The sequence below is a fragment of the Heloderma suspectum genome, chromosome 2 (assembly GCF_057233095.1).
Source record: "Heloderma suspectum isolate Gila_16-S chromosome 2, 16-S_ref, whole genome shotgun sequence".
NCBI classification, from domain to species: Eukaryota; Metazoa; Chordata; class Lepidosauria; order Squamata; family Helodermatidae; genus Heloderma; species Heloderma suspectum.
The window spans coordinates 227,514,602-227,658,780 of record NC_139459.1 but is presented as its reverse complement, the minus strand read 5'-3'; the positions used below and the strand labels follow the sequence as shown (position 1 = coordinate 227,658,780).

Below are 144,179 nucleotides of genomic sequence, written 5' to 3'. Positions count from 1 at the left end.
AAGCAGAACATGAGTTCAGCACCTTCCCGCTCATGCTCCCCAGCAACTGGTGCACATAGGTACACTGCCTCTGATACTGGAGGTAGCATATAGCCATCAGGACTAGTAGCCACTGATAGCCTTCTCCTCCAGGAATTTGTCCAATCCCTTTTTAAAACCATCCAAATTGGTGGCCAGCACTACATCCTGTGGTAGCGAATTCCATAGTTTAACTATGTGCTGTGTGAAGAAGGACTTCCTTTTATCTTTCCTGAATCTCCCACCCATCTGCTTCATGGGATGACCCTGGGTTCTAGTATTATGGGCATCTCTACACCAGCCTAAAACCCTGCATTTAAAATGGGATTTTCTGCTTCTGTTTTAAATGCAGGATCACAACAACTATCTTTTTCACTTGCTTCCTTTTCCCCCACTGCCTTCCCCCTCCTTCTCTCCATATCTGAGTCTTCCATTATCTTTCATTGATCTTGCTCCTCTCCTTGACGCTTTTACTCTTTTCATGGAGGAAACTGAAGCAGAACACAGCAGGGTAATTTGATAGCTCATTATCTGTGATCTATTAAAAATGGAACAAAGGGCATTTAGTGCAGGAGACGCCTTGAATGATCACGGCATCATGTAAAGAGCCCACAAACTTCTGTGAAGGAGCAATCTCAATCTCAGGATAAAATCTCAGTGTGAAGGAGCTCTATGAGAGAGGGAGAAAAATGTTTCCCTATCCACATTCTCCACACCATGCATAATTTTGTAGACCTCTATCATGTCTCCCCTTTCGCTCCTTTTTTCCAAGCTAAATCATTCCAGCTATTGTAACCTTTCCTTGTACGAGAGTTGCTCCCCCCCCCGCCCCGATCATTTTGATTGCCCTTTTCTGCAGCTTTTCCAAATCTACAATATCCTTTCTTAGGTGTGGTGACCAAAACTGTACATAGTATCCCAAGTGTGGTCACACCATAGGTTTGTATAAGGGGAATACAATATTGGCAGTTTTATTTTCAATTCCTTTCCTAATTATGACTAACATGGAATTCTGCACTGGCTTACTATTTCCCAAAGCACTAGCTAAGCCTTTGCCACTAGGTTCTGTTTCCAGTCTGCCCTGGATTTCCTGCAACTTGCCCATGCTCATCTTTTGAAAAGCTATAGGACCCTTTGACGAAGTTATAAGCCAAAGCGGGGAGTGGTTTAATTTGTCAGTGTTTGCTCAGTGCTTGGCTCAAAGGGAGCTTTCATACATTAGCATATACCCTCGAAGAATGGTATCACTAATAATGGTATCACTAATAATCCAGCTCCATTAGCACTGGATCATGTAGCGTATGATGGTCTGTTTGCAGAGATCCCAAGAGGCCCTTGTTCCACGTGAAGATGGGGGGAGTGGTACCTCCCACACATTTAGTGACTGAGCAGTGCTGTATTTAAATGTTGTTTTTGAAATGCACTCTCTTTTGTGCCAATTTAATAAGCTATATTTCTCTCCAGAACCCCCACCCACCCCTCTCTTTCTGCAGCTTGATTTTCGTCAGACATCATTATCCTTCTGGTCGAGCCGATTAGCGGATTGCTATTGGGCTACTATTTGAGTGTAATTAATTCTGCTTTGGGTCCCAGTTCAAAGTGCTAAATAGCAATCAGGTCCCTGTTTCAGAATTCTGCAGGGTCTGTTGGAAGTGCAGCCTGTAGCAAAATTCTTTCGGCAGCAGATGTCATTTTGCCAGGTCCTGCTCCTGGCCTTCCCCAGTCTTTTGTTCAGGGACACATGGTGTGCCTATATATATTCAGAAAAAAGGACATGAATTTTATGTGGGATACTTCCACATACATCTATTCTATTTCTTTTAAGAAGGGCTATACTGAATTCTCATGAGGTTTGACTATTGTGGTGAGAAATCATTCGTTCCTTCTAATAGGAACAAATGAATTTGTTCATTTGCTGAGTGCGAATGGAAGCCAAAATTGGGCCACTGAGAAATAAGAGAGAGGTGTGAGCCTGCTCAGATGGACCCCAAGCCTTGTGCAAGTACAAAAGACCTTTGGGGTGGAACCCTTGGCTAAAGATGCAGTCATAGGCTGTGCTGAGGGAGATAAGAGGGGGAAGCAGGGCCATCCCACCAGCCCTGCTGAAGAACCCCCACCCCCGTGCAGCCTCCTCCTCCCTCATCTGTCCCCACCAGCAGTCATTCTGGAAGACTGTATGAAGGGAGAGCAGGGCCACCCCACCAAGCCCTGCTGAAAGGCCTCCATTATAGGGATGTGCAGATTTTGTGAAACCCATTCTGTCTGTGATTCGTGGATTGTCACGCATTTTTCATGCTCAGGATCGGATTTTTTTTAGGGAGTTTTGGTCCACTTGCACTAATGCGCTAAATACACAAGTACAAATTTGTGCAAATCTCCCCCCCCCATAAAAAAAATGGTCTTCAAGCCTGCACTGTCTGCATGACTTGCAAAAAGCCAGTCCAGTACAGAATCTGGAAGTCAGATGCATAGAAATCTGAACTCATTGGAGTCTGTTGCGGATTTCTCTGATGCCCTCATGAAGGCTCCTTCTCCCTCAACAGTCACCAACAGCAGCAGCAGCCATTCCAGCAGGCTGTGCTGAGGGAGATGAGAGAGGGAAGCAAGGCCATTCCATTCCCGCTGCTGAAAGACATAGCCCCCCTTCCCTCCCTACTCTTTTTTCCTTGTGCGTTGTGTTTTTGTTTGTTTGCTTGCTTGCTTGTTTTTTGGAGGATTTTTTAAAAATTGTACGCCTCTGGGCAGGGACTGTCTTCTTTCATTGATTATTTGTAAGCCAATCCGGGAGCCTTTTTGGCTGAGGAGTAGGATAAAAAGACACTAAATAAAATAAAATGAAAATTTTGAAAAACCCCATGGAAGTAAGAATGGCAGCAAGCGCAACAGCTCCAAAACCACCCAATCAGGACTGAGCATGCTCAGTGGCCGTGGAATGCTGTGTGCCTGTTGCAGGGGGAAAAGTGGAAAACTGGATGGGGGTGGGAATGGAATGGACCATTGTGGAGGAGGGCAGGGCTGGCTGGCTGGAATCATGAACAGGAGTACTCCACACTGCAACATTTTGTTGCCGGTGCCACTTGTTTCATTTATACCTTGCCTTCCTTTCAGGGAACTCTAGGCAATGTACATAGTTCATACATAAGCCTCCCATTGGGAGCCTTATGTATGAACCAGACCCACCCTTGCTCATTCAGCAAGGCCACTGCATCTGGTCTGTTTCAGACATGCCCTTGACATCAATGTTGCCGTTTCAAGAGGCAAAAAGGTGTACCTGAATGTGTGCATCTCAGTGAAATGAACACAGTATAGATGGATGAGAAGTGAATTAAGATGCACATCCAAATGCAGGTATCATCCATCCACACTGCATTCCTTCTTACTTGCAATTAAATCCACCTTCCCCTCCATGTTCCCATCCACATTCCCATCCATGTTTTGTCCCAATGAGTCATGATTGGGGTGAAAAATGTATGTCTTGAGGCAAGAGTAGGATAGAGAAAATGTGTGCACATACCAAGGAATGATGGTACTTCCATCAGTGCTGGCATTTAAGGAGGGCATCGGAGGGAGTTATTACAGCTTCCCGTTCTCCATTTTTCAGACCACTCAGGAGCACTTATATCTGGATTCTGTGAGGAATAAAAAAAAATGTTCACAACAGCTGCTCTTTAACTTCCTGGTTTGGGTCATTTTTATTTTTTTAAATCTTGAATATATTCAAAAGTAGAGATGGGCAAACTGTCCCAAACTCATCTCAGATTAACTCATAAATGATCCCAGTCCTTCTGGAAAAAAAAGGGTTGGAAAAATGATAATCCCCACCAACCCTTTCTCTCCTCAGAAACCATTGCCAACAACCAATAGCCCACAAAATACCCTCTCCCTTCCCTTCCTTTACCTGGCAAATGGTGAGAGGAACAGCAGCAGTGTGGGGAAAGAGGAGAGGAAGGGCAGTTGTCCCTTCTTTCCTTCCTTCTTCTCTCCCCCTCTCTTTGTCTCTCTGAAGTGGTAATTAACAGCGTGCTGGGGCACAAAGCCCAGAGACTCATGGGAAATATGATTTCCCTGAGGGCTACTGCAGTCCCAGGCAGAAGGAACCCCAGGAGATGTAGTTACTGGGTCACCTGACATCCTTAGGAACCCTGAGATATGTCTACTCTACTCTACTCTACTCTACTCTACTCTACTCTACTCTACTCTGGACATCTTCTATACTAAGGACACCAGGCACATTTTCCATCATCCTTGTCAGCTGGGATGATGCTCTGGCAGGCGAGAGAAAGATTTGTCTCTGCTGCCACCACAGCAGCCAAGTAAGAGGGTTTGGTATGGGATTTAGATGACCCCATCACACTCCCATTTATGTCACTGGGAAAGCAAGCTCTGGATTGGACTTGGAATGGGGCTCAGGTGAACCCCCCAATCTTTTTTCTTAATTCTAAAATAATTGCCCAGTTTGCCAAGCACAATTCAGGGGAGGGGGGAGTTGCCCATCCCTAGAGAGCATATGCCATCTCAAACCAAGCACAAGAGCTCACACTGCAGCCATAGAAACATGCACACAGGGCCAAATTTGGTTCTGCCATGCTGCTCCCAATCCTCTGGTGTTGCCACAGGATGAGATCCTAGGAACTAAAACCAGTCATAAACAATGGTTAGATCATGGCTTAACCATAATTTAGACCAGCCTTCCCCAACCTAATGCCTGGTGTGTTGAATAACAAGTCCCATCATCCACCACCATCATGCCAACAGCTGGTTTTTATTAGGCACTACAAATCATTATTGGTTTTGGGCTGAATAGGCAACTATAAATACAAGACAGGCGACTTAAGTTTTATCGATCTCATTCAGCTTCACAACAACAGCTAACAAAGACTGGTGCATAAAGCCATTTTAAATTGCATCCCCTGCTGGCTTTCTTTTCTCTATGCCAGCAACTGTCTGTCCATGTGCACTAGCTCACCATACAGGAGGTAGGAAGAATTTTCTTATTGGCATTCTAGGGTTCAAAGTATGTCCGTGTTGGAATGCTTGAAAGAAGAATTTTTTAAAAAGCAGGATTTCTGGTTTGCAAGCAGGCCACCCTATGCACATCTGAAGTGTGTCCTTAGAAGATGCCAGTGTTTCAATGGTAAAAAGAAAATTTCAGTCATGATAGGGAGTGAAACAGAGATGTAAATAGAAGATTAGAACCTCAAATTGCTGTTCCTTCCAGCCAAAAGACTGAAAGGGCGTTTACCAGCTCTTGCCAGTACCAGCTCTTTGATCAGCTACTGTGCCAGTCAAATAACACTCATAAGGACCAGACATGCCTGGCGGAAGATGCAGGGAGAGAGGGGGAAAAGATTTTCTTAAAAATTCAGAAATATCCTTTCCACTCTCAAAGGTCTGAATCACTGGCAGCTATTTAAGGGAAGATTAAAAAACAAAAAGATTGCCTTTCAGCGGCAGGCACCTTGGCAGGCTGCTGGGTGAAGAGTAAAGACTGATAGAAACTTGTTAGCTGATTGATCGATTGAGTGACTGAGTGACCACTGGATGTTTTCTTTATATTTATTTATTAGAAGGGAAAGATCAAGGATGTGAAAAGAAGAAAAGAACAACTGTGGCAAATGATTCATAAACAAAATCAGATCAATGTATCAGATTCACAACTTATATAAATCAATGGGAATGTGATAAAGCTAAGTGAAGAGCCATTATTACAATCAAGACTGATTTTATATTTCTTATTCCACTGAGCTGTAAAGGAAGCTCCTTTCATTTTGAGCCCATCTGCTACCAATTGTCTGCTTATTCTGGCAAAGTTCATCAGTGTTACCATTCTTGCTGCATATGCACTAATGATCCTTTGACTGATGGAACACCAGGTTTCTTCCAGTCATGAGCAATCTGGGTGTTGTTGTTGTTTTTCCTTTTATCCCCACCCCCCTCCCCAAAGATCAGTAGGTTCATTACTAGTGTGCATAAATATCATCACTAATGATGCCTATCATACAGGACACATAGAGGCGCCATCAGGATCATGATATATCCTGGTTATTATTTTGATAACATGGGGGACAATCCAGCCAAAGTTTAAGTATTTTAAAGTCCTGTTCATGTCACTGGCTTTTATCAAATATTCCATTTTTAACAATTTTTTTCTTCCCTTTCTTTGCCAAATATCCTCTTTCAAACCTCATCTTAGTTATTGCAATCAGATACATAATTAGGGCTGAGGCAAATGTTCTCCAGCAAACATTTTTGACATACAAGAGTGGATGGGAGGGAATTGTGACATTTCCCAAAGACATCCCCCCCCAGTGCCTTTTCTATGGCAGCTTGCCACCATTCGCATGCTTGTAGTTCAAGCATGGGCTGACTTTCTGCACTGAAATCAATGGAACTTAAAATTGCTTAAGATGGCAATCTTATCCTTAAAAATGAATGACCCATTGAACTCTGTCAGACTTGCTTTGGAGTAAATATGCTTAGAACTGAACTGCATCTTTGGTTGGATGGTGCCCATGGACTACTTTTATTCTCAAATTCTTTACCAGGAAGCATCAGTCTTAATTCTCAAGCAGAGAGCACTGATGCAGCATAGCGGCTGTGAGGCAAAAGGTCAGGGCCAATGCTAGGTTTAAGGGGGCACTGTGCAAAGTGCCACCAGTGGGGTCCCCTGGGGCACTGTCCTTGGCAAGTTGGCATCCCAATGATAGGTCTGCATGGGAGGCCTCCCTGGGATTTCCATTTTCAGTTTCTCCATAGTGCAATGCCATAGGTAGAGCTTTGTGCTGTGGAAGATTGAAAGTGGAAGTACTGAAGAATCCAGCTATGTAGGTCAAGCGCTGACAGCACTGTGCAAAAGAAGAAGAAGGTGGGTATAGACCAGGAGTCGTGTCAGCGGTGGGCCCTACTAGGACCCCAGGGCTCTGGCATTTGCCCAAGGATGCCGTTTGCTGGTGTCAGGTCTGTAAAAAGTCCCTTGGTCTGAACTCACAAGGTGACCTTGGGCAAGCCACTTTTTTCAGCCTCCCTCTGCCGCATGGGGTTAATAATGCTGACCTAAGGATGGCAGGAAAACAGTGTATGTGGAAATGCCCCCTTCTCCCAGCCCCGCTCCCTTTCCCCCAAGTGCCAGTTGTTTAATGGTTTCCTGGCTTTTGTGCAATCCCCCCCCCATTCTAAAAGGCTGAAATGCCTCTCCTCAGGCTTACTTACTGGAAGGAAGAGCTTGAAGCTAAAAGAGGAGGGTATTTTTGGTCCCGCCCCTTTTGCCTTCTACCCCACCTACCATTGGAATGTGGCCCCCCAAAGTGCCTCTGAACCAGAATTTCACCCTCAAGGTGAAAGAGGTTCCCCACCCCTGCTCTAAAGTGCTCTATGAATTCTAGCTATGATACTTCGGTTATTCTTTTATTATTGCAATCAGATACGTTTAAAAAATAGGCTTTGGGGGCTGAAGTCTCCATTTAACATGCCTCCTTTCCAGCCTTATACCTTTTCTTCAATCTATTCTATCTGTGATTGTCTTTAATCTTTTCTTTAATTTCATGTGACTGTTACTTTTAAAGCCCCTCTCCTTTCTGTGCAGTCCCAATCTCACCATTGTTTTGATCTAAACTCAGAGGCACTGGCCATCAAAATGACCTCTGGTGATTCATTAGGCAGGAGCTGTCCTCCTGTTAGCCTTTAAATGTGCCATTGGGTTGAATTCTAAAAGCAAGAGAGCTTGGGTGACTCTATTAAGGAAAAGACTTGATCTGGGAATTGGGGGGGGCAGTTCCAAGGGAGCCCCCAGAATCTGAAGAAAAAGCTGGTTTCTATTGCGCATACAAAAAGCAATTTGTTAAAAGTTATGTTAAAGAGAGAGAGAGAGTGTGTGTGTTTAAAAAGTGGCACATCTGGCAAAGAGAAGAGAAGCCTCTCCGAACTGGCTCCAACCTCCCATTCTCATCCAGTGAGCTGTGGCTCATTGAAACACTGGCCATTGATTCTCATGCAAATGGAGGGGACGATGTGAGCAGATGTGAAACATTTGCTTCCGTTCTTGTTGGCTTGTAAAGAAATAATGCGACTGAGGGGGAAAGGTGGTGTGCACGATGGGAGGGGTCAGGAGGATATCGAGACATTGTAACAATGGCGGCCTCCCTTGGTGGCCCACAACAATGAAGTCTAAGTGTCGGGCTGATGCCAGATTCTTCGCACCAATCACATCGGGCCAGTAGCAGCAGGATTGAGGTACCATACGCGCACAAATATTCTAAATGCAGGGAAGTGTGGGAGCCATGCCGTGTCCAGAGGGGAATCATCAATCATTCCCTCCCCGTCCTAAGTTTATAAAGCAGTGCCTAACAGCACTTAAATGGTTTACTCAAGCAGCAGAGAGAAAGGCTTACAGCATGCTTCAAGTATGTTCGTCTTCGCTACGGCGGAGCAATGCAGTGCTGCTCTTAGAGAGGTTATCCCGCCCACCCCCTGGCAGCTTGTTCTCTCCAAAAATAAGGAGGGCTCATGCACAAATTAAAATTACATGTTACCCTTTGGTCCTCTTCCAAGAAGCAATGACAGCATTTACCTCTAGATAATTTTTAGTGCCCCTCTAGGCAGTAGGTAGAGGGGATTCGCCAGAGGTAAGCAGGAAAGATTTATGAACAAGTGCAGTCTCCTTGTAGCAGAACATGATGGCAGATGATGGAGACCCTGGAGTAAAATTATTCTACTCCATGAATGAATGGATGTATAATGTATACTACTACTACTACGAGTACTAGTAATTATAATAGTTATAAACTCCATAAATAAAATTAATGTTGCTATCATTATGAGTCCTGAAGACCTCAAAGGAAATCTCCAAATATTTATATTTCATTTGATATTCCAGAACCCCTCCAGAGTCTGCAGATAACTAGCTATAACTCTTTTGCCTTGCAATGTAGATCAAAGTGAACAGCAATGAAACCCAACATGAATGATACACTGGGACTGATGCTCATAAATGATATGTTACCATGCTTTTCCTTTAGTGAGTAGCACAGATTTAGTGCAAACTGAGATCAGGAAGTACTGAAACAAAGTTCAGAGCATAGAGAAACTCTTTACCTAATTGGCCAGCTCTACATCCTTTGTACATAGACAACAAGGTTTAGTAATAGACCACTTGTTTTCTTTCCTTTTATTCCTTTGGCATGAGGTCCCAAGTTTAATCACCAGCTTCCTGAAATAAAATAATGCAGGATATTGGCTTGGATCCAGTTGTACTTTTCCATGAAAGAAAGGCTTAGATCCAACAGAGATCTAGCAGAGGCTCCTACTGATGGAAGGTGGGGTAGATGAATGTTGCCAATTCCCCTGCCCCACGAATCCCCCTGTCCCCCTCTGACAGTGTTCAGGCAGGTCCCCCAATCCCCCATAGCAGATTTTGGGAGGGCACAAAGGGGTGCAAGGGGAAGAGGAAATCAGCTAAAATCACCTCCTCACTCTTCCCACTCACCGGATCTCTGGATACAAGCCATTTATATCTCAGGCCTTGGAAAGACCTATGCTTTAGGGATGCCTTAGGGAGCAGCTGCCAGTCAGAGCAGACAGTTCTTGGACTAATGGACTAATGCTCCGGTCCAGGTAAGGCAGCTTCATTCACCGTCAACTCCACTCATCTACAAGGTCAGTTTCACATGCGAAGTTAAAGCAGCTTTTGTTTCAGTCATTTCATGATGCAACGGTAAAAGACCACATTGGCCAGAAGGCTCGCTAGTTCGTTCACATGGCAAATGCCTCTCTTCTCCATTCACAATAGCTGGTCATTTCCATAAATCAGGGAGAGCAAAACTTTTTCACTCCAAGGGCCACTTTCTTATGGATAGACGCCTGGGAGCAGCATGCCGAAAGTGTGCAGGGCCAAAGCCACAGGCACACACCTCGATCCACACTGGTTTCCCACCCCTGCCCTACATCATAAGAAAGTGTGAAAGGCCTTTTAAGTGTCACTGAAATGTCATGCTGGCTGGAAGAGACAGGGAGTTGTAGTCCAACACTTCTGGAAAGCACCTGGTTGGGGAAGGCTGATTTAAAGGATCATCTTTCAATACGATCACCACAAGCCATAGTCCAATGCAGGTCCCACTCCCACAATCCCTTGCATAATAGTACTGCCTGGGAAGTAACATTCTTAGAGTGCAATCATATACATCTCTACTGAGAAGAAAGCCTCACTGAGTTCAATGGGGCTTACTCTTGGGTAAGCATATATAGGATGGCAGCTCTAGAGAGCAATCTTAGGTGGAGCTGGGCCAACCTTATCCCCATCCATGCTGCCTTGCAATGGGGAGAGCAAAAGGGGAGAAGGAGCTCTTTTTTCTTTTAAATCCCCCCATTGCTTTCAGCAGGAGGGAGGTAAATCAGCCACACCAGCTCCAGGCCACTCCACTCTAGGGGAAATGGAGTGGCTATGGATGCAGCGGATCCCAAACCAGCTCTGCCTCACCCCCAGAATGCCCACAAGCTTTGGGGGCTTGTGCCTGCTACCACTGGTGCGGTTCCTGCCAGAAGCAGCTTCCCAGCACTGCAACTCTCTTCCAGTGTACTGGGAGCCTCCACGGCAGCGAAGCGCCCACTCCAGGGGAGCCCCTCTCCACTGTCATAAGCTGGTCAAGGGAGGCCTCTGACAAAAATGCTCACCCTGTCCGGCTGTCAGTATCCAAGAGTGAAGTTTGCTCTGTGAATCGTCTTTAACCTCCTGTGTATAGGTGGAGAAATGCAAGTAATGACCTTCTTAACCTGAAAGGATAAAATCTGAGAATGAGCTTTCAGGAGAAAAATACAGTGGGAGACCAGGAGGGAAGAGAAAAAGATAGGAGAGCACATAAAGAGAATTGGAACAGCTGGGAAAATCATTTGCCACCCAGTCATTCAGATAAGCACTTGCCCATCCATACAGGCACATTATGATTATTGTGATTTTATTTTGTGAAGCATTAAGGGCCAGATTTTCAAAACATTCCAGTGTGCAATTGACTGCACAAATCGACCAATTGAACACAAAGTCATGGATGCTGCATATGCAAATCAGGCGTGAAATTGCATCGGCTTTTTGTTGCCCTAAACTGTTGAACCACTGGCCCTAGACATTTCTCCAGTAGACACCCAGCCCCTGGAGAAGACCATTTAGTCTCTCTCTCTTTGCTGGTTTTCTCCATTTGCAATGACAGGGCAATCTCACTGCACTAGCTAAAAAAAGACTTGCAGATTTACAGACAGAGAAAGGGAATCGCAGATATTGTTTTTATTATACTATTGATTTGGTACTGCTTATGATATATGCCTTTTGCCAGTAGAAAATTGGTAAATAAAAACATTGGACCTCAAATGACCACCATTGCTTCAAAACATATAGGGCAAATAAAAAAATGCAATGGCATCAGAAAACCAGAATATCCTTAGTGCTGAACCCATGCTAGCCATTGAGTACAATGGCCTAGCTCCACTCAGAGGTTCTTGTCTGCCACTGGGTGAGTGAATGAAAACAAAAGTAGAAAAATGCTTGTGTGGCTCATTCCTTCATTTGTTTTATGGGGGGGGGGGTTGAACACCTTATGCCATGCCTTATTTTAAAATGGCAGCTTATAAGAATAACAAAGCATCATATATATATTTTAAAACTTGTATATCAACCACACATAAATTTACATTATGTGTGGCTGATATATATTTACAGTAACATAAGACCCAAAAAAGAATTTAACAATAACATAAGACACGAAAAGAAAATACTCAGCCAACGGCCTTCTTGAACAGCCATATTTTAACCAATCACCTAAAAGCTTAACGGCTCTCACTTGGAATGGCATTTCACAACAGGGTGCCACTAGTGAAAAGTCCATGCTCCCCATAGCTGTCAGTTGCACTTGAGATGACTGAAGAATCTGGAGCAAGGCCTCAGATGCTGAACAGAGCATGTGGGAAGGAACATATGAAAGAAGGTGGTCCCTGAGGTATCCAGGTCCCAAGCCTTAGCACTTTAAAGGTTAATGTACCCACAGCCATCATTTAACCAATAGGTTTCACTAGCCAATAGACAGGGCAAGCATATGAGCTATTAATAAATCCAACATAGGCAAATACAATTTCACAATCATAGGCAAAACAAAAAAACAAAAATTGTTTGAGGGAGCACTCATTCAGTTCTTGGTGGCGTAAATGCATATAATGAGTATCTGGTATGTGATGAATTTCTGCTTAGAGTTACTAAGTAAGAGGAGTACCTCTACTTCTGTGCAGGAATCAGTTTAAGCTAGGGAGAGCCCTGGAGCATGTAAAGACAAAATTACCTCTGAGCATGTACTCCCCATTGAATAACCATTGCCAGCTCTCCACCTCCAGATATCGGCGATTCGGAGACAGCACTGAAAGGCCTAGCCCTGGCCTTGGCTTCTAGGCAGGCTTCAACTCTAGACCCTCTCTTATTTAATTATTTAAAGTTTATTCATTTTCTGCAAAACATGAAGAAGTGAGCGAGGTGTCTAAAGTGTGAAGGGTCCATTTCTTATCAAGGAGCAGTTTTGCACAAATTGCTCTGTGGAGCCGCATCGCCCACGAGAGATGACCACTCCCTGCATTTGTGAAGGGCTGCTATCCCTGAATATTTGATGATGTGTAAGATCATTTGCTTCCTCAGTGCTTTCCAGAAAAGCACCACCACCACCACCACCCCACTTGGGTTTGCTTCTGGCAACCAGCTTTTTGTCACTGGCTGCTTAAGTGAAAAGGGGTTCAAGCACTGAGCAATACAACTTAAACTCAAAACAGTTAAAAATGGCTATCATGTTTTAAAGGGTTTATTTGGGCCTTTCCGGGTATTTATTTGTACTACTTTTTCCCTGCTTAGTATCCTAAGAGCTCTAAGTGGTTCACAACACACACACACACACACACAAATAATACAGTATAAAACTGATATTGTTTGTTTGTTTAATTTCTATACCGCCCAATAGCTGAAGCTCTCTGGGTGGTTCACAAAAATTAATAAACACAGTGAAAGAACAATAAAGCAATAAATGCCTTTTAAAAATTACAGCAAGACAATCATTTGTTACATTTATAGCCCAAGTTTTCCTCCAAGGAGCCCAAGGCGGCACACATGATCCTCCTCCTCTCCATTTTATCCTCATAACTACTCTGTGAGGTAAGTTAGGCTCAGAGTCAGTGACTGGCCCAAAGTCACCCAGTGAGCTTCATGGCTGAGTGGGGACTTCTTAAAAATTCTTCGAAGGCTATGTGTTCCCTTCTCCAGCAACAGAATGCACATCTGCCCTAATTATTGTTATTACTATGCCTCACAATTAAACCCTTTCCTCTCCCCTCTCCAGTGTATGTGGACTGTATATCATACTACTGATGGTCTTTGAATTAGGGGTGAGATTTTGACATGGGGGCCTTGACTATGTGAGCACCCCTACTCAAACTCTTGTGGACAGAATTGAGGTGAACACAGCATGGCCTGTAAGCAGGCCCTGTACCTCAATTCTGCTTGCACCCATAGAGCACCCATCTCTCCCTCCTCTAAGGCATAAATGCCTCCCCTTATGGAAGGGGAAAGGAGTAGGTGGCAGTGGTGTCTGGACCCATAAACGCAGACATCACTGTCTTTTTCTTCCAGGCACCTGGGAGAGACCACTAGCCCCAGGATTCTACCAGCTCCACCTTCCTACACCTCTGCCTTGCCTCTTAGAAGAGGGAGTTGGTGTTGGAGGAGGCAGTAAACACTCCATGGAGGGTTTTTTGAGTGTTCAGCTGGAACACGCAAAAAGCCCTAAGCCCCCCTTTTTTTCTTTTGAGAAAATAGTGAGGCAGACCAGAGAGCCTAGTGGCAAATTGTGTAAAAGCTCATATGATTTGGGGGCATGTTCACTGGTTGTCTCGTTAAACAAATATTTTTGGTATTTTTTCGATTTCTATAACTGTAGTTCAAGGGCACAATCCTAAGGCCGCTAGACAGCGGCTAGACGGCCATAGGATTTTTTGGGAACTGACCTTGGAGCCTGTGTTCTGAGGCTGGTTCCCAGAAAACCACCTCCCCACTCCTGGCCCTGCCACCTCGTAAGAGGCGCGGTTCGCCCCAGGCTCCGCACTCAGAAGAGCAGCACAAAGCAGGGGAAAAGGGGACATTCCCAGGGGAGGGGAGGGGTGGCAGAAGCGTTGTTACAACGCTTCCTGTGTGCCATCCGTCCGCCCCCACACACATCAAAGCTCTGTAGCTAGACAGCTGAAATCGGCCATCTAGCTGCTAATGCAGGGCAGCTGCAGCATGGAGGAGAAAATCCCCTCTGTGCTCTGCCTGCCCTGGATTGGATAGGCAGTCACCTCCAAGGTGACCGCCTATCCAATGCCGACAGCCTATCCCCCATAGGATTGCTCCCTGAAGCACCGTTCCCCAACTTGGTGCCCTCTGGATCTTTTGGAGTACCACTCCCACTATCCCTGACCATTGGCCATGTTGGCTGGGGCTGATGGGAGTTGCAGTCCCTAATATCAGGAGGGCATCAGGTTGGGGGAGGCTGGTTTAGAGCTCATCACAAAATTTCCTTGAAAATGACTAGATGTTGCCACTGCTCGTATGATGATCACCCACTGTGGGAACAATTCACTGCAAGCTTCTTCAGTGGATCCCCAATGCAAGAGTGCAGAGGATCTGGTAGCTTTAATGGTGAAATGCATAGTGAATAGACCTTTCTGTTGGACTGTGCCCTATAATAGGATGAGTTTGCACTAGCATGTCTGATATAACAAGCCTGTGCTGCGAAATGTTCTTTTCTTACTTATGATTGATACCCAAATTCTTAGAATTATAATGCCCTCATAATTATAATTAGGGCTGGGTATTTCCCTGACAAGGCTGTTGGCCTGGGAGAAAGGCAAGTTAGTACGTAAAGGAAACATGGTATTTCGATGACATTGGAAACATACAGGATATTGGCCTATAAATCTCACTAGTTTATGTGTCAGAGGGAGTGATTTTCTTGTTGGGTGCATTAGTTTATTAGCCCCATAAATTCTTGGTGCTGACTTGTTATGAGAAATTGTACGGAGAGATAGAAAAGTAATTGGCTGAAGTGTCCAAACATTGCTGCTGAACACTGAATGAAATGCAAGATAAACAAATGCCAAAGGGTAGCCCAATGTGCCAGATTTGTCCCAGGACAGCTGTTTAAAAAGAGGGAGATTCATTCACACAAACAGTTCAAGACCCGCTTCAGATGTTTCCTCCACAAGTTCAAGCAACACATAGAGGGGAAATGGGCTGCACACGCTAGCCCTGCTTCCAGTGTCCCAGTGTCTGTGAGTAAGGAGCTGGAGGTAATGGCTCAAAGGAAGCAGCTAACCCAGAGAAGGTCCAGAGGAGACTGAGGGCCTTATATGCAGAAGGCCCCAGGTTCAATCCTTGGGGGGAAAAAACCCTACCTGAAACCTTGGAGCTGCCTGCTGCCAGTTAATGACCCCATTTGCATGATGACCGGTGCCCACCATGACTTAAATAAGGCAACTGCCACTGTGAATATTCACGACATGGTGGACAGTTGCTATGGCTTACCATGACATCTGAACCATAGGCTGTAGGATTCTGGGTTGGCTTGTTAACCACGGCAATAAGCCACCCTGCTTGGGTTCGCATGTCATGATAAGCTTGCTTTAATATTCAAAATGGTGGCAGACATGCACCACAACCCACCATGGCTTATTTAAGCCACACCAAGTGGGCACTGGCGATCATGCGAACTGGCCCAATGTCAACAGTACTAGGTTAGATGAGCCAATGGTCTGACTGAATAGAAGGCAGCTTCCTATGTTCATATGTCCCAGTTAAACAGGCAATATTGGGCTTCCCACTGGGTCCACTGCCCCTTTGCTCTTGAACCTTGGTGGGAGAGGGGCAGACAGAGGAAGAGAACTGAGGATCCAGGAAGGACCCAGAATGGGATCAGAGGAGGTATTGGGGGGCTGAAGTGAGGCATCCCTGTAGTGAGAATATGCTACAACATTTTACTTCCATTTCTACTATAACAACAATAATAAAATTCTTCCACAATCAGGACAAACTTAGTCAAGAAAATTCAGGTACAGGGATATAAGGGCTTCAGTCTGGGCCAAAAACAGACATTCCTTTCAATGTGTGTCTAGCAGCTAAATCTTTTAAGAACATAAGAACATTATTTTCATCTTTACTCTAGAGTAGACACAGGGGGGAGAATCCAGATCTTAAAAACTCCCCTACCCACCATGCTAGGGTCCCTTTCCGGATCAGGAGCCCTGCATCTACTCTAGTATAGAGTAAGGGGGGGGGGACCCTATGTTTTGGCCCTCTGTCCCTGGAACATGTAGGTGCAAGTTGTCTGCTAGTTGGGAGCTGTCCTCGGTACTGTAGATTTTGCGTTGCTTCTGCAGAATTTTCCATTTGGTGGGCTGTGCTTAGGGCCTGCAGTGGGCCTTCACTTCCTGGTCACATGTCAGGTGAGCTCAGCCCAACCCTCCTTTTGCATAGGTTCCAACCTGCAAGGACTGCACTCCTCTTTTAAGAACTGAAGGAAGGTTGCTTTCATATGGAATCTGATTCTACGGAGCTGCAAGCCATTGCTGCCCATAGAATCCCAGATCTTTTCTTCTCTTTATGCCAGGCAACCCGCTGCCCTCTGGATGTTTTGGAAGATATATCCTATCAGTCCCAGCCAGCAAAATCAATGGCCAGGGATTACCGGACTTGTAGTCCAAAGCCTCTGGAGGGCAGCAGGTTGCCTACCCTGGATGGCAGGGGTTTGATGAGTGATATTCTCTATCTTGTGTTATTCCTGTAGACATCCATATGGACTGTATTGGATGTCCACAGTATCCACAGCAATGCTGAATTAATGTCTAGGGCGCTCGTTTTATTTATTTAAATATTTCTGAGCCTCCTTTCTGGACCACGTCTGCTCAAGTACCCTCACTCTGAACTCCACTCCCAGATGTATGGTCAGACAGAAATGATTTTCTTTTAAAATGGTGAATATCATGGCCTTTCTCAAAATGAAGAAACTCATCACGGAAATCAGCAGCCCACACCCTGTAGATTCTACATCCTGTAGACTCTCTACCATTGGTTGTCTCAAGACCAACAGTGTGTCGTCACATAATGGCATGTAAGTGGACCTTTTTGGTAGTGGCACTCACCCTCTAGAAAGCTCTCCCATGCCATGTGTGGCCCAAGAGGTGGAAACTGCAGTGACCTTCAGACACCTCTTTAAGATGCACTGTTTACGCAGGTCTTCCTGGACTTGTAATTGCACTGCTCTATTCTTCTGTTCTTGTGTTAATGTTTTAATGTGTTTATTATCTGATGTTGTTTTTACATTGGTTTTTATATTGCATTTTATGTATTTTTTATGTAAACTGCTTAGAGATCTTAGGATATCAAGTGGTACATAAGTAGTTAATAATACATACATACATACATACATACATACATAATATACAATGTAGAGAGACCACCACCATTGGGAAAGCGCAGCATGCCAGTGGAGGTAGTGTGCTTACCTGTCCTCCTTCATCATGACCTTTCTCAGGCTCCCACTTGACTATAAAAGCAACCGTCCGCACTTGAACTCTTCCCCCTGAGCCCAAATAGACCTAAGCTATCACCCTGCCCCAGCCCTTGAGAGAGATGGAGAGGAGAAGTGGCAGAGACTTCCTCCCAGTGCCCTGCTCTGTGCAAAGGAAGGGGGGATGTCTCAATAGGAGGAGGAAAAGGAGGATGGCTGAGGAAGGAAATATCCTTCCCTTCCTCTCTTTGCCCTGCCTTCTACCCCCACTTCAACCTTTCCCTGGCCTGTACTCATAAACACTACTAAAAATGTCACCTCTGTATAAGTGGGTCCTGCAACAAAATGTTGCAGTACTGTGGGGAGTGTTTCTGTTCACTGTTTCAGTTACTCAGTCAGTCAGCACTACCCTGTGCAGGATGCTCTTTTCCATTCCCCCTCTCACCTGGGTTTCATCCCCCCTCGACAACAGTCAGTCAACATTCTGTGGTCACTGAGCATGCTCATTCCTCAAGGAACTGTCCCCAGCCCCAACCCTTTAGGTGTGTGTATGTATGTGTGTGTGTGTGTATATATATATATTTCTTGTACTTCTGCAGACTTTGGCATTTTGGCAAGCCTGATACCCTTGTGCATGGGTGATGCCATTTTGGCTACATAAGCAATGACACTCACCCCTGAACATTGGAAATAGAGGAATCTATGGTGGCTGTTGGGGAGGGCAGGAGCTCTGTATGACTGGTAAGTATCCTACACGTTCTCAAAACTATTTTGCTGGCAACCAACTCCCCAGCCACACCCTCTCCCCAAAGTGTCTCATTCCATGGCATGCACATTGATCTCAGTCAAAATAAAAAAGGGCCTTATAAAACTTGTCTATAGCTCTGTACCGATCATCTGATGCCTGGTGTATGGTTTGTGGCCAGATAGGGAAGCACCTGTTCACTGAGCAGAGTATTCTAATATGCATGGTGGAAAGATAAACTGACCCTGGTTTTGTATTTATGGCAAACAATAACGTTGTGCATCTGATAGTCTCCCGAGGCAGAAAGGAGGGCAGCACATCCCTGCTGGCTGGCACCAGGCAATGAGACATCTGGGAGACATCCAGAATGGCTAACACAGCAGCACCTGAACATGAATTAATAAAAGAGGGTGAGAAAGGAAGACGGACTGGGATGCAGAGTCTTTTGCAACTCCTTGACAGAGCTTCCCCTTCTCCGGAAACCTTGACACAGTACACAGACGATTTACCCTAAGCAGGGCTGACAGCTTGGCCCCAAGGAGAACAGGGAACCATGTTTTGGACTTGAAGAACTCCTGAACTGGTGAGTGAGAGGGAGCAGGAGCAGCAGTGGAGTAAGATGTCCCACCACCTGGGGTGGGAGGACATGTACTGCTGTTCCCCACTCCCCCCATTGGAATGGCTGCCAACATGACTCCCTTATCTCTCACTCTGAGGACTCACTTAGAGCAAGAGACCAGGAAGGTGACTGCTTCTGGTAGTCCTGCAGTGAGGCAGCAGGGCCAGCAAGGCAGCAGCAGGCCTTCCCAGCAGAGGGGGAGGTGTGGTTCACCACCCCTCTCCCGTTTCACCACCTGAGACAGGAGCTTCACCCACCTAAGGGGAGGGCCGGCCTTGAGCAGAAGATTTGGCTCATATTTCTCTATTATAAGATGAACTACTAAATCAAGTGGCAAAAAGAGCCACTGTGGTGTAGTGGCTAGAGTGCTGGACTGGGAGTCAGGAGATCCGGGTTCTAGTCCCCACTCGGCCATGGAAGCTCACTGGGTGACTTTGGGCCAGTCACAGACTCTCAGTCCAACCCACCTCGCAGGGTTGTTGTTGTGTGGATAAAATGGAGGTGGAGGAGGATTATGTACGCCGCCTTGGGTTCCTTAAGGAGGAAAAAAAGCAGGATATAAATGAAATGAATGAATGAAAAAAGCCAAAGGGTTCATAGTATTTTTGTCCTGTGGAGAAGAATTATCAGTGGTTTGTCTCCTTTACACACAAGAGTAGAAATGTATGCAGAGGAGACAGACCCATGGATAGTTCTTCTTTACAAAATGCAACCCTTTTGAATGATTTGATTTTTGCCTATTTTATTTAAAGGAAGAATAGTGCTCAATTTGCCGGAGGCGGGCATTGGGGCATCCCCTTACCTTTTGTGTTGGCTCCCTTAACTACTGTTTTCAGAAGGCTATTGGGGGCATGATTTGCCCCCAAATTTGAGGGTGCCAAGGGATGGAGTTTGCGGAATTTATTAAGCATCACCACCTATTATCCCATAATTTGGGCAGCAGGGAGGAGGACGAGGAAGCAAGAGACAGGGGAAACTGCTGTGCTGGGGCTGGAAATGCCACATCAAGCCCTTGCCCACAGTCCTTCAAATCCAAAGACCAGATAGCTCAGCAGCTTGTTTATTTTATTTATTTCAAAGTTACATACATAAAAAGAAAATATGCAGGCACAATCAATATGGAGTCAGTCAGAAAGCTCTATACTAATAAAGAAAGCTGCTCTTTCTAGGTCATTTACAGCTTTAGTTAAAGGTGAAGATATAGGTCTTCCAGGCTTGCTTAAGTGACTATACTGAAGGCATGAGTGAGGCATATCATGTCAACCAGAAGGGGAGTTCCAAAGTTGTGGAGCCACCACCAAGAAGGCCCTCACCAACCTAACTGATCTTACCAGCATGCACACCTTCAGGACTTCTGAAGCAGATCTTCAAGTGCTATTAGTAGCATCTCTCTTCTATGAACTTTGTAAAGTGATCTCCAGGAGTGGGGGACAATGGAGAACATCATTTCCCACCACAAATTCTCACTACCCACCTAGATGCTTGTCTGGCTTCAAAGCTAAAGTCACCATGACCTACACTATTTCCCAAATTGAAAAAGTAAAAGGAGCATATAGAAGGGAGGAGCTAAACTCCCCCTCACATCCCTGGAATTTGTCCACCTAGTTCCTTTTTCCTCCAGCTGGGCTCAGTTACTGAGGTGAGCCCAACTGGGAGAAGTGCTTGACGGTAGGGGCTGAGCGGATATAAGTAGTGGGGCTGGGTGGGGAGGTTAAGAACATAAGAGGTTAAGAAAAAGGTTCATCTAGTCTAGCACCCTGTTTTCCACAACAGCCAACCAGATGCCTACAGGAAGTCCACAAACAGGACATGAGGTCATAGCCCTCTCCTGCTCTTGTTCCCCAGCACTAATATCCAAACTAGGGATGCTGGAGAAATCTGCTGTGGACCCAAATGAGGCCAAATTCCCAGGAATCCAACCTCCAGATTCTGCAGCAGACTGCCCCCTCCCTTACCTGGCACGTCCACCATAGTTCAGGGGTGGCTCTCCAGCTGTCTAAAAGGTGCAGTAGGCTAATGGCAACTGCCACTAGCCTATCATGGTAAAATTATGGCTGCAAATTGCATCGCTTCTGGCATTTGCAGCTGTAAAGCGCTTCCTTATATGCAAATTCTGGCGTAAAAGGCTGCATTTTACATGGAAGTGCTTTATGGCTGCAGATGCGGTAAACTATGCAATTTATGGCCATAATTTTCCCACAATAGGATAATGGCGGCCAGGATTAGCCTATTGCTCCTTATGGAGACAGCTGGAGAGCTGCCCCACAAACAATGGTGAACATGCCAGGGCTGCAGGTAAATCTGAGGGGCCCTAAGCAGCCTGGATTTCCCCATGGCAGCCCCCCCAACTGGACATCAGGGGTTCGCCCATCCCTAATCCAAACACATGCTGACTCTGAACTTGGAGGGAGCATATAGCCATCATGACTAGTAGCCATTGATATAGCCTCATCCTTCCTGATTTTTTTTCGAATTCCCCTTTTGCTCTTTAATTGTAGCCCCACTGCCCACTTTATACAAGATTAGGGCAGACCCAGGTTTAAAGATATGTGTCTGTTGCCCTCATATGTGGCTTGAGGCTATTTCCCCAGTAAACCTTACAACAACACTGTACGTTAGGCAGATAATATGAACCTTTCAGGTTATAAATAAGAGGTAGGGCAGAGGCAGACAGAGTGGCTTGCCTCAGGCTCACCCAGTGAGTTCATTGCTGAGGTCACATTTAAGATGAGGAACTTGAACCAGCTCACACTAGAGAGCTTCATTAGAGATGGGGCTTCTATATTACACACACACACACACACACACACTGCAAATCAGAGTGTCACAATACAACTGAAATATAAAATAGGATACAGAAAAAAATAAATTACCATGCTAAGAATGACTACCAGAAATAAAAACTCAGCAGATCATAAACTTCTCATGATCCTCCTAAGATGCCCTCTCATTCCATTGTTTCAGTCTACCCCCAACCCCCTCGGTGCATACATTACAGCCTGCCCTATATACTGAAAGTTTAGTTTTCCTGGAAAGGAAGGCCTTGTATTGCTTGTAGAAGACTAGAACTGGTTTTGTTCTACAGTCTAGAACTAAATTAGGGCTCTGATCCTGTAATGGAGGAGCCACTACCAGAGCCAGCCCAAGACATTTTACTCCCTGAGGCAAAGGACAAGATGGCACCCTCTCCCAATCCATGTACAAAAGCCAACTGGACTGGCAGTTGAGTTTTTCTTTGACAGTGGCAATGAGACAGCATCCTCCCCCACACTTGAAGGCAGCAGACTAGCTTAGGGAGCACAGGGCAGGCTGCAGGGCTAGCAACTCTCTCCTCCAACACCTTTCTGCCACCTCCCAGCATCTGCCACCTGAGGCCACCGCCTCATTCTGCCTAATGGTAGGACCCACCCTGGACTACTGCTGAGAAGATCCTGCGATTTCTACTTTTGAATGGAGGAGACTTTTAGCAAGGCCATCCCACTTGATCTTAATCAGCAGGGAGGCCTCTACCCACATCTGAAATTCAATGCAATCTGTGCATGGGCTAGAATATACAGTTAGTTTAAACATATCTCTCCTCGATTGTTTGTTTCACCTTAACAACCTTCTCCTATATGCTCAAAATAGTGCATGAAGGGCTCTGAATATGTTCATTTAGTGTTGAGTAAATACATTCCAGTTAGGCATCTTCTGAGCGAGGGGACCTTTTTGACAGTTGGAAAAAACTGTTAGAGATGTTAGAGAATTCCGCCACAGATCCCAGGGAGGCCAAATTCCAGTGAATTTGGCCCCCCAGAATCCGTGGTGGAATGGAGCAACCCGCCCCACCACCCTGCGAAAGCCCTGCGAAACGGAGCCTACCTGACGGCGGCTCCAGCAGCGGCTCCGGCAGCAGCAGCAGCTCCAGCCGTTGCCGGGCTGTGGCTGCAAATGGCGGCTGCTACGCCAGCTGCCATTTGCATCCCTGGCAAGCCATGATAGGCTACATAAGTAGCTACATAGCCTATCGTGGCTTAGGGCAGGGATGCAAATGGCATAGCCACCGCCATTTGCGTCCGTGTCTTTAGCTGTGATAGGCTATGTATATATTTACGTATCCTATCACAGCAAAAGACAGGGGCGCAAATGGCATAGCGGCCGCCATTTGCACCCCTGTCTTTTGCCGTGATAGGCTATGTAAGTATCTACATAGCCTATCATGGCTCAGGGCAGGGACGCAAATGGCATAGCCACTGCCATTTGCGTCCATGTCTTTAGCCATGATAGGCTATGTATATATTTACGTAGCCTATCACGGCTAAAGACACGAATGCAAAATGCGGCGGCTACAGCAGCTGCCATTTGCGTCCCTGTGCAGCACAGCGGCTGGATGTCCAGCTGCAGGCGGCCCCGACCAGCAGCTCTGCGGAGTCACCGTGGAGCGGAGCCGGCCGGGGAGGATTCCGGGGGGAGGGACAGAGCACCTCCCCCTCACTGCAGACTGCCCGGTGCAGAGCCAGGTAAGAGTTTCATACATCCCTAGTCTAAAGGCCCTGAGGCATTGAAGAGAAGCAATCTCTTAAGCCAAAAGAGGGAGAGCCAAGCAGAAGGCTGATTGTGCTGCCACTTTCAGCCGCTGAGCTTACGCGTCTTGAATCTGCTGCTGCTGGATCACCCATGGCATGAGTTAGACCAGGGCTAGGCAGCCTGGTACCCTCCACATGCTTTGACAACTCCCTGATCATTGGCCAGGCTGGCTGGGATTTATGAGAGTTGTAGTCCACAACATCAGGAGGACGCCATGGTCATCTTGGCACAGTTTCTAGCCAAGCCACCACATTTGTCCACACACAATGGAAAGTCCAGAAAAAATAACTAATCCTTGGACTTTCTGATTGATTTCAAGGAGGAAATGCCCAGGAGACTACCCTGTTCACTAGCGGATTTGGCTAGAACAGGAGCCCCCATTGACTCCTTTCTTCTGGGCTCTCAGATACTCATGCTGCCACTGGGTCCTCCTCATTTGCTGCTATTGTTCCCTTTCATTCTAAACGATGAAGGGGCTTTTGTTGCTCAAACCCATATGGGGTCAGATAGCCCCTTGCTTATCAATCTGCCTCTCTTTTCTCTCCATAACCTCAGCCCTCCACCCCACCCCCCGGCAAACAATGCAATGTTTTCTTCTGGTGCCGTTTTCAGAGAGGGAGCGATTGCCTTTGGCTTTTGACCTTGTAATCAGTTGTAAGGATGTGTTAGCCTCAGCGCCCTCTCTCCCAAACTCCCCATTTAACCTCTAGACCCATGGAAGGGATGGGAGGCTCCGAATGCAAAATCCATAGAGCCTTCCATTTTCCAGAGGAATGTGGAAGTGACCGGTCCATTGGCAGCATCTTTCCCTCTGAAGGCATTCAATTGCTGGCCTAAAGATAGCACAGGACCCAAGCAGATCATAGCAGTGAAATAAGGATTCGCATTGGCAAGGATTTTTAAAATGTGTGCAGTAGTCCTTGGCCCTGGACCGAATAATGACTGTAATGATTTGGATGCCTCATTTAGTCATTTTTGTCTCCATTTAAATCCCTGTGTTTTGGGGAAGATAGAGGATGTCACCTTCTCTAAAAGCAGCACCCATGAGGGGTGTCTAAAGCTGCTTTCTTCCTTAGAAAAGAAAAAGCAAGCAGAAAATGATAAACTACTTTCGATTTAAGCTGATTTAGTACACTGATTTTAATAAATTGGCCCAAATACAAGCATTTCAGTCTGTATAGCAGACTGTAAATCATCTAGTAGTCATCATGCATTGCACCTTGTTGATAGTGGATCAGTCAGTGAGGTGTGCATAAAGAAGGCATACAGTTTTATACATGGGAAAATCCCACATTCTCAAAATACACCCCCTCCCCCATCCCATAATTAGAACACATCACACATCCTTAGAAATATGCACCTTCAGGTGCAACTCTTGCTGTGTTAGCCTGCTTTTGTCGTTCAGTTAGAATTCATATTTTCTACTGGGATATTCTTGGAGGGATGGGGGCAAGCCAATGACCTATGCTTGATCCTTGCCCTTCCTGGCTGTCAGAAGCGGACTAATGGAGGGAGCAATCCTGTGGCTACTAGCCACTGCCTAGAGGGCCATAAGATTGTTCAGTTTCTGGGAACGGAGGCTGGAGCCAGGGCTCCGACCTCCATTCCCAGGATCCACACTCCTCTCCCCCACCCCCTCGTAGCCAGCATGGTCCTCTCCGCATTGGCTATGTCTCCGCACTCAGAAACAGACTGTGGAGATGGGGGAAAGGAGGCAGTCCCAGGGCAGGATGGGGAGGATACCATGGAAGCTGCTTCACACAGCTTCCTATTGGGTTTCCAGGCCCCTTCCCTCCCCCTCCCCGAAGCCATGCCTAGACGGGTGAAATCGCACAGAGGATCCCCACCATCTCCAGCCGCCCTGCACAGGCTAGTCTGCAACCTCCACTTTCAGAGGCTGGCAACTATCCAGATAGGATTCCACCCTAAATGGGTAAGGGAAGTGGTAAATGCCTCTTTGCGGGAGGACATTGTTCTAGCTCCAGGCATTATTTAAAGGAGGCAGCAGTGGTAAGACCGCTGTTAAGGATGCCTTCCATGAACCACACCATGCTGGATGCATTCCAGACAGATTTTAACATTCCATTCATAGGCAAGGTGCTAGAGCTGGTGATGGCATCTGAACTCCACCCCCCACTCCCCAGGATGATATAAATTACCAAGATCCATTTCAGTCTGGCTTCAGTTATGTATATGGAGCAAAGGCAGCCTTGATCACCCTGGTCAATGACCTGTGCCAGGAACTGGACCTGGGGAGTGTGTCTTTGTTGGTTCTCTGCTAGAGGTGGAATGCCTATGTACACCAGTTGCTGAGAAACATGGGTGAGAGGGTGCTGTTACACTTGTGTCCTGCTTGTGTTTTTGTGGTTGACAGCTGGACTGTGTGAACAGAATGCTGGACTAGATGGACTCTTGGTCTGATCTAGCATGCTCTTCTTATGTATTTACCTTTTAGCAGTTTTTAATACCATCAACCATGGTATCGTTCTGGGCTGTTGGGCTGGGACAGGGGAAATGTTTTGTGCTGATCCCAGTCCTTCTTGGAGTAGTGATCCCAGAAGGGGGTGCTGGGAGACTCCTGCTAAACACCTTGGTCATTGACTTATGGTGTCCCCCAGGGTTCCATCTTGTCTCCCATGCTGTTTAACAACTGAATGAAGCTGCTGGGGGAGATTGTTAAGGGAGTTTTAGTGCAGTGTCCTCAATATACAGATGACACCCAATTCTAACTGTACTTTCCACTGAATCTCAAGGAAGCTGTTTAGGTGGCGAGTTGGTGTTTGAGGTTGGTTGGTTGGTAATGAACTGGATGATGGAACCTTAATGCAGACAAGACAGAGGTGTTCCTGATGAATATAACAGCTGATCTAGGGATAGGAAAAGCATTTGGAATGGAGTAGCACACCCACTGGAAAGACTGGTATTCTGGGAGTGCCTTGCATCTCAAATTAATTTCAATCAGATTTACTCCTAAGTAAGTGCATCTGTGTTGCGGCCCCACTGCCAAGTTAGTATGCATACAAGTGTAGCTCTACAGTGGCGGTGCAGAACCGTTTTAGCCCGAGGACTGAAATACATTTTGGAGAAGCTTCCAGGGGCCACATTCCACTGCTGGGCAGGGCCAGAGTCAAAGGCAATGGGGCAAAGGCAAAAGAAGTAGGGCCGAAATACCCAAAATACCCACATGATTTCGCTTCAACTTCTTTCTGCCAGTAACCAAGCCTTAGGAGAGGCATTTTAACCTTTAAGAATGGTCAAAAAACTGCACAAATGCCAGGAACTCCCCAAATGATTGGTGGTCAGGGGGGAAAGGGGTTGGGGCCAGGTGAAGGATGCATGGCCATCTGGGGGACTCTGGAAGGATGGATTGGGACCTTAGGAGTAGGGATGCTGGAGAAATTCAAGATGGACTAAAATGAGTTCAGATCCCTAAGAATCTGACCTGCAGAATCCACTGTGGACTGGCCCCCTCAGGCCATGCAGAGTCCATGGACTTTCAGAACTTTTTTTTACTTTCCCATATTTTATGCACATTTATTTGTACAAAAATACACACATTTCTGCTGAAGAGAAGTCGAATGGAATGGGGGACAATAGGCTAAATGTCACCTACTAAAGTAAATTATGTAAATTGTAACAAAACTTTTAAAGTAATTACTTGCGTATTTTTCTGCATGCTGAAAAAATAATTTGCATCTGTCTATGAGCAGATGATGGAACAAAAGGTGCCTGACAATCCACGAAACACAGACAGAGTGGATTTCACACAGTCCATGCATCCCTACCAAGGAGTGAGTTTCTGCACCTCTGCTCAATGGCAAATGTTTTTGCACATGTTTAATGCGCCCACTAAAATCAGCTGGGCTTTGGTAGGCATGTGTGTCTCTCACCCTGCTTCTTTGCTTGATAACCGTAGTAGAAGATATGCCATTATTTGATGGATTGTTCTAACCCGATGAGGTTCAGCATCAGAGCCAAATTTAAATACTAAATAAACATGAGATCTGAGTCAAATGTTTCATGAACACCATTTGTCAACAATTCTAAAATCTACGAAAACCATTTCAAGTGAAAAAGGACTTCCCTGCAGGCTATGAAATAATGATGTCCTTACTATCAGGCATTCGAGGCTGAAATGCAGAGAAATTATGGCATGTTATTCACTCCCAAAGAAGAACAGTTAAGTGATGAGAGAAATTAAAACATTGCATGCCTATATATAGTTAAAGCCTGGCTTCCCAGGCTAGGTATGGTGATCAGTGTTTAGAAATAGGCAACCTCAGATGTATAACTCTCCTGGATCTGCACAAATTCATGCAAAAGATTGCCGGGGAACAAATTAACAGTGGTGTCAGCTCTGATAAGTGTTGATCAACTGTGCCAGAGGCTAAGAGGGAGATCCTTGTGTGTATGGTGAGTATACGCGGTGATGCACTGCTGTATGAGAACATCTTTTGACTGGGACACATTGGTAATGTGCTGCAAATGGGCCCTGAAACTGGAAGCAAGAGTGACATCTGTGACTGGACATAGATTCATCTTAGGGCTTCCTACAACTATAAGATGATTCTTTGCATTAATTTTCTCTGTGCTGAAAATGTAATCTGATAAATAAAATGAATACAAAGAATCACCTTATAGTGATTGCTATAACATTGCTATTGGGGAAAGTCTGCTAAGATGTCTATTTTGTATAATTGTGTATGCAAGTCCCTGCTTCTGTCCTCAGTACAAGTTATCCTGCATTGGGTTGCCACCTTTTCTTCTGGCAAAGCTCCTGCACCTTCAGCAGCTCCACGGCGGGCTTTTGCCATGATGAATAAGCTTCACCGGTTGACTTTCTATTATCTGCCAAATGACAGTCAAAGGGACAGGATCCCTGCAAAGAAACCAGGTGACAGTCCTAGTTGGGACTTTAAAAAAAGCAAAACAAAATGGTTCTTTCTTTGTGGACAAGTCCTGTACAATTCATCTTATTCATAGCACGATTTCATAGGATAGTTCCATCTGTAATTAAAGTGATTGCTTTGCTGAGGAATTTTGTAGGGCAATTTGTTCAAGAGCTCCTATTAGTTTTCTTTTCTCACTGATTTTCCTTTCCCCTAAATGGTCTAGAAGTTTATATGCCCTTTCAAAAAAACAAAAAAGTTGCCCAATATAAAAGTGAGAGGGCTCATGTACATTTAATTGCTGGTGGAAGAGGGGATTTTGGCAGGTTGCAGCTTTTCTCACATCTGAATGGCAAGTTAGGGCTGCTAGAATTCCCTCTTCCAAACAATAACTGAATGCAAAGAATCTCTGCCCACTGTTGCACTTGGTCACCCTACTCTACTCACCCAACAAATTTGTTGTTGTTGTTCAGTCGTTCAGTCGTGTCCGACTCTTTGTGACCCCATGGACCATAGCACGCCAGGCCTTCCTGTCCTCCGCTCTCTCCCGGAGCGTACTCAAGTTCATATTCATTGCATCGGTGATGCTATCTAGCCATCTCATCCTCTGCCATCCCCTTCTCCTTTTGCCTTCAATCTTTCCCAGCATCAGGGTCTTTTCCAGGGAGTTTTCTCTTCGCATTAGGTGGCCAAAATATTGGAGCTTCAGCTTCAGTATCTGTCCTTCCAATGAACAGTCAGGGTTGATTTCCTTTAGGATTGACTGATTTGACCTCCTTGCAGTCCAAGGGACTCGTAAGAGTCTTCTCCAGCATCACAGTTCGGAGGCATCAATTCTTCGGCTCTCAGCCTTCCTTATAGTCCAGCTCTCACAGCCATACGTTGCTACTGGGAAAACCATAGCTTTGATTAGACGGACCTTTGTCTGCAAGGTGATGTCTCTGCTTCTTACTATGCTGTCTAGGTTTGCCATGGCTTTCCTCCCAAGGAGCAAGTGTCTTTTAATTTCATGGCTACAGTCACCATCTGCGGTGATCTTGGAGCCCAAGAAAGTAAAATGTGTCACTGCTTCTATTTCTTCCCCTTCTATATGCCAGGAAGTGATGGGGGCCCACAAACAAATTAAGGATGTTTAAATATTGTGTTTGTCTTACAGAATGATTCTCCCACACTTGCCCTAACTTCTAAACTTGGCAAGAGGCAGTTGGTAGTGTTGCCAAGCGGGCAGAGTGTCAGGCTCTGTCTTAGATGTATATTTTTTTGCTTTGCCAGGCAAGTAAAGCAAAACAAAACACTAGACAGAAAACTAGCTGAGATAGCCTCAGTTTCCCATCTGTAAAATAGGAATTGTTTATAACCTGCTCCACAGGGATGTTGCAAAGATGTGAGGGTGTGTAGCAGGAGTATGCCACCTGGTGCCCTTGGTTTATGTTGGACTACAACACCCATCAGCATGGCCAGTGGTCCAGAAATTGTTGTCCAAAACACCTGGAGAGTACCAAGTTGCCAACCCCTGGTGTATAGTGTGTGTGTGGATGTGAGAGACAGAGAGAGAGAGAGAGAGAGACATCTATAGTCCAGTAAGCGTTATGAGGTTGTATAGAAAGACTCAGTGAATTTAGTAGGCCTTGTATCTGAGTGAATATGAACAGGATCGGAGACTTTCTAAGCACTTCTGAAAGTCACAATAATGATACCTTCGTGGTTTGAATTTGAAAAGGGCCGTAAGGAAAGCACCTCCCCGCTCTGGGGGGCAGGAGGGGGCGTGTCCCTCCGAGTTCTTTTCCCCGCCCCCGTTCGGCTGCCTCTCTGGAAGGCAGGTCCGCCTTCTCTCCTGCCTTGCAGCCTCTCATTGGCTGCCGGGCACGTCGCTCGAGCTCGGAGGTGCCTTTCGCCGAAGTTTTTGCTACAATCAAGAGCTCCACGTGTGGCAGCCGCTGGAGCAGCCGGGAAAAGAGAACCCCAGTCCCCAGCCCCGGAAAGGTGACAGGCGATTGCGAAGGACTGCGCCGCCCGCCCGCCCGCCCTCGGTTCGTGCAAGGAGGCTGCGGTGCGAGCGGCGGAGGCAAGCCGAGCAAGACCGGGGCAACGCCGCCGCCGCCGAGAGAGCCAGCGGCGGAACGCCTCTCGGAGACGAGGCCGCTTTCAGCGAACGGCCAGCTCCTCCTCTCCTCCTGCCGGCAGCCCCCGAGCTGGGCCGCCGAGCGCGGAGGGGCTTTGCGATCTCCTCGGCAGGACAGAGCGCCCGGGCCGGATCTCCCCCTCGCCGAGCAGCAGCAGGGGAGGCGAGGCGAGGCGAGGCGAGACGGCCCCTCCGAAGCGCTCCGGCAGCGGAGCCTTGCCTAGGCGAAGCGCGCCCGTCCAGCTCCCGCCTGGATCCCGCTGCCCGCGCCTGAGACGCGCCTTCCCCTCCCGGGCTCTCCTCCTCTCCCGGCGCCCTAGAACCAGCGCGCCGCTCGCGCGGAGGCGGCCGCGGGGCTCCCTCCCTCCCTCGCTCGCTCGGACGCGAGTCGACGCGCCGAGCTCTCGCCGCTCCCGCCGCCCCGCCAGGAGCTTTGCCGGAGTTGCGGGGCTGCGCAGCCTGCCCTAGCCGGGCGGCGATGCTCGGCTCGGCTCCTTCCGGGCCTGCCTTCACCCCAAGCGGCCCGATTTCAGCGCCGCCCGCTCCCGCGAAGTAAGAGGGCTCCTCGTCGCCGGTGCGCCGGGATGAGGCGCCCGTGAAGCCCCGCGCACGAGGGGGAACCGTCCGCTCTCTCCGCCGCCAGCCTCCCGGACCCGGACCGCCTCTCCATGGGGCGGCTCGCTCCCCGCCGGTGCTAAGCGGCGGCGCGTAGGGGGCGATGGCCCCGGCGCGGGGGGCCGCCTAGCATGGCCCGGGGAGGGGCGCCCCCCGCCTCGTCGCCTGGCCCCGAGCCCCTGCCCCGCCGCGCCCTGCGGAAGCTGCTGCTGCTGCTCGGCTCCCTCCTCATGTCTCTCTACGCCAGCTATTGCCTCGCCGGGGCAGCGCGCGTCCTCACCCGCGAGCCGGCCCCGATCCCGGCCGCGCAAGGCGACGAGGCGCCCGGCACGCCCCGGGATCCCTTGCTGCAAGCCCAGCCCGGCGGAGAGGGCACCAAGCGGCTGCCCCAGGCGGTGATCATCGGCGTGAAGAAGGGCGGCACCCGAGCGCTGCTCGAGTTCCTGCGGGTGCATCCCGACGTGCGGGCGGCGGGCGCCGAGCCCCACTTCTTCGACCGCAACTATGGCAGGGGACTCGCCTGGTACAGGTATGTCCGTTGAGCCGCTCCCTGGGGCCTTGGCTGGGCTCCATCGATGTGTCAGGCGCGGTATGGGAAGGGGGCCCGGTCCCCTTGCTTTCCCTCCCCTCCCTGATGGGAAACGGAGCTGCCGGGGCGGCTTGAGAGCCCATGCGCCGGGACGCGGGGCATTACTGTGCTGGCAGATGGCTGAGCTCCCTTATGCTCGTCGGAGCTACGGAAGGCTAACATTAGGGGTTCGCTGACAGCCAGTCCCCCGCACCCAGTACATACGGAACAAGCCTGTATGCACACTCATCTGGGAATAAGCCCCGTTGAACACGCTTAGACTTCTGAGTAAACGTGTATAGGCTTTCACTGTTGGTTTCTTTTTCATTTTTGAAGAAAAGATGCTCAGTCTATGAACTTTGCCTTGGAAGCTCTGTTCATTAATCCTCATTGTATTGGGTGATGCTGTGGTTGTTGTTTAGTGGAGAGAAAAATACTTTGGACATGCTCAGAAGCCCTAATTTCTTCACATGTCCCAGGACTGCAATTGGTAGCTGGGGGAATGCTTTGGGGCCTTTGAACAATGTGCAGCACAGTCCTATATATGTTGGTTTGGAATACATAAACAATGGGGCATACTCTCAAGTAACTGTGTATATGCACCTTAAAACTCTGCCCACAGCCAGCCTTGAGTCCCCAGCATGCTTTGCAAGCATGTTACCTTGCGACTTTTCCAGGGCTATAAGGCCTGTGAACCTTTCCCACAACTTCCTCGGTCAACCACAATTCTTGATCAGCCTTCATCTAGATGCTTGCTTACTAACTTCGATTGGGCTTCCATTTCAACCCCACCCCAGAGCTCCAAAATCTCCAGCGAACCAAACTGTGATGCCCCAGTCTTCCTAGACCCCTTCTTCTTCAGTCCACAGTGCTTGACACAAGCCAGCCACGAGTTCCTTACTGTTGTCCACACATTGACCTGTGTCTCTCCCTAGGCACCTCACCTCTGGGGATAGCTCACCCCTACAAGTTTTCCCCATCCTTCGTTACAGTTACTTTCAGCTGCAATGCTCTTGTCACTTCCAAAGCCAGAGGTGGGGAACCTGTGCCCCACAGATGTCACTGGACTCCTACTGCCATCAGCCCCAGCCAGCATGGCCAATGGTCATGGATGATGGGAACTGGAGTCCAATGACATTTGGGGGGCACTGGTTCCCCAACTCTCTGCCCAGTGTCCACTCAGTCTTTTGGTCAAGCTCCCCACTCCCTTATAGGAAGAAGACGGGGGAGGGGGATCTGTACAACTTCTTTTCCATAAACCCATTTACACACACACACACACACACATACACACACCCTTACACAAGAGCAGATAGCCACAAGGTTCCACAGCAAGGGAGAAAGCTATTGCTAGGAGGTGGGGTCCTCCCCCCATCTCTTTCTTGAATGAATTTGGTATGAGAATATTTAAGGCTCTCTCTCCAGCTCTAATCCCACCTTCTAAAATCCCCACCTTTCTGACGAGCTCGCCTTAATCCGCATCATCCTCGGAGCCTACAGTTGTATACAACATGACAAACCTTTCTGCATAAGCCAAGGTTGAGCCAAGAAATCTCACAGAGCCATCCCTAAAAGTGCCTCCAGCTCCTAATGTTCTCTGTATAAAACCAGCATCACTCCTTCTCATGTTACTGTAGCAGCTACTCCTTTGCAAGCTGCCTTTACACCTTGATCTGAAATGCATGTATTTGGAAGAGATGCAAAACCTACAGATTCCAGTACAATGGACCAAGTAAATAATTTTAGGATTACAGCCTTAAAGAGGTCCAAATGCTTTTTCCAGACTTTGTCCCAGCCAAGCTCTTTCCTAGGTTCCAAGCCTCCCCTATAAAAATTGAAAACAAACCAGATTGAATTCCTGCCTTGCCCTGCCCCTGTAAATAAATTCTTAATTAAACCTCACACCTTCCATGAACCCACTTCTCCCCCCTCCACCCCCACTCTGAGCCATCAAGCCTATTCTTCATATCTGACCTATCCATCTTCAGCCCTGGAAGTGACCTCACGCAGTATCTAGCCTGAGCCCCCTTCGCCCTTATTTTCAGGGTCAAAAATGAGATATGTGAGCAAGCATGATTGGCAAAACCCACTTAATCAAGATCTCCATTGGGCTGTTCTGGGGGAGGCAGGGGTAGAAGAAGGGAGAGGCACTATGCCAGTGGGGCAATTGCACAAGTGATGCCATGCATGCTTTCAATCTGGAACATACCACTTATGAAATTAATGTCGGAAAGGAAGAGGAAGAGAGGTTGTTTTAAATTGAAAGTATGTTTGAGCTAATGGAGTTTTTTGAACAATATATTTTTGCATTTCAGATGTGGGAAATGCAGATAGTCAATTTGTCACATGTGTAAAAAGTGATCTCGTCTATAAGAGGACAGGCAAGTTAGTCCCAGCAAGTAGCCTTGAGAGAAAGTTTCTGCTACTAGTAACTTGTTTCTTCTTTCCTTCCTTCGGATGCCCATTACTACTAGCTGTTAAATTAGTACTCTTGCAGTTTGCCTTAATTTAACTCCTTTTGTTAAAGGGATGTGCACAGCAAATGTGTAGGCTGTAATTTTACCAATGCATTTAGAAGTCTAAAGTAGGTATCAGTGTGTTTCGAGGAGGCAGAGTTAAGAAAATAATCAGTTGATCTTTTTGTGTACGCGTGCTCTGATCTTCTTTCTTGAAGTGCTTGACAACTTTCTTGTATTGTATTAATTATGGGAAATTAGTGCAATTAACCGCCTCTCTGTTCCTGTAAATACTTCCTTGCACTTTATTTGTTCTGTCATGACTACATCTTATGCATTCAAAAGTATATGCAGAGCTGGAGCCTTTGACAGATAATTTTTGATGCTGTCCAAAGGTTCTTTCTTAAGTCTAGGGGCTGGATCTAGGATCTGCCTCCCTGAAGAAGAAGGGTTCTGCTTGTAACAAGTCACTCTGCCCAATTTGGGGTGCCCCTCCCTCCCACACCATAGCTCATGCCATTCAGCAGGGACTCCTGACTCTCTGTGTAGCATTTTCAGGGGGCTAGAGTGGCTACCGTGGGAAGGAGAGGGCAGGGAAGTCCACTACTGCCAGCACAGTTGATCCAGCTTCAATCTGGATCAAGCCCCGTGGGCCCAACCCAGCAAACATCAGTTGTGTGTAAGTCTCATTTGCATCAGTGGGAATTCAGTTAGTGATCTCAGTAGGACCTGAACATCAGTAACATCCCTTGGATTGTGGCATATAGCTTTAAATCAACAAATGGGGAGTTATTGTTTGTTTTGTTGTGGGGAAAGCCAGATGTCTTTGGGGACATAGGGAGCTGCTTTATGCGGAGTAAGACTATTGGTCCATCTAGCTCAAGATTGTCTATACTGACTGACAGCAGTTCTCCACGATTTCCAATGAGAGTCTTTCCTAGTCCCACCTGGAGAGTCCAGGGATTGAATCTGTAACTTTCAGCATGCGAAGCCCTGGAGCTAAAGCCCTACCCTCTATCCTCAAGGTAGTGTACCTGTTGTATGGTTGGATATGCTGTTCCACCCAAACTGTCTCTGAGAAAAAGTGATTCCCTAGCCCCAACCTCCCACACCTTCCCAAACTATTGTGATTGTGAGTAGTGCTTAATTGCGCTGTCCCCTATTGGACAATGCTGTGGCATCACTAGCGTTGGGCAACACCAGCCCCGTCCCTTGTGCCATGTTGTGAACTTTAAGAAGGTCTTGAGAAAGCATCTGCCTGCTCTGTCCTACAGCACTGCCACTAGTTCTACTGCATGTCTGGTTTAAAAAGGTAAATTAGGTGTGGCTTAAAAAAAAATCTGTGAAAAGGTTCTTAGGGTGCAATCGCATGCATGTTTAGACAAAAAAGAAGTCCTACAGCTCCCAGCACTCCCCAGCCAGCCATGCTGGCTGGGGAATGCTGGGAGGTGTAAAGCTTTTCCTGTCTAAACTCGCATAGGATCGTGCCTTGAACGTCCTAAATGTCCACCCAATCAGTTCTTCCTGCCAAATATTTGGCTCTCCTCCTTTTTAAAAGCAAGTCTTAGGGATGGTTCACACACTTACCAGGACACATGGTGGGATAGTTGGGATATCTCAATATGGTGTAGTATGCAGGTAGGCAACTTGTTGGCTAAAACATCTGGAGGTCACAACTAGGGATGTCAAATCCACAACAAAACCAAATGAGTTTGGATTTTCATGAATCTGACCTGTGGATTCTGCAGTGGACCAGCTTTTCCCCTCTTGGGCAGATTCTGTGAACATATGGAACAGGTTTCTAACTTTCTTGAATTTCGCACAAATTTTGTCATAGAAAAATATGCAAAATTAAAAAAAAAAAAACCTGGCCAAAAATGTGCATTTCCTCCATAGGCTAAAGCATGAAAATGCGCATTCTGGAGGAATTTGCTCATTTTCGCATGTGCGAAATGTGAATTTGCACAAATTTGGAAACAAAAAAAAATCTGATTGTGTCAATGTGCGAATGACAGAACAAAAGGCACCTGACAATCCATGAAACACAGATGGGACGGATTTTACACAACCTCTACATCCCTAGTCACAACTGCCACCAGAACTAGCCAATATAACCAATGGTGAGGGATGATGGGAGTTGTTGGCCAAAACATCTGGAGGACCACAAGTTGTCCATCCTGGTGTATTGAACAGATTGCTAGACTCAGGCTGGGAGAGTAGGGGGCACATCGGGGTACAAATTTTCCACCTTTTATCTTTTGAGGGGAAAGGATTATATGGATTGGGCACATGCTAGTATTGAGCCAAAAGCTTTTCTAAAAATATTTTTGGCTGTGTCTAGCAGTGCTGCCCCTGTTTAGCATTGGTGGAAGGAGTGGTTGCTTTGAATAGCTAGATACTTTGACCCCTTTCAGAGTGTGAGCAACTGCATTCTGAATTAGTTTTGTTTTTCCTCAGTGACAGATTCATGTAGCTAAATCTGATTGGCTACATATCATCATGATTTTGTCATGTTCACTATGTGATTCCTGATAGGTGATTCCAGCTAATGTGATTAAGGGTGCAATCCTATGGCCACTAGACAGCAGCTAGACGGTCATAGCATTTTTTGGTTTTTGGGAACTGACTTCAGAGCCAGTGCTCTGAGGTCACTTCTGAGAAAACTGCCTCCCTGTCCCATCCGCCACTGCCTAGTAGGTGGCGCAGTTTGACCCCGGCTCCACGCTCATAAGAGCAGCGCGGAGTGGGGAGAAAGGCGGCGTTCCTGGAGGTGGAGAGGGGACAATGGAAGTGCCAGAACAATGCTTCCTATGCACGGTCCAGCCTCCCACCCCACCCCTACTCCGAACCGCTCTGGCTAGACAGCCGAAATTGTCTGCCTAGCCGCAAATGCACGGTGGCTGGAGCACTCAGGAGAAGATTCCCTCCACACTCTGTTCACCCTTCATTGGATAATCAGCCACCTCCGAGTTTGGAGGTGGCTGATTATCCCCATAGGACTGTGCCCTCCATGAAGCAGAAGAGACACAATACACTGAATAATAAAAATGGTGTAGTAGTGGCAGTAGGTGGGGAAACAATGGCAATGACCAAGATCAGAAAGTTTTTTGCAAGAAATATTTACCACCACCACCCTGCCCCATCCCTCAAAGCACAACTTTCAACTTGATAATCAAAATGGGTGACTATTTGGCTCTGGAACATATGCATGCTGCCATGCACCCTTTGTGTCCCATCACATGTCCGTGATCCCCAGTTATGGCGTGTGTGTGAAGTGGTATTACGTCAGCATGTGTTTTGAGATATTCTCCTGAGATGTTAATTCTTTTCTTTTTAAAAAAAGAACATGGAAAGTGACCTTCGTCAACTATTGCCGTATCAAACCTGCCTAAAACTATCCTTAATTATTTATTTTTTAAAAAAATTGAGCTTCATTTCACAAGCTACTTATACCCACTTTGATTCAAGGGTTCCTATCTGTAGGTGTGTTTAACAGAGCAATCCTATATGCACATTGTACCAGGACTGGAGATACGCTGTTCTCTGCTGTTGGAACAGCGGCGGTATGCCATGCAAGCTCTGCCTGGGAGAGGAGAACCACACAAACAGGAAGTACAAAAATAGTTTCAAAATGATAGATACAACCAGTATTTCCAGCATCCCTGGGAATATGGTCAGTGCCCAACAATTAACGACTGTGACGGCGCCACTGCCCACACAGGGAGGCAGCCAATGAACTCACAATGATGGGGGCACACCATCAGCAGACACTCCTGCGTCACAATACACATGACACACAAGACAGTGCCACGCCCCCCCTCCATCAATCCCAGTGGCACAGCGAGCAACAACTGCACTACTCCTGGTCCCCAGGCATCCCTACAGGCAGACCCCCACCCCCCGTGTGCTACTCACAACCGGCAGCTCATTTTCTCTTGGACTGAACTCATGGAGCCGGCAACGGTGTGGTGGACTACCTGGAGCAAGGTAGGGCTGGCCCTGCTATAAGGGAAGTGGAGCTTCCTGGCTCAGATGGGGACTGGCATCCCCATAGCCCAGTTTCACCTGCCAGCGGGCATCTTGGAGCCACCCCCTGCAGACGGTGGTGCCTCTGCTTCTTCTGCTGACCACTGCTGCTTCCTCAAGCAGTGTGCAGCATGTGGTGTATGCTGTGTGGGGCCTGGCAAATTCAGCTGCCCTGCTGATCATCCTAACGGTACATCCCACACCCACCCACCAAGCCTCTCATCCAAGTAAGGAAGGAGGGGGGATGGACAGCTGGCTTGCCTCCTGGCTTTCTGTGCAGCTAGCCACCCAGCCAGATGTCTGACCAGTGGGCCCACTGGCGCAGCAGCCACATCGCAACGGTGGCGGCTGTGGTGGGTGCGACACAAACTGCCCATCACTCCCGCTTGCTGGCTGTAGTCTGCCCAAAGGAGAAGAGCAGATGTGGTGGGGCAGGCTCAGCAGCATGTGGAGCAGACAGTTACCCCTCACCCAACCACCCTTTGAGCCGAGCAGCCAGTTAAGGGGGCAGGGAAGGGCTGGCCAAGTGTGTGCTGGGGGTTGTTTCTCTATGGAGGGGAGGGGAGGGGAGGGGATTTACACTGCGGCAATTCTATGCATTTATGCTCAGAAGTAAGTCCCATGGTATTCAATGAAGCTTGCTTGTGCATTGGATTACAGCGTGGGAGGGAGAGGGAGAGAGAGTGAGGAGGGGGCAAAAGAAAGAGCATGACAAAGGCCAGATGTGCCTGATCTCGTAAGCTAAGCAGGGTCAGCCCTGGTTAATACTTGGATGGGAGACTGCCTGGGAATCAGGCTTCCTGCACTGAGCAGGGGGTTGGACTGGATGGTCTTGTAGGCCCCTTCCAACCCTACGATTCTATGAGTCTATGGGAAAGGAGGGATTTGTAAGGAAGGGTAAGTAACTAATGGGGGTAACACAAAAGCCATCTCTGTGCATATTCAGGGGTACGATATGCTTTGACTGGAGTGGGAGGGCACCGTTCCCTTTACCGCCTCGGGTGGAAACATGTCTTGGCCCAGCCCTGAGTACGTTGTCCTCTTTTACAGAGGCCAGTCCTCTGTTTGAAGGGCTGCCAGAGGACTCTCCTCTGTTTGAAGGGCTGCCCAGTGCAAGTCCAGTATAAAGGTAATGGACCATCAGCAGGAAGAGCACAGGGGCCTTGAAGGTGCCCATCAGCAGCCCCTGGCCAGCAGACAGAGAAGCAGGCACATGGGTCGCCTGGCCACAGTCTTCCACGCTATGGCGAGATGTGCTGTATTTCTGTTTAAATTAGAATAATTATTTACAAATTTGCATCTATACATATCACTTCACTTATGCAAATTTTACGCAAATTGGTGCCCCTTTTAGTCTTTTTTTTTTTTTTGGTGATGCATGTCCTCTTTTGGGGTGATTCACAAGTGGCCACCTTAGTAACCCTTCAGGAACAGCCGGGAGCATCCTGGTCACTGCTGCTGGTCATGGGATGGTCCCTTCCTGTCCCGCACAGAACAGGGTGGGAGATGGAGCCTCTACCTGAGGGAGACACAGACTGAGGACAACGGCCAATAGGCAGCCATTGGAGCACATGGTCCTGGTTGCCAGCAGGTGATCATGCGGGAGAAGTGGTGCATCCTGAGTGCTCAGCCAGTGCTCATGACTCAGCTGCTCCCCGTGCGGGAGGAGGAGGAGGAGACTGCAATGGGCATCAGTATATGTACCCACTTCCTGCTCGGCAGTTGCAGTGGCTGGCTTCAGGTTTGGGCAACCCCGCCACTGGTCTCCATCCCACCCCCACTGCCTCCTCCCCCTCTTCCTCTCTCATTTCCCTTCTCCTTATCATTGAGCCCTTCGTTCGCTCTCTCTGCCTCCCCCTCCAGTCTTACAGAGCAACCCCATCAGGCAGCAGGTGCGTCAAGAGGATGCATAGTGGGGCAGCAAGGGCTGGACCTTGGGGCCAAAACCCAGGGATCTGCAGCCCAGCAATGAGTCAAATGACCACTCAGAGTGCTAGCTGATGGGGGCAATGGCAAGCATCCCAGCCTCAACACTTGGGTTGGGGGCTGATGCTGGAGGTCGCTCATGGTAGCTCCCTTCCTTATTTTAAAAAGCATTTTATAGCAAGAGATGTGTGGATTATATAAAATCTGTTCCATCTGTCTTTTGTGGCTTGTCAGGCGCCTTGTGTTCCGTTGTCCGCCCATCCACAGAATTGGATTTCATTTCGTTTCTGAATTTGCACAAATTTGCACTTGCAAAAATACACAAATCCCCTCCAAATGTGCATTTTCACGCTTCAGCCTATGGGGGAAATGCATATTTTTGGTCATTTTTAAAAAATTTTTGCATATTTTTCTATGACAAAATTTGCACAAAATTCCCAAAGGTTAGAAAAACGGTCTGCAAGTCCACGGACTCTACCCGACAGGGGAAAAGTTGGTCCGCTGCAGAAGCCGCGAGTCAGAGTCATAAAAAATCTGAATTCATTTGGTTTCATTGTGGATTTCTCCGACATCCCTATTTATAGCTGGGACCACCCAGCCAGGCATGGACTTGGTATCAAGTGCTCATTTTATTATTTTTATTTTATCTATGTATGATCCCTTTCTACAACAAAATGGTTTTTTGTTGTAGAAAGCAGATGTGTTTAGCTGCATTTGAGTAGCAGAAGCAAACTCCATTTTAATCTTAGAGTCACGATGGTGCTATGATTTAAGTGCATTTAAAATGCAAAACTGCACATGCTCAGACTCTTTAAGTCAGGGTTGGCAAACAGTTTTCTGTTTCAGGTTTTTGCTCTAACATATCAGGAATTTAGAAGCATCCTTAAAGTATAAACGGGGGCAGGGGGAGAAGAGAAATGTTGGCTGTGTGCTTCACAACTGAATACACTGAAGTAGGGTAGTGGTTAGAGTGCTGGACTAGAACAAGCAAAACCTGAGTTCTAGGGCTTCTCCACAGGGGCTTTTATCCTGTGCTCAAGATTGGTTGCTTTACATTGACAAATATAAAGTCTGCAGATCCTTTACATGACATCGTCAAGCCCCAGGACCTCTCTCATGCTTTCTGACCTTTATCCTGTTTTTTTTTAAAAGACAGATCACAGATAATGAGCTATTTAAATACCATGAGTTGATTTTCTCCATGAAAAGAGGAAGTGGCACTATAACATCATCTAGTGGCTGTATAATGAAACATATAGCACCTGCAGATAAAGTAACTCCCCAGGGAAAAAAGGAGACATGCATAAAAAGGGGCAATCTTAATTCCGCCAAGAATATGGAAGCAGAAGACCTGGTAAAGTTGCAGGATAAAAATCCTGGTGTGGAGAAGCCCCTAGTCTCCATTCTGCCATGAAGCTCACAGGGTGACTTTGGGCCAGTCACTGACTCTCAGACTGACCTACCTCACAGGGTTGTTATGAAGGTAAAATGGACAGCAGCAGGAGGATCATGTGTACTGCTTGGGCTCCTTGGAGGAAAGGTGGGATCTAAATGTAACACATTGTTGTTGTTGTTGTGGGGGAATTCAAATGCCAGTTTATTGTAAGTGGTGGCAGCAGCTGTCTGGTGCTCCTTTCAGCACTGAAAAAAGGGGCCTCCCTGCCCCATGCAGATAGGCATCAGTGGTGGTGAGACCTGCTGGGGTCCTGCAGCCCTGGCAGTTTCCCCACCATGCCTACCGCTGGTGCCAGGCTTGAGTGGGACTCTTGGTGATGACAGCTTGTTCTTCTCATGCATTTGGGGCTGTGTAAGGCAAAAGCATTCATGGGTGTTTGGACAGCCATGGCAATGGTTGGACTGGGGTGCCTGACTTTTGCCAACAGAGCGCTATGGGGATGAGTACCTCTCCTGAGTGTGGCCAGCGTTGATCCATGTGCTGTGGAGCAGGAGAAGAGCATTAGAGCAATGCAATTCAGACAAGACACAGTACTGACATGTAGCAAAGGGGGCAGGTGGAGGGAGGAACAGATGGTGGGGGGACATGGGAGGCAGTCACATCAGTCCTACTTTGTAGCACGGTCGCCCCTTTTCATTGCTTACCTGTGTGTTGCACTCTGTCTGGGCACCCCCAGCTGTTGCTGTGGGGTTAGCTGTTTGTGTCTGGAGCCCCAAGGGGAGGTACCTGTTAGGATTCTAGGCAGAGAAATGTTAGCAAAGTGCTGAGGGTTCTCTGTGATGGGCTGTTTGCGCCAAGTTCTCTCTTTCTGTGCAAAGTGACCTTTCTCCCTGTTCCCCATCACTGGAGTGCCCCTACCCACCCCTTGTGAGTTCCAGGTGCGTGTGACATGAGGCTGGAGAGTTACAGCCCCATGCCACACATCCGAACGTCTGAGTGACAGTCTCACTGTGTGAGGTTCATCAACTGTTGGTGCTGTGATTAGGTGTGGAGTTGCACCATAACTTATGCTCTGGCATGGCAATGTGGGTGGGGTGGCTGTTGATTCAGGGGCAGCTCTTTTTTTATTCCTCCCTCCCCTTTAAGTTAGCAGAGGGAAATCCTTTGTGCCAGGTTTAGTGCTGATGTGCATTTGCACTGCCAATGAGGAGGTGGCTGTGGATCGAAGGGGCAGAGGATTTGGTGTAGAGTGTGCTCTTCCCTTGAGGCTCTGCACCATTTCAGCCATTCAACTCGTGTGTCTGTCATGATGGCCATGTGTCTGGGGCTCTGCTGGCATAGTGTGGCTTCCGTTCCACCACATCCTCCAGCCAGTATAGGATTGCTCCCTAGGTTTTCTGCAGCATATGGCTGGGGGCTGTGGAAGGTCTGCAATTCTGCCCCCCCCATTTATTCAAATAAGCCACTTTCACAACAGTAGAATTTTGAGAAAGCTCATAAATGCTGGTTATAGGAGGTACCTGCAAAGACAGCTTTAATCAAGTCCAATCAAATATTTTTAATGGAATACATTTTTCTTTCGTCGGGAAAGGGACAAAAAAAGAAAGAAAGAAGGAGCCCACAACAATGTGAAAATAAACATGAAAGCTATAGGGCAATTGTCTTATTTGCAATTTGCATTGTTTAGATGCTTCCCTCACGTGCCTCTGTCATTTAAAGTTAATAAAGTTGTGTCCTCTGGCAAGTTAATATGAAAATAGCTTGTTGGTTCAGCAAGCAATTTGTCTTTGTTGCACGGCAGAAATGCTTTGTTTCCCATCATGTACACAGGAGTAAAACAAAGGGCTCTCAGGCTGTGATTGGTGCACACTTAGCAATGAAATGTATGTCCTAGTTATCATCCGTGGCTTTCTAGATTAGATGAAAGGGTCAGGGTTGGAGTGTAAGGGTGCAGCCATCGGCTCACTTGCTAGGGAACTGAACTCCGTGGAACTTACGTCTGACTAGAGATGGACAAATCTGCCAGTTTTGCTTTCTCCACTGTTCTTCTTTTAATTTGCATGCCATTTATTAAGACATTTGCACATTTTGGTAATTCTTACAAAAAAAATCAAACCCGAGTGGAATTCTTACCCTTCTGCACCTGCCAAATTCAGTAGGTACAGTTATTTGCAGCATGGAGAGGGCCATGTTGTGCCTGCCTGCCATGTGGTTGTTAAAGATGAGGAACCTGTCAGGAAAGGAAAAAAAGAGGTGGCAGCCCCAAATTCAGAACCACAAACATGGCTAAATACATAGGGATTCATCCCCAGAGCTAAGCTCTGTCCTGGATGGACAAATCTCTCAGTTTCACTTTCTCCCATAGATAAATTTTCTTTCATTTCAAGTCCTTTCCATCCTATTTATGAAGAAATGTGTGAATTGTGGCAAGTTCTCATAAAAAAATGGACCAAATGAAATTCTCACCAATCTCTACATCTGAATAAGCAGGCTTAGGGTTGCGCTGCACATCTCATTCTAATCTGTTGTTGATGCCAGTTGCTCCTGCAACCCGGCTGAAAGGCAACATCAGACTAAGTTATGTGCTGTGCAATCCTATGTATGTCTATTCAAAAGTAAGTCATATTAAGTTTAGAGGAACTTACTCCTGGGTATAGGATTGCAGCTGTAAGCATTCTAAGTGCAGCTGAAGCAGTATTCTTCAACAGAGAAATGGAGAGCATCATATATTTAGATGGCAGTGTATGCACCTTTAATCCTATAGGTCAGCCTTCCCCAAATGAGCACACTCAGGAGGCACTGGACTACAAGTACCATCATCCCCAACCAGGGGATGGGAGTTGTAGTCCAATGCCTCCCGAGCACACCAGTCTTGGGATGGGTACCATAAATTTAATGGCAAACAGATGCTTTTTTCTTGAGAATAAAGACTTTCTATTCCTGAAACCCAAAGCTGTCTGTGAAATGGTATTTTTCTTAACTGTGCAGTTATCCCGATGGTGCACGCCTTGAAAGAGAATCAGAAAAGATACATGAAAACATCTGAGGATTTTCACATTTATTTTTAAGCATATTTTTCTTGACTTTGAAAATAAGCACCTGACTTTTGAGGGATGGTGCATGACCATAATGGCTGAATACCATTCAGGAAAACTGTTTATCTTTGGTTGTGACCCTAAAGAGACTTGGGCATAAACTCCATTGCAATCAAGGAAATGTCTTTGGGAGGAAATGCTAGTGCATACAGTCCCAGAAACTTTGCCAGTGTGGAAGTGAAGAATGCAGAAGCAGCTACATTCAGGCTGCACAATAGATTTCTTGAAGTAATAATGTTTTTAACATAGATGCAACTGATCTTCAAGATGTTTTGCTTTTTGCAGCTTCACAACACGATAACTCACACTCAAGGGTTGAGCATGGTTGAGTGTGAGTTGACACTGAACCATCAGTTGTTGAAATGTGGGTTGTTGTGTTGTCCGAACCCGGCCGCAATACCAAATCATTGTTTGTTAACCATGAACAACCCACAGTTCACAGCCCAAAAACAAATGATGGGTTCTCTTGATGGGTTGTTTGTGGTTAACAAACCATAGTTTGTTAGCATGGCTCAGTTCAGACAACACAACAACTCGCATTTCAACAATGACTCACGGTTCAATGACAACCCACACTCAACCCGTACTCAACCTTGAGTGTGGGTTATCCCGTTGTTGGAACCCAATATCTATCATATAATTCAGGGCTAAGGAACTTGTGGCCTACAGGTGTGGTCAAACTACAGCTCCTATGATCCCTGACCACTGGCCATGCTGGCTTCAGCTGATAGGACTTGAAGTCTAACAACAGATGGAAGGTCACAGGTTCCCCACCTTAATATAATTCATAGCTCAAAACCAGCCAGCGTGGTATAGTGACTAATGTAAGCTGCCTTGGGTTCCTTGCAAGAGGAAAAAGGCGGGATATAAATGCAATCAATCAATCAATCAGTAACCAACCTACCTACCTACCTACCTTTCACTTGGGTGTACATAAACCTCAGAGGGTCTCTATTTCAGGTTTCAGTAGGAGACAAGCAAGATTCAAAGCCCTACTTTTGGATATATTTGAGATTAAATTGAAAAAGCGGTCATTTTCAAGAGCATTCCTTACAGGTTAAACATTCTTTCCTCCCCACCCCACAATTTCAAGCAATGGGACATTTATTTATGTATTTATAGGAGTTATATTCCATCTTACCATATTAGCCTCAAGGTGACTTTCAACAAAGTTTTTTAAAAAAAACCCAACCCGAATAAGACTACAGTAATACACCTATAAAAGCATCAGTTAAAAAGAACCAGCAATAAAACCAATTTAACCACCAAAACAACAAATGTGATGAAAAGGAACTCAAGCATTACAGCTATAAAAAGCCATGAGAGGACAGGATAGATTTCACCTGGCATTGAAAAGATGGTTAAGAACATGCCGGGTGCACAAGTCTAAGAAGGAGTTCTACTGTTTTGGGCACCATCACCAAAAGGCCCTCTTGCCAAGGAGCACCTGCCTCAGTGAAACTGAGGGCATCTGGAGAAGGACTCTGAGAAAGATCTTAATCAGCTGACAGGTTCATGTGGGAAATGTGGTACATTTGGAACAGATATGTAGTAGTTCATGTCCATTTTTAATAGTCCCTTGATGTATAAGCGAGGGGCCGCGGTGGCTTAGTGGTTAAGATGCTGAATTGCAGACCAGAAGGTCAGCAGGACAGCAGTTCGAGACAGTCCCAGCTTCTGCCAACCTCGCAGTTCGAAAGCAAGAAATTGCAAATAGATAAATAAGTACTGCTACGGCAGGAAAGGTAACAGCGTTCCGTGCACCTCAGTGTTCAGTCATGCCGGCCACATGACCATGGAAGCGTCTTCGGACAGCGCTGGCTCTTCGGCTTAGAAATGGAGATGAGCACCACACCCTAGAGTCGGACACGACTGGTTGGGGACACCTTTACCTTTTTGATGTATAAGCAGTGAGTTGGCCAAACGTAGATTATTCCTATGGAATAATCACATATGGTCTCTGAAATGTGAGATCTGTTTAATTGCCTCTGTGCCTTTCCTAAATGTTGCCCTATTACTGAGAACTTTACTCTGAGGTTCATGTTTTAGTTACTCTGGGAATTTTTTTTTTTTTTAGTATCATTTGTTTGGGAATCCATATCAAACTGAATAGTGTTATACCTGAAGGTGTAGTGATTTCAGGAACAAGATACTGAGATGAGAAGGGCCTTTACAAAATCATTTGAAGAGATTCTTTACTTGCCCTTGGCATTGTTATGTGAGTTGGGAGACCCACCAATTCATAATACAATTATTTTATATGGTTTTATCTTTGGGTATTTCCCCTTTTCCTTATCACTCTTTACAATACCTTGAAAATAATTTTGTGTCAGCCCTTTATGGAAATACATGCAGGCTGAACTGTTGATGGGTAATGAAATCCAGTATGTGTTTAGCAAATTTATTTATGTATTTATTTGACTTGTGTCCCCACCTTTCTACCAAAAATGGCACTCAAGGTGGCTTACAATCACTAATAAAATTTGATAAAAACAATAATAAAACAAATACACTAAACACAATTAAAACACAACAATAACAGAATAAAAATAACCTCTAACTCAACAGATCCACTTACATATCAAAGGCCCAATTGAATAAAGTGGGCTTTGCCTGCTGGCTGAGAGAGAACAGAGAGCGAATTAAACTAATCTCCCTCAGCATGGAGTTCCACAGCCAGGGAGCAACCACCAAGAAGGCCCAATCATAGTTAGGAAGTGCACAGGTGGTAAATATTGATCTACAAAATGATTCAGAGCCAACAAAGTGCTTGAGCTTCTGCTTAAGACTTGTTCACAGAAGACAGCAATTCAAACCCAATTTCATCTGAAGTAGACCCATCTGGACTGTTCTGGAGTGAGATTTCAAGATCATTTTGAAATCTTTGCCATTACACCTCCAAAGTTTAACATTAACAATGTAAATCTGTGCATGTTTACTCAGAAGTAAATCCCACTGTGTCTGGGGTGATCAGATGCAAACGAGGACAGGGCTCCTGCACTATTGATTGGTGGAAGAAGGGGGAATTTCAGCTGGTGTAGTTTTTGCCGCAAGAGACTAAACAGCTACTCCTCTGGAAATTGTAACAATGAGAGCCTTAAGCTATTGTTGCACACACTCTGTGTGTGTAGTAGTAGTATATAAGCCTCCTCTCTAATGAAGCTCGGGGCAATTAAACTCAACTAATGCAAGGTGTGGATGTTTATGCTAAAATATACTGGTGGAGCACAGTGTTTGGAATGTAGAATGAGAAGAAGACACGGGCTTTAACATCAGTCTCTCAAGTTGCTCCCTTGGGATATTTCCAATCCATTTACTATCATGAGAGGACAACAGTGACCCCTACAGTTGGAAAAAATACTATCAGACTTACTAAAAATATGTAGTACAGAAGCAATGGGAGACCTTTTTTTTTTTTTTAAAGGCCTAGAAAGAGTTTCATGTTGCTTTTCTAATGGGAAATTAAAAGTTTAGTAACATTCTGGCCAGAAGCTGAGTAAATCTGATTAAGCTTTTTTCTTTAAAAAATAAAATAAAAACGTAGTAATTCTGATGACTATAGGAAAGCAGCATGCGTGCTTCTAGCAAATCTCTCTGTTAGCCAGTTAAAGTTCTTTTGCTTGCTCATGGATCAGAATAGGAAATGAAACATACCTAAAGTGCTGTATGTTGATTCAAGGGGAACAACGTCTCCCCCCTCCCCGCCCTTAGAGTACATCTCTTCTGGTGGAAAGGCAGATCACCTACAGAGACACTCATTTAAACACAATCTCTGGGCTTTAATTTGGAGGCTAGGACACCTATACGGATGGATCCATGTGAATTGAATACTGAGGGGAATTTGAGTGCCTGAAGCAGCGCTCTCTCTCTCTCACACACACACACACACACACACATGCGTCTGTAAGTTACTAGGTTCAGAAGGGAGAAGTTTGGAGTGAGGGGGGAGGGAAGCGAACCACAATGGCCTCATTGATTTAAAAATTGAGCAATCGCTGAACAAGTCTATTGAGCAGGCAGAGTTCAATAGCAGGTGAAATGTCCCCCCATCCCTCCACTTCCTTATGTGTAATGTGACTTTATAAAGCTTGAGGGAGAAGAAAACCTAATGAACGTTGTGTATGGGAGTAACCCAGTCTAGTTACAAAGGGGGGGGGGATTATCACTACCAAGCACATTTGGGTGAAGGGTGGTTTTGAGAGGTGCTGTTTTGCTCCCTGATCCTTTTTTTTTTAGCTAGCCACAGATTTGGTTGCCTACTGGGATTCCATTATCCTGTCAGTCACACCAAGGGCATCTATTTTGTATGTTTTAATCTTGCCTGCCTTTGTAAAACTGCCCCTGGGTTAGCTAGGGGAAAGTATGCCACTATCTTAGGCAGTGTACTGCAAGGAAATGGAAGATGATTCTGTGCACTCTTCTTTCGAGGATGTGTGTGTTTGCATGTGTAAGTAAATGACTGGGACTCCTGTATGTCTCAGATCTGGGAAGTTCTGTGTCCTCTAATTAATACTGCATCTTTCTTTCCTCCCTGCCCCATCCCCAAAGTGAAACGAGGATGGTGGGAATCAAAGGGAGAAGGTTTCCGTCCCTTGAAAGAGTTGGGCAAGAAGCCTATACAAGCAGCTGCAGACAGCTGTGGAGCACTACTTCTTTCTGTGTCACTTCCCATCCACAGGGCCTTGAGTGTGTCAACATGTGCAAAGCTGAGACAGAGTCCGTGCTTTGGGGACTGAGCATCTGGCTGTCATCGTGGGCTGTCTGCACACGATGGGGCGTAGCCAACTGCAGGGTCTGGAGGGCCAGAATTGTGGCCATCACAGCTCTGGGAGAAGTCAGAAGTGTGTGAGGCAGTGCTCGGCAAGCTGTATAGTAAGGTGTATCATTTGAACTGGATTCATGTGTATGAGGGTTGCATATAATCGGTGCCAGGGGAGGGGGGAAGCAAGTAATTGTGCACATTTAGGCGTTAAAGTAGGGATGTTGAACCGCAGGCCTGTGGGACAAACCTGGACCGCCTCAGGTTGTTCAGATAGCCATGACCCTTTCCCCAGCTGCTGATTGTTCGGTGGTTTGCCAGCTTTTTGTGGTCCCCCCTCCCCCCTTCTTAAAGGTTGAGATACCTCTCCTAAGGCTTAATTACTGGCAGTAAAAGTGTTAACCTAAAATATGCTGGTATTTTTGGTCCCGCCCCTTTTGCCTTGAGCCCCGCCCAGCACTGGAATGATACCCCCCCCCCCCAAGCTTCTCTGAAATGGAAATTGACCCTTGGCTGAAAGAGTTCAGTAGCAGTTCAACACTCCTGCCTTAACAGGTCTGCTTGGATGTTACATCTCAGTCAGATGTTACATCTCTTGAGACCATCCCAAGAGTCCCATAAGTCTACTGTTGCAGACTGAGCAAGAGGTGCCACAGTGACAGTTGTCTGAATGCAGAACTTCACCTGACCCTGGGAAATGAAACCCTTGTTGCTCGTTGGTAAGAGTACCAGGAGAATCTGTGCGCACGCACACACAGCCAGGGGATTAGCAAACCCGGGGGCATCTTTACAAAGGCAGGCGAGATTAAAACCTGCAAAATAGATGCTCTCGGTGTGACTGATGGGACAATGGAATCCCAGTAGGCAACCAAATTTGTGGCTGGCTAAATGAAAGGATCAGGGAGCAAAACAGCACCTCTCGAAACAACCCTTCACCCGAATGTGCTTGGGTATTTGTTTTTTGTTTGTTTGGTTGGTTTTAAAATAAAGACAGTCTTGAGTTATCATCCCTCATCTAAGTAAATTTGTTTTGTGGGTTTTAACAATTTAAATTTTAAGTCCTTGAAACTAAGATCTTAAAATTCAGAGCTGAAAAACAGAGTGTGTGTTCTGAAATAGCATTACACTGATCTGTGTTGAATTAGGTACATCTTACTTTAAAATATTATAATAATGAAGAACCTCTTTTGTTTTTTGCTAAACTAAAAGCCTTAATGACGAGGACACTTAGTAATGTACATGAGCCTTTTCTAACCTGGTGCCCTTCTAATGCTTTGTACTGCAACTTCCATCATATCTGACCAGTGGCCTTGCTGGCTGGGGCTGATGAGGATTCTAGTCCAGAACATCTGGAAAGCACCAGGTTGGGAAAGGCTGGTCTAGATACTACTGGATTTTTTTTTTCTTGGCGTGAGAATAATTAACATGCCTTAAACATATCTGACATTTAAAAATGTGGGTTTATCCATGACAGCTTCTTGGGTTTTACTACTTTATTGTTTTTGCTCATCCTCTAACCCCCGCCCCACCCTACACTCCCTATAAACACACACACAAGCGTGCACGCACACACACACATGCTCTCATTCTTTATGCATATGTATTTACACACATGTGGCGCTAAAGTAGCATCAAGAGTAGGGATGTATAAGAAATTGGTTTCAGCTCATTTTTTACCAGAATTCAGAATTGTTTTGACCAGTTTGCACCTCCTGGAACCAAACACAGACCCAAATGCAATCTGCAATCAAAGTCCATAGATTTCTGAGCTTGTGATGTAATTTGCACACAGAAAAAAACAAGCTCACAATCTCTTATGGACAGGAACTGAGTCAGAAGGAGCGTTGAGATGGAATTCAGAGAACCTCTACAAGCTCATGTTTTGCTGATTCACACATCCCTAATTGACGGTGCAGTATCTAACATACGGTATTCTGCCAACAGTATCTAGGAACGCTGCCTTCTCCCAACCAAGACTGAGCTTATGCTAGCATCTTCCCAAAAGGGAATCGTAGTTGTTTCAGGGGGTGTTAAGATATCCTTCTTCAGCCAGATGGTGATCCTCGTGCATGTAGCCTGGCTTCTGGCACAGAATCATATCAAAGCAGCTGTCAACTCCTTGATGAGCTTTTGAACTGTGACCTGTGATTCCAGGGGTCAAGATTTTCACAGGCTGGCTGTTGAGATGGCAGCAGCTTTTAAGTCATACTGTACCCTATCTATGCTGCAGCCACAAGGTGATGGTGAGAAGATTACGAGATTGCAGCAGTCACTTAATTACTTTATGGCAAGAACAAAATTGAAATTGAATGTGACATCTGGGAACAATGTGAAGACAGTAAAGTGAAGACAGCATGGAGTATAAGACTTGTGTTCAATTTCTGGGTGCCTCTGAACTGTTTGGCTTTTTATGATGTACTCACATATAGAGATGTTAGAGGAATCCATTTGTGGGTGGAGCTCGATGAGCTTTTCTTGGTTTGCCCTCCTGGACTTCAGCCCGTTTTCTGCCAAGGAGCCTGACTTGGTCTACAGTGAGTCAGGCCAGTTCATGGATTTTCTGTGGTTTTTAAAATTTGCACAGATCATGGCTGAATTTTGCACACATTTGAGTCATTTGTGCAAATGTGCATGAATTTAGGCCACAATTTGTGCAAATTAGGCAAATTACGCAAGCTGCAGCTGCAATTCCCACAAATCTCTATTTGTGCAAATTATGGCTCAACGCAAAAAAGATACGCGAAAAGTTCCCGGAGTTCAGGGGAAAACCTGTGGCTTGGCCCACAAATACAAACCAAGTCAGGCACACCACAGAGCTCCGTTGAGCCAAAAAAGAAACAGATTTCCAAGTGACAGACATCCCTACTCACACGTACTGTATTAATACTAAGGTAATTGGAATTAGCAATGTGGTTGCATTAGAAAGAGATCTCATGGATCATTTTCTCTTGCGACATCAGGAATCTATGAGATCATATCCAGTGGTTGCCCTCACTTCAGATGAATGCATAAATCACCCTTCCCCAACCTGGTGCCCTTCAGATGTTTTGAACTACAGCTCCCATTATCCCTGACCATTGGAGGTGCCAGCTTGGGTTGATGGGAGTTGTAGTCCAAAGTTTGGGGATGGCACGATGTTGGGGAAGGGTGGCATAAATTTATTGCTAGCTCCCCCCTTGACCTATCTATGAGATAGTCATAAGAACATTGTGCTTCCCCAAACATTGCATCTTTACATGTGATGTGACAGCTCCTTCATCTGCAACTCCCCCTTACTGTGGGGGCAAACCATTCTGATAGCTGCTGTGGGGGCACGTTTTATAGCCTTACCTACTGATTTGGAGCTCTGCTCTCTGTAGTAGATATATTGTTGTGCAGGTGGTCCTGCATGCTCTTTATTTCTAACCCAGCATTACTGCCATCTGCAGATTCCTCCCCCCCTTTACACACATAAACATGCATTAAAAATGAAGACAAAACTACCATTCTCTTTAATTACCATGACTTCGGCTGCAAAGCAGTGCTTATAGTGGGCTCAGTAAAACTCTATTAATTGTGAACCTTAAGAAAGCTGAGGCTGTTGCCGTCACACAGTAATCTATGTTCTGTTGTTAGTGCTCTAGTCTAGGACAGCTAGACAGATTTTGGTACCTTGTCTTTGTGCCATGTGATGTTGAGTGCCATCTAGTGTATACATTTGGTGGAAGTGTTAAAAAGCCTATATATTGCAAACACTGCAAGAGCTGAGAAGCTCATCTGGGATTCCAAAACAAAACCCACTTTTGAATAAATCAGAGTGGTCACTTTTAAAATGTGAATGTGATGTTTACAGATAAATACTTGCCTTGGGGTAGTTGCTTTATTTATTCTAAGTCTGCTTAGAAACAATAAACTGGTGATTGTAATCTCATCTGGAAAACTCTGAGAATTTGGATGGACCGTATCATTTGGAATGACATAGTTTCCAGTCCCTCCTGCTCGCATGCACATATCCCTAGAAACCAACACACCAGTTGTAGTGAGCCTCATACAAAAATTCATCCATGGCAGGAATCTGCTACATGACCTCAGGATCCAGAACAATCTGACCTGAAACAACTAATGTAAAAAATCTTCAGTTGCACTCAAAGCAATCTGGAAAACCCTTGATTGCACAAGTTGTTATGTCACTTTTATTCCTGCCTTCAATGGGATTTCTCCCACACACAAAAGTATACATCTGCAACGTTTATTTTTGGCTGTTCAGAGGAATTGGCATATGAGTAAAAGTTAGCTTCTCTCTGAATGGTATCTGGCAGGGAACACGAGGTTATAGTAATACCCTGGCCTTCCTATTATACATGGAAGTTTTTTACAATGTAATCCTATTTGGGCCAGCCCTACCATTAGGCAGAGTGAGGCAGTTACCTCAGGTAGCTGGTTTTGAGTGTCGTGAAAGGACAACAAATTATTTTTAGGTTTATTATTGTTGTACCTGTATTGCCAGGGAGGGGGAGAAGTGCTTGTGGGATTATCTGCCTCAGATGCCAAAATAACATGGCTGGTTTTGAGCACTAGGCACCTCATCTGGTGGTGACATTTGCTGCTCTACCTCAGGCAGCAAAATGTCTTAGGCCAGTCCTGAATCCTATAGATGTCTACTTAGAAAGGAGGAAGCCCCACTGAGTTTAATGAGACTTATTCTGAGGTAACAGAACAAAGGTAACAGTTCTGTTCACATTGTGCTCAGGTATAATGAGAAGGAATGGATTCATTCCAGACTGAGTTATTCCTGTGCTCTGCAGTCACATAAAAAGGAAGACTTTAGATCAGTTGAATTTATGAGGCTCAACTCCTCTAATTAAAGAAGTCTTTTGGTTTCTCCCTAGTCTCTTTCTTGAATTGTAGTGCATCCTTTCCCAAATGCCCCAGTGGGTAACGATGTTGAATCCCTCAAGCCTATTACAATAGTGAAAATGATGCTTATCTCCCTGACCCACAACATAAAAGTCCCATTCTTTAGATTTGTCCAGTTAAGTTATTTAGGCTGTTTCCAGATGGAGGGCTCCTAGCACTACCAATCAAAAGACATTGTGGAGCTATTCTGCCTTTCCTTCCTTAACAGATTTTCCCCTCTTCTGGTAAGTGTTGAGAAAACATGGGAGGGTTACACAACTGGAAGATGGCTTCATCTGGAACCCCCTCGCAGGTAAAATTCCATAAATGTGGCAGGACAATTACACAATCAAAGCCTCACCTAGAGACACCATTAAAAATATTTGAGTAAAAAAAGGTGGCATTGTTCTTCATGTAACACACAGTCTGGACATACCATAGTAGCAGTTTTGTGATCGCCTTTCCTATTTTCCTTCCTTCCTTCCCCATCCCTGGAACACTGATGCAGATGGGAAAAGCAGAAGCCACTGGCACTTAGTGCCCCAAAGCACTGCCCCTTCTGGCAATCCTCCAGCATGTCCCCACCTGCAAGTTCAGTTCCAGAGAGTGGCATTGGGGGATTGTGTCTCGTCCGCATGGCTATTGTGCTGTGGGGTGCCGTGGGGCACAATCCTTGTCACCAATGCTTTTAAACATCTATATGAAGCTGTTGGGTGTGGTCATTAGGGGATTTGGGCAAGGTGTCATCAATATGCAGATGATACCCAGCTCTGTTTTTCTGTTACATCTGAGTCAGGTGTGGCCATGTATGACCTGGACCAGTGCTTCGATGCAGTGGTGGGCTGGAGGAGGGCCACCCAGCTGAAATCGAATCCTGGTAGGACACAGGCTCTGTTCGGTTGGGTACTTTACCTGTCCTAGATGGGGTTACACCCCCCCTTACAGGGACAGGGGCATAGTTTGGGGGTGCTCTTGGATTCATCTCTGTCACTTGAGGCCCCAGTGGCTTGCTGGCAAAGAGCATCTATTACCAGCTTAGGATGGTTTGGCAGCTATGATCGTTCCTGGGCAGAGATAGCCTGGCCTCAGTGATTCATGCTTTGCTAACCTCAAGACCGAACGATTATAATGCGCTTTATGCGGGGCTGCCCACGAGATTGGGTCGGAAGCTGCAGCTAGTGTGGAATGTGGTGGCTAGATTGCTCAGTTGAGCTTCTTACCGTGCACATGTAACTCCTGTGCTGAAAGCTCTACGTTGGCTGCCAGTTAGCTACTGACCCATGTTTAAGGTGTTATTGCTGGTTTATAAAGCCCTGAGCAGCTCAGGACCAGGTAATCTGAGAGACTGCTTACTTCCACAGAGGCTGCCCCAGCCTTCATGTTCTGAGAGGGAGGGCTTGCTGACCTACCGAACCTCATGTGGTTGTAGTTAGGGATGTCTGGATTTTGTGAAACCTGTCCCGTGTGAGTTTCGTGGATTGCGTGGTGTCATTCATTCCAGCGTCCGTTCACAGACAGATTCAATCCCCCCCCCCGCTTATGTGGAAAAAAATGCAAATAATTCCATAAGAGGGTTCGCAATAATTTACACAATTGACATTAGTATGTCACATTTAGCGTATTGTCCCCCATTCCATTCAACTTTTCCCTGCGTATATTTTCCAGAATGGCATAAATTTGTGTGAATTTTGGGAAAGTAATAAAAAAGAAAAAAAGATCCGAATATCCACGGACTCTGTGCAGCCTGAGGGGGTCACTCCACAGCGGATTCCACAGGTTGGATTTTTAGAAATCGGGACTCATTTTAGTCCATCTCGAATTTCTGTAGCATCCCTAGTTGTGGTGTGGAGGAGGGCCTTCTTAATTGTGGAACCCCCCATGTGGAATGATCTCCCCATTGAGATCAGGCACGCTCCTAGTGTGGAGTGCCTCTGCCGACAACTGATGTCACCCTTGTTTGCCCAGGCACTTCCCTGGCCCACTAGTGTTGTCAGCTACCCCTAGTTATTTTAATTGAGTTTTTATTGTTTTCATCATTGTTTTATTTTTTTTAATGATGGGGTTTATTGCATTTTTATCATGATTTTTTTATTGTAAACCACTTTGGGATTTATTTATTAATGAAAAGTGGCATAAAAATGTTTTGAAACAAACAAACAAATAAAATAAGCCCTATTGAACATACTTCTGAGTAGACATGTCTAAGGTTGCATGGTTAACTGGACAGTTGGAGATACATAAATGTAGGAATTTGTGAGCTCCATCCTGATAGGCCTATTTGTTCTTTTCATGTCAAACAGTGTTGGTGAGGTGGAATCAGTTTGAGGGATTTCAGTAATAGCCCCTAGAACAGCCTTCCCCAACCTGGTGCCTTTCAGATGTTTGGGTCTACAACTCCCAGGATTCCTGACCATTGGCCATGCTGTCTGCAGCTGATAGAAGTTGAAGTCCAAGACTTGTGAGGGCACCAGGCTGGGAAAGGCTGGTCTAGACACTGAGATTGAACTGAAGTGGTCACCTGCTCATTGACTACAAGAGGTAAGGAGCTGGAGACCCAATAGTAAAGAGAGCCAGCGTGGTGTAGTGGCTAGAGTGTTGAACTGGGAGTCGGGAGATTGAGGTTCTAGTCCCCACTCGGCCATGGAAGCTCACTGGGTGACTTTGGGCCAGTCACAGACTCTCAGCCCAACCCACTCGCAGGGCTGTTGTTGTGAGGATAAAATGAAGGAGGAGGATTATGTTGCCGCCTTGGGTTCCTTAAGGAGGAAAAAAGGCGGGATATAAATGAAATGAAATGAATGAATGAATGAATGAATGAATAAAGGCTTTGCTGGTAGAGGTTGTGAAGAGGTCTTTAGTCTCTTCCCTGTGAAGAACATAGGTGTTGATCCTAATATCCTGGCTATATCCCAGCTCAGGTAGTTCTGTTCTTTATCCCATGGAACTCACCCTGCAGTTTCCATCAGCATCCTCTCCCTCCCTCCCCCCATCCCCTCTTTGCCTATTGTTTTACATTGTTCTATGGGATGGAAAAAAAGGTCTTCTGGGACCTATGCCAGGAGGAGTTGAATGTCAGTGCTGACCACTGGCCTGTAATTGGCAACGTTCTTGGGGAGAAAGGTATGTGAGGAGATTTGTGTGCAAGGCACCTCCAAGGTGAAGGTTCTAAAAGTGTGCAGTGGCTCCCCTTGAGGGGCATCGAACTCTTGGGAAGAAGGACACAAAGCTTGAAGAAGGGATAGGCTATGGAGGCAGGTGGAGCCTTCTCCCCATCACTAGATGACATGAGTGGTGTTCAAATGAGCCTCCTCCTATTTTCAGTCAGCATGTGAGGGAGTAGCTCACATGCCTTCTGACCCTACCCTTCTGACATGTCTGCTGGCCATGCTTCTCTGCAGCCTCATATTTGGCCTCAGTGTGAAAGGGCTCCTATCGGTGTACAGATATATGTGCATTGGGTGTCTGTGTGTGCGCGCGCGTGCGTGCGTAATATACCTGTACACTGTACATCTGTATATGTATCTGTTTCCTTGACAGAAGCAGGAAAGCTGGCCAATCAAGGATCCTGCATAAATTGCTCCTGCCGTAAAACCAAGATCCCACCAGTCCAGTCAGGCTGCAGACATAATGACTGCACGCGCACATGCACACACACACACACACACAAACACACGCTGACAGTTCATACGGTGGTACCGTTGGGAAGGGGATGACTGCATAACCTGGGGCTATCAAGAACATCCCTGTGCCCCTTGACGACTGGTGTCTCCAATGACGTTTGTCGTTAGATGCCTCCCTGGCTCTCCTGGGCACTCGAGTAACTGCCCATTATCCCCTGTAATCCTTTCAATAACAGAGTCAAAATGTCGAGAGGTCTTTCTCTCTCTCTTACATATGGAGGGGGCTGGGGCTGGGTGGGGGAACCTTTCTTTGTCATGTTTGAAAAGCCCTCTGAAAGTGAGAGGTAGGAGCTGTGCTGGGACAAGGAATTAGGCCAATTAAGTACATACACTGTAACAGGGCTGTAGATTTAAAGAAGCGGTATAGAGCTATGCAGATGCTGGATGAGATTTGGATGGCTCCCTGAGTTTAGGATTAGGTCCTGCAATTACTGCTGCACTGCCCCAACACATACACATCTCCTCTGCAGATTCCAGGAGTCCTTATACATTAATTCAGCCTTGCTTCATATCGCTGGACCTATTCCACCCACCTCCCTGTCTGGTGTGTGCTAGTGTGATTTCCCCCCCTCAAAAATGAACAGTTGCAGTTATGCCCAAGGCCTGCCTAGCACCAGTTTATCTGGATGATTCCTTACTGCTAGGTAAATTGCTAGTATAACAGAAATTCTCCATATGCTGGTACAAGTGGGATTGCCTTCCATTTAGATTGAATTCAGAAATGAAATTTGTTCAGTTCCACAATCTGAGATTTGCTTTGTACAGCCAAGATTAACTATATTGTCATTTTAAATGCAGTTACTTCTTAAGGCAGAGAAACGGAATACTGAAAAGAGCCCAGAGAACCTGTATTTTGCTCCAGGATGGAAAAATCAGGAATGTGTGCACCGCTTATGTTGTTAAATGCAAATTAATTTCTTTAGTTTGGTTTGTTGTACAATTAGCTATATAGTTCAGCTGTAAGACCCGGGCTAATGAGTGTACCTCACTTCTCTGCCAGCCCTCATCTACTACATCCTCAGGAAGGGGGCAGGGCAAGAATAAAACTGGCCTGGCACCCCAGTTCAGTGGATTTCTATATATTTCCACATCAATACAATCTGTGATTTACAACACAATCCTATACCTGACTAATCAGAGGTAAGTCCCATTGAGTTCAATGGGGCTTACTTCCAGGTAAGTGGTAAAGGATTGCAGCCGTAGGCTGCTGTAGCTGAAGCAAATCCTCTATCTATCTATCTATCTATCTATCTCTCTATCTAGTAGATTTCTGCTCTGCCCAATAAACGAGCAGATTACAACCAGTTAGAAAGCTAGAATGCCATTTTAAAACACAGTTAAAATTTAAAAGACAATTCAAATATTTAAAAGAATACAATATAATGCAAAACAATAAACAGCACAGGAATCGATAAAACAGCCGTAGTAACCTACAACTGTGTCTCTTAGGGTGCAATCCCATGTATATTTAGACAGAAAAAGCTGGCTGAGGAATGCTGGGAATTGTAGGACACTTTTTTGTCTAAAAGCACATAAGACTGCACCCTTAAACGCCTGGGAGAAAAGCAAGGTTGTTTCCTGGGGCCAAAAAGATAACAATGTAGGTGTCAGGTGAACTGCTTTACGGAGTTTATTCCGTAGGTGGGGTGCCATCACTGAGAGCCTCTTTCTTCAGAAGTAGGGATGGGAGAATCAGCAAGGCTCAGACTCCTCTAGGTTCTCTGATTTCCACCTTGAAGCTCAGTCCACCTCACTCGCATTCCCGAATGTGGGCTGCCGCTGCTGCTGTTCTTCAGATGAGAAAAGTGCACATTTAGGTGTGCATTTTTTAAAGTGTACACCCAAATGTGTACTTTTCCCCCACTGACTAAAGCGTGAAATGCATTTTCCCCCAAAAACATGTATTTTTCAAGTGTGCATTTTTCTAACAGACGCATTTTACGATCACAAGTTCAGGAATACGTGAGCTTTGCCTGAAAATGCATTCACGTTCAGTGGTGTGAATGGGGCAAGTTGTGATGCTTAATGAACTGAGAAGAAATCCTTATACATCCCTACTCAGAAGCAGAACACAGACCTGCACTGGGCCTGCTGCCTCACTTCCCAGGAAACCCTGAGACCAGTTCCTTATTGTCAGCTCTAGCTGGGTCAGCCAAGTGTCTGTCTTTGCAGCTTCTTGTAGGCCCCAAACCCCTACAGAATTCTGTGCCAAGTGAGAGAGGATGCCGCCTCCAAACCAGAGCAGCACAATGGCCTTTGTGTGGCACAGTGTATGTGCTGGGACGGGAGGAGACGAGACCAAGCACAGACACAGACGGCAGCTGCCTTGGCAGGGCAAGGACTACTCCCAGACTCCCAGCATGAGAGGGCGTCTCCTGGTTTAGGATCCCTTCAGCCAGATTGTTTCAGCTGCTTGGTTGGAACATGTGGCGGAACTGCCATGGGGTCTCTGAAATCTCCACCGTTCTAGGAATAATGCACTCCCCTAGCATCTGGCCAGCTTCAGGGAAGCTCCTCAGACTTGTCTAGACGGAGCTGAGCCTTCAGGGGTGCAGAACCCTTTTCAGCCTGAAGGCCAAATTCCATTTTGAAAAAGCTTCTGAAGGCTACATCCCAGTGGTGGGCAAAAGGTGCAGGACCAAAAATACCAGCATATTGCAGCTTAAAGCTCTTAGTGCCAGTCAGTAACTAAGCCTTAGGAGAGTTATTTGGACCTTTTAGAATGGGGAAAAACCAGCACAAAAGCCAGGGGACGGTGGTTTGACCATCTAGGAAACCCTGGAGGACCAGAGTGGGACCTGAGAAGGGCCCATTTTTGCTCCTGGGCCAGAGGGTCCACACCCCTGCTATAGGGCTTTGTGATTATCCCATTCTCCCTGCAGAAACTCCAGTCTGATATTTGAGAATACAGCGGTATGTTTTTGAAATGGTTCAACTGTTGACTGACTGCAAAAGGGATTCTAGGATTTCTGGATTCATAGTATCTGTGTACTGATGACTGAGCTATTAGGAACCCAAAGTCTCTTTTGATTCTAAATCCAGTATCTAATTCCCACTCTCCCCCCTCCCCCCAGTTGGCTTTTGATGGTTCCTGACGGTCTGCCTGTTTGGACGTGGCTTGTGGCTTGAGCACACATTTTTTGCAAGATTTTACTCACATGGTGTGTGTGTGTGTGTGTGTTTTCCACCATACCAATCTCACAACCCAACGTGCAGACAAATTAGTGAGATGGGGACGGAGGTTGGTGTGGCATTCAGAGTATGTTAGCAGAAGGCTCAGGCATAGGGAGCCTGACAGGTCTGGGTGCCAAGGCAAACCCCTGTGTCACACATGCTCATGTATTCTGAACAGAAAGAATAACTGGAAACTTAAGCAGCTGGAAACTTAAGCAGCTGGCTGGGAAGCTTCTCAAGGGGCCAGCACTGGGAAAGGATCTCACACTCTGACCTATATAAATGGTGCAAGCATTTAATTGAGTCTGATGGGCTTGAATGCCCCAAGTCAGACACGGCCTTGCTGTTTGCCAGAGCCACTCCAAGTGAGTTTATTGAATGGACGGGATGGAATCACTCACCCAACACCAATCGAATATGCTCGTGCCTCACGAGGAGGACCCTTACAATGCCCATTTTCATTTTATGCCTGCAGTGCTGCTTACCCAAAGCAGCTGGAGCATGGTTAGAACCGTTGCACTGCACAGCCTGCGACAAAGCAGGATGTGTGCACTGCATCCCTAAGCCAAGGTAATGTGTGGAGATTTGAGCTAGCGCTCGCTCTCTCTCTCTCTCTCTCTCTCCCTCTGCTTTATGGGAGTCATCTGTTCATGGTATCCTAATTGCAAATGATTAGGAGCAATTTGGCAGGCTGACAACTAAACTTCCAGTTCCTGGCTCATGTGTGTATGTCCCTGGTCCTGACTCATTCATCTGTGCCACACAGACATTCAGGTGCCTTTAGTCCTGGTCAGTTCTTTGGTTTTTGGTTTGTCTGTGTTTTTTTTTTTTAAACCTCTTGTTGTATTAACATTCTGAATTATCCACCCAGAGGTAATTTTCTCCCTTCACCCTGTTATCCCCTCCCAGTCAAATCTGAAAGAGGGAACCCCCCCTGATTATCATATACAGACACACATGCACACAGAGTCTCCATCCAGAATGGCTATCCAGCCCAAGGGGAAATTGGGAACAGGCCTCTGAGGAAGTGTAAAAAATTAACCAGCGCAGGAATGCCTGTGCATGGCAACAAGATCACTAGCAGATGGTTTCCTGCTGGCATTGAAAGTGAAAGCTTTTGGGGCAAATTGTAACAGTTTTGACCTGCCAGCATGCTTGAAGCAGAGGGAAGACTGTGTCTTTTTCCCCAGATGCTCTTCAAGTTCTGCCATGAATACTAATTATCTGATGATATGGCATGTCTTTGTAATCTTACTGATAATGGAATATGTAATTTCTCTGAGCTGGATGGGATAGAGGCGAAGCACAATCATGGCCTGAGAAAAAGTTTTAGATATCTAGGGCTTTGATTATTCCATGAAATGCAGACTCTTCTTTATAGGATAGTATTAGATGACTTTATCAGAATATTTGCACTTCTAAAGAGTGCAAGTCTATAGTCCACATGACTGTGAAAAATACAGCTCGAATTTCATGCCCAGTTACTTTCTAAAGACTTGAAAATCAGTTCCAGAAAACGGAGCAGCGATTTTTATTTTTAAATCAGTAGCCTTTTGCTATTTTCTGTTTCTTTTAACAATAACAAGTGAAACAAAATACTAATTAAAAAAACCTTTGAAATGCAGAAATGAAAATACATGATCTGTTTGTGTGGTACAAAATTATCCAGAAAAAAAGTTCCTAATAATTTAATTGCATCCTTGCTGTTAGCTATTTGGAGGGGAGATGACAGTTGTCAGAAGTAGAAATTCTGCTCTAATGAGGCCCCTTGTCATGTTCCGTACTTACTGTTTACTAGCTCCTGATCTGTTACCTCCTGTGATAAGAATACACTATGAGAATTGTGTGATTTTGTAAATGTGTGCAGCTCAGCCTAATTACCAGGAGAATTGTGGAGTATTTTGGCAAGGACTGTGGGTGGAAGAGTGCTGGTCTCCATAGGGTTCTCATCAGTACCTGTGAGTAGGGATGTGAGAACCAGTGATTTCGAGCTCACCTAAATTCTCAGAAAAGTAATTTGAGGCTCATTTCATCTCACCCCCATTTTTGTTTTCTACCTGTTTTTCAGCTCATTTGAATGGGAACGGTTTGCATTTCTGTGCATACTTTTCAAAATTGCACACTTCCCCCCTCCCATTACTAAAGCATGACAATGTGTTTTTTTTTTTTTAAAAAAAATGCACATTTCAAAGCATGCATTTTTTTAAAAATGCATTATTTGAACACAATCCTAAATTCAGGAATTTGTGAACATTTCTTTTTTAAAAAAAGGCATTCCTGCTCATGTTCTCAGTCGAGATTGTGAATGGGACATGTCTACATGATTTACAAACAGAAATGAAATGCTCATACATCCCTACCTGTGAATCAGGTATTGGTTTCTTACTTCCTACACGGTTATGTGGCCATTGACAGGAGGAAGACCATCAGGGCAGTTCTAATGGGGACATTAACATCGTCCCAGTCTTGAAAATCTAGTGCTCCTGAACAGCTAATCAGTCCTTCAGTTTGGGCACCTCATCGCTGAGGGAAGCCACTAGGCTCTTCCTCTACACTTCCGGCCTACCAATTGCCTATGTTACCCTTCCCCAACCTCCAGTTGTTTTGGACTACAACTTCCATCAGCCCCAGCCAGCAAGACTAATGGTTGGTAATGCCAGGAGTTGTAGTCCAAAACCATTGGGGAAGGCTGGCCTATGTGTTGTCCCCTCGGCTCCAGGTATCTGCTGTCTTTGATTGTAGATGTGCGACCTGAATGTTTTCAGGGCCCAGACCTGATTCCTGACCATAGTGAGAAGAAAAGAGAGGGAGGTGTGGGGTGCAAGACATAGTTGCACCTAACACTTACTTGAATTTTCGAACTTTCAGTAGATATGGCAGGTGCTAGATTTTTTCCTCTGTAACCAGGTGGACAGGTGGGTGGGTCAGCTGGCTCACAAAAATATTGTTACGGGATTCCTTCCCCCACCAACCCAGCCCTTATATTCTTAACCCGATTTCAGCTGGGTTGCAATGCTGTGGCAAAACTGGCTTGACTCATCCCAGAGGTGAAGCAAGCACACCATTTCTTTTACTGGGTTTCAAGTTGCATCAGTGTGATAGTGCCAATTCAACATGAATACTGGAATAGTCGTAACTGTTAATTACAACATCTACTGGAGTCGTTCATGCATATATCTATAAAACAGTCACAAGGGTGGTTACAGGATCTGATAAAAAGATCCTTAATCTGATCATTTCTTTCCTTAACCTTGAATGCTGTTTTCTTTGCCCCAGCAACCTTGAGGAATAGCCAGCAGATCTGTTGTTGTTGCTGTTGTTGTTTTGTTACTTAGGTTTTTTCTTTATTATGCCATCCCGCTTGCTGAGTATCTATCCCTTAATCACCTCTGTATTTAATAAACTAAAATAGGTTTCTTTAAAGATGTAGAAGTGAAAAATATAAGAAGAAGAAGAAGAAGAAGAAGAAGAAGAAGAAGAAGAAGAAGAAATAGAAGAAGAATGCTTAGAAATGGTGTCTTAAGCATAGAGGGGGTTTTGTACGTGTTTGGCTCACTGCATTTTTTTCCTAGTGTTTTTCCATCAGTGCAAAATATTTAAACTTCCAGCCCATAAATCCAAGATCTTGGCCATCAGGGAGTTATAGGGGGTTGGGGTGGAGGGGAGGAAGTGGAAGTCAAAGACAGAGAGCTTTGAGTACCTTAAAGGTCTCACATCAGGATTGTGTTTCTCCATCTTTGAATCTGCCTTTCACATTGGACATTTTTATAGAGCCATTCGATCCCAGGATGTAAGGGAAATGACAGGAGGCGTGGAGGGGCTGTAATGTTAGGAAGCAGATCAGATTTCTCTCTCTTCCCTCCTCCTGAGTCCTCATGGGCAGTCACACTTGGTGACAGGATACACTGTGTCTAACAGAATCCATTCAGCTGGCCTTAATGGACAAAGTTGTTTTGAGTCCTGCTGTGTCCTCTGGCAGTAGACACCCTGCATCTTCCAAGGATATGGGAGAGGATGGGAGCTTTGGTCAGGCCATAGCTAATGCTGTGACATTTCATCTCCTCATCATGCTCATTTAGAATGTGACGCTTTCATTCTTTTATTTCCTTCCATCACTGTTTCCAAAACAATTCCTAGATCCCTTCTCTTTACTCCAATCCAAAAGGTTTACTATCAGCTGGTGCTAGGTCTGATGCTGGAACCTGCCTATGTCCCATCCATTTATTATTGTATCTCAGTTTCTCCTGGGAAAAGAAATACCCATGCCTGCGAGTGTGCTTGCTTACTGCTGTGTACACCATAAGACAGCTTCTAAAAAGAGGAAATCATTATCTTGACACTTGATATCTAACCCCTTCTCTCCCTTGAGTATTTCTATACTGCTAAACTCCCTAATTGCAACACATTGAACTGGAAAATTAGACAGATCGTGCATTTAAAGTTCTTATAAGTTGATTGCATTTGTTATCCATCTGCTATGCTAAAATATATTTTATATTATGCAGGGTAATAACACATTGGCTTAGCCCAAAATGCATAGGTTATGGTTGAGAATTAGCTGCCATCACAAATGTGAAACTAAATATTGGAAGTGGGTTTGGAAACCATGGTTTGCATTAACCATTTTAAGTGTTATATCTGTGTGTGGCTAACCCCGGTTAAGGCAGTTTCCCTAAGAGCTGAACTACATCAGTTAGCTAAAAACTGCATCAATTTACTGGGACACAAAGCAGAAACATAGGAGAAGGAGCATAGAAAGTGGGCTGAAACTCATTCTGTCCTCTTACAGGTCAAATATTGCTAACAGGTGTCTGGTAGATTTGACAGTACTAGGTACAAATAAGATTCCAGGACATGCACCCAAATAACTATGTGTGTGCAATAGGGCTTCCACATTTTTCTCTTCTGAATGCAGAAAATGCAGCACATGCTGCATCAGGAGCCACTTCAGGGAGTCCCCTAGCTTTCGGGATCAGGTTTTGGATTATAAGGGGGCTGAAGGAATGCCAGGGGGTATGTCTCAAAAGCTCCTGTATATGGAGAAACATTCCTTATGAAACTTTGTGAATCCCAGCTAACTTTTTTTTAAAGTTAAACGTTTTATCATTCTGTTCCCTTTACAGTAGTTTACAAGCATAAGAGTTTATAATATTGATCTGAACTGGTTCAAAGTGGTTGATCTGGTGGCTGAACATTTTTAGAGCAGGTGACTGAACCTAAATGCAACTGTAGAGTTAAGAAATATTGATGAACTTGCACCCCAGCTGAATTTGTGATGGTCTGACTTCCTTTATGTATTTAAAGGGTGTTGAAAAAGAAGCCAAGCTAAAGTTGGGGCTGAATTTCATTCACATGGTCATGCCCCTAGAGAAGTGCCCCTCCTGCTTCCATTTTTTTCAGAGGGGAGAGAGCTCAAAATGGTAGAAAGGTCACCTTCACAATGCTCCATTTTGCTGCAGGGAGTGTTGGACAGGATGTGTAACCTGGGTGTGGATATTGTCTTTCCATACAATATTTCTCTCAGTGGGATGCTGCTTGGAATGCTCATTCTGATCATGGCCCAGCGTCAGTGGCTGGCATACTGGGCCAACTGCTAGGGCTCATGCACTCTGGCAGGGCCCACCAGGGCTGACACCTACCCTGCTGCTGCCACCAGTCAGTCTCCCCCTGGATGTGGTTACCTGGGAGGCAGCGCTATTGGATGGAAGCCAAGCCACCACTCCACTCCACCTCAAGCAGCCACCATCTTACATTCCTCAAAATGTAATGCCTAACAGTGATGTCAGGCATTGAATTCTGAGGATTCCAAGATGGTGGACAGCGAGCACAGATTGGATCCAAGCAGTAGTTTGGCTCCCATCCAGACAGGCTTGATGGGGTGGAGGTGGCAGCATTGATGGGTGGGGATGGAATCCAGGCTGTTGCTGAGGTACATTGACAGCACATGCCAAGGACCCACTAAAGACTGGCACTGATTATAATGAACATCCTTGTATGACTAGACTTGGGTCATGGCTTTGTTTGCCTGCACTTGCATCATTGTAGAGTAAAATCTGATTGGCTATGATGTCATCACTTATTATATGATCGCTAACTGGCTCACATAGTGAGAAAGCAAGAAAATGCCCTGTTATACTTTAAAAATGGCACCAAATCAGCAGTAGATTGAGGAAAATAATAGCTGTTGGTCAGACACACACACACACACACACACACACAAACCAAAAGTGAAACAGTACAAAAAGTGGAAAGTAGATGTTTTTGTTCTCTCCACATCTATCAAAACCACACTTTTTGCCTCAAAATTGAAGCCAAAAATTGACACTACTGAGAAAATCAAGAGAAGGGCTTGTGGTGTGCGTGTTGTTTTTTTATTCACTTGGGCAGAATTGCCATTCTTGCCCAATGAAAGGGATTCACAGTTATTGCATTGTTGATTTTACAGCAGCAAAAGCTTAAATAACAGAAACTCAGACACTATGAACCAAGAACGCTGTGCAGAGAGTCATGGTGACCTACCAATGAAAAATCTGATCCTGAGGCTGCCTTGTTTTTGAAATGCCTTACAAAAACTATGTAGACTGCACAACAGGCTGTACTACATCAGTACAGAATGTCAATTCACATTGAAAAGTAAGCATGGTCTAAACTTGGATGTGCAGATAATTTTGGAAAACAGTATAAAGAAATGGTGGGACAGAATTGCAACCTCCATCTGCTACTTCAGAGCATTCTTTGAACACATTTACTTTGTCACGGGCTTCTTGGTCTTGACAAACTACTGTGGGTTAGGAAAAATGGACTTTATATTAGCCACAGCACAGTAAATAGAGTGCATGCTAACTTAATTCCATTGATCCAGCAAAAAATGTTTCTACTCAATCTCAACTCAGACATGAATTCCATGGGTAGGTTAGGTAGTCCTCTAATACTATAGATAATAACACTGTCCTGTCTTGCAGGATTGCTGTAAGGATTACTAAGAAGATGCATATAGAACACTTAGGAAAAGCTTTATGTAAGTGCTAAGTGTTTTCTTCTGGGTCAGGGATGGGCAACTTGTAGCCATCCAGAAGTTTTGACCTACAACTCCCATCATCCCTCACCATTGGCTATGCTGGCTAGGGCTGATGGGAGTTGTAGCCCAAAACATCTGGAGGGCCATAAGCAGTGATGTAGTGGTAAATTTTGAAGTGCAGGTGCTTATTATGGCAGTTCCCAAAGCCACACCCCCAAGGAAAGTCCAAAACGTCAGGCAGCTCTATTGATCCATATCAACAAACCAGTTCTAGCAGTTTTTGCCAACAGCAGGAGAAGGTCTTTGTAAATCTCATGGGTCTTAACGGCCCGTTCAAGACCAAGACATCCTAAAATACTTGGCATTACAACAGAGAACAATATATTGTTGCTAGGAAAATTAATTTCCTGTCAGCAACGATGAGTATTGCAGTTAAGCTCAGAGGGGACAGGGAATTCTGAAGGGGGTGGCAGGTGATATCAGCACCCCTGCTAATAAAAAAGTGCCAGTGCTGTGTCCCTGTGAGCCCTGCCTCCACTGCAGCAGTAGCCACAAGTTGCCCACTCCTGTCCTGTATTGTGTGCTGTATGTGCATTTTGGTGGTGAAGCATTTGATACGGATTGCCTGAGCGGATGGGATGCTGCAGAATGTTGAGAACTGGGAAGAGGTTAAGGGAGATGGAGAAGCACAGGGAAAGGATTGGCTGAATAGCCAAGATGAGTGAAGGAAGGAGATAGAGTGGAAACAGGAAGCCGAGACAGGGAAGGTGGAGATGGAGTCTCGAGGGGAAAGGACAGAGGAGACTGGGAACTGAGAAAAGAAAGGGTTTATGAGAGGGATTGTGATTAAAACAAAACACAACAAAAACCCCATAGTGCTTAAGGCCAGGAGGTGCTGTATACCATGGGGAGGAGGAGGTAGAGAGTGATAGGCATATTATGGAGCCTAGTTGAGAAAGACAGGGTGGCTAAAGGGAAAGGGTAGAGGAAATAATGGATACTGGAGATGGGAGTTAAAGAAAGGAAGAGTCAAGGAGAAAGTTGGCCTGAGGCAAAAGCTCACATGGGACCTAGAGACAGGAGCAGCTGTACAGTACACTACTTGGCAGGTAGGAAGTGGACAGGCAAAGAAGGATTGGAGGACTGGGAGCTATGGGCCTGGAGCCAAGCAGGCTTAATGTGTAGAGTGATACACATTTACAGTTTTAAGTGATAGCATAGGAAAGGAACTCTGCTAGTGGTGGTTGCTACAGTCATGTCACCACCAATATGAATTAACCAATTCCAGTTATTTATTCATTATTCTACTCTTCCAGCTCAGAGGTCACAGTGAAGCCAGCTCTCTATCCCACCAGTTGCAAAGCTGAAAACTCTTCCACACCTCCTACATTTGCCCTCCCCCACAACATAGTCCCCTCTGAAAGCATGGGATCCTACAGGTAAGGCACGCAAAATATAAACAGCCAAATATAGGGGAAACAAACAAAATAACCAGATACTCGCCAGATGGCTTTTGCACCATGTGGGCAGTTTCCATTCCATGGAGGGGAATGTACAGGGCCCTTTTTAATCTTTCCACCACTCTGTCTTTCCTATTTTCCATTTTTACCATCTTGTTCTGGAGGTCAAGATCTTGGAAATCCATGAAGAACCTGTCCTCTTCCTTTGTTTTGGGCAAGGGGCCAGAGGTAATAACGATAAAGATAAGATGTTGTCTTTAAATTGGGCAAAGGGTCTCTTCCTTTATACTTATGCCATGATACGAATATTGCAGATACTTTCACAGACAATGCCTGTCATGGACATTTTGATTTGTTTTTTCGACACCTTAGGGTACAATCCTAACTAGATAGGCAGCTGCCTCTGAACTCAGAGGAGACTGTCTATCCAAAGCAGGGCAGGAGAAGCATGGAGGGGATCGTTCCCTCTGCGCTTTTCCTGCCCTGCTTTTTGTCTAGACAGCCAATTGCGGCTGTGTAGCCACAGGACTCAGGAGCACGGAGCAGGGAAGGAGGCTGCTGTATGATACATTGGATGTGTCGTGCACACAGCTACGATCTCCCCACCCCAGAACACCCCTGGAACGCCCCTTTTCAGCCACTCCGTGCTCCTCTTGCGAGCAGGGAGGACAGGGCTGTTCCACACTGCCTCCGAGGCAGTGCGGAAATGGAGGGAGGTTGGTTTTCCAGGAACCAACCTCGGAGCATGGGGTCTGAGGTCGGTTCCCAGAAAACAGCATATCCTATGGCCATCTAGCCACTGTCTAGCGGCCATAGGATTGCTGCCTCCATCGAGGGTCAGTTGAATTCATACAAGCCTATCCTGTTTATCTTAACTCTTTATGCTAGCAACCAAACTCTGAATAGTATAATTCTGACAGAACCCTTGATTTCTTTTGCTTTTCCTGCTCCGCACATGGAGTAAACTTCGGGGGGGGGGGAATCTTTATTTGAAAAATTTTCCATTACAAAATAGCAACACGCTGACCAATAGTTTACACACTTATTTCAAACACAACCACCAATTTCCACTTACTTATTCTCTCTTCAGAGTTACCAGAGACCAAATTCATTGAAAGTATCACCGTGGTTTATATTAATAAAAACATTTGTCAGTGTCAACATTCCAGTAGCAGTTTTAGAGTCATCTTTGAGACTAGCAGTTTTAGAGTTACTTTTTGGTATATGTTGAACTTTTTAGAGTCAACATATAGCAGAAATGGGAATCATTTTTCTAAGAAAGCATCATTGAAATTAGGGTGCAAAACAGCCTAATTTGCATAGATATTTTGTTCCTTATAAGCAGTGCCCATACTTTGTCAAACCACCCCTTCATTGGTGGCATTTCCATCATGAAGCCAGGTGAACTTTGGCTGCAGTTAACAAAAGTTCTGTTAATTCGCATTCTAAACTTGAAATTGGGGATGTACAGATTTTGTTTAATCCATTTCATCTGTGTTTTGTGGATTGTCAGGCATCTTTCATTCCAGCATCCGCTCACTGACAGAATCAGGTTTGTTTTCCCCTTTGAAAAAGTATGAAAAAGGCAGCCACAATTTGCGTAACTTTCACTGGGACATAACATTTTGTGTATTTTTCTTAGCTCATCGTACAATCAATGACTGGAGCACACAAATAAAGAATGCTACACAGTGGAGGATGAAGAGAGATCAGAGATGTTGTTTAAATGGCATATATATTTGCTTATTTTCCAGTAACTTTCATATTTTCATATGACTAAATTTGAGCACAATTCCAGAAAGTAAATAAATAATAATTAAAAAAATCTGCAAGTCCACAGACTCTGCATGACTCGGAAGATGTTGGTCCACTGTGTAATCTGTTGGTTAAATTCATAAAAATCCTAAATCATTGAATCCATTTTGGATTTCTCTGACATCTCTATTTGGAATATTCTCTATCTCCAAGTAACCAAGCTGTAAGGGGGTTCAAGGGGATTTATGCTATGTAACAGATCCTTGCCTGGTGTCACATTAAATTTGGACATGACCACCAAAAATGCAAATATGTTCCTCTTCCAATTTCTGGGGCAGTCTTTACCAAATCAGCTTCCTTTTGATGAGCCTCTAACTAGGAAAAGACCCTTTTTGGTAATATCTGTTTATTTTAGAATATACAAACTTGGCATAATGGAGCAGGCAAATATCCAGGGAGCCAGGGCTACTCTTCAAAGGACCATCAGTTCTGCCAAAAGTAAACATCATACCCTTGGAGCTCCATGGCCAGCTGCAAAAACTCACACTTCAGTTTCCTTCACTGACCACATTCCATCTCCAAACTGTGTGCCTCTTCCCTCCATCAAAGAAAGTGGGGTGACCACTAGCTAGTAGTCCCCAGCTGACAAGGCCACTGCATAAGCACAGCCTTCCCCAACCTGGTGCCTCCAGATGGTTTGGACTTCAACTCCCATCAGCCCCAGCCAGCATGGCTAATGGTTAGGAATGCTGAGAGTTGAAGTCCAAAACATCTGGAGTTCACAAGGTTGGGGAAGGCTGGTCTAGTATATTGTGCCCATTGAGGAAGCATTTTTAGCTAAAGCCAAGAGACAGTGATCTCTTTAGCTTTTATTTTAGGCATATACAGGACTATCTGCATTTGGCTTCGCTGCTTTATATTCTCCCTTATCCCTTGTAGAAATAGTTATTTGAAAATAGCCATCTTCATTTCTTGATGGGTGTATGTAGATTAGAGTGTCACTGAACCATCTTTCCATTTTCTGGACCAGGACGTAGATGCCTTTGGAACCCCATCTTCATCTCCCATTTCTCTATTGAGTATTGTGTTCTGCTAATGTCAGTGAACAGTGTTGGTAGTTGATGTTTGCCCAAGGCACTGGGGGTGAAGCACCCTAGCCCCAAGAAAACATGTAGCCATGTGCATATAAGTTAGCTTTAGCTTTTAACTGCAGCATGAAAAGCCTCTCCCCTCCGTTTGAAGGGAGAATGCTTTTGCACCCATGCGGATTTCCCTTGCTGCTTCCATAGCTATTTCTGGGTTGCCCCAGCAATCCACTCATTATACAAAAAGCTGATCCATATTGAGCTGCTTAGCTACATACACTCTGAACTTTTTCATTTAAATATATTGCCAAGATATCAGCAGGAGCCAGGGACGCTCCGCTGTCAAATGTCAACCTTGTCATGACTCTATCTTTCCAAACTGAGCAAATTCTTCACCCCTGTGGTGCAAGCTTTAATTTCTCATTATTATTGCTTTAATAAGACCGATACTTACTGTACGTTGCTCATTTGCAACTAAAACTGGAACCATTAGAGCAGTAACTGCCAATTACCTCCTAGGCAGTACAGCATGCAAATACTTCCATTAGCCTCTCTGAAGCAGAGGTATAGAGCAAAGCTGCACATGGGCCGTACTCGAAGAGTACCGCAGGGGCGGACATTAATTCCCAGCCTCTGGGCCCGCTGACTGCTGACTGTGGAAGGGGAAGATGGGTTAGTCACACTCATAGCATGTTCCATAAGGGTGTCATGGCAAAAAGAGATGACTGAACCACTGGGTGGCCAGGTGTTCTCTTATCCAGAGATCAGTCCTCTATATGAAAGGCTGCCCAGTTTAAAGATAATGAACCGTCAGAACTGCTGTCCATCACCAGTTAACCCCTAGGCAGCAGACTGAACAGACAGGCACACAGGTCACCTGGTCACAGTCGTCCACTCCATGGTGAGATGTACTGTATTTGTATCTAATCGTTTCTACATTTGGATCTATACCTATAAATTAGCACATGCAAATCAGTGTCCTATTTTTTGTGATCAATTTCCTGTTTGGGGTGATTCCTCAGTGTCATGTTTCCTCTAGAACTGACAGAGGAGAGCACATATTCTCCTCTAAATATAAAGGAGCAAACTATACCTACTGCAATGAGACATTTCCAGCCCAAAGAGCCACAGGATTCAAAAGAACGTAGGATACAGGCTAAATACAAGAAATTAGTAGCATCCTCTATCCCTGTGCTAGTGCGAGTGTGCTTCTGCCTTAGCTCTTATCACTGCCGAATGTCTAATTGTTCATTAGACTGGTCTACTGAAACAGTGCACAACTGCTGAGGGTGAGTAAATCCCTCTCTGTTTGTAGACACACTGCCCTAAATAAGTTAGTGTGGCTTAGGTAATAGACCCCAAGATAGTAAGTAAGCCTCTGAATTCCAGTGGCTGCTCGCAGATTGAAAAAAGCCAAGAGCAGTCAGAAAGCAGACGCCTGTTCTTGCATCCCTCCTGTAGGGAAGATAGCTGTGCCGGGCATGATAGTGGCTAAATTCCCCTGCCAATGGAAAGGGAGATGCTGCCTTACAGGTCCAGATGGCTACGGGCGAAGAAGAGATTGGAATGATTCAATATGCCTAATGACAAAGGGAAGGCTTAATCAGTGCCTGCTCTGGTTTTTTGAGAGCCCTTGGGTGAGCCACTCCCAATGGGCCCCCTCCATCAGGGACTCCACCTTCTCACCACCATTGTCACCAGCTGCATTTTCTCCTCCTCCTCTTTCTCATCATTGCTACCACTAACTTTCTTGACAGGTGGAGAGCCTGTGAGCAAGTAGGCAGTGGCATCTGCTGCTCCTCCTCACCACCACCACCATTGTCTGGCTAGAGCAAGAGGCAGGTGAACAAGCAGGTTGCCATGGTGAAGAGCAGGTGGAAGACTAGGGTGCTATTGTCAGTGGGCCCCTCTGAGGTGTGGGCCCTTGGCAGGTGCCCGCCCATGCCTACTCTTGATGCTGACCCTGGACTTAATGTTCATGCAGTATTTTGTTTGTGTGTGGGGGTTTTTAAATCCTTCTGGCTAGGCCTCCTGGGTTTTCTCATTTCAGTTTGATAGTCACCAGCCACATGGCTCCACCAGTTTCCCTCCTGCCCAGTGTAGGCCACATCTGACCTGGCACTGGTTGTGAACTGCAGTGGTGTCCTGCCTAATAGCTGGGCAAAGCTAATTCCATCCTCAAAAAGCAGGGGTGGGTAGAACTGGGAAGTAAGGAGATTGGCAGGGTGGTGTTCCATATTGGTATGCATTGCCTTAATACTTGGCAGTAGATTTGTCCACCAAGCATTCAAGCTGCCAGCAGCAACAGTTTAATGCCAAGTGCCACAGCCTCAGACTAGGAGTGCTGTGGATGAGACATGGATTCCTTACTCTCTGTGCCACCAGGGTTCCTAGTTTGAGGTAGGGATGGGGGAAAATTGGTTCAGTTCCCGTTTTAAAGTGAACATACCTAAATTCACACTTTTGAAGCATTGTGTGAACTGAAACTTAGCTATCCTTTGAAATGTGCAATTCTCTGAATTTTACAATGGAGTTCTTCAATCAAAAAATATGTACAAAGATTAGGGATGTCAGAGAATTCCGCCATGGATCTCGGTGAGGCCGAATGCCAGTGCATTCAGCCCCCCGAACACCGTGGCGGAACGCCGTGCCACCCCCCGCCCCCCCGCGGATCCCCACTGGGACGAGACTTAACTGGGGCGGATGTTCCGGATGGCGGTGGCTCCAGCGGCGGCTTCGGCGGCAGCGGCAGTGGGGGCTGATCACCGCTGCCGCCATTTGCAGTCTGTTCCCCCCCCCATTCGTGATAGGCTACGTAAAGACTTACGCAGCCTATCACATCTGGGTTAAAAAAAAAAAACACGTACGCAAATGGCGGCGGCCGTAGCCATTTGCATTCCTTATTTTTGGCCATCTTAGTCTACGTAAATATTTACGTAGACTAAGATGGTGAAAATAAGGGGGAACGCAAATAGCATAGTGGACGCTATTTGTGTTCCCCCTTATTTTCGCCGTCTTAGTCTACATAAATATTTATGTAGAGTAAGACGGTGAAAATAAAGGGGAACGCAAATAGCGTCCGCTACGCTATTTGCGTTCCCCTTTCTTGTCTTGTCTTCATCTTAGTCTACATAAATATTTACGTAGACTAAGACGGCCAAAAATAAGGAACGCAAATGGCGGCGGCCGTAGCCGCCGCCATTTGCGTACGCATTTTTTGGTGTTTTTTTAACCCAGACGTGATAGGCTACGTAAGTCTTTACGTAGCCTATCTAGGCTGAATTCAGGGACGCAAACGGTGGCGGCTACCGCCGCCGCCATTTGCATCCCTGCTAGCCAGCGGCCGGATGTCCGGCTGCTGGCAGAGCCGGCCAGCGGCTCTGCGGAATCCCCATGGAGCAGAGCCGGCCGGCCAGGATTCCGGGGAGAGGGACGGAGTGCCTCCCCCCACCCAACGGAACCCGGCGGAGCCAGGTAAGCGGGGTTTCGTACATCCCTAACAAAGATGTGTATATTAAGGAAAATAATATTTTAAAAATGCATTATATTAGAAAATGTATTATTATTATTAAATTTATTAATTGCCCATCTGGCTGGTCACCCAGCCACTCTGAGCGATGTACAACATACAATAAAACAGTTTAAAACAATAAAATTCTACAGTAAAAACATTTTCTAAAATACCCTAACCCACCCCAATTACAATTACAACACAATTACATTTTTCTGCACTGTTTTTATTATTTGTTTTTAATGTTTTATTTTATGTTTTGTACACCACCCAGAGAATGTTAGTTATTGGTCAGTTTAAAAGTACCATAAATAAATAGAATAAAGGCACTTGCAAAAATGTATATATTAGGCAAAAATGCATACATTCCCCCTAATGTATCAGGGGGAAAGTTCACAACAATTCTTATGCATTTTTATGCAAAGTTTTTTTAAAAAATTCAAAGTTCAGAGCAAACTAAATTTAAGATCAGAAAAATGAGAAACTAAAAGAAACTGGAATTGACAGATCCATCCATTCCTAGTTCGAGGAGTGAGCTGCAGGCAGTTCACACTAGGATACTAACACAGACCAGAATCCTGGTCCTGGGAACCAGGTGTGCCTAGAGAACCAATCTGCTCGCTCTATCTATCTATCTATCTATCTATCTATCTATTAAATGCCCATCTGGCTGGTCACCCAGCCACTCTGGGTGATGTACAACAATAAAAACAGTTCATACAGTAAAAGTCAACATTAAAAACATCACCTTTCTAAAATTACCCTTGTTGTTGTTGTTCAGTCGTTCAGTCGTGTCCGACTCTTCGTGACCCCATGGACCATAGCACACCAGGCCTTCGTGTCCTGCGCTCTCTCCCGGAGCGTGCTCAAGTTCATATTCATTGCATCCGTGATGCTATCTAGCCATCTCATCCTCTGCCGTCCCCTTCTCCTTTGGCCTTCAGTCTTTCCCAGCATCAGGGTCTTTTCCAGGGAGTTTTCTCTTCGCATTAGGTGGCCAAAATATTGGAGCTTCACCTTCATTATCTGTCCTTCCAATGAGCACTCAGGGTTGATTTCCTTTAGGATGGACTGATTTGACCTCCTTGCAGTCCAGGGGACTCGTAGGAGTCTTCTCCAGCACCACAGTTCGAAAGCATCCATTCTTCGGCGCTCAGCCTTCCTTATAGTCCAGCTCTCACATCCATACATTACTACTGGGAAAACCATAGCTTTGATTAGACGGACCTTTGTCGGCAAGGTGATGTCTCTGCTTCTTACTATGCTGTCTAGGTTGGCCATAGCTTTCCTCCCAAGGAGCAAGCGTCTTTGAATTTCATGGCTACAGTCACCGTCTGCGGTGATCTTGGAGCCCAAGAAAGTAAAATCTGTCACTGCTTCCATTTCTTCCCCTTCTATATGCCAGGAAGTGATGGGGCCAGATGCCATGATCTTCGTTTTTTTAATGTTGAGTTTCAAACCAGCTTTTGCACTCTCCTCTTTCACCCTCAACAAGAGGCTCTTGAGATCCTCTTCGCTTTCTGCCATTAGGGTGGTATCGTCTGCATATCGGAGGTTGTTGATAATTCTCCCGGCAATCTTAATTCCGACCTCTGATTCATCCAACCCGGCATTTCTCATGATGTACTCTGCATATAAGTTAAATAAGCAGGGTGACAATATGCAGCCTTGTCGTACTCCTTTCCCAATTTTGAACCACTCGGTTGTTCCATGTCTGGTTCTTACTGTTGCTTCTTGACCCTCGTACAGGTTTCTCAGGAGACTGGTAAGGTGGTCTGGTACTCCCATCACTTTAAGAATTTGCCACAGTTTGTTGTGATCCACACAATCAAAGGCTTTAGCATAGTCAATGAAGCAGAAATAGACGTTTTTCTGGAATTCTCTTGCTTTCTCCATGATGCAGCGAATGTTGGCGATTTGATCTCTAGTTCCTCTGCCTCTTCTAAACCCAGCTTGTACTTCCGGTAGTTCTCGGTTCGCATACTGCTGAAGCCTAGCTTGTAGGATTTTGAGCATCACCTTGCTGGCATGTGAAATGAGCGCAATGGTGCGGTAGTTTGAACACTCTTTGGCGTTGCCCTTCTTTGGAATTGGAATGTAAACTGACCTTTTCCAGTCTTGTGGCCACTGTTGAGTGTTCCAGATTTGTTGGCATATTGAATGCAGCACTTTAACAGCATCATCTTTTAGGATTTTAAATAGCTCGGCTGGAATACTGTCATCTCCGCTAGCTTTATTGTTACTAATGCTTCCTAAGGCCCACTTGACTTCACTCTCTAGGATGTCTGGCTCAAGTTCAGTGACCGCACTATCATGGCTATCAGGGACATTCAGATCTTTCCTGTATAGTTCTTCTGTGTATTCTTGCCACCTCTTCTTAATCTCATCTGCTTCTGTTAGGTCCCTGCCTTCTTTGTCCTTTATCATGCCCATCTTTGCACAAAACGTTCCCTTGAGATCTCCGATTTTCTTGAAGAGATCTCTAGTCTTTCCCATTCTGTTGTTTTCCTCGATTTCTTTGCATTGCTCACTTAAGAAGGCCTTCTTGTCTCTCCTTGCTATTCTCTGGAACTCTGCATTCAGTTGGGTATATCTTCCCCTTTCTCCCTTGCTTTTCGCTTCCCTTCTTTCCTCAGCTACTTGTAAAGCCTCATCAGACAGCCACTTTGCTTTCTTGCATTTCTTTTTCTTTGGGATGGATTTCGTTGCTGCCTCCTGAACAATGTTATGGACCTCCGTCCATAGTTCCTCAGGCACTCTGTCTATCAGGTCTAATCCCTGAAATCTATTCTTCACCTCCACTGTAAATTACCCTAGCCCACCCCAAATGCCTGCCTGAACAACCACGTTTTTAATGCACAGCGGAAGCTCATTAAAGAGGGGGCATGGCAGAGTTCCCTAGGGAGGGAGTTCCACAGAGTGGGGGCCACCACAAAGAAGGCCCTCAACCTCATCCTCACCAGTCTAGCTGTCCTGGCTGATGGGACAGAGAGAAGGCCATGTGAGGCTGATCTTGTTGAGCGGCCTATGTTGTGTTGCTGGAGGCGCTCCTTGAGATAGGTTGGGCCAGAACCATATAGGGTTTTAAAGGTCAAAACCAATACCTTGAATTTGGCCCGGAACACAACTGGTAGCCAGTGCAGCTCCTTCAGCACTGGAGTGATGTGATCTCGCCGGCGGCTACCTTTAATCAGGCCAGCCACTGCGTTCTGTACCTGCTGCAGCTTCCGAACCATCTTCAAGGGTAACCCCATGTAGAGCGCATTACAGTAGTCTAAACGAGAGGAGACCAGAGCATGTACTACCAATGGGAGCAGATGGTCGGGAAGGTAGGGGCGCAACCGCCGTATCAGATGGAGTTGGTACAGTGCTGTCCGGGTCACAGCTGACACCTGGGCCTCCATGGACAGCTGGGAGTCTAAGATGACCCCCAAGCTGCGGACCTGGTCTTTCAAGGGTAACCGTACCCCATTCAACACCAGGTCAACATCTCCCAACCTCCTCTTGTCTCCCACCAAAAGTACCTTGGTCTTGTCAGGGTTCAGCTTCAGCTTGTTCCTGCCCATCCAGCCACTCACCGTCTCCAGACATTCAGACAGGGATTCTACGGCCAACCTTGGTGAAGATTTGAACGAGAGGTAGAGCTGCGTGTCATCCGCATACTGATGACGCTGCACCCCAAACTTCCTGATGATAGGCCCCAGTGGCTTCACATAGATGTTAAATAGCATCGGGGAGAGGATGGAACCCTGTGGCAACCCACACGTGAGCGGCCACGGGTCCGAAACCTCCTCTCCCAGTGCTACCGTCTGGTACCTGCCAGAGAGGAAGGACCGGAACCACTGCAATACAGTGTCTCCAATGCCCAACCCCCCCAAGCGGTCCAGGAGGATACCATGGTCAACGGTATCAAAAGCCGCTGAGAGGTCAAGGAGAACAAGGAAGGAGCATTCGCCCCTATCCAGATCCCTCCTCACATCCACCAAGGCGGCCAAGGCCGTTTCTGTCCCATGCCCAGGCCTGAAGCCCGACTGAAATGGATCTAGATAATTGGTTTCTTCCAAGTGTGCCTTCAACTGCATCACCACCACCCGCTCAATCACCTTGCCCAAAAATGGCAGATTTGAGACTGGGCAAAAGTTGTTCAGAACTTGGGGATCCAAGGAGGGCTTTTTAAAAAGCGGTCTTATCACTCCCTCCTCAAGGGAGGCGTTCACCACCGCCTTGATCCCCTCACCCAGCCTCTCTCTGCAGCTCATAATGAGCCAAGATGGGCAAGGATCAAGTAAGCAGGTGGTTGGCCTTACAGTTGAAAGCAGCTTGTCCACTTCATCAGAAGGAAGAAGCTGGAACCCACAAAACCGGTGTGCCACAGACCGCCTCCTGCTCACTATCCACAGCGCACGGAATAACACTCCTAATCTGATCAATTTTATCGGCAAAGTGCCTTGTCAAGGCCTCACAGGAGGCCTTAGAATGCTCCAGCAGTTCCAGAGCAACTGGACCGACCAGGCTCTGGACCACTTGGAACAGCCTCCTGGGACAGCACATAAAAGTCTGCTTCACTCTCTCAGTCTGGTGAGGCTATCCCATTGCATGTCCAGAGTATTGTCTATCTACTTCACTACCTCTGCTGCCTGGGGGCAAGACCTTGCCAGCATTTGGACCTGGTTGCTGGACAGTTGGGAATTTGTGTTGGCACCCCACACATGCAAATGCCTGTGTGAGTGAATTCCCAAGCGTGGAATTCATCTACCACCCACAGAAAAAGGGGCAAGCACCCATACCATGAGCTTATCCTTTACTCCCCCCCCCCCGCCCCATCCATGTGTGTACTTCCCCTAGAGAAGGCTTCCCCAAGCTGGCATCCTCCAGAATCACCCAGAATCTCTTTCCAATAGAACCATTACCATGCGGCTGTCTTGTTTGGATCAGTAACAACAGTGCATTTATTGAAAGAGGCACGTGGTTGTATGAGAAGGCGAGGCCCCTAGGCCCAAAGCAATATATGATATTGTTGGAGGCCTTTGGAGTTGGAACACAAGAGCAAATCTTGCTGAGACTGTACCCCCTCGCAGACGCAGTCACCCCTAAAATAGACTCCTGGTGTGTAAATGGTGAAGCCACAAACAGTGTCAACTCATGGGAACTGCTCGGATATTGAGAAGGTGCTGGGAGCTACTTTTGTGAGAAACGTTCCCTTAAGGGCAAGTCTTCCCGTGACAGCTTTGGTGCCTGCCTTCATTATGCACATCCCTTTCTTATGGCTTTCATTACTCGCCTGCTATCTCATGTCATTAAGATATCAAGTTCATTTAGGTACATCCACATTGGCAGTTTAATTATGTCTGAGTATCAGTCCGTATTTTATTCATGGGCTAACACAGGGCAGTTGTCAGACATGGGCCCAAGAGATAAAGCCAGAGTGGCTGCAGAATGCTAATGCTCTGCTGGATCCTGCCTGACAAACACACACCCTGGTTATTATTACCCACCTGATTATTTCATTCATTAACACCACATACATCAGCTCTCTTCAGCCCGGATTATTGTGTACATTCATCTTTCCATAAACAATTACCTGACAAGGTTGAGACAGGAGGGGCAGGGAAAATGAATGCCCTGATGGGATTTTCCTGGTTTGGGTCAGCAACACAGTGCTGAGCACAGAATACCCTGTTGACACGATCGCTTCATTAATCAAATTAGGGACAACAGCGCATCGCATGTGCTGCATGTTCCTAAACAATGCTAGACCAGGTTTTATTGTGCTGTGCTAGTGGCTTGGTTGTGATAGAGGCCTGTTTGCAGTTTGTTGACATTTGAAACAAGCAGGGAGACCCCAGTGGTAAATCCTCAGAAAGCCTTCCCTTTAGGGGCACTGGGAAAAGAGACATTTTCCTGCACTTCCCACACACACACACGCACACGCACACACTTTCTTTTTGAGAGAATCCTACGTGAAAGGAGATGGCTTGCTTATTGTTAGCTTCCTTCCTTCCTTTCTTTCTTTCTTCCTTTCTTTCTTTCTTTCTTTCTTTCTTTCTTTTAACCTTCAACTCTTTCAGGGAATTATTTATACATAGATGCAGAGAGATCTATATTTATACATTTGCTATGTTTGTAAGCATCGTGTCACGGCTGCATTTTCCTGTGGATCCTGGAAGCATAGGATTTCATCCCAGTCTGCACTTGGCTTGCTTTGTAGTAGTATCCCAGAATGCCAGCTGTGGTATCCTGTCCTGTTGCAGGGAAAGGGGAATATTGTGACCTTTCACCTTTCAGTGACTGAACAATATAGAAGACTAATCCCACAGGTGGTCATAAATTCAGCACTGATTTTGTCATATCTGAGAGTTGCCAGAATGCCAAATGGTGACCTCAGAAAAATTCATCTCCATTATTTACTGTTCTCATTAGCAACTGAGAGATGCCCAGTGCGGGTTTTTTTTTTTTTTCTTTAACAATATCTTTGAGTACCTTATGTTAATCCCAGCCCCCCAGGATTCATTCTCAGTATCTCTGAAACATTCTGAAAATAGAGATATACCCCCTGGCACTGGGTTAGATAGAGAAGCTTTTCCTGATAGGAGAATGGAACATTTGAGGAAAGGTTATTGTGTGTGGCAAAGAGACTCTTAACTTTTGACCTTTGTAAATGTGGCTGCAATCCATTAAGTTAGTTAGTTGGGAACTGATGAGACCTAAGTAAAATTACTCATTCTCTGCTCTGTCCTTTCCTTTCCTTGAATCATACTTGAAAGTTACTTTTGCAAAGTCTTCTTCTTTTCTTTTTGGGATGCTTTTGCCCCCTTTGACCCAAGGGAGCCCTTTGCTTGCCATAGAAATTACATTTAACAAAAGGGGGAATAATAGAGGAATAGCGCTATGAAGAACGGCTTCAGGAGTCTGTGAGTGTTGTGCCATATATTTGATATTGTAGCCCAAGGTCAGCAGCTCTAATACAGATAAAGTTTTTTGTTGTTGTTTGGCCTTGCAGTGCTAGGAAATATACAGCAATCTATAAAGGAACCATATCTCAGAATAATTTTGAAAACTTTATCCTCTAAGGGGGTCTCATGTGCTGTAAATCTGTCTTTGGATGAGACCAAGGATAGAGATGACAAATATCTGACAGTAAATGTTTTTTTGTTTTGTTTTTTAAGAAAAGGAACATTTTGAAAAAGAAAAGTTTTGTTTTGGGTGGTCTGAGCTGGAAAGTTCTAGGGAGGATAAGCAAGGTAATACTTCTGAAGCACTATGTGTACTAACAAATTGGATCAAGGATGATCTAATAATAATCTGTGGTTTCCGTTCCATGTGATGGGAACAGCATAGCAAGTCCAAGCCCACACGGAGTCATTTGGCAAAGTTTCTGTGTTCCACAGTACATAAAAGTAATGTGGCTGGTACTGCAATAGACTGTTGTTAATTTCTTGAAACGACTAATGCTATAAGAATTCAAATGCTGATGCAGTATTGCAAAGTCCATTTTTAATGTGCGTGTGTGCATATGTAGATAAGGATTTATTTTGTATCACCAATAGATTCTTTTACTAGTGCATATAAAGAAAGCAAGTTGTTCAAAATCTTTGAGACCAAGAGTCCCAGCTGAGGGATGTGGGGTGAGCAACTTGAGATGCCAGAAGAAAGAAAGCCCACTTTTTACTGAATGAGTGCTGGGACCCTCCCTCTGCAACACATCACTCTTTGAAGAGTCTCATATAAAACTCCCGAAATCACTTTTCAAAGTCCTTGCTTGGATCCTTCCATGGGAGACTGAAGAAAAGTTCCCTTTAAGCTGGCTGGTGCTTGAGATCAGCCTTGAATTTTTCCTCTGCAGAAGATATCTGCAAGTTCCAGGAAGGCCCCAGTTGTCTTTAGCACCCAGAGGAAAAATCGAAGGGAAGGCTTCAATTACGAACATGAAAAATGAGTTGCCTAAGAGGAGGCCCTTCCACCAGCCAGCGGTGCTTGTTTTTAAAACTGAATTATAGAGACAGCTCCGTCTCCCCACTCCACCCATCCCACCCGCCCCTTCCTTCCAGAGACAAATGCATTAATTTTTCTCAAAATAGACAAGAGGGAAGCAGAGGAAAAATAAGATAATAAGAGTTTCTGCAGTGATTTATATGCCTTTGTGAAAAATAATGCAGACTAGGACAGCCAGCATACTAGCGGCTGGCCAGGGAAGGAGGGGCAGGGGAGGACAAAGCGTGAAAGACTGCCACGAGCCCAAATAACATTGTTGTTCATGATATAGGATCTCTCTGTATTGCTAGCTGGTTTGAAAAATGTATACATTTGTATATAAAATGTAGGTTTGCAGTTTCTACCTAGGGAGGTGGTGGGCTTTCCCAAACTGGAGGCGTTCAAGACGAGGCTGGACAGCCATCTGTCAGGGATGCTGTGACTTGGATTCCTGCATTGAGCAGAGGGTTGGGCTCGGCGGTCTTATAGGCCCCTGCCAACCCTACTATTCTATGATTCTATGCACTTTGGGGATGAGTATCATGTCATGGAATGTGCTGGAAGCAGCCTCTGCAGCTCCAAGCTGGGGCAGTACCATCTACAATGGGTCGTGGCGTTGTTTGCCCCAGTCATGAGGAAATGTTCCACACTAGCGCCAAGCGGCGCATAAAGGAATATACAGCAATTATGTGGAAACATTCCATGTGCTTCAGACAAACATAGCACTGTGCAGGCACTATGATGAGTGTGTGTGGGGCGGGGGGTGGGGGAGAGGAATGGGATTATGCCTGCTGTGCCCCCTTTCCAAACTCGGCGTTGGACTCGATGGTCTTATAGGCCCCTTCCAACCCTACTAATCTGTGATTCCATGCATTCAACTGAATGCTTGTACAGAGCCCACATGCACAAAGTTGAAGTATCATATCACAGTGTTCAGTGATCTTTGCTAGTTCTCTCTTCCAGGAGCAGGAATGATAAAAGTGATTTGATGGAGTCTTCAGTACCTGGGAGGGAGTAGCACTGGGTGCTTGCTTGGAAAATTCTGGGTGTCCAGGTTCTTCTGCCCCTGCTACTGTATGCTCCAAATTCATCATCTGCCCCTGTCCTATTGGACTTTCTGTGACTTTGGTGCCAACTGAGCGAAAATAAACCAGTCTTCAGCTGTTTTTCATTCATCATAACTCCCTAGCCCCTTCCAACATCTTGCAGGTTTCATGCCTAGGGACACCTCTATGACATATTCCATTTTCATACATTGCCAAAACATCAACAACAATGAAGGGCGGTATGGGGAAGTGAATCACTTACATGTGTCCCCCCTCCCAAATTGAACACTTCCACAAAAAGTGCTGTACCTATCCTTCTGAAATGTTGCAGGTTTCTTAACTAGGCTGTATGTTATCTAGGCTATATGTCATTTTCATAACAATTGCCCACAAAGAATGTAGGGGGATAAGCACATCCTTTTTTGGAAACCCCCAACCTATAAGGGCTGCTGTTGCACAAATCTCCCTGCACCTATTCATCTGAAATTTGGCAGACTTGCTCCTCTCAGAAGGGGCAACTATCCTTGCTGATTTCATCCAATTCTGCCCAGAAATAAAAAAAAGTGATAACCAGTTCCTTAAAAAAAAAAAAACACCAAACCCAAACAAACACCAACTCAACATTTAAAGGCACAGAGGGCAAAAATTTATCTGAGGTTTGGCAGGTATAATCTCCTCATAAGGGCCCACTATGCCTGCAGTTGCATGAGATTCCAACAAACAAAAGCTACAGCCATTTCTTGATTTCCAATGATCATAGAATCATAGAATCATAGAATAGTAGGGTTGGAAGGGGCCTACAAGGCCATCGAGTCCAACCCCCTGCTCAATGCAGGAATCCAAGTCAGAGCATCCCTGACAAATGGCTGTCCAGCCTCGTCTTGAAGGCCTCCAGTGTGGGAGAGCCCACCACCTCCCCAGGTAATTGGTTCCATTGCCGTATTGCTCTGACACTCAGGAAGTTTTTCCTGATGTTCAGTCGGAATCTGGCTTCCTGTAACTTGAGCCCATTATTCCGTGTCCTGCACTCTGGGATGATCGAGAAGAGATCCTGGCCTTCTTCTCTGTGACAACCTTTCAAGTACTTGAAGAGTGCTATCATATCTCCCCTCAATAGTCCTGATAGTCATCGGGAGGCATGCAAATGGGGATTTCCAAATTGAGATTCAGGTTCAGATCCGAGTCAGAGTAAGTGGCCTTCAAATCAGCGTCTGATCCAAATCCTGTGGTCATTCCACACCCCTAGTGGCCAGTCAGATTCCTTTGGAACCTCACGAGCAAGGCTTGAACCCAACCGCTTTGCCATGCTACTTGTCACCAACCAACACATAGTCAGGGGCATACTTTCATGGTCCCTTTAGCTATCATGGCCAATAGCTGTCAAGAGATCTGTCCTCTATCAATGATTCTAATTGCTTTTTAAAGCTGCTTTAGCCAGCACCCAGCACCATATCTTGTGAGAGTGGATTCTTTTCATGGGTTGTGCATTGTGGGAAGAAGTATTTTTGTTGGCCTTTTCTTTTTTTTTTACTGCCCATCAATGGCATTGGATTATCCTGAGTTCTGGTATCGTGAGAGGGAGAAAAACTTATCTCTGTCTGCTTTCTCCATGCCATGCATAATTTTATAACCCTCCTATCATTTCTCCTTTTCCTAAACTGCCTCCAGTGCTTTAGCAAAATGCTGCAACTCCTTAATCCTTTTGCTTGCCCCTTTCTGCCTCATTTCCAGCTCTATGATATCCTTTTTGCGATTGGGGGATCTTGCTGGTATCCCAGCTGCAGCAGCAACACTGCCGATCCAGCAAACCTTAACTTGCTGAATTTGACTTGTTCCGTTCATTTAATTTTAACTATTGAAAAATTAATGTAGCACGTTGAATGTGAGGATCACTAATTAGTTTCACTAGTAAATGGATTTAGATAGCCATGCTCAAATAATCACATTAATTTAACATGTAAACAAAAGGGCATCTTAATTCCCCCCACCCCCAGAGAAATGCAATAACTCTAGGAGTGTTTGGTTCGCAATTTAATGTGATGGGAAAAACCCAAGGTCAGCAGAGTGAAGATACAGGGCAGCCTTCCCCAAACAGGCACCCTCCAGATGTGTTGGATTACAACTCCCATAAATTCCAGCCAGGCATGCTGGCTGGGATTATGGGAATTGTGGCCCAACACTTATGGAGGGTGCCCGCTTGGGGAAGGCTGATACAGGGTAAATAGGCGTTATGATCTCACCCTTCAGGGTGGGTCTTGCCTGCCTCCAGCGGGCAGGCAACCTCGCTTCCCTCCCACCATTAGGACTGCCTACTTAGAGACTTTAGACTCTTGCATTTGCCAGTTTGTGCCCTTCCTCCCTGTCTGACAAAAGTTGGTCTCCCATAGTGAGGGGGAGGGTGAGAGGGGAAGGTGGTATCTTTCCCTGACCTTCCTGAGTGATATGCCCCTGGGAAGGTTCTTCACTGGCTCCTAGAGAGTCTTGGGGAATTTCCTCCCCTGACCTCTGTCCCATTTGAACTTCTCCTAGCCCTGCCTCCAACTCTGAATTGGAATATTCATACTCGACAGGGAGCCTGGGCACAATCCTGACAGGCGAGGTTCTCCAGAGCACCCACTAGAGGTAGCGGGGCTGCACCAGCAGGCCCTCCTGGTGTGTGTGTGTGTGAGGGTGGAGCAGTGGAATTTGCTGCTCCTCCCACTGATATGGACACGTCAGTCTGTGTCATGGTAGGAATGGCCCTGGGTGTTCAGAAAAATACAGGGATCATATTTATTAGAACATGAAAACAATGGTGAATCCCTGCCCTCATTCTCCCAGTACACCAGATATAAGATAAACATGACTTGTGTGTTGAACACATGAGCCAAAGCTCTGTGGGGTTCCATGTGGAGCTCTGCATGCACACACAGGCTATTTCCCTCCACAAATCAGGGTGTGCCCTGCATACTATGAATTAAGTCCATTGTGCACTGTGAAAACGCTTTGACTATATTTACTCTGAAGTAAGCCCTGCTAATGTTGAATATGGAGCTTGCTTGTGGAAAAGTGCACAGAGTAAATCCCATTTAATACAGGGGGGCATGTTTTCAAAGAAGCATCCATAGGGTTGTGCAGCATGATTGTTTTCACATGTGACATTCCCCAGAACCTTTAGGCATCTCTCATGCTATTTGTGCTGTGTGTGGCTGTTATTAATGCAGGAGAGACACTGCGGAAGGGAAATCAACGTTCTAGCCATTGTAGGATTTATAATTTGCATTATAGAACAACATGAGTGTCGAGTGTGAAAATGGTCAAATAGGGTGAAGATTCTAGCTTCTCTCTGCACACTGGAGCTATTAAATAAAACTGGTGAGAAATGTTGTAAACAACAAGGGAATAAATATCTGTTTTACCCATGGCAGGGGAGTAAATCTGGCTCAGTAGTGATAGCCTGCCACCCAAAGCGGTGGAGGTGGCAGGTTTGTGTATTATCATTAATTTCCTCAAACCGTTCCAAGTCTAATTTCATTTGGTCCTTCTTCCTCCCCCTTCCTCCTCAACCCTGCACGGCAAGTTAACTTAAACAGTTAGTCAAATGCTGACTCATCGGGCTGGTGAACAAGTAAGTGTCTGATTGAGGCGGGCAACTTCCTGAGTGGACATAATTGAAGCCTGAGGAGATTTTTTTCCCACAGATTCATGGGTTTGCAGAAGCAGAAATTTGCATATTAATAAGAGGCTGTTCAGACTGATTGGCTTAATGTGTTTGGGGTAAGTATAATTAAATGTCAAGGGAGATAAATTATGAAGTAATGAAGCTGGAGGTAATTTATCAGAAAGTGAGCCTAGAGAAAGGCATTTCAAATAATAAACAGTTTTTTAACCTTCCTTTTTAAAGGTAATTTGCTTAGTCTGTACTAAGACATGCCTTTTTTTTATTATGGAGCCAAATAAACAACAGTGTTTTAGGTGGTTTTTAATTTCCAGGAAGGATTTTTTTAAAGTATCTTCCCAACGATAAACGTTTTAGTCCATCTGCTCTAGAATCAAGGGAAAGCACTCGCACTTTGCAGCACTGGATTCCATTATTGCTGCCTCCTGTTGCAGTTTAGATGTAGTTTAGTCCCCAAATGCCACCAAGGTTGAAGGGAACTTCCAGTTCCAGGCTGAGATCTGGTTTGCCCATTCCACCATCTGGATAGTCTTGGTTCATATTAATTAGTTTTAGATTTATTTTTTTAATTGCAAGGAGCGTGGAAGGGTGGTCCTGACATGTATTTATTATTATTTATTAACAGTATTTTTGTACCATCTTTCAACTCAGCTGGGTTGGGTCCAACTTTATTCCACCAGTGGGAGCAGACCCTAACCAGAGTTTTTTCAGAATGCGCCCACCAGTGGAAAGGAAGGGAAGCGAACTTTGCCAACTCACCCTCCTTTTGCAGTCCCCAGAGCCACCTCCCCAACTGTTCCGGAGGGTCCCTCAACCCACCAGAGCAAATTTTCAGGTGGCATAGGGACTGGTGGGGGAAGGCAAGAATCAGTAAAGATCACCCACCCTGCTTCCATCAGTGATCATGCTGGATCAGAAGCCTCCTTTGGCCAGAAGGAGCCCTTCCATCTGAGACAACCTCATGCTGGATGCAACCCAATGTTCACAAGATAGTTGACAAAATAAAACCAATTAAAACATTCCAAAACTGAAAAATCAACAAAACAACAGTCTAGCAAACTTATAGTCCCCTAAAGTCTGCTAACCTGCTTCCTAAAGAAAGCCAAGGACAATTGCAAAATTTCCTATGGGAGCAGAGTTCACAATTGCAGAGCCACTGCAAAAAAGGCCCTGCTCCTGTATCCATTTTCCCCATTTTACATGTACATATAAATGTGTTTCATTGTTTCTTCCTAAAGAAACCAGACAAGAGTTGTGAATTCAACCCAAGACCCACCCACAAGCACGTCCTAAAGCTTTCTATTTACTTTTATATTTTCAATTTCTGTTCTCCCACATGTTTCTAAAAGAGGCTTACACATCATCATCTTCTCCCTGCAGAAGGGTAGGCAACTTTTTGTTGTCTAGGAGCTGCGTTGCCAAATTTTAATTAGCCAAACTACTTCACTGACAAAGGAACAGGTGCATTCACTCAAAGAAGTACACCCACCCCCATACTCTCTCACACACAGTGTAGACTGAATGAATGTATTGGGGAAAGTGGGATTGCAGTCATGCGTATGCCTGTTACTTGTTTGTTTATAAATGTAGTTCAAAGGAGTATATAATAGAACACTCCCAATTTACAATAAGTAAAAACAAGCACAAAACCTACACACAAGAATAATATAAAAAATGAATTGACCTAAAAATCTACCCCCACACGCACACACAAAAGCAGCAGATCAAGCACATCTAAAATATCATCTTTTAATCAACCTCCCAAAACATTGCAAAGAAAATGTCCGTTGTTATTAGGGCATTTATTAGGTTTGGCAAATTGTAGCGCCGGGGCTCACGCTGTCAGTGAAGAGCCCACTGTGACATGATTATGTATTCTTGGGTTCACCGTGGGTTCACCAGGAAGTGAGAAGCAGGTTTAGCAGGTTTAGCCCACGACCCAAAAGGGGTGCAGTGGGTTGCTGGTTACAGAACATGGCCTTAGGGGTCCTTGCAATGCACAAGTGACTCCTCTCTCCAACTCTCACACACATGTGCATGCATGTGCACACATACATACACCACTGGCCAGAAGTCAGGAATTCTCTTAGCATCTAATTGCACATCATCAAGGTCATAGCACAGACGACAATAACTTTTTCCATTTAGCCTTCTTTTGCCTCTCTTGATCTTAGGTAGGAATGCAAAGACAGTGGGCAAGGCAGTAAAGCCAAGGAGCCAATCCTGCTGCAGGAAGCTCTTTCATTGTAACAGGCCCCCAACTGGAACAAAGGCAATGCCCAGAGATGTTTGGGAGAGAAAAGTTGCCTTGTGTCAGTTTTCATTAAGAAGAGCTGGAGTGAAGTGGAAACAAGTGCAACTTGCATTAAACTAAGCAGGTCCCATCGGGGAAATAAGAAATCTCTTCTAATTTGGGAGCTGTAACAGTGACATTAGGCAAGCATAGGGTGACTAGTTTGCTTCATTGTCTAGAACTGGGGTTTTCCACAAAGAACCAGCAAATTACTCTAGTCTTGGGCTTGAGTCAAATGACTGTGGCTTAGGTGCTGAAGTCAACCTAAGGTGATTTTTTTGGTGGATGGATTATGCATTAAACTAGTCTTGGGTGAATGTCGTGACCCATATCCAGACTTGTACAAAGTGCTTAAAGCTTTTCCTGCCAGTAACTAAGCCTTAGCAAAGGCATTTCAATCTTTTAGAACGGAGGGAACCACCAAACAGTCAGGGGAAAGGGAGTGGTTCCAGGGGAAGGGGTGTGGCCTTCTGAGTATCCCCAGAGAGCCAGATTTGGTCTCCCAGGGGGCCAGATTTGGCCTGTGTGCCTGAGGTTCTGCACCCCTTGTCTGTCTGATCCCTGTGCAGTGAATCACAGTCTGAATGCACCATAGAGTATTAAAAAAAAACTGTTCCAGTACACCAGCATTGGATAGAAAGGTCCATGTTAGTTGGCTTTGACATGTCACAGGAAAAGCCCATGTGATCAGCCCCGTGTTCTCTGTGGCTGGCAGGCTGGACACACAATCCCAGCATAGTTTGAAAAGCAGGCCGGGCGTCATTGGCTTCTTCTCACAGTGGAGACACAAGCTGCTGAAACTGCAGAGCTTGCCCGGACTCTGAAACCTTACAGGCCAAGGTGAAATGCGTCTGGTCCCTTCTTTCTCCTGACAAACCATGGAGTCAGCCTGGGCATACCAGTTAGCAGGCTGTGAGACCTCATTCCAGCCAGCTGCATTGGCAGTGCCTCAAAGTAGCAGATGACCTTGGTTTTCAGGCAGCAGCAGCTTTGAGGCTTGTAGTGTCATACAACTGGCTTCCAGAATTGCTGGTGAGTGGTGGATGTGGCGAAATTCATTTTTGTAGGTGTGCCCACATATTGTGCAACTTCAGCTCTCTCGGTGGGCTGACACTGAGCCCAGTGAAGGCCTAGTATTGAGGCAGTACAATTCCTCTGTTCTTTCTGAGTCTCCAAGACCAGTGTAAAATTCTTGCAGGAATAGGCTTGATGAACCAGGGGGGAAGCCAGGGTCAACATGAAGAATACCAGGATTTATTGTTCAGGCCAGGGGATCGACTCAGAGAGGCAAACCAGTCAGGCTTCCAGCAAGCCAGAGGAATGCGAGTTTGTGCCAGCTCAGATGCACAATGGCCAGTGCAGAAATGTAGAGGAGGTGGAAAGAACTAAAGAGCTGATGAGCTGAGCATTTGGGTTGTATAAACTGTAATGATTTCCTTGTTAAAACCAAAAAAATCAATGAGGTGCACAGCTAATGGCATCAAAGGGATCCTTTTTGTCGATAACACTTAAGGAACTGACTGCCTGCAGGAGGTTTGCAGATGTGCTTCTCGGAATAGGCTCCATCTGGGATACTCAAAGGTATGGCAGTCCAAGAGCACAGTAGGTCTCCTCTCCCTCCTTCTCCGGCAGCTGGTGTTACTTCCCTAATTATATGCCCCAAAGAGAGAGAGAGAGAGAGATTATGGGGAATCTTCTTAGCCCTGGAACTCTCATCTTACCTGACATGCTGAAAAGAAAAGCATTCTTTCTTCATCAATAATTAATCAGAGCAATTAGGAGAGGGGTTGTAATCTATAATTAGCTGTGATCTGTGGTGATTCCACACACCCCTTTACCCTGCAGGTCAGCTGGTCCCCCGGAGTACAGACCCAATGCCTCAGAAGGCCAACTGGCAACCATTCAGAAGCTGAGAACTTATTGGGTCTGATAAGAAGGAAACAGGAGGGAAGCTTAGCCCTTTATTCTGCCCTGCAAATCTCTGAAAGATCAGGAGCCCTCAGCCTGCATAGGTTGGTGCCAGTTTGAGTCATATATAAAATGGAGGTGATTCTGATCTTTGCTGTCTGTGCCAAAACTAGGGATGGACAAGAATTTGGTAGGATTCTTTTTTATATATAAGAACCTACACCAGATTACACATTTCTTCATAAACAGGATGGAAAGAACTTGAGATTTTTAAATTTTGGCCAGGGGAGAATTTGAAACTGACTGATCCATCCATCCAGGCAGAAAGCTTCGAGTGCTTAGCTCTCAAAAGTCTGGGTTTCGGACCCTGTGTATTCAGCCATGTTTGTGGTGCTGAATTTAGGGTTGCCACCTCCTGTAACAGCTACATGGCAGGCAGGTACAACATGCCCCTCTCCACACTGGGAATAGTGTGGAGATATTGCATTTGGCCAGTGAAGATGGGCAAGAGTTTTATTCAGTCTGGGGTTTGTATAGGAACTTACCAAAATCAGAGACTCCCTTCACAAAAAGGACAGAAAGAATTTGAGATTTAAAGCATTCAAAGAGAGGAGAAAGTGAAACTGACAGGTTTGTCCATCCCTAGCTGAAACACCTTGGAGATGTTTTCCAGCACAGTCAACACTGACTGTGCTGGGAAACAAATTGTACCAGATTCAAGAAGGGCAAATGTGATTTTTAGCATAGCAAATGCTACACTGACCTCAGTTGTTGCAGTGTAGCAGGTTTTTCCTGTGGACTAGAGATGTCATTGAAGTTCGTAATTATTTGTTTCAGAGGATGGATTTGTTCAGCTTACAATGCTTGGCACAAATTGTGCATGGTTTCCCCAGGAGGTCTTCTCTGGTTTGGAATGTAAAAAGAGATTGTGCATATGCACACTCAATGCTCAGGCTGAACAGGCTGCTTTGTAGGAGCATGCACAGAAGTTTGCGAAACCCTCACTCAGTGGTGACTGTGAGCAATGTGATCAGACAGCCCAACCAAGTTACTTTTCGTTTAAGGATCTTCTTCTCTCTCTTTGGGTCTGTTCTCTCAACTATTTCTTGCTTTTTAAAAATGAAATGGTCATTCCCCCCACCACAATCCAAATCTTCTCTTTTTCCTGGATGTGTTTGTTTTGGCAATGTTGGTGTTGGAGGGCCACATAGATCTCAGCCACGGGTACTGCTGGGAACTACAATTCCCAGGGGGGAATATGATAAGGCACATGTCCACAGCACTATCAGCTTGCATCCACCCACTTTATAAGCTGAGGGAGAACTCTCAGAAACAGACGAGTATATGAAATCTCATCTCATAAATATGGAATATATGAACCATTCAGACCAGCTGTAGAGCAACTACAACAAATAGTGTGGCAGTGGAAATCCTGTGAATTACAGCTGCCATGGATGGAACTAATAGGGATGTACAGATTTTTGAAAAACCCATTATGTCAGTGTTTCGCGGATTGTCAAGTGCCTTTTGTTCCATCTTCTGCTCATTGACAGAATTGGATTTTTTCCAATTTCCTGAATTTGCACAAATTCACATCTGCACAGATTCACACTTGCAAAACTGTGCAAATCTCCCCCAAAATGCACCCCCCCATGCACATGTTCATGCTTTAGCCTATGGGGAAATGTGCATTTTGACCAGTGGTTTTTTAATTTTACATATTTTTCTACAACTCCATTTGCATAAAATTCCGGAAAGTAAAAAAAAAAAGTCTACATAATCTGTGTGACTCGGGAAGAGCCGGTCTGCTTCAGAATCTACAGGTTGGATTCATAGAACTCTGGACTCATTTGATTCCATTGAGGATTTCTCCGACAACCCTAGGGACTTGGCACGTTTGGTAGGGCTGTGCACCGCTTCGGCCCGAAGCAGCCTGAAGCAAAATGCATGACTCCAGAGCACTTCGGTGTGCTTCGAAGCAATCTGGAAGTCCAGGTGCCATGCTGCCGCCACCCCCCAGCTCCTTCCCTGGCTCCTCTGGACATGTGCTGGCAGCAGTCTTGTTGTTCTGGAGGGGGGAGCCATTTTAAAAATTGTGACTGCCCTGTATTTCCAGAAATACAGGGACTCACCATTTTTAAAATGGCTCCCCGCCCCCGAACAACACGACAGCTGCCAGTGTGCATCCAGAGGGCCTAGGAGCTGGCAGAAGCAGCAGCTCCCCTGGCAACAGCAGCGGCTCCCCCCCCCAGAGCACCAGCAGTGGTGGCTCCCCCCAGCAGCACCAACAGCAGCTCCCCTGGCAGGGCTGGTGGCGCCTCCCCCAGCAGCGGCTTCCCCAGTGCTGGCACCCCCTCATGGAACAAGGGCCAAGGTAAACAGCTGGGGGCTGGGTGGCGTTTTGGGGAGACAGAAGCGGGATTGAGATGCCCGAATCCCACTTCAGCTCTGTAGGCCAAAGCAATTCAGCCCCCCCCACCCCACCGCCACCCCGAATCAGCACAAGCCAAACTGGGCCTGCCTCGGAAGCCCTGAAGCAGCTTCCAAGTTGGATCGGGGGGTCCATGCACAGCCCTAATGTTTTGCCACATCCCATTCATTGATTGCTCGATGCGTGTATTTATTTATACTAGGTTTCGATGCCTGAGTGTCGGAAATAGATGCACCTCACATTACTCATGGCCGGCACATGCATATTTAGATGATTTTGCTGAGAAAACCAGTTAAGCAAAGGAAAGGATCAGGTCCTCATATCTATTTATTTTATAAGAAAAATTATAACCATTCACCATTCACAATGTTATCTGTGCCCGAGACAGCTGCAGGAAGCAAGACCAGCATTCCTGTTTCCTCCGGCGTGGCAGCTTTGACAGCCTTTCAGAAAGATGCAGTATATAATTTCCCTTGGCTGCTTCTTCCTTCCTTTGCTTTCAGAGCAAATTGTGGACACATTGGCTGCTTCTGCATATGTGTCACTAAACCCTATACTTTTAGTTGAGATGAGAGGACATTCCCCTAGGCTTGATACATTGCAGTACAGTTTTGATTCACTTACATTATCAGTCCTTAACCTCTAGGCCCAAAGTTGCATGGACTGGACCCGCCTAAAGAATGAGCAGTTTGTGTGACTGAGTCCTTTGGACCAGGTGATTTTTAAACAATGCAAGGGCTGGACATTCCAGCAGTAGAGAATGTAGCGAAGCCAGCAAAACCCAATTGTTTGGGCTGGATTTGGGGAGTGTACCCGCAGCAGATCTATTTTGGACAGTACTGGACTCTGTATCCAGTCCAAGATGAATCTCAGGGGGATGCCTACCTGTGACAGTGACATTGAGAGCTTCGATTATAGGGCAACTCATAAACTGAAGGAATAGCAATAGCAATAGTAGAATCATAGTAGAATCATAGAATAGTAATAGTAATAGTAATACTGTTGTGTGAGGGACTGAGAAATGTTCCTATTACCAATGAAACGCTGATGGCATCATACCCTTGTACATATATGCCAGTTCTCCCACAAGGGTCACTGCCTGGAGGCTTCAGGAGCTGCTGCAAGTGGGCCCCTCCCAACACCCATTCCTCCACATGTATTAAATAGTGGGTACAACGGAGAGAGCCCCGTTCATGGCATGAAGGTCACAGCAGGGTTCAAGGACTCCAGGTGATGCATTATCATTGCCTCACATTGGGGCCCACAGGCCAAACTGTGAGAAGGAATCTTCCTGTCTGTAGTCAGCCAATATGCAAACTGATGAGCCCTGGATGTCGGTGGCCAGTGACATTGTGGAATGGAACACCCCCTTTTTTCTGTACCCCCTTTCTTCTGGACGCCTTTTCATTGCTGAGAGGCACTTTGGCGAGAAAGCTGCAGGTTGCTCCCGTTCAGCTGTTGTTTTACCCAAGGATGCGTCTTATGGCTTGGCTGGTTTTGCAGGCAACCACAATCAGTGCTGGAGCTGAAAGTTCTACCTGTGGCAAGTCAGTGAAGGTCTGAGAACTGCTCTTGGGGTGGTTCCAGACTGCAGGCTCCTAGTACTACTAGTCAAAAGACTGTGCAGCTATTCTGCCTTTTCTTCCTTGATGGATGAAAATGTGGTGGGATGGTTACATGTTGAAGATGGCAATGACTGGATTCCACCCCCACCCCAGTACAATTCTTTGCCTTGTCTGGAAGCACCCAAGTTATCAACCAAACATGATGTCAGGAATGAATCTGAGCGTGTGGAGATGTCTAGCAGCTCAGATTCAGAATGGGAACAGCCAAAACAGGGGGAGGCTCCCTCCCTAGTGAGCTCAGATATAGCAGCTCCTTCTTACCAAGGCCTTGGTGCACATATGGCTCAGCCTGAAGGGTCCCCCCCTTTCCTCCTCCATGAGAATCCAGGTTTCAGAGGTGGAGGAGAGCACAGGGCATGACTTGAGGGATGCTAGGGTCCATCGCAGAGTGAAGCGGGGAAAAATTAGGGGCAGGGCTCCATCGCTTCACCAGGTTGGCCATGTGTGAAAGCCTACATAGGAACCACCCTAACAGAGGGACATCCCTGTGAAGCTAGTCTGGCTGAGAAGTTCTTACTCAGACTGCTGGCAACTTCTCTAACTTCTACTTTAGCTCTTCTATTGATATTCGTAGATGTGTGGATTAGCTGTTTCATTGCAGTCTGAGAGTTTCCTAGAATCTGCATTTGTAAAGAAGCTAGTTGTTAATTAATAAAGTAGTGAGTCTGTAGCCTTGTTTCTTGGAGTGTGTTGATTGCGAAGGAGGAGGATGAAGGAACATGTCAAATGGATGGTTTCATATATGGCGGAGAATTTCTCCACGAATCTCCGGGAGGCCGAATGCCAACCATTCGGCCCCCCGAAATTGGTGGTGAAATTCTCCATCCCCCCCCCCATGCAAATGTCCCTCTCGGCGGCGGGTCCCGGCAGCGATGCGGCGGCGGTTCGGCGGGGGCGGTGTTGGCGGCCGGTCTTCTGACTGGCAGCCGCCGCCGCCATTGCAAAATAAAAAAGGAAAGTATAAAAAACCAAACACACACCCATGATAGGCTACGTAATGATTTATGTAGCCTATCACGTCTAGATTTCCAAAGTCAGCCATGATAGGCTACGTAAATCGTCACGTAGCCTATCACGGGTGACTTTGAAGAAAAAACAAAAAGCGCGTACGCAAATGGGCGCCGCCATTTGCGTTCCTTAGTTTGGCACGTCTAGTCTACGTAAAGATTTACGTAGACTACGGCAAAAATAAGGGCAACGCAAATAGCGTTCCCTTATTTTCGCTGTAGTCTACGTAAATCGTTACGTAGACTAGACGTGCCAAACTAAGGAACGCAAATGGCGGCGCCCATTTGCGTACGCGCTTTTTGTTTTTTTCCAAAGTCACCTGTGATAGGCTACGTGACGATTTATGTAGCCCATCACGGCTGACTTTGGAAATCTAGCCATGATAGGCTAATCACGGGTGTGTGTGTGTGTGTGTTTTACTTTACTTTTTTTTTCGCGGCCGGGTAGATGGGGCGCTCCTCCCCGGCCTGAATTTCGGCAGCGAGGGATGGGGCGCCTCCCCCCTGGCCTGAATTTTGGCGAGGTGGGGCGCCTCCCCCCCCTCACCTGAACTTCGGGGGGAGAACCGAAGCGCCTCCCCCCCACCGCGAAGCAAGCTGCGGGACCAGGTAAGTCCCTTTCGTCCATCCCTAGTCATACCTTCATTCATAGATGCTAATTCTTTTTCATTAACATATATAACTTTAGCCCACACAATTTGTTCAGTGTAGACCCATATACCCATCAGGGTCATGGAGCTGAACCACAAGTTAGTAGTTTGGGTGGGACTGATGATAGGAAAAGGGGAAGGCTTTCCATGAAAAATATCTTCAACATACCTGCTTCTTTCTCAGGCAGTTTCAATTGTATGCTGAAGCACACGACTGAAAGCACAGGATTTGTTGTTGTTGTTGTTCAGTCGTTCAGTCGTGTCCGACTCTTCGTGACCCCATGGACCATAGCACGCCAGGCCTTCCTGTCCTGCGCTCTCTCCCGGAGCGTGCTCAAGTTCATATTCATTGCATCCGTGATGCTATCTAGCCATCTCATCCTCTGCCGTCCCCTTCTCCTTTTGCCTTCAGTCTTTCCCAGCATCAGGGTCTTTTCCAGGGAGTTTTCTCTTCGCATTAGGTGGCCAAAATATTGGAGCTTCAGCTTCATTATCTGTCCTTCCAATGAGCACTCAGGGTTGATTTCCTTTAGGATGGACTGATTTGACCTCCTTGCAGTCCAGGGCACTCGTAAGAGTCTTCTCCAGCACCACAGTTCGAAAGCATCAATTCTTCGGCGCTCAGCCTTCCTTATAGTCCAGCTCTCACAGCCATACATTACTACTGGGAAAACCATAGCTTTGATTAGACGGACCTTTGTCGGCAAGGTGATGTCTCTGCTTCTTACTATGCTGTCTAGGTTGGCCATAGCTTTCCTCCCCAGGAGCAAGCGTCTTTGAATTTCATGGCTACAGTCACCGTCTGCGGTGATCTTGGAGCCCAAGAAAGTAAAATCTGTCACTGCTGCCATTTCTTCCCCTTCTATATGCCAGGAAGTGATGGGGCCAGATGCCATGATCTTAGTTTTTTTAATGTTGAGTTTCAAACCAGCTTTTGCACTCTCCTCTTTCACCCTCAACAAGAGGCTCTTTAGATCCTCTTCGCTTTCTACCATTAGGGTGGTATCGTCTGCATATCGGAGGTTGTTGATAATTCTCCCAGCAATCTTAATTCCAACCTCTGATTCATCCAACCCGGCATTTCTCATGATGTACTCTGCATATAAGTTAAATAAGCAGGGTGACAATATGCAGCCTTGTCGTACTCCTTTCCCAATTTTGAACCACTCGGTTGTTCCATGTCTGGTTCTTACTGTTGCTTCTTGACCCTCGTACAGGTTTCTCAGGAGACAGGTAAGGTGGTCTGGTACTCCCATCACTTTAAGAATTTGCCACAGTTTGTGGTGATCCACACAATCAAAGGCTTTAGCGTAGTCAATGAAGCAGAAATAGACGTTTTTCTGGAATTCTCTTGCTTTCTCCATGATGCAGCGAATGTTGGTGATTTGATCTCTAGTTCCTCTGCCTCTTCGAAACCCAGCTTGTACTTCCGGTAGTTCTCGGTTCGCATACTGCTGAAGCCTTGCTTGTAGGATTTTGAGCATCACCTTGCTGGCATGTGAAATGAGCGCAATTGTGCGGTAGTTTGAACAAGCACAGGATTATGCCCCCCAAAATAAAACAGCCCCCGCACTGCTGCAACAGAAGAGTCTGCAGGGTTTGCCGTGGAGATGAGAGACATGGAGACGCAAGGCCACAAAGGGAGGGTTCCACCCTTAAAGATGGCTTAAAAATAATTTGAAATAAATAACCTTAAATAAATGAGAGAGCCCCTGCAGGCTGCCTGAAAATAACATCATCAGAGCAAGATGTATAATCAGCCATGTATAAGCAACAGGGCCTGGGTGGGTGGGTGGGGTGGGAATCACTTTCCTGCTAATTCATGGCATGATTGGAACCTAATTTGGAGAGCTTGTTAGAGCAGAGGATGTTGACTAGTGCAAGAAGCTAAGCAGTCTGGTATTAACAGACCAAAGCAATTGGGCTTCCCGTTCTGCCCTTGAGCAACGACTCTCCAATAGCCTTGTCAATTCAACTCTAAATAAAGTTTTCCTGTGATTGAGTTACAGGAAATACACTGCTGTGGGAGCTCTCCACACTATTGCACTACATTGTTCAACTACCAGCCTATGGAGCTAATGGTGTGGGTTTGTGCTGGGTGTAAATTTGCTCCCTTGGGGCTAATGTAGCCTACCTGTATATGCTGAGAGAGGCAGAAAGCTATGTAGGTGAAGCTGTCAGGATGGGATATGATGGAGGCATCCCACTCCTGGATTGACAGCTCCTTTGCTGTCACAGTTTGCAGGGAAGGGAGGAGTCATTCTGAGGAAGGGGGCAACAATCCTTTAGAGGGGAACCTTAATATAGGTGCTAAATTGCTTTCCTCTCGTGCTGAGAATTTGCCTCCAGAGGTACTGGAAAGGGGATTCGTCGTAGTGGGTGATTCATTGGGAATATAGAGAGATGGTTTGTGATAGTCTTGCTGACTGCATGGTGATCTGCCTACCTGATGCAAAAGTTGTTAACATCACATGTCATCCAGACAGGCTGATAGATAGTAGGCATGCGGGAGAAACCCATTTGGTTCACATTCCAATGTGAACTGACCTAATTTCGCGCTTTCAAACCAAAACTCAAACCAAAACTCAGTTGTCCTTTGAAAGTCACACTTCTAATTTTGCAATGGAGTTCTCCAATCAAAACATGCATAGAAAAATACATATAATGGGAGAAACTGCACTCAAAATGTATATATGATTGACAATAGCATTAAAAATGCATTATTTTAGGAATGTTGTATCCAACAAATGTATACCTTTGGCAGAATTGCATACAAAATGCATGTGCACAAAATGCATATCAATTTTCATGTGAGCTTATATAACTGAAAGCTTGGAACAAACTGAATTTAAGACTGGAAATATCTGAAACTGAGCAGAACTGAAATTGACAGATTTGTCCATCCCAAATAGATAGTGCAGCAGAGGGGTCAATAGTCATGGTGCATGTCACCACCAACGATACTGAGCAATGTAGTTGTACAGTCCTAGAAACAAAATTTAGGTTGCTGGATAAGTTGTTATGCCTCTAAGGTTTCCAAGATAGCATTGTCAGAAACGCTGCTTGGCTAGACAGCTAGACAGCCAGCTAGACAGGCAGAGGTGAGGGGTCACAATGCTTGCACAAGAGGGTGGTGCAGGGAGGAAGGGTTTAGATTTGATGGACAGTGAAGAACATTTTGGGACAAGCTGAGCCTTAACCAAAAGGGACAGGCTTCACTTGAACCAAAAATGGAACCTGATTGCTGGTGCTAAGTGTATATCCATAAGGTCACGGAGCAGCTTTTAAACTGACCTCTGGGGGAAAGCTGACTGAACCTGAGAAGCATGCAGTTCAGGATAAATCATCTCTAAGGGATGAGGGTGTAAATGTCCCAGGGCATCCTAATGGGGGTTAGGTAGAACTTGACGATGAGCATACAGCAGGACATGACAGCTGGTCAACAAGGCCAATGGGCCATGGGGGCAAATCCAGGTACTAAGACATTTGGAGTAGGTATCTATGTGTTTCTGTGCTAATGCTAGAAGCCTCTGAGCCAAATGGGGGAGCTGGAATGCTTGGCCCCAGACAAGAATCCAGATATAGTGGCCATCATATAGACCAAGTAGAATGGAGAGAATCCATGGTACATAATTAACGCAGGATACAAACCTCATAAAAAGGACAGGGTAGTGGTGTATTGGAGCTCTATATGTCAAAGAGGGCAGAGAGTCCAATAAACTAGGAAGCATAAGAAGAGCAGACTCCTCCACAGAATCACTGTGGTGCTAGTATTTCATTTTATTGCGGCACATTTGGGGTTTTTATATGCATCAGATTTGTACAAATCCCTGAACTGGGCTGATTCAGACAGATTCAGGAGATGCCTGAATCAAAACAGGACTCCTCCATAGCAGACCAGATTCAAATCTGAACCTTCCTGAAGCTTCATTAGCTATTCAGTGTGTGTCTGTGTGTGTGTGTGTGTGTGCGCGCGCATGCATGTGCGCACACACACACACAGAAATTGATGATTTCTCCTCAAGCTCAACATCTAAGGGAAACACTGGGATGGGGAGAGGAAGGAAGGAGAGAAGGAGGTGTCTTTTCATGACTGGCAGCTCTAGCTGTCAGGGTGGACACTGAGCCCATAGAATCCCAGAGTAGTTCTGATTCTGAGGAAGAGCAGTCGCTCCTGGGAGAGGAGCACGTTCCTCTTTCCCAGGGCCCACAGCTGACGGAGATTCCTCCCACCAGCATTCCTAGATTAGAAAGCAGTCCAGGGAGTGACCGAGCAGAGATAGCAGACTTGGTGGATGCGCGACGCAGACGCAGAGAGTGGCGCCAGATGGAGGGCGCGGAAAGGAGGCGCAGTGCCCGGTTGGCGCGCAAACAACGGCTGCGCCCAGAGGCTCCAAGGGAAAAGGGGAGGGACTCTCCCTAGTCCTTAAGTTCAGGGGTCTGCCAGTAATTCCCTTTCAAACGGGGACCAACTGTTCCAACTTAGGGCATAGGTACTGTGCTGCTCAGATCTAGTTGCTACCTGTAGAGTTGTTAAGTTGTAAAAGAAGAATAAAGCTTTGAAAGGAATCCCTTTGTCTATGTCTGGACTTGGCTACTGGATTAGACTGAGAGAGGCCTCAAAGGAGCCCTTGACACTAGCTTCTAATCACAGTGAATGGGGTCTCCAAGCGCAGTGTTTTGAGGGAAGGATGTTGAAGTAGGACTGATCCATAGGGATGGCGGAGAAATCCGTCATGGACTCCAATGAGGCCGGATTCTTTGGAATCCGCCCCCCTGGAGTCCGTGGCGGAATGGAATACCCCCCCGCCACCCCCCAAAATCCCCCTGGGACGAAACCTGCCTGGCGGCGGCTGGTCCAAGTTGCCATCTTTGTTCCGCAGCTATCTGCTGCCGGGCTGCGGAACAAAATGGCATCCGGCAGAGCGGATGCCATTTGCGTCCCTGCCTTTGGCTGTGATTGGCTACGTAAATATTTACATAGCTCATCACGGCAAAGAGCAGGGACGCAAATGGCGTAGCGGACATAACGTCCGCTACACCAATTGTGTCCCTGCTGTTGGTCGTTATAGGCTATGTAAATATTTACGTAGCCAATCACAGCCAAGGGCAGGGACGTAAATGGCGTCCCCTATGCCGTACGCCATTTGTGTCCGCAGCCTGGCCGCAGCCGGAAGTCCGGCAGTGGCTGGAGCCAGCCAGCAGCTCTGCGGACTGCCCGCAGAGCGGAGCTGGCCAGGGAGGATTCCGGGAGGAGGACCAGATCCCCTCCCCCTGCCTTCGGACCCCCCCACAGACCCCAGGTAAGGGGATCCATACATCCCTGCTGATCCAGTGCTCAGTGCTCTTTGCTAGTTTTCTCTCCCAGGAGCCAGAGCATCAAAAGAGTTGGGGTGGAGTGTAGCCTAGGGTGCTTGTCTGAAAAATGTTGGCTGTTCCAGTCCTTCTGGCTCTGCCAAAGAGTGCTCCACATCCACCATCCACCTATTTCGTATTCTGTGACTTTGGTGCCGTTGGCGTCAGTGGAGTCTTCTTTTTTAACCTATGCATGGAGGGTGGGGGATTTCAGGAAGCAAATGGGGAGGGGAAAGTTTAATCCTCCCTTCCTGGTGTGCAGTGGTCTCAAGCCAAATTTAGGCTGCAGGCACTTACTCTAGAGTAAAAAATAGATTAGCCTTGGCTATACGCTGTGCAGTTTACATAATGTGTCGCTTGACTCTTAGTGTTCCTCTTTAATGGCTTGCCTTTGGCCAGGTCTTTGTGAAGCTCTACTTGCCACTTTGATTCTTTGAGCTCTGGTGAGTTGACTTTTGGGTTTTAGGGGAAAAAAAACAAAATGGACCCCACAAGCTCCAACTCTGCCCATCCTTGCTGTGGGGCAGGGTGGACAACTTGTGGCCCTCCAGATGTTTTGGCCTTGAACTCCCATGATCCCTCACCATTGCCTATACTTGCTAGGGCTGATGGGAATTGAAGGCCAAAACATCTGGCAAGCCACAAATTTTCCACCTCTGCTGTAGAGAAAGGGTTTATACGTCCTCTCCTTCCACTGCTTCTGTTTTACCAGTCATCTCCCAAAGCTGCCAATCAAGAGGATGTCAGGGTTTTTTGTTACATGAGTTTGCTTGTAACATGTCATTCCACCCTTAGAGAAGTGACTGAAAAGAAGTCAGCCATCAGCCTGATATATTAGAGTGCTAGGTTCTGTTTCCACCTTTGATAATTACATATGCACAACAGGACCTCTCAAGTTACTTTTTTTGGAGAATGGGATTATTTGTCCCATTGTATGCTTGTTATTCCTAAAGGGTTTTGGGGAGAATTGCAGTGAAGTCAGAAACTACTTGTGACTTCAGGGACCCCATGTCTCACGATGATCCAGTTCCCCACCTACGTCCCAGTCGTTTCTGTCTTCCCACAATCACATTTTGCACTCCATACTTCTGAACTTCTCTTGGAAGCAAAAGAAGCATCAGGTAGGCCTGTGATTTATGTTCAGCAATGTTATAGGTGAGGGCAGAAGCTGGCCTTCCAGGTGTCTGTGAGCCATCTCTTGTGCATCCCTCTATTGCCTGTATGCATGTGTGTGCGTGCACACATGCACACGCACAAGCTTAGCTTGTTGCAAGCTTTTGCATTCCCAGTGGATAGTCAGCAGTCTTCGATACATGCCAGCATTGCGTAATTATTCTGCAAGTCTGACTCCGCCACGTTGAGCACCGTTGATCAGAGATGTATGGCAGCTCACAGCTCTTTAAAACACACACACAAAACCCTTCCTTTCCAGGCTGCCTGCTTAGCCTTGTCTGTATCCTACTCTTATTTAAAAAGAGCTTAGAATAAGCATCGGGTTACTTATCAGTAAGGTAAAAGGAGAGGCAGGAATGCAGCACAGAGAAAAAGAGCTTCTCTGATAAGATGTAGCTTGACAGATGTAGCATGGAAACAGATGTCACAGGCTGCAGATGTAATGAGATACATAAATACTGAGGCCTGCTTGAATAAATGGAGGCATCCTCTTCCATAAAGATGTCTGCTGGAGCCCCAGACATCAGTACTTGACTGTGAACTTCAGCACCAGCAGTCAGACCTGTTTGATTTCAGAGACAGAAAAAGATGTTTTGCTTTGGGATTTTAATCAGCAGGTTTTATTTTCCAGCACACAAATTGGCATCTCACCTTTTAACAAGCATCTGAGATGCTTGTTCGGTCTCAGTGACGGAACAGCTACATTGCTTGATGAAGCTAACCCTTGCAAGGGCTTCTGCTTGCCTATACAGCATCAAATGCCTCTTCCAGTAGGTTCAGGAAAGCAAAAGCATTCTTGTATCCCCATCGCTTCCCTATTAAAGGGCATTTGCGAACCATATGGCTCAAGGAGCAGTATGCCTTCTGGTGACCCACTGAGCCTGGAAAATGACATTTCAGCTTTCACTCCATCCAATTAATCCAATTTTGTTGAGAAGATATAGATAGATATAGAAGATATAGATATATCACCACCTTAGGTTGATGAGCCCCAGGCTGCAGGGCAAAAAGCAGTGCAGGGCTGGGGAAGTAGAGTCACAACTCCCAAGTGTCTTAGCCGGTTGGTGCCTTTGGCTGCTAGTCATTCGGGGAACATGATTGTCCTGTAAAACAATCTCCAGGTATTTTTGCACATTAATGTTGCCTTTGTTACCTGTTCATGCATTGGCAACCTATCTGGGAATATGCAAACAGCATCTCTGAAAAGAAATCTCTACATGAGACTTGCAAAAGCATCTCTCTCACACATTCCTGATGCAGGCTGGCCGCCTCTCGCATGCAGCCTGGGAAGATGCGGAGAGTCAAGGGATCAGTGGGAGCTCTGCATGGGGGTCATGTAAATTGTCGGGGTCAGATGTACAAAGTGAGCACACCTGGCTCTCAAAGAAAAGCTTGAACAGACTAGAGCTGGGGAGAAACAGTGATCTGACCATTGACCCAATAATTCATGGAGAAACAGTTTAATGAAATCCCCCCACACACTTTCTTCAACTGATTCATTTTGCTGATTCATCAGCATGTATATTTGGGAGTAAGTGCCATTGAACTCAATGGGAGTGATTAGATGTGCCTAGGATTGCACTGTTAGGTTGCAGTCCTATAAACATTTACCTGGGAATGTGGGAAAGGGATGCTTTTGAAATCTCACATAGAGATCTACTTTTCAGTAGATGTGCATAGGATTGCACTGCTAATCTCTGATTGACTTCCCCCTCCCAAATACACCTATTAACCCTTTGGGTCTGATTCTGAATAAAACATCTTTGGGTTTTGGAAGGCGTTCTTATTTATTTCAACACGGCACTGAACGATCGATGAATTGAAACACCCCATTTGGAGGTGAGTGAAATAAATCTGAAATGATCACTAACAGGCTTTCCATACTGCTGGTCACGTGCAGCTCATATTTTTATTTATTTATATTCAGATGTATATCCTGTCCATTCAGCATGGCTTACAATATGTTAAAATGCTTGGCAGAGGTATGGCCAAGTATGCTGCTGCGCCTCTCTTCGTCATTTGTTAGCCAATGTGGCGCAGTGTTGGACTGGGACTCGGGAGATCCGGATTCTAGTCTCTGCTTGGCCCTGAAGCTCACTGGGTGACTGTGGACTGACTCTCAGCCTAACCTACCTTGCTGAGTTGTTATGAGAATAAAATGGAGAGGAGGAGGACTACGTTAGCCTCCTTGGGATCTTTGGAAGAGGGGGAAAAAGGCAGGATATGAATGTAATAATAAATAAAATAAAAAAATAAAAATTGGTTATAACCGTCTAAACATTTAGATCAGGGGTGCAGAACCTCAGGGCCAAGGGCCAAATCTGGCCCTCCCCAGGTCCAAATCCGGCCCTCCAGGGTTCCTGAGATTGCCATGCCCCTTTGTCCCAACCACTGATATTTTGGTGGTTTCCCGTCTTTTGTGCAGGTCTTCCCTCCCATTCTAAAATGTTGAAATGCCTCTTCTAAGGCTGAGTGACTGGCAGGAAGAACTCGAAGCTACTATGTATTTTTTTATATATATTTTGGCCCCACCGCTTTCTTTTTGTCCCCACCCACCAATGTAATATGGGCCCTGAGAACTTCTCTGAAATGAAATTTGGCCTTCAGACTGAAAGAGGTTCAACATCCCTGATATATACAATCAGCAAAGTCAAATGATAAAGCATTTCCTGAACTGTACCTTGTCAGCCTGAAGATGTCTATGGGAGGAGGGTAGTGTGTATGAACATTATATCCTGGTATGTGTGGAGGGGTGGGGGGAGACTTCTTGCACAAAGAAAAATAACTTGTCAGAGATAGACTGGCCCATTCTCAGTAACATGGTCTTTTTCTACAAGTACGGAGTTTCTTTTCTAGGAGAGCATACAAATATTTGATTCCTTCAGCCTGACTTGGTAAATAAAGACCAAGAAAAGCTTGATTCTTCTGCTTGAACAAACTGGCATTTAAGAGACATCCTCTGCAAGGTGCTGCGGATTGAACTCATAGCAAAGGGCAGCTTGTCATGCCACAAGTTCAGGACGAAAGGCTGAAGCTGCTCCTAAAAAGGATCATGATTTCAGAATGTAACCCAGGTTGGTTACCCCTAGCAACTTGTCTTTTCTGTAGAGCCAGCGAGGAGTCAATTCATGTTAATCGTATCTGGGAGGTTGCTGTTTTTCTGACAAGCGTAGTTTAATGTGATGTGAGGGCTTGATTCTGGATCAGCTGAGCATATGCTCAAGATCCTGATCAGAAAGATGCTTTCACTGGTGGGAAGGGACAGGACATTGCTTTCTGAGGTGTCAGGTTCACCTGAAATGTTCTATTTTTCATTCTGTACAAACAATTGTTTGTTTACCTGCTTGAAGTTCATTTCTTCATAGCATTATTTACTAGGTACTGGTTCTTAAGATGGAAGCTGCTTCGTTTATTACACAGTTACTTTTCACTCTCACAAACATGCATGCATGTGCCCTAACACACACCCATAAATATTATTAGCAAAAGAGAGATAGGAGAAAAACCTTGATTTGTTTGATGCTAAACACATTGTTTCTTGTTTCTGCCCTATTAAGTTCATGCCCTCTCTGGGGTTAGTGTAGATTAGTGGATAAAAGACTGAGTTATTAACCAGGATGTCTCCGGTCTCTAGATGGCTATAGGTAAGCCTCACTGACAGGGATCCTACACAAGACCGCAAATTTACCTCTGTACATGGCACACCATTGCATAGGTTGGCCACTTATGCATCACCAAAAAAGGGGACACAGATTTACATACAATTTGCCCATGGTAATGTATACGTACAGATGCAAATGTAGAAAGAATCCCCATACTTTCCATAAAAATACAGTGCATCTCACCATAGTGGTGAAGACTGTGACCACTGGGATCTGTGGGACTACTCAGTCCTCTGTTCAGGTGCTAATTCTTGAGGGGCAACTTCAAGGCCCGTCCCTGCTCCCCCTTCTTATGTTTCTTTATCTTTAAACCAGACTTGGACTGGACAACCCTTCAAATAGAGTAGTGTCACTTGACTGCCCTGTAAATAGAGGACTGCCCTCCATAAAGTGGGGCACATAGTCACCCTGCAATTGCATGCTTCAGGGATCCTTGCAATCTACAAGTCACCCACCTCTACACACATATCGCATTCATCATTCAGGTAGCTTACAGGGTTACTGAGAGAATGGATGTGAGGAGCATTTTGAACTCTCTAAGGCAGGGGTGGGCGAGTTGTGGCCTTCCAGATGTTTTGCCCTACAAATCCCATCAGCCCTAGCTAGCATAGCCAATGGTGAGGGATGGTAGGAGTTGTAGGCCAAAATGTCTGGAGGGCCAGAACTTGCCCACCCCTGCCCTAAGGTACTACATGCAATCTAACAATAGGGATGGATGAGCTTTTTGTTTCAGTTCGGTTTTGATAAGAAATTACCAGAATTCACAAAGTTCTTCCTATTTGGGAGAGAAAGAATGTGAGATTTAAAAAAGAACAAATGCAAGAGAAAGCCAAACTGATAGATTTGCCCATCCCTGTCTAACAATGGTTGTTAAGTCCATCCTGAACTTTCAGGAGTTACGAGCCCTCCTTGCATACATTTTTCCACATAAATGTTTTTGTCCATCAGTGCCTGCATTCACCCAATGCTCTTCAGAGTCTTGGTTGATAAAATACCCCTCTGTGCCAGTTACTTGGAACCAAGTCCTGCATGCAAACACGACGACTTGTTTGCAAGCTCAAATGTAAATCCAAATCGTGTTTGCACTTTACCTAGGGCTGAGAATAATGCTGTTAAAGAACTCCTATTGAAGATCCACCAGCGAGTGAGAGCTCTGGATACATTACAAAGTCACACAACATGTGAAAACCTCCCCTCCTGCAAACCACAGGCAGTCCACGTAGTTGTGAACAAGCCTAAAAAAATAGCAGCATTCAGTACCAGCAGCTTCTTTCATGAGAGGGAAAAACACCGTTGTGTCTGTTTGGTGCTGCATGTGCCAGCAAAAGAAATTCTCCACTGAGCTTGGAAGGACTTCCACCATATCAGGAAAAGAGTTCAGAACAAACTGTTCAGGCCATCTCCTTTCTGGGTAAATTCGGGCAACTATGGACAAAAAAAATTGCTTTCATGTCATGGCCCTGTGAGCAAGATCAGGCTTGCTCTTCTTTGGCTCCACAAAGATGCTATAGGATCAGTTTTCCCAGGAATCGGTCAGATGCAGTCTTGCTAGACTTGCATGTCAGCTAATTCAACTCACCAGACACTACACCAAAGAGATTTTCCAGTGGCAGCTTAACCACATCATTCATCCCCTCAGATGTTCGTCTTCATTTACCCCTGTTCTTGTGGGGTAGATATCTGTGGTATTTGTGGCACTGATGCATTAGGGTGCTGCTCCATGCACTGTTGTTGGATTAAAGACAGGGCACAATTCACTGGGAGGTTTTCCTGTGCAAGCTGTCCCTGTAGTGCTGTTCTGCAGCTCCCATTAATTTCAGTCGGGATTGCACAGGAGAACTTCCCAACATATCATGGCCATAATGGTCTATCAAGATGGCAAGTTGGTTTTAGTGGGACTTAAAAGCAAGAATTATCATCCACAAGAACACTTCAAACCCTAATTGGGGTTGATTTTGTGGTTTAGGTGTTTTTGGCTTCCTCAATTGGTTTCGACGCCATATGCATGCTGTGCATTTTGGGATTCATCGTGGCAAATGCCCCATTTGCCCTGGGCCAGCCAGATATTATCCTGTCAACTGTAAGGATGTACAGTTTCCATCAGTGTTTCATGGATTGTCAGGTGTCTTCTGTTCCATTGTCCAAAAAAAGAGAAACACCTGCATGGGCCTTTAGTCTGACAGAATTGGATTTTTTTAAGGGATGTATGAGGATTTCATTCTACTTGCACAACTGAACACTTGTGCAGGTGCAAATTTGCTCAAATCACCCCCAAGGTGGTTGTTGTTTTTTAAAGAAAAAGTCTGCGTGACTTGGAAAAAGTGCTGTCTGCTGCAGAATCCACAAGTTGGATTCATAGAAATCCTAATTCATTTGAATCCATTGTGGATTTCTCTGAGATTCCTAAAACTGTGATTTCTTTTACCAAGCCCAATGATGCACAGCCCGCTCTGCATAGCCCACTGTTTGCAGGGAATTTTCAAACAGTAACCCACTGTGTAATTAAATATGGAGGGTGAAAAGCCTGCATAACTTATTCGACAGAAGAGGGGTTTCACATCCCTTGAGATTAATCCCAAGCCTTATGTAGCCCCCAAAATATATTTCTTTTCTGCCCATGGTTTGTTTGAGTGGGGAGATGGATTTGATTCAAGTTTATACTGGAAACCGAGCTATACCCTTCAAAAAGAGAACATTGGCTTATTTTTCTAGGCTGTGTCTCTGAATAACCCCCATAGTGCTGCACTTTCCTCTCTCCCCTGTCATAAGATATAATGCCTATAAGGAACTGCCTTATGGGGAGTCAGTAAACTAAGGGGTGTTTAGATCCAAAAGCTCTCTACCGAGTCAGACTCAAGGTCCATCCTTGTACAATCTAAGCCCTATGCAGGCATTATTGTCGACATAGATAGAAAGGGGTTCTAAATCACATAGGGAGCCTGCACAGATAGAAAAGGCTTCCTGGTGTAAAATTTATGTCTTAAGTCATCAGGGGCTGGGAGGAGGATGAGCCATGTGAACTGGGGGTGGGGCTAAATCTGTGGCCCCTTTCTATTTATGTTGAGAGAAACACCGGCATAGTGCTTTAGTCTGACAGGCGGTTAAGGATGGGAGAATTTGTTAATTACTGTTCCTTTTAGATTTTTATTTTTCCAGCTTTCAGTTTGTTCCATCCCCTTTCTGCAACAGTTTGTTTATTTGTTCAAAACTTTTTAAAGTCCACATGGAAATTCATACGCATTTTTGTACGCACTTCGTATGCACTTTTACCTAATATACATTTTTGCAAGCCGTTTACCATTATATAATGCTCTCTCTTTTTGTACATTTCTTTCAAAAACATGCACTTTTTTTTTTTGCTCACCTTCCTGTAATATGTGGGTTTTGTATGCATTTTTTGTTTGGAAAACTGCATCACAATATCCAGAGAAGCATAAATACTGAAAGACAACAGCATTCCAGTTCGCATATCGATATAGTGTGAATTTGGTGAGTTTGTATCGAAATGCAAACTGAACAAAATTCTCCCCCGTTTCTATTGGCAATGAGAAAGGTCTTTCCCACGTCTGCTACCTGAGGTCCTTCAGCCAGTCATGCTAGATTTGGAACCTTATACATATGAAGCAAATGTTCTACCACTGAGCTATGAGACTTGGTTTATGAGCCATGGCTTCCTGCTGCAGCTTATGCCTCATGGGTTACCGTGATTTGGCTACCAGACTGCTCATGATCTTGCCCTCCAATTAGTTGTGGCATGGATAGGGGAGTGTTTCTGACAACTGCATCAGCTGGGGTACTGTAGATTTTTATTTAATATTCCTTTTCTGTGTGCAATAGAGCTACACTACATGTTACACTGCTTGCGTAGCATGTACGTCAACTTTTTACTTACTCCAGTGTAAGCACACATGGTCCTGATTTGGATCTGGACCACAGTGCAATGGGAGGGGAGGATTAAACTTTCCCCACACTTTTTCCCCAAATCCCCCCTGCTCAGAATTTTGGGGGGAAAAGGGTAAAGCCTCCACAGATGCCAATGGATACTTTAAAAAAAAAAACATGGGGAGGGGATTTCAGGAAAGGATGGGAGAAGGTATAATCTTCCCCTCCTGTTATGCAATGGTCCTAATCAGGTCCAAATGTGATTACACTAGAGCAAATAAAACCCTAACCCTACACTACGTGTCGCACCAGCCTTCTCTGACCTGGGGCCCTTCAGATGCATTGGACTTCAGCTCCCATAATTCCCAGCTAGCATGGCCAATGGCTGGCTGGGAATTATGGGACTTGCAATCCAACATATCTGGAAGGCACCAGGCTGGAGAAGCCTGTGCTACGCAATTTGTGTAACATGTAGTTTGGCTTGTAGTGTGCCTGCACAAGGGATGGCTCTGATCCAACAGTGCAGTTTCTAGCGAGATGTGTGAATGCAGTGACTAGCTGTGTTGTGTGTCAGCACAAGGAGACTACAGTTTTGTCCCATCAATGGGGCCCTTAATAAGGGTAGAATTGCACTGTAAAAAAAATGTTTTGATGCATTTTCCTGATGCTCAGCTTACCACCTCCAGGCATACTGGGGGAATCTTTGGATATTTTTGCAGACAGTGGTCTGCCTGTCTGTTTAGAAGCTGAAAAGCCCCTTGATTCATTCCTCCAAACAGAGCAGTAGCATATTGGCACTTCTGCCTGTTGCTTGAAATGGAAATAAAACACCAAGTGAACAAATGCCGGCGGCAGCAAACACTGTGAAGTTACAGCAAAGAGTGTCAGGATGCCATGATCCCCTGGTGGATTGATGCATTCATCAAAACATCTTTATTTCCACCCCTTTTCCCTTTCTGTCAAAGCTGTGTATGTTGTTGACTCTCAATGCCAGTGGGAAGGTGTTTTGTTTTATCTTCTCCTGCCCACATATGCAAAAAGCTGATAACTCTGCATTAACAAGCAGCTTTCATTTTTAACCATACTGTCATCTGAACAGCAGAGCCTCTCCTTGAGAAACCAGGTCAATCATGTTGGATGGCCCATGCCACGTTCCAGACATTAACTCTCTGATACATTATATTTATGTTGCACACTTCCCTGAATCTAGAAGGGAGAAGGTAGAGTTGGAGGGGACCAGAGGAGTTTCTGGTCCAGTGGTGGCCAACTTTACTGGCAACTGTGCCACAAGCCATGAATACAATAGGAGATTGTAGCACTCAATTGTCACTGTGCTCAGGCCTGGCATCAAGGGTAAGCATGGCCAGGCACCTGCCAAGGGCCTACACCTCAGCAGGGGCCCACTGACAAGAACTGCCTGGAGTTCCTCCTCCTTGTCACCATAGCAACCTATTTGTTTAGGTTCTCTTGCTCTGGCCCAGACAACAATGGTGGTGAGAAGGAGGAGCAATAGATGCCATTGCCTACTTGCTCCATGGCTCTCTGCCTGACAAGCAAGGAAGTGGTAGCAGTGATGCGGGAGAGGAGGAGGAACAATAGCAACTGGTGACAATAGCAGTGAGAACTAGATACTGAGGGTGGAGGCCCATTGAGGGTGCCTTGCCCGAGGACCCTCCAAAACCTGGAGCTGGCACTGACTGTGGTATATGTATTGCCCTCTTGCCTGGGTGTAGTTTTGCCTTTAGTTTACCCGGGTGAGGAAGGATTAGCAGTGCTGCCTCACAGGCAGCACTGCTAACCCTTCCTCACCTGGGTAAACTAAAGGCAAAACTATGGCTAGCCAAGCCTGCAGACCTGCCTTGTCCTATCCGCTAGGTATGCTACCAACTGTGCCACTGACAACACTTATGCTGTAGTTGGACTTGATGGTCTTATAGGCCCCTTCCAACCCTACTAGTACTATTCTGCAATTCTAGGTTGGCCATCCATTCTGAGTGCAGGAACATCCATCCACACACCATCCCAAGCAGGCAAGCCCACACAATGTGAGATGGCCAGTGTGCTTAGGGATGTACAAGAAATGTGTTTTGGTTCATTTTTGATCAGAATTTACCCAGTTTGCAGGTTCCAGAATGAACATGGACTCAGATGCAACCTGTGATCAAAGTGTATATGTTTCTGAGATTGCAATGTGATTTATGCTCCCAAAAAACATGTTCAACAGCATGTGGACATTTGAAAAATGTGCATGGAAAAATGCATACTTTTGAAAAATGTGCACAAACACAAATACTCTTTAATCAATGAGAGAAGAATGCATACATTTCAAAGAAACAGACAATTGATGCCTACATTTGGAAAAAATGCACATGAAAATACGCATGGATTTTCATACAAAAAGAAAAAAACAAAACTTGCAATCTCATATGGACTCAAGCTTTGAGATGGAATTAAGAGAATTTCAGTGAGCTTGAGTTTTGCTGATCCACACATCCCTAAGTGTGCCACAACAAGAAAGCAATATGAATGTGGTTGTGTACCATACAAGTAGGGATGTTAGGACTGCATTAAATCTGATCTGCGTGAGGTCCTGAGGTTGGGTTAAATTTTCTGGTCTGCCTTTCACAAATCTCTGGACTCGGATTATTTTTTTCCCACCCAGAAAAATACAGAAATAAATTTGAAGCAAGTTACAGAAGAAGAAGAAGTGACTGTTCTATAAATTAAAACACTCACACATAATGCTCACTATGTTACTGCTGGTAAACAGAATACTGCCCCCCCAACTAAATTTTGGAAATGGGAAATGGCAGGGGGGGGAGTTCCATGTCTGCAAAATCCGATTGACCTGCAGATGCTGGTCTGGCATGAAATTTGTGGACTGGACTGCAAGAAATCTGGACACATTTGAGTTCGGTGTGGATTTCTCCAGCATCCCTACATACAAGTAATTCCAGGCTTGCTGTCACCACACAAACTCTTCATGCACAACTGGGAATTTTGGAGCTCCACAACAGTAAATGAACAAAATAAAGTAGGGTTCTGACTGCATTATTCATCTCCAGTGCCTTTCTAACCACAGCATTTACCTTGCCAATGTATAATAGCAAAAGAAGTGTGTTCCATAGGTGGCAGGAGGCTTTGTGCCAGAGCTTTTTAATAAGTCAGTGGTTAAACAAAGAAAAAGTAAGGTATAGAAAAAAAAATAAAAGAATAGAAAAAATAGCACTGTCATCAGCACACAGCTGTGGCTCAGATCTTCAGATGTGAAGATTGAAGGGTAAATGCTTGAACTCTGAACATACTTTAGAGGTTTTCTAAAGCATTTCTTAATGTGAGACTACACTATGAGCTGGTTCACATGACACGACAGTCCACTGCCTCATGCCAGGCACCCATGGGTGCTATTTTTGCATGGCACCCAGCTTGCTGTGGGCTGTAATGTCATGCAAACCCAGGTGGCAGGCATTGTATGAGAGTTAGACAACCCTGAAATGGCCTTAAAATAAGCCATGGGTTATTTCAGGTTCATCTAACCTTCAACCCCTGCCTCCTGGGTTCGCACAGCACAAGAACCCATAGCAAGGAGAGCACCCATGGGCACCACACAAAAATGGTTCCTGTGGGTGCCCAGCACATGACAGCCTCTGCAGGTAAATTAAGCCACAGTGGGCTGTTGTGTCGTACGCACCAGTTCATTCTGTGCAAATCTGTGTATGAACTCCAGTGGCCCCTTCTCCAAAGGGCAAGCAGTCTGGGGAGGGGGCAATTTGGAGCAGTGGCTGGATGTGGTGCTTAGCCCTTTCATCACCCACATTTCCCCATTGTAACTCTCCCCCAAGTCACCTTCCCCCCGGAGGGCTCCAAAGGCAGCTAGAACAACAAACTAGAAAAGGGAGTGGGGTGGGAAGGGTTGTCAGAGGACAAGTGGTAAATAGGAAATAGCTAAACACTCTCCTACTGCACCTCCCCCTATTGAAGAAGGGGCTGCTGTGATTTGGTATACGTCTTTCCATGTTAAGGTGGGGTCCTGAACCTTTTTCAGCTAGAAGGCCAAATTCCATTGGTGGGAGTAACCAAAGGCAAAAAGGGTGAAGCCGAAAACACCAGCATATTTTAGCTTAAAGACTGCCAGTAACTAAGGAGAGGCATTTCAACCTGTTAGAATTGGGGGAGGGGGGCAGAAAACCACCAAACAACTGGTGCTTAGGGGGAAGGAGTTGGGGGCCAGGGGAAGGGGGCATGGCCAACTGGGGAACCCTGGAAGGCTGGGTTTGGCTCCCAAATGGGCCAGATGTTCTGCCCCCCGATAGATAGTGGTTCACCCCTTAGAAAAATGATAGACAAGGTGTTGCTGTTTGAGTGCAATTATAGTGCAGCACATTTTGTCCAGTACTTGTTACCCCTGGGCTATAGGCTCGATAAGAACATAAGAAGAGCCATGCTGGATCAAACCAAGGGTCCATGTAGTCCAGCATCCTGTCCACAGAGTGGACAACCAGCTGTTGACCAGGAACCCACAAGCAGGGCAACAGCAGCTGCACTGGGATGCCACAGCATGGTGTCTGTACTGGAGGTACTTCTTGGCTGTTGCTCTCTGGAATATTGAGTGTTTCTAGCATGGAAATACTGGAATTGAGCAATGATAGGACTTTGGGAATTTTGGTTCAAATCAGACCTCAAACTCAAGCCATTGTTGTTAAGCCAGAGGAGTGAAATACAGTCTGAAGCTGAAGAAACATTGTGGACATGGCAAGAAAACCTTGTTCTGAAGCTAGCCGGCTCCCTTTTCCTTCATGGAATGGTTGTTTTCAGGAGATACAAAAGCCACATCATCTTACACAGGAAGATTTGTATTAAGGCCCATCCAGACAAATCCATCCACATCACCTCTTTCAGTCCACCAGACAATAGAAACGAATGTCTGGATGCACAGGGCTGTTTGCATGCGGACCATGTTTTGCTTCTGCGATAAGACTGTTCAGCCTACGGGACTTGGAAGCTTGAATGGGGAACTGTGTGAACCAGTCACTTGATGGGCTGGGCCTTGTACCAGGCTTGTCTTTGTACAAATAATGTTGGGTTTGTTTTCCTTTCTTTTTTCCTGGAGCATTGGCTTCTGTTTCTTCCCCATTGTTTCTCTGGCAGATATTTAATGGCCCATGTACCCTTTGGGGGCCACGGCCAGGTCAATGGTAACAAAACCAAAGATAAGGATAAACGGTTGTGTCAGTGTGTGAGAGCGCTCGGGGATGGCTCTGCCGCAAGGCCTTGCGTTCCATGATATGCCGCTCTTTGTTCATTGCACTCAAGGGCATCTGCATGGAAACTGTATCCATGCTGCTGACAAGCTTGCCTGCCACTGCTCTTTTCTTCCTCACTTGGCATCCCGAGCCTGTATCATTTGAGACACAATTGCTCATTCAGTGAATCGCCATCAAGCACTGCAAAGTGAGGAGCGGAATGCTGGAGCATGATGAAGGGGGCTAGGTAGAAGGGAACCATTGCACGGAGTTGTGCAGCAATGTGGTACAGTGGCTGCCCTTCACCCAGTCCCACCTCAGTAGAGAGATGATCCGAAATGCAGTCGACGAGGGCAAAGTCCCATCAATCACTCTGCAAATTCATGGAGTAAAGTCTAGGGCTGGGTGAATAGGTGTGACTGCCGAGATTCTCCTAACACTACCTTGAAGCTTGGCTCGGCTCCTTTCCCATGCTGGATTGCACTATTTTATTTTGTTCAAGTGGGAGAAGTCCACATTTTGGATGGGGAAAATGTGCATGTTTCAAAAGAGCACACCTGAATGTGTATTTTCCCTGCACAGAGTAAAATGTGAAAAATGTGCATTTTAAAAAAGTGTGCTCTTTTTTTTTTAATGTGCATTTTGCAAATGTGAACACAATTTCTGGAAAATGCAAGCTTTTCCTGGGGGGGGGGGCGCCCCTGCTCCTATTTGCAATGTGTTCGCATGATTTGTGAACATAAATGAAATTCTCATACATCTCTAGTGGTCGCATAAGGATGGGCATGCTGGGTATCAAAACTGCTGGAGGGAGAGGGCAGGAGCGGATCTATCCAGGGATGCCTGAAGTTTGCATGGCAATGCTGCACTGGGGAGGGGGGTGGGGAAGCACTTCACTGTCAAAGCAGGCGTGTACTGAGTGCTAGCCATGCCTGCTGCCCCCATCTCTGAACAGTGGCAGCTCAGAACAGTTCCCTGTCGTACTGTATGTGCTCAGGGTGCCAGGGCTGAAGGCTAAGTTGAAGGGCAGCAGGTATCAAGCCTCTCATGTCCATTCTACCTGGGATCTAAAGGGCATAGAACTGGCCTTGGTAGATGTTCACCCTCAGGCATGGACCCTCTGAGACCAGCCCCAGGGAAGAACTGTGCAAGCTCTACACACATCAGGAACACACAAATGCCCAACAGGGAAGATGTGTATATTTCCCCCTTTCCACCATGTAACCCAACTTTCGGAAGCAGGTTGGCAGAAACATCAAATATGAAAGCTTATGAAAGCTGTATGGCCCCTGTGTGAACAGAACGCTGGACTAGATGGACCCTTGGTCTGGTCCAGCAGGGCTGTTCTTATGTCCTTATGAAACATAAGAATATCTTATTTTATTTAGTACGTATAGGAATGTGTTCTTCATCACGGTTTGTTGTGAACCACTTTGAGCATATGGAAAGACAGTATACAAAGAAAGTGATTGATTGACTGATTGAGTGATTGAGTGATGAAAGCTCAGAAGTATGTAGATATGTGAGTAACCTGTTCAGCAAAGCAATTAAACAAAACCAGTGTGGTGTAAAAGTTAGAGTACAGGAATGGGACTGGGGAGACCTGGGTTCAAGCCCCACTTGGCCATGAAGCTCACTGGGTAACTTTGGGCCACTCACTGACTCTTAGCCTAACCTGCCTCACAAGGTTGCTGTGAGGATAAAATGAAGAGAAGGAGGAGCATGTAGGCCACCTTGGATTCCTTGCAAGAGGAAAAAAAGCAGGATATAAATGTAATAAAATTAAAATAAAATAAAAACACTGGATGGATGTGGTGGTGCTGTAGCTTAAATGATCAGGCAGTGAATAGTTCTCGTATCTGTCCACACTGTGTGAAAGTACTGACTCTTCTTTTTGTTAAATGCTGGTCCTCAGGATGAATAATATACAGATATGGTGCATAGTTCTCAAACTGCAATGTTTCAATTTAGGCACTAGCTTTGTGGGCTCTCCCACACTGGGGGCATTCAAGATGAGGCTGGACAGCCATCTGTCAGGGATGCTCTGACCTGGATTCCTGCATTGAGCAGGGGGGTTGGACTTGATGGCCTTGTAGGCCCCTTCCAACCCTACTATTCTATGATTCTATGATTTTAATGTTCAGTCACATGCTCTGAGCATGGCTGTGGTATCAACTACATGGGTCTTAGAACTAAGGCTGTGGTGGACTCACTGAAATTAATCTGTGCATCTAAAAACTACTCTCAGAGAAGTCATCCTCTTCTGTTAAGGAATTAAACACACACACACACACACACACACTCCAAAGGCCCACTGAAATTAAAATAACAAGAGCCCATTTATTTTGGCAAAAGTCATTTTGAAATTGTGTTTGCCAAAATATTTCTGTGGCTCTGATCTTTTCTAGTAGCTCCTTTTCAATAAAATCCAGATGCCACCCATCCAAAAGGCCCTTCAGGCTACTGCTGTGTATGTCCATGAAAGATGTCTTTGTCATTAATTAATCTCCACAAAGCTGTGGCAGAACATTCCTAGTGGCTCCCAACAACATGCAATCAGTGGTCTCAGCCTGCCAACACAAGCAGAAAAAGATTGTATTCGTCTCCTAGTTCTGAAGAAGATCATTGTGCCACAAGATGCAACCTAAAAATGTAATTATCCTGCCAAATCTACATACAAGCACAAACCCCCTTCTGTGTTTGCTTTGTTGGGGTAGCATTTCAGCTGTTCCTCTCATTCATAAGGATAGTTCATTAATGTTAGACATAGCTCTGTCTGGCCCTATTGTGAATCATCTGGGGAAAAACCTGGTTTGCTTTTGGGAGACTGGATTTTGGCCGAACCTTTCTGTAAGCATCATTCGTAAGCTTAAAAGGTCTTTCTTAAAAATTCGATGATCCTAGAATAAACCATTGTCTCTTGATAGTTATATTAGCTTCTTGCACATGTTTAAACTGTAAAAAAGGGTTGCTTCTGGGGCATGCTCAGAGGCAATACATAAGAAGAATTCAGTGCAGGTATCTGCCCATTTAATTGTACATTCACACAGTGCAGGGCTGGCCCTACCATTAGGCAGAGTGAAGCAGCTGCATCAGGTGGCAGATGCTGGGAGGCAGCAGCAAGGTATCAGAGGAAAGACCTGCATGCCATGCAGCCTGCTGTATGCTTCCTAAGTCAGTCTGCTGCATTCAGGTGCAGTGGAGGATGCTGTGCCATCACCAATGTTGAAGGAAGATTCAACTGCTAGTCCAGTTGGCTTTGGTAGATGGAATGGGAGGGGGCGCCATCTTGTCCTTTGCTTCAGGCAGCAAAATGTCTTGGACCTCCCCTGACACAATGTGTTTTCAAAATGTGAAAGCTACTCAGAGGGAACCGTTTGATGAGGTGTCGCATACAGCGGTGTAGTCCTGCCAGGTCTCACCGGGTCTTCGTCCCAGTACTTTGTCTGGAGCCGGGTCGCAGCCGGGGCCCAACTTATTGATGTGGGACAGGCATTTAGAAGCAGGCTGAGAGGCTGTTGTGCGAGTCCTAGCACGGCTGGTGCTGCTATTGCAGGGCTGCAGTAACGGCCGCCACCCTCACTGCCGCTCTCTCATCCCATCCTGCAGTACTGCCCACCAATCCAGAGAGATGTTGGGCGGTGCTTCAGGCGTGGCCTCCTGCACTTTTGGCGAGGCCAAGGAGGTGCCACACGGCACTGCACTGGCGCCACCGCCTTGCACGCTGGGCACCCTGCCCTGCCCTGCTGTGCCCCTGCCTCTCCTGGCTGCATTCTGTCCCTTCGGGGAGGGCTGTGTGGCGCCCCTCTCTGCTGTCCTCATACCAAGCCACGTCCCCAAGGCACAGCACTGTGGACCTTGGCTTCTGCAGGGCAGGCATGCAAAGGGATTCCCTTCCACCCATGCAGCCCAGATCAGCGGATGGTGCAGCCCATTGATTGGGCTGCTTGACCTGGCTTTGCGATTGCGACGCTCAAGGACCTGGGCGGTTTGGACCTAGGAAGAGCGAATTAAGCTGCCTTGCCTAATCCGCAGGCAGGAGGCACTGTAATAGTGAGATTTCTTTTGGTTTTGTTTTATATATATATAACCTATTTTAGCTCTGTGTGTGTGTGTGTAGAATTGGCCCTCCTCTCCTTGTTTTAGTCTGGGCAACCTTAAGATGACACCATCCAGTGGGGGCTTACTTAGGAGTAAGCCACGCATTGAACTTAGTGGGGAGTTATTCCAAAACATACATTGGGCTGCAGTGGCTCAGGAGAGAAAGCACTGCCTGCTTGCACTGGGTTGGCGCCTTGGCAGTGGCTTCCTCAGGCAGGGTTCCAGCTGCTGCTGCTGCTGCTGGTGGGATGCACTGCCAGGGGGCTGCTGCTGCTGCTGGTGACAGCAGCCAGAGCAGCTCCCTGCAGCAAGGGGGCCATCGTCGCTGTGGGAAGGAGAAAGGGAGTTGGGGGCTTGCATGGTATGCTTCCCCCCTTCGTCTTGGCTGTCTGGATGGAGAGCGCACCTGACTTTGTACACTCCCATTCCTCTGTTCCCTTCCTTCCCCTCCTCTTGATCCTGCCTTTGTCTCCCCCCCCCCCACATCTCTCCTTGGCCAAAGTTATTAGCACAAAGAGAGAAGAGGAGGCTGGGTCTAAGAAAACTCCTGCAGCCTTTCTGGAGGAGGGGTTTTCCCCCTTTTGCTTTTCCCTGTGTGCTTAGTGGTAGGTAGGGGTGTATGAACCCCACTCACCGATCTGCCTGGGGGGTCTGCAATGGGGGGAGGCGATCCGTTCCTCCCCCTGGAATCCTCCCCAGCCGGCTCCGCTCTGCGGGAAGTCCGCAGAGCCACCGGCAGGGCCCATCCGCAGCCGGACTTCCGTCCACTGCCCTGCCGGTGTGTGGACACAAATGGCATCTGGCGTAGCAGATGCCATTTGTGTCCCTGGTCCTTTCGTGATAGGCTATGTAAATATTTACATAGCCTATCATGAAAAGACCAAGGATGCAAGTGGCGTAGCGGATGCTATTTGCGTCCCTGCTCTTTGCCGTGATAGGCTACGTAAATATTTACGTAGCCTATCACAAAAAGACCACGGATGCAAATGGCGTCCGCTATGCTGGACGCCATTTGCATCCGCACACCGGCAGTGGATGCAAGGACTCAGCGGACGGACCCAGACCCGGCCAGTGCCAGGTACGGTCCATCCGGGACGAAGTTCATGGGGTGGTGGAGGGGAATGGTCCGTTCCGCCACGGACTCCAGCGGGGCAGATTCTAAAGAATCTGGCCTCATTGGAGTCCGTGGCGGAATTCTCGGCCACCCCTAGTGGTAGGGAAACTGGGGAAGGTGGAGTCTGTGTTGTGCCACTGCTCAGTACATGGTCTTGAGGTGCAGGCCCCTAGAAGTTAATGGGGTATAAACACTCATGGATTCCTGACAGGCCTCTTTGATTTCTTTATAATAACAAAACAGCCTGTTTGGCTGTTGCATCTGAAAGAGGCAGTGAGTCAGTTTATGTCACTTTCTTGAGCATGTGTGTATGTATGTATGAGAGAGTTCATCAATGTGTGTTTATGTTTTCTGTGTCTGTGCACTGTATTTTGTAAAGGAGAAGCTTGTGTTTGTAATTGAGTTTTCTACCATGGAAGAGACAGAAGTCTTTTGCTTCTAGGAAAGCATGGAAGATGATTTCCACTAAAATATGTAGTGAAAATGTTTTTGCATTATTATTGAACATTGTTGACTCTCTCTCTCTCTCTCTCTCTCTCTCTCTCTCTCTCTTCCCCACCCGCCATATGTATGTGGGTATGTATGTTGTGTGAGTTCAGTACTGGGGGCAGAGTAGGAGGCTCACTAGGGACAGCTACTCTGGGGCCCATCATGGCTCTGAGCTGGCCCTTGCTGTGTGGCTTTGAGGATATCAACATTAGCAGTGGCAGTAGCCATTGTTTCTCGAACAAGAGAATGTGGGTCCAGAGGAGTGCTTTTGTGTACCGATTTCCCCAAGGTTGAGACACTGCTCAGAAGGCCACATGCCACATAAAGGGTTGGATCCAGACTTAGTCATGCTAGACTCACTGAAATCAATGGGAAAAGTTGGTCACGACTTATGACTGTCTTAAGGTCCTTTGATTTCAGGGAGTCTACTCTAAGCATGACTAAGTCTGGATCCAACTAAAACACCATAAAAGATGCCTGACCATGGACTCTGGACTCATGAGGGGGGAAAAAACCCTATGAAATCAGCGGTGCAGAGGCCACAGAGTGTTGAAAGACACCAAAACAGTGATCAGCAATCCAGACGGCTGCTCTAGGGAGAATATAATGTGTTTCTGGCACTGTGGGTGATCAACTGGAACCTCTGGAAGCTATCATTGTCTTGTTCTTGCTGAACCTCAAAAAGACATACCTTCATCCTGCATTCATCACTCAACAGAACTCCAAAATGACCAAAGCTCATTTTTATTGTATAGTCTCACAAAGTTGTATAATCTTAGAAGGGGGCATGGCTGTGAGGGGGCATGGCTGTGACTATCATGAAGGGACCCTGCACTTCTGAATTTGCCACTACACTACTGGTCACATAGCTGACCTGCAAATATACAGAAACAACACATTATGAGTCTGCTGAACTGGAATAATTTTCACAAATTTTCACAAACATGCCTTTTATAATGAAATGTGAAACAAGTAAGACTTCCCACTGATGCTTTCTGGAAACATGTTTAGCAGTGGCATTTGATGTGGCAACTGGAGTCCTTGCTTGCAGACAGGCTATCATTATTAAGGGAGCCGGAAATCATATAATAAGCACTGCTTCCCCTGGTGTACTCATTTATTTTATCCTAGTGTCATCTCTGGTCAAACTGTTTTGCAGGTTACTTTACTCTGATTATATTCCTGGACTGAGCCTCACAACTTTGGAGTTTTGAAATGTTGTTGTAACTACTCCTTTCCCAAACCCTCACAACATTTTATCAGCTTGCCTATAGCAGAGTGTTCCTTGCAAAATTGCTTTTGTTGTTAGGATTCCCGCCTACCCACTTATGTTTACCCTAAAACTACAATTGTTCTGCTTCTCCTCTCTGACATTCCTTTGAATGCTTGAAAACTATAAAAATGTCTTCCCACACAATTACTACTGTGGTAAAGTGGCTACAGTGTTGGTTTTGGACATGAAAACCCCATGTTGAAATCCTTATTCAGCTATGAAGGCCACTGTGAAGGAACAAGTTCGGCAGGCTGTCTTTCCCCCTTCACCTTTCTCTTTGGGCAGGGTGAGTGGCTCTGTAGGGGGAAATAGGGATCTGTGCTCTGTTTGCTGAATGTTGTTGATCAGCTGTTGACCAGGCATTTAATTTTGTTAGAGTATTTTTTAATATGAACCTACCCAGCTCCACAAATAACTGCACATTTTTCAGTTACATTATCTGCAGAAATGGCCCTACAGAGGTGTGCAGCTGTGCACAACAGGATCTCTTTGTAGTCACACAAGAGGCGGGGGGGAAAGCATAGCTTCGCTGTGGACATAAATGGAGATGTATATGGGTGAAGCAGTGATGCCACCGTAATGGTGGGTTGGGTATATGGCAGGGGTGGGCAACGTTTTGGGTTCAGGAAATGCATTAATCCCCACAGAACCCATTTTGGGCAGCACAAGTGGCTGAGGCTGATGGAGGGGTGCAATCAAGACCAGGGCTGGCCCTACCATTAGGCAGAGTGAGGCAGTTGCTTCAGGCAGCAGATGCTGGGAGGCGGCAGCAAAGTGTTGGAGGAGAGAGCTGAGTGCCAAGCGGCCTGCCCTGTGCCCCCTAAGCTAACCTACTGCCTTCAAGTTCACTGGAGGATGCTTTTCCATTGTCAGTGTTGAAGAAACAGTCCAGTCAACTTTTGTACACGGAACAGGAGAGGGTGCCATCTTGTTCTTTGCCTCAGGCAGCAGAATGTCTTGGGCTGGCCCTGATCACCACACACACACACACACACACATTCATCTGTCTCTCACACACATACACATTCAGAGAAAGAGAGAGAGATTGCTGTTTCCGGGCTGGTACTAGCAGCAAGGAAACTGTGATCTTGATCAGGATCACTTGGGGGTTGGGTTTTAACCTCCCCACCCCAGTGATCCTTATAAAGATTGCAAGTGCATCAGTGGGGGAACACCAATCTGATCCCGCCCAGCTGACAGCTGATTAGCTGAATGTCAGGAAAAGTGGGTGGAGCCCCAGAGCTGGCAAGCCACCCAGAGTGTAGCCCAGGGCCACATGTGGCCTGCAGGCTACACATTGCCTCTTTACACACAGGTTGTGTGTATAGTAAAGCAATCATATAAAGCATGCGCTACAACTACAAGGCACTGGCAATACACTCAGCCTATAAAGTCAGCATCTATTATGTGCTAATATGGTTGCATCAACTGGCCTTCATCGGAAGAGACTTAGCAATTACTGCTGAAGTCCATGGGAGGTTTCCCTCTACTGCATTTTAATCTACTGCATTCACTTTATTAGTTGGGTATCATCTTCAAAACTGAATGTGACTAATACATTACGGAGCTCATAATGGATCATTGGAAACGTACAGAATTATGCTTCTCCCCCCAAACCTAGCATTTTTACACACACACACACCATGCAGATGGAAGGAAACGTGAGGAGGAAGAAATCCAGAGTGTGTGCTTATAATGCTGTTGCAGAAAACTGTAAATGTAGCTTAAATATGACAGGCATAAGAGAGCCGGGGAAGAACTCAGCGCTCAAATTTTTCAGAGTCTTCCCCATAACTGGGACCCAATGTATGAGGTCTATCTTTTGTGACTGAGATGTCTTCCATTGTACAAAATGCCAAATTCCTGGAAGCCAAGTCTATGAGACTTCCTGAAGTTAGGAACATGCACATATGCTGTTACAATTCTTCAAAAGTAATTTTTCACTCTTCTGTCTTTTGTATCAGGGAATTAATGCCAAGAACTCTGGATGGGCAGATCACCATGGAGAAAACTCCCAGCTACTTTGTCACCAAGGAAGCCCCGGCGCGGATCTCTGCCATGTCCAAGGACACCAAGCTCATTGTGGTGGTGAGGGACCCGGTCACTAGAGCCATCTCTGACTACACGCAGACTCTGTCCAAGAAGCCGGACATCCCCACCTTCGAGAGCCTGACCTTCAAAAACAGGACTACGGGCCTCATTGACACCTCTTGGAGTGCCGTCCAGATCGGCATTTACGCCAAGCACCTGGACAACTGGCTCCTGTACTTCCCCATTGGGCAGATCCTTTTTGTCAGCGGGGAGAGGCTCATCAGCGACCCAGCCGGCGAGCTTGGCCGAGTGCAGGACTTCCTGGGCCTCAAGAGGATCATCACCGACAAGCACTTCTACTTCAACAAAACCAAGGGCTTCCCCTGCCTGAAGAAGGCCGAGGGCAGCAGCAAGCCCCACTGCCTGGGCAAAACGAAAGGGCGGACCCACCCCAGCATCGACCAGAAGGTGGTACAGAGGCTGCGAGAGTTTTACCGGCCCTTCAACATGAAGTTCTACCAGATGACTGGACAGGACTTCGGCTGGGATTGAGGTCGCGTGGGGAGGGGAATAATTTAAACAAATAAAAAAGAAAAATATATTTTTGTACATACCAATAGAGAGGGGAAATTAATATTTGTGCTAATGTCTGGTGGTTCCAATTAATATTTTCATTTCAATGCAAACATCATGGTTTTTTCTTTTACTGGCTTCATTGTTTCAAATTTATAGTACCCAGTTCCACAGATACAGAAGCTGTCAGTTGGGGTGTGACAAGTAAATCCAATGTCTTGGTAGATATCTTTCAAGTTTTCCATGTCACATCTTTTGAGTTCTCATGAAGTAATTTGGAGCCATCTGTTAATTCTGGTAGCTGTGCTCAGGAGAGAGAGAGAGAGAGAGAGAGAGAGAGATGGCAGGGGCTGGTCATGTTGGTGACCAAAACAATCAGGACCGAAAGGTATTTTTCCAGTTCTACCTGCTCTTCTGTGTCATATGGTGTAAGAGTTAGATTTAGACTTCTGAATGACTAAAGTGGCTCAGAAGAATGGTTTTAGCGAGAGAGTTTGTAGAGCATTTACTGAACATTCAGTAAATGCTTCACTGGCTGGTTCAAATTAAAAAGTATTTCATTCACTTGATGCTCACCTGTCTTAATAAAGACACCACAGCATCCACCTCTGGCACAAGCCCAGATTGTGCCCAACACCATCAGGAATAGAAGGTATCTCTCTAGCCCTACTGCCAGCATTTTCATTTCCTAAGGTGTAACAGTGCTTCTCTGTTTGTACTACTAAAGCTAAAGCACACCCCTGGGAACGGGTCATTAGGCATTTACTGAAGAGTGGTGTGAGGCCTCGTCCAAACACATGACTCCAAACCTAGATGTTTTCTCAACAAAGATCCGATATCCAAACTAATTAAGATAAAGTATCTTCATTAGAGTTTGAAAGGCTTTTCAAAGCTTTATTCTTCCCAGCTCATCCACCTGTTGTCCCCATAAAGCCTTATATTAGCTCAGATTTCTCTACCCAGAGCCCAGTGACAGCTGGGCTGAGTTGAAGAGTCAACAGTAGGCAGAGAGAAAATGAAGTCATTTTCCCTGTCATCTCCCCCACTTAAGCTCAAGAGGCCGCAAGGTCACCACACACTACTTTCGACCAATCCGCTCAGCCTCCTGTCTCAACTCAGAATGCTCCATCTCTAGCCTTAAGCCCTTTTCCAGCAGTGTCTTGTGCCATAAAACATCTGGGTAAACATGTTATAATCACCCAAACAAAGAAAGGAAAGTAGCTAATAGGTCACTTGAGAACGGAACATATGACAAAGCGGGCTTGCTCCAGCTCACAGCAACTCTTCTGTCTGAGGTCCTTCTGAAAGCTTGATTCATCCCAAGTACAGTGATCACCTATTTGGAAGGACTACTCTGTCTGTGACTCCAAGAGGCAAAGAAAAGCAGCACTGGCTATGTTGTGATGCACTTCCTCAGCTTATTCAAACTGCCATTCCCTGTAATGGAGGCCATTCTGCGGCAGAGACCATCCTGGGCGCCAAATATCATAGCACTCCTTCAGTAGGGTTCACCTTCCTGACCCCTGCAAAATAATCCTACAGTAATTGTCTCCCAATTTAAAAAAAAAATGATTAAAATAAACTTAAGAATATAAGGAGAGGTGTGTTGGATCAGACCAAAGGGCTATCTACTCCGGCATTCTGTTTCCATAGATGCCATGGGAAGCCCATAAGCAGGACATGAGTGCAATAGTATCCTCCTGCTTATGTTCCCCAGCAACTAGTATTGAAAGGCATGCTGCCTCTGATACTGGAGGTAGCATATAGCCATCATGACTAGTAGTCCACTTGAAAGCCTTCTCTTCCATGGACTTGAAAGTCTATGTCACCTTCTGACCAGCTAACAGGAATTGATATGGGTGATAATTTAAGCCAATTGTTCTTGTACATAGGTCTGGAAGAGTGACAACTTGATCCTAATCAGCTTGTACAGCCTTGCAGTTTGTGGAAAAACATTACCTGCGACACAAGCATAATGCCATAGCTTGTAATTGGCCGGGCAACCTCTGTGCCCAATCCTATACAGGCATTTGCTGGCAGAACAATAGGAGGCCCGGATTGCAATTGTAGACCTAGATCAGCTTTCCCCAACCTGGTGCCCTCCAGATGTTTTGGACTACAACTGCCAGCATTCCTGACCATTGGCCATGCTAGCTGGAGCAGATGGGAGCTGAACTCCAAAATGTCTGAATGGCTCCAGGTTGGGAACGGCTGACCTAGAGTAATCAATTATCTTTTTATCACAGTTATTATTTGTTACACTGCAGGCCTCCAATTGAAGTCTGCTAGGTATCACACCTTGTCTTTCCTGTCACATTCACATCCCGAGTTTTAAGGGCCAAATCAGACATGGCAGTGGTTGACACATATATAGATTTTTTTCTCATTTGTGTAATATATCCTAGCAAAACAATTTTTTTTTGTGATGAAACATAGGGATTCATAGAGTAGGATTCAAAGTCTACTTCTGACAGCAAATGACTCCCTGTGTCTTTTTAGCGCCTGGGATGGATCAGTTTCATAATGACCTAATAATGGGTTGGTTTCCTCTATTGGTCTCTTTGCTTAAGGTTTCCAGATTTAAATGAGAAGACTTTTGGTTGAGACACTTGGAACAGTGAACTCTATAAATGGTGTGGAGCTGATGTGTTCTAAAATATGAGATATCCCTTATATTTTATGCAGTTGTGATATATACAGCTGGTGGAGTGGCAGAAGGATTAGAGAGAACTGTCTATAAGCCCTATAGCAGGTATGGGTAACCTTTGGGGGCCATTGGCACATTTGGCAATTTGAGAAACTGTCAAGCATATCACCACAACATGGCTATCATGGAAGATGTGGCAAAAGACAAGTTACCTGCCCAAAAGACTGGGTACAAGGCAGAAGTGGGGGGCTGAACCCCAACACACTAAACAACTCCTTTGAACCCAAAGTTTTCAGCAACAACATAAAACTATTTCATACCAGTCCCAGCTGCCAGTAGGAAAATGTGTTAATTTATCACAGTAAGTGGCGGGACTAGGGCCCCTTGGTCAATGCCAAGAAAGGTGTCTGGGGGCACATTGGTGCCCATAGGCACCACATTGCCTACCTCTGCCCTATAGCATAGGGGAACACTCCCCCCTCTATGTGTGGGGGTGGGGTGGGGGAATCATCTTTGTCTAAAATGCTTGCAACTTGCATTCAGTTCTAAACATCTTAAAGCTGAATTCGCAGTTTGCAGATCACTTTATGGCTGCCTTTCCTGTAATGCAAGGCTGAATCAGGCCTTGATACATATGGGGTGTACTGTGATGTGATCCCTGTGGAGTGGTGTTTCAGAAAAAAATAACCACAATCTGTTTTGTGTTGAGCGCAAATTATAAAACGTCCATGCTGAATAGCTAGATGCAACTTTTCAACATTACTCCAAAGGGTTATTTTTTGCCATTTATAATATACAATAAACTCGCAAACTTGTTGCTAAATAAAATTAAAAAAAGAGGCCTGATGAATGAGCCACTTACTCTTTAGTACAACTGGTATAATAAATGCAAATGGATAAAGCATCAATTTATATTTTGTGAATTCTATGGCTCCTACTCAAGAGCATACCTTCTGAATTTTATTTATTTTAAATTGTTATTACTTTAGCTCTCCTTCTCTATCCAGTATATAAGGTAGACCATATAAGGCCTGCCAATAGAAACATCCATGCCTTTTTTATTAACAGGAAAAAAAATCTTTCCTTTGTACATACTATTTTCTGTTTTTTTTCTTTGTGTTGTAATCCTCTCATTTCCTCACTTTGATGCTATTTCTGTTAGAGCCGAAATACTTTTTAATTTAATTTAAGGCTGAAGAAGCACATATTTTAATAAAGTTTACGGGTACTGAGAGCTTGTGCTGTCTTTTTGGCATTGACACAAAGAGGTGGGGAGAAGCATAGTACAAAATCAGGGCTATTTCATACACATCATTGTTTTAATGTAATGTTCTGATTTTTAGATATATGATAAATATGAAGGCCCATTTAAAGAGTGGGAAGCAATGTGAGAAACTCAGAAGGTGCAAACTGACATAGCTTACTGCAGGAGTCCCCAACCTTTTTGGGTCAGTGGGCATATTTGGAATTTTGAGAGAGTGTCATGGGTGCTCTCACAAAATGGCTGCCATGGGGGCACCTTACTCATTCATAGAATGGCTGCCATCATGGGCATGGCCAGTCACAGAACCCTCATTTCCCAAAAGCTGAACTGGTGAGACTAGAAGAAAAGCAATTTGCCCAATTACTTCAGTTCAAGGCAGAGGTCGGGTCTGAGCTCCAGAACACACACACAAAAACCCTCTTTTGAACCAAAATAAAGATGGCACTGGAGGGCAGCACTTTGCTTTACAGCAAGCCAGCCTCCCAGTTAAAAGAAAAGAAAAGATGATTTTAAAATAATCTGAAGAAATAAAAATCAGGGAGGACAGGGAGCATGGCATGAACATTGGAGACCACTGTCTTACTGGTATAAGTAGCAGAATCATTATCATAATAGTGAAAAAAGTGCCAGTGAGGGCTTAGCCAAAGGAATAGAAGAGTGTTTTCTAAACAGACACTATTTTACCAGTCCAAACAGTAAAAGCATATTCTGTCAGGTAATAAGACTTGGTGTGAAAAGTCAGTCAAAAGATTCTCTCAGACTTTGACCATGACTGACCGGATTCTGTTCACCACCTTGGCTTCACCCCCATCACCCCCACCCCCACCATGAGCTCTGTCTGAGTGTCTATCTGACAGCCTGTACTTCAGACCTGGTCTACTCATGTGGCCAGGGTGAGGTGGTCCAATGGATTGTGCCATTTCAGTTTGCAGGTGGGGATCATATGGTGAGAGCCCATGTGGTGAAGTGGTTAGACTGTCAGACTATGGCCAGAAAACCTGGGCTCAGTTTCCCCCATTACCACAATGCTTACCTTGGGCTGGTCACAATTTTCAGCCTAACCTACTTCACAGGAATGTTGTAAGGATAAAATGGTGGGGAAAGAAAAAAAAAGTAGGCTGTCCTAAATTCCTTGAAGGAAGGGTGGTGTAAAAATGTTATATTAATATTTATTTCGTGTTCTCCATGTACAGGGAGGGGGGTTCTCTGCAAGTACAAACTAGCATAGCAGGGAACAAGCTGGGCCAGAACCTATCTCTCACAGCAGGGTTCCAGACAAGTGACTTTCCCAGCCCTACCTGCAGAGCCAGGCCTCCCTTGAGGTGGGGTGAATCCCCTGCCTCAGGCAGTGGAGCAGGAAGAGCGGTGACTTGCATGCTCCTGCCGCTGCCACCACCAGGAGGGTCCCCTCCAGGTGCCGCTGGGCAGACAGGCACCCAGGTGGGTGACTGGTGTGGGGCAGGTATTCTGGAGAGCCATCCTGGGCCATTTGCCCCCTGTGGCATTTGCCACAGTGAGAGAGCAGAGCCAACAGGGCTCTCCAAAGCTGCCGTTTGGTGGCACTGCATCAGGTGCTCTAGAGAGCCCTGCCAGCTCTGCTCTTCCACTGTGGCAAATTAGTTAGCTTGTTGGTCAAACTTCATCTGTTGGTAATGATCACCTTTGTAGTGAGCCTGGATCAATGTATTATGAATTCATTATTAAGTTTGGAATTGACTGTGAGCTTTGGAGCATGTACAGTGTGACATAAGAACATAAGAAGAGCCATGCTGGATCAGACCAAGGGTCCATCTAGTCCAGCATTCTGTTCACACAGTGTTGACTGGGAACCCACAAGCAGGGCATGAGCACAACAGCACCCTCTTGCCCATGTTCCCCAGCAACTGGTGTACATGGGCTCACTGCCGCTGGTACTTGAGGTAGCACATAGCCATCAGGACTAATAGCCAGCCTCCTCCAGGAATGTGTCTAACCCCCTTTTAAAGTCATCCAAATTGGTGGCCTTCACTACATCCTGTGGTAGCAAATTCCATAGTTTAACTGTGTACTATGTGAAGAAGTACTTCCTTTTATTTATGTTTAAATAACATCATTTCTGTGCATGTCCTGAGTTGGTTGATAAGTGAATGATCTGGTGCATCCACTGCTGCTTCCCTTGACTTCATCACTGCCACAGCTCTGGCTCCATAAGGAAGAGAACTCTGTGTGTCCCTCTTCTTCTCCCCTCCACATATTGGAGATTGGCGAGTAAACATCACATCATGTAGGCAGGCCACGTGAAAACAACCAATCAGGAAGGGGGTACGTAACATCGTGACGCATTATGTCATGCTGCAATGCACAGTTCAAAATTACACCTTCAAAGATGCACTTTGATATTGCACATGGAGCAGGAGCTTGTGTTAAAGGAGAACTCTCGTCCCAGCTCTCATGGGTGAATGCATTACTTTCCGAGGAAATAGTGAATTCACTCAGGGTAAGTTTGCCCAGCGTTATCTACCACTGAGAGAGCCCCCACCCCTGCCCTGAGAAAGCAGATGATCCCACTTCAAAAACGTTTCAGCAAGAAGCATAACCAGTGGCTTGGCAGAGGAATGCCCAATTTTCAGGGTGGCCAGGTAAAATGAGATTTCTATTTGTTTTCTCACATTCACGAACAGATGAAGCCCTATGAAAATACACTCCTGGACCTCAGAATAGTCTATTAAATTTCTGCCATTTAATATAAATCTTTAAGCTTGGGCAGAAATATGACCTATTCCTTTCCTGAGCTTTTAATTCCCCCTCACTTTTAATTATGGCTATCCGGAGTTAATAATGTGGGTTCAGCATTCCTCCCAGGTAATATTCAACCAGATTCTGACTGAAAGACTTTCGTTTATAATACAAACATACAAAATCCACATTAAGGCTTGGGAACTCGTATGGATCATACAACCTGAAAAAAAGGATTTATTTATTTAGGTGTTCAAGAATCCCCCACCTCTCTCTCTTCCTCTCCCCGCCTCCCCACTCCCACCCTGGTCCATATGATTATATCAATACAAAAGAAATTAGGGCTGTGTGCAGAATTTTTTTTTTCAGAACCTGCTTCAAATAGGGGGCTGATTGGTTCAGACTGCTTCTGACAAGACATGCTTCACTTTGGATCCAACACAGAGCTTCACTTTGGTTTTCCAAAGCTTTGGATATCTCCCCAGTAACTATAATGGGGAAATCAACAAATGTCTATAATTTGGATTAGGGATATTTCAGGGGCGGGGGGAAGTTCATTCATACTTGGATGAAATTTGCAGGCATAGCCCTTTCTCAGGAAATGAAGCCTGAAAAATTCCAGTCAAATTCCAATCAAATAGGTGCAGGGTGTTTTGCAAGAAGCATATATAGAGCAGGGGGAGGGGGGAGGAACCTCCTATATATTTATTTTAAATTTCTGGCAGAATTGGATGAAATGGGTAAGCATACAGTAGTAGGCAACTTGGCCCAGAATGGGTGGAGGTGGGGGACTTCTTTAATAACTAACACTCAAGACAGACAAAAACAAACAACAGCAAGAGTAGATAAGAATTAGGATGCAAGGGATTGGAATTTAGGAAAAGCTTTTAGGAAAGGATTTGTCTGGAGTGGAATAAGGTCACTCACACAAAGCACAACCACCAAGAACTGCACTATTTCGGTGTTGCTGCACCTAGAAGAGTCAACTTGCAGAAGAGCATTGGAAACACTGGAACAATTTCTGATATATTACTTTAGTATCCTTCCCAAAAGCACTCTGATTGGAGAGCTGTGGTAAAGCCATTCACTGGTTGGAAGTCACAAACCTACACCCCATTTCACTCCCCCTCTCCCCTGCCTGGCATTTTCCTTTTGCGGGAAGTTTGGAGTAAGTTCAGAAATGTATCATTTGGTTGGGTGGGGGTGGAAACCCTGTAAACACACCCTTCCAAGGTTCCAAAGAAGGTCCAAAGCTGCAGCCCACATCACTTTGAACTGCTTTAGACAAAACCCACCTGAGTTCGGAGCAGTCTGCATACCTCCAAAGCTTTTTGGGATTCACGCTTTGTCTGAAGCATATGCACACTGGTAGTTTTTCTACAGTTCCATTAGAACACTCAAATGGCCCAATTTATTTTCAGGATAGATTTTACTCCTAATCTTTGTTATTGTAGTTATATTGCATTCGCCCCCACCCCCACTCCTCCACCCCCACCCCCAAAGAAGAACAGGGCCAAGAGGAAATTGTTCCTGTTTTTACTACACACACATGCATGCTTCCTCATTGTATCCAACTAAGAAGAATCACATGCAAAACCAGCATTCTTTGTATGTACATTTTCTGGATCAGCAACTGCAGGCCTAAATCCAATGTGCAAATCCAAATCCAGATGCTGTCTCTCCATTCATTCATTACATTTCTATACTGCCAAATGCCTAAGAGTAGAGGAAGGCCTTAACCTGGCACTGAAAAGGGAACAATGTTGGTGCCCGGTGGGCCTCATTGGGGAGATCGTTCCATAATTGGAGTGCCTCCACCAAGAAGGCCCTGTCCCTTGTTCCCACCTTCCAATCCTCCCTCAAAGGAGGCACCTGGCAGAGGGCCTTAGATGATGATGGTAGTAAATGGGTAGGTTCATGCAGTAGTCTAAAACTCATGATTAGACTACTGCAATATGCTATATGTGGGGCTGCCCTTGTGCATGGTTCAGAAGCAGCATCTAGTGCAGAATGCATCATCTAGGATGCTCGCATAACACTCATGTTAAAAGAACTGAACTGGCTGCCTATTAGCCTCCAAGCCACATACAATTTATTTATTTATTTATTTTCTATACCGCCCAGTAGCTGAAGGCTATGTTATTGTCATATAAAGCCCTAAACAACTTGGGACCAGGATACTTAGCAGACTGCCTTCCCTTATACATACCCAGACAACCTGTAAGATACTCAGAGGAGGCCTTGCTGGTCATTCCAAAATGAATGGGATGTCGCCATGAAGAACCTCAACAGTAGAGCCTTCTCTGTAGTGGCACCCACCCTCTGGAGAACCCTCCCTCGTGCAGCTTGGGAGGCAGAAAATGTGGCACCTTTCAAACGCCTCCTAAAAACACACTTGTTCACCCAGGCTTTCCCTGGGTTGTAAGTACATCAATTATGCTGCTCCATTTTATTGCTCCTTGATGATTTACTGTAGTTGGAAGTGTTTTTACAGTTGTGTTTTAACACTGTGTTTTAATGTTGTGTTTTTAATATTGTTTTTCAATATTGTGAACTGCTGAGATTTTTTATTATATTCAGCAGTACAGAAACACAACAAATACATACATAAATACATACATACATACTAGGGATGGGCGGAACGCCTACCTGCCGTTCCGGGGGAGGGGGTCTGCGCGGGGGAGGTAATCCGTTCCTCCCCCCCCCGGAATCCTCTTTGGCTGGCTCCGCTCCACAGCAATTCCGCGGCGCCTCCGGCCGGCTCCAAAGTGCCAGCGATACGGCCATCATATCGTATCGCTGGTGGAAGGGAGGGAACTGACTGTGGACGCAAATGGAGTCCAGGATGCTATTTGCGGCCGTAAAGGCCTTAGTTTAAGGTAAATGCAGCTGTAAATGGCTGCATTTACCTTAAACTAAGGACTTTACGGCCGCAAATGGCATCCTGGATGCCATTTGCGTCCACAGTCACTTCCCTTCAACCAGTGATATGGCACGGTGGCCGTATCGCTGGCAATTTGGAGCCGGAGGATCCGGCCAAAGAGGATTCATCCTGGAAGCGGAGGTAAGTCTTCCGTTCCACCACGGACTCCAGGGGGCTGGATTCTTTAGAATCCGGCCTTATTGGAGTCCATGGAGGAATTCTCCCCCATCCCTAATAAATACATGCCTGGAGAGTCATTCTGTCATGCTGCTTTGCTTTCAGTGAAATGCACAGTGGGATGTATATTCAAAGCCACATCCTGATATGGACGGGGATGCCCACTTGGATGTGCATCAGAATGCACATCCCATTTCAGCAACGCAGTACAGACAGATAACATCTTCACTTGGATGTGCATTGGAGCTGGGGAGGAAATTGGTGTCAGAGAACGCACACTTTTAGTTGTGCATTTCGCTACCACCATCTTTTCCAGGTCTCTGATTAAAGAGATGCAATCTGGCCAGAGAGAGGCACAGAATGCTGACACAAACCTAGAATGCTGCCCTGGATGGACCTTTCCTTTGAGCCAGCAGGGCTCTTTTTTATATGTGTATGTTGGTTGATTGATGCAGGACCTTCTTTGTTTTGTGTGGACGAAAGAGGTATCAGGTGCTTCCTGGTGTGTTGGAAACATCCCTTTCTAAGATGCCATGCAGGCTGTCTTGGGGGGATAGGTTATGGATAGGCTGCCAGGTCCCAAAGATTCTTCATGGGTTGATCTACATTGCACCCGCCATCACAACGAATTCAGTGCCCCGTCGGGTTAAACGCTCTCGCATTAAAATGTGATTATTCACACTCACCCATTTTTCCCGTTGCAGTGCTTCATCAAATGCACGAGCTCGGTTCACACTTGAGCGCTGTGCTGTTTTCCTGTGTACGCTTGTCTGATCTCAGAAGCTAAGCGGGGTCGGCCCCAGTCAGTAGTTGGAGGGGCGACTGCCTGGGAATCAGGCTGAGCTTCACAACCTCAAATCTTTGAAGATCATGCCTGAATTAGAAAAAAAAACATTGCAGAGAAGCCCCGATTCTGCGAGGATAATGCCTTAATTAAAAACAACAACAACCAGGAGCCGGGGATAGGAGGGGGTAAAACTTAATCTCATTTGAAGGGATAGAATAACCCCCTGCTCAGTGCAGGAAGCCTGATTCCCAGGCGGTTGCCCATCCAACTACTGACTGGGGCCGACCCCGCTTAGCTTCTGAGATCAGACAAGCGCGCACACATCCAGCCCTTTGCTTGTTGCTGAGAAAATGGGGGCTGCTGAGGAAGCTATGCGATCAGTAGCCGGAAGAAGACATGGGGCCGTCGAGAGCTGTGATTGGACAGGAGGGAAATACAAACACCGCCGTATATGGACAGGCGGGGGAGGGGACTATGACTGGATATAGTAGCGAAGACAGAAAATCAGAGCACATTAAGGGGAAATACCAGGATAATAGGGTATTGAAAGCGGGAGCACGGAAGTGGGAAATTCCGGTTCCAATTCGAGGCGGCTACTGCGTAGTGTGAAAGGCGGGCGGTGAAACCTCATTGGAAGCGAAAAAAGGCGGTAAATGTAGATCCAGCCCATATCATTTTAAGAACTCTGAGACAGCAGCATATTAGAACGTTGTAGCAACACCTCTAATTCTGTTGTTCCTTCCCCCCTCCTTTCTTCTCTCTGTAGAGTGCGGTTTGAGTCTTGCTTGCTACAGCTGGATGGAAAGAATTTTGGGAGAGCAGATGATTGGAGTGGGAGACCAGGAAATATGATTGCCATATAATCTCTGCCTCCCAGATGCTAAAGAAACTGGCAGAGTCTTTTGGGCTGAGATGTGGGGCACAACCCTGTGGATTCTACTGATGGCGGCCCAATGTTGGCAAGTATTATATGGGTCCAGGCCATTCAACACTGCCCAGATCCCAATTCCCCACTCCGCTATCCCACGTGGTGTTATCACAAGCAGCCCCCACCTCATAGCTGCTTGAAGCCCTGAGCTCAGCACAACAGTGCATCTCTACGCCTTGGCTGAAGCTTCAGGAAGCCTTCAGGCTGCGCTTTCTTATAAGAAACTCCTCTGGGCAATTCCCATTTTTCAACATCTCAATGTTATGCTTTACATGAAATGTAGCAACTCCCCTGCCTTTCTTATTAAAGGGGAAAAGATGTGCAAGAACCCCAAACTGCCTCGCAAAAATTCTGAGCCTTATAATCCCTGAATTACCCATCTACCTTTTTATTTCCTTCCAATTTGCTATCATAAACCCCATCTGTTTCCCTTGGCAGCTCCCTCACAACATAAAAACATAGCACTGTGGTGCCCCTGGCTTCTGGTTCCAAAGCCAGGATCTTAAAGGAGAAAGGAGATGGGAGCACATTAAAGATTCTTTCAGAGAAAAGATTATGGAAACTATGTTTGATGAGGTCGGTAAAAATAGTTGGAAAATCTACCCAACACAACAAGGAGCTGCTCCCTGGGTACTGAGTACTTTGTGGTGCTTTTGGGATTATCTCTGTGACACATAAGCAAACTACAGCCAGGCTTCAAACACAAACATTTGTGCTTAGGAAGAGAATGCTGATTGTGACACAGAGTCATAAAAATTGTGTGCAGTGCCACGTGTCAAGGTCTTGGTGTCATGCAGTACATGAAGTACTTGCTATGTTTATGTCTCTCTGTGTGTGAGATGGGGGGGTCATAGCTTGGGAGGGAAGGATTAATCTGTCTGTCTGTCCCTTCCTCAATTTTCTCCCCTTCTCTCTCTCTTTCTCCCTGTCGGTTTTCACCTTTCTCTTTCTCTTCTCTCTCTCCTTCTTTCTTTCCTCTTCTCTGTCTCTTTCTGCCCTTCTCTCCTCAGCTCCCTCCCCTCCTCAGTTCTGCACCACATCTCTACAGAAATAAGGCTTTGAAAAAAGTTTCTATTGGCAACCTTTGCTATAAAGAGGTGACTTTGGGGGGATGGGAGGGTGGTAGCTGGAGAGGGAAAGGTTAACGTACACCACACACTGTACAGGTTCAGTTCAATTTCAGCCACGGTGACTGAAATAAGCCACCATGATTTGTGGCATGTGCTGGGCACTCACAGGCACCCATTCTGTAACTAGGGATGTCTGGATTTTGTAAAATCCATTCCATCTGCATTTCACAGATTGTCACGTGCCTTTCATTCCATTGTCTGCTAATGGACGGAATTGGATTTTTCCCTTTCCCCAAATTTGCACACATTCGCATTTGTGAAAATTTGCACTTGCAAAAAATGTGCAAATCCACCACCACCCCCTTGCATGCACAAATCCCCCCCAGTACATAATTTCATGCTTTAGTCTATGGGGGAAATGCACATTTTCAGCCAGTGTTTATTGTTATTTTACGTATTTTTCTATGACTAAATTTGCATAAAATTCCAGAAAGTTTAAAAAAACACAAAAAACTGGTCTGCAGGTCCACAGAATCCATGCAACTCAGGAAAAGCCGGTTCACTGCAGAATCCGCAGGTCAGATTCATAGAAATCTGAACTCATTTGATCCCTTTGTAGATTTTTCTGACATCCCTATCTGTAACCCAACCCCCGCTCATAGGTTGTTGTGTCATCCAAACCTGGCAAGGGTGGGGTTTTGGTGTGGTTAACAAACCACCCAGAACTAGGGATGGCGGAGAATTTCTGAGAATTTCTCCACGAATCTCGGTGAGGCCGAATGCCAACGCATTCGGCCCCCCGAAATTTGCGGTGAAATTCTCTGCCCCCCCGCCCCCCTGGATGGGGCTTACCTCCTGCGAATGTCCCTCTCGGCGGCGGGTCCCGGCGGCGTTTTAGAGGCGTTTCAGCGGGGGCGTTTCAGCGGGGGTTTCTTCTGACCAGCTGCCGCCGCCGCCATTACAAAATAAAGTAAAAAAAAAAAAAAAAAACGTGATAGGCTATGTAATGATTAATGTAGCCTATCACGGCTAGATTTCCAAAGTCAGCCGTGATAGGCTACGTAAATCGTCACGTAGCCTATCACGAGTGACTTTGGGGGGGGGAAAAAAGCGCGTACGCAAATGGCGGCGGCCCATGGGCGCCGCCATTTGCATTCCTTATTTTGGCACGTCTAGTCTACGTAAAGATTTACGTAGACTATGGCGAAAATAAGGGCAACGCTATTTGCGAAGCCAAGCTGCGAAAAGGTAAGTGACTTTCGTACATCCCTACCCAGAACCCTACAACAGCCCTTGGGTTCTGGGTGGATTGTTAACCATGCCAACAACCCACCCCCACCAGTTTCGGATGACACAATAACCTACAAGGGGGGGGGGGTTATAGAACAGGTGCCTGGCATTTGCCACAAAGCATGGTGGCTTATTTAAGCCACTGTAGCTGAAATGATCATGCAGAACAGGTTGCTATAAAGCCATATTTCTAGGAGGTGGTGTGGGGCTGACCAGGGGAAGCAGCTGCAGAGGGAAGGGGAGAAAGAGTTTGAGAATGTGAGAAAGAGAAAGGAGGAGTGAAAGGGAGAGAGAAGGGGGGAGAAGGAGAGAGAAAGACATTGAAGGGGAGAAAGAAAGGAAGGGAGAGAGAAGGGGGAGAGAGAGAGAAAGGGGAAAACAGAAAGAGAGGAGCAGATGGATGGAGGTATGAATGGATGTGGGTGTGAATGGGGGTGTATATGAGAGAGAGAGAGAGGGAGAGAGAGAGAGAGAGAGAGAGAGAGAGAATGGGTGGGTGGGTCTGGCCCACCCCACCCGCTTTGGATTCAGCCCCACTCACAATTGGCATGTGGCTGTCAACATTTCCCTGAAAGAAATGCAGTCTTCAATGTGTGGGGGGAGGGGGAGATTCCCCACCCCTGCCCTATCAGATATGTAAAAAGAACAGCATGCACCAGGCATTTAACCCAAACTCAACTATTTATTATGACAATCCACTGGGAAAACCCAGAGCAGAAACTTGGATTGCAGATAAGAAAAACAAGTACAGTTTACCAGAGAATTGTCCCTGATTAGTAGGCCCAGGATTATTTTGCCCCCTGAGGAGCTTATGCAAGTCCAACCACTCACATTAGGTTCTACTGCAAAAGTGAAACAGTTGTCCTGGTCAAGCCGGGCCTTCTGGCTGGCTTCCTGAAGAGACAGAACACAACACACCCTTCTTGACCCCATGAGAAGATGTCCTGGCCATTTTTCCATTGGAATTTAGAACAAATAAAGCGCCCTGCAAAAGGGTCGGTCCTGGAAGGACAGCAAAGCCAAACTAGATGTGATGTTATTCATGCAATTGCTAATTGCGTGATTTTAAGAAAAAGTAAATAGCAATCACTGGGCCATGGCAGGGCCAAATGGTTAAAATCTCCCTCCACTCGCCATAGTCCTTGGTATCCCACAGCCTCTGTTTATTTATTATTATTTTTAAACATACACACAATTAGCAATTGTCTGAATAATGTCATGTCCAATTTAGCCCTGGAGTTGTATTCAGGAGAAGACTTCATAGCCCCTTCCAACCCTTCTATTCTATGATTCTATGATTCTGTTATGGTGGAAGATTAGGGGAAGAGAAAAATACTGAACCAATCTCCACAGGCCAGATTCTGGCTGAACATCAGGAAAAACTTCCTGACTGTTAGAGCAATACAACAATGGAACCAATGACCTAGGGAGGTGGTGGGCTGTCCCACACTGGAGGCATTCAAGATGAAGCTGGACAACCATCTGTCAGGGATGCTTTGACTTAGATTCCTGCATTGAGCAGGGGGTTGGACTCGATGGTCTCATAGGCCCCTTCCAACGCTACTATTCTATGATTCTGGAGCAGATGATAAAGCAATCCATCTGTAAGCACCTTGAAAACAATGCAGTGATTACTCAAAGCCACCATGGATTTGTCAAGAACAAATTCTGACAGACTAATCTGATGTCATTTTTTGATCAAGTAACCTCCCTTGTGGACCATGGGAATACTGTAGACATAATATACCTCAGCTTCAGCAAAGCTTTTGACAAAGTGCCCCATGATAGCCTGATGAGCAAACTAGCTCAAAGTGGGCTAGATGAAACAACGATCTGGTGGATCCACAGTTGGCTACAGAATCGGACTCAAGGAGTGCTTATCAATGGGACCTTCTCAAACTGGAGAGAGGTAACGAGTGGGGTACCGCAGGGCTCAGTTCTGGGCCCAGTGCTCTTCAACAATTTTATTAATGACTTAGAGGAGGAGGTGCAGGGAATACTGATCAAATTTGAAGATGACACAGAATTGGGCAGGATAGCTAATACTTTGGAAGACAGAAACAAAATTCAAAGTGATCTTGATAGACTGGAGGGCTGGGCAGAAAACAACAGAATGACATTTAATAGGGATAAATGCCAAGTTCTGCACCTAGGAAAAAGAAACCAAATGCACAGTTACAAGATGGAGGATACGTGGCTCAACAACACTACAAGCGAGAAGGATCTTGGAATTGTTGTCAATCACAAGCTGAATATGAGCCAATAATGTGATGTGGCTACAAAAAAGGCTAATGCCATTTTGGGCTGCATTAATAGAAGCATAGCTTCCAAATCCCAGGAAGCACTAGTTCCCCTCTACTCAGCACTGGTTAGGCCTCATCTGGAGTACTGTGTCCAGTTCTGGGCATCACACTTTAAGAAGGATGCAGACAAACTGGAGAGGGTTCAGAGGAGGGCAACAAAGATGATCAGGGGACTGGAAACAAAGCCCTATGAAGAGAGACTGAAAGAACTGGGCATGTTTAGCCTTGAGAAGGGAAGACTGAGTAGAGATAGGATAGCACTCTTCAAGTACTTGAAAGGTTGTCACAGAGAGGAAGGCCAGGATCTCTTCTCGATCATGCCAGAGTGCAGGACACGGCATAATGGGCTGAAGTGACAGGAAGCCAGATTCTGGCTGAACATCAGGAAAAGCTTCCTGACTTTCAGGAATGCGAGCAATATTACGAGCAAATACGAGCAAAATACGAGCAATAATGAACAATACGACAATGGAACCAATGACCTAGGGAGGTGGTGGGTTCTCCCACACTGGAGGCATTCAAGACGAGGCTGGACAGCCATCTGTCAGGGATGCTCTGACTTGAATTCCTGCACTGAGCAGGGGGTTGGACTTGATGGTCTTGTAGACCCCTTCCAACCCTACTATTCTATGATTCTAGGCCAGGAGTGATAGTTAAACAGGTCTCTGGTAGTCTAT

At 45.8% G+C, this 144,179-nt stretch overlaps 1 protein-coding gene across 1 annotated transcript; it reads left to right on the top strand.

Annotated features, from left to right (window-relative positions):
- Positions 1-30,270: 30,270 nt before the first annotated feature.
- LOC146354175 (heparan sulfate glucosamine 3-O-sulfotransferase 3A1-like) lies at positions 30,271-128,957 on the top strand. The gene is made up of 2 exons (XM_084838342.1): positions 30,271-31,658; positions 126,759-128,957. Exons 1-2 carry the CDS (start codon positions 31,261-31,263, stop codon positions 127,375-127,377), a joined length of 1,017 nt encoding a protein of 338 aa, XP_084694468.1. The 5' UTR covers positions 30,271-31,260; the 3' UTR covers positions 127,378-128,957.
- Positions 128,958-144,179: the final 15,222 nt, after the last annotated feature.

Excerpts from the sequence above, each read along its gene's own strand:
- LOC146354175 (XM_084838342.1), top strand. The coding sequence starts at position 31,261 with ATGGCCCGGGGAGGGGCGCCCCCCGCCTCGTCGCCTGGCCCCGAGCCC. Across the intron at positions 31,659-126,758 it reads AGGGGACTCGCCTGGTACAG|GGAATTAATGCCAAGAACTC; the intron begins GTATGTCCGTTG and ends CTTTTGTATCAG.